The 114,761-nt window shown below is 42.2% G+C and overlaps 4 protein-coding genes and 2 long non-coding RNA genes across 16 annotated transcripts; 4 read left to right on the top strand and 2 right to left on the bottom strand.

Annotated features, from left to right (window-relative positions):
* The first annotated feature begins 2,814 nt into the window (after nucleotides 1-2,814).
* Nucleotides 2,815-6,172, top strand: LOC140593386 (uncharacterized). Its single transcript, XR_011993681.1, has 2 exons — nucleotides 2,815-2,858; nucleotides 4,558-6,172. It is a non-coding gene; the product is annotated as an uncharacterized lncRNA (long non-coding RNA).
* A 41,239-nt stretch (nucleotides 6,173-47,411) lies between these two features.
* LOC111845016 (uncharacterized) lies at nucleotides 47,412-95,503 on the bottom strand. Of its 2 annotated transcripts, none has more exons than XR_002838534.2 (3): nucleotides 95,255-95,503; nucleotides 50,145-50,270; nucleotides 47,412-48,550 (listed from the first exon to the last, which is right to left on the bottom strand). It is a non-coding gene; the product is annotated as an uncharacterized lncRNA (long non-coding RNA). The 2 variants fall into 2 exon arrangements; XR_002838533.2 differs by lacking the exon at nucleotides 95,255-95,503 and adding an exon at nucleotides 65,006-65,290.
* On the top strand, nucleotides 62,950-78,967 carry sema6d (semaphorin 6D). 9 transcript variants are annotated; one of them, XM_023814046.2, is made up of 19 exons: nucleotides 62,950-63,156; nucleotides 67,213-67,375; nucleotides 67,936-68,047; nucleotides 68,237-68,297; nucleotides 68,433-68,495; nucleotides 68,606-68,707; nucleotides 68,867-68,957; nucleotides 69,254-69,373; nucleotides 69,581-69,669; nucleotides 70,314-70,531; nucleotides 70,659-70,790; nucleotides 70,938-71,093; nucleotides 71,190-71,363; nucleotides 72,207-72,347; nucleotides 72,458-72,535; nucleotides 72,695-72,756; nucleotides 73,095-73,151; nucleotides 73,832-73,999; nucleotides 75,152-78,967. In XM_023814046.2, the coding sequence occupies exons 2-19, from the start codon at nucleotides 67,264-67,266 to the stop codon at nucleotides 76,450-76,452; spliced, it is 3,237 nt and encodes a 1,078-aa protein (XP_023669814.2). In that variant the 5' UTR covers nucleotides 62,950-63,156; nucleotides 67,213-67,263; the 3' UTR covers nucleotides 76,453-78,967. The 9 variants fall into 9 exon arrangements, with proteins under 9 accessions (XP_023669814.2, XP_023669811.2, XP_023669810.2 ...); XM_023814043.2 differs by lacking the exon at nucleotides 62,950-63,156 and adding an exon at nucleotides 63,199-63,802 and having other exon boundaries at nucleotides 72,698-72,756; XM_023814042.2 differs by lacking the exon at nucleotides 62,950-63,156 and adding an exon at nucleotides 63,199-63,802.
* A 1,857-nt stretch (nucleotides 95,504-97,360) lies between the features above and the next one.
* slc24a5 (solute carrier family 24 member 5) lies at nucleotides 97,361-101,357 on the top strand. Its single transcript, XM_023814173.2, has 9 exons — nucleotides 97,361-97,631; nucleotides 97,839-98,018; nucleotides 98,113-98,196; nucleotides 98,293-98,396; nucleotides 98,762-98,862; nucleotides 99,280-99,563; nucleotides 99,700-99,906; nucleotides 100,661-100,762; nucleotides 100,979-101,357. The coding sequence occupies exons 1-9, from the start codon at nucleotides 97,475-97,477 to the stop codon at nucleotides 101,299-101,301; spliced, it is 1,542 nt and encodes a 513-aa protein (XP_023669941.2). The 5' UTR covers nucleotides 97,361-97,474; the 3' UTR covers nucleotides 101,302-101,357.
* A 609-nt stretch (nucleotides 101,358-101,966) lies between these two features.
* Nucleotides 101,967-109,262, bottom strand: myef2 (myelin expression factor 2). Of its 2 annotated transcripts, XM_023814168.2 has the most exons (18): nucleotides 109,069-109,262; nucleotides 108,168-108,364; nucleotides 107,351-107,403; nucleotides 106,294-106,301; nucleotides 106,097-106,190; nucleotides 105,746-105,937; nucleotides 105,484-105,637; nucleotides 105,357-105,406; nucleotides 105,204-105,264; nucleotides 105,003-105,107; nucleotides 104,857-104,898; nucleotides 104,667-104,762; nucleotides 104,489-104,581; nucleotides 104,003-104,098; nucleotides 103,718-103,786; nucleotides 103,087-103,265; nucleotides 102,482-102,533; nucleotides 101,967-102,391 (listed from the first exon to the last, which is right to left on the bottom strand). In XM_023814168.2, exons 1-18 carry the CDS (start codon nucleotides 109,179-109,181, stop codon nucleotides 102,228-102,230), a joined length of 1,818 nt encoding a protein of 605 aa, XP_023669936.2. In that variant the 5' UTR covers nucleotides 109,182-109,262; the 3' UTR covers nucleotides 101,967-102,227. The 2 variants fall into 2 exon arrangements, with proteins under 2 accessions (XP_023669936.2, XP_072574048.1); XM_072717947.1 differs by lacking the exons at nucleotides 103,718-103,786; nucleotides 107,351-107,403; nucleotides 108,168-108,364; nucleotides 109,069-109,262 and having other exon boundaries at nucleotides 106,294-107,270.
* Nucleotides 109,263-113,227: 3,965 nt separating this feature from the next.
* On the top strand, nucleotides 113,228-113,473 carry ctxn2 (cortexin 2). The gene has a single exon (XM_023814161.1). The coding sequence runs from the start codon at nucleotides 113,228-113,230 to the stop codon at nucleotides 113,471-113,473; it is 246 nt and encodes an 81-aa protein (XP_023669929.1).
* Nucleotides 113,474-114,761: the final 1,288 nt, after the last annotated feature.

The raw sequence follows: 114,761 nt of genomic DNA, 5'->3' as shown, positions 1-114,761 counted from the left end.
CACAATGTACAACTTAATTTATTAAAAGAACATCCATGTATTTGCTGTAAATCTATATTAAGAAGCATAGAAAATGAAATTCATCGTGAGATAAACAACGGAAGCTGGGCAAAGTAAACGAACGCAAATGGTTTCCATAAATCCCAGCTGACATAATATATGTTTGCGATGCGCGGGCAGGTAGCTCATGCCTCATTCAGACGTGGCGGTGTCAGCCGGCTAACGAATAGCCGCGCTTAACTCGCCCAGCCGGATGACGGATCACCAAACGGTGCGCTAGTTAGCGCCGCTGATCCTTTTTTCATCCTCAGCGCCTGGTGGACAACCGCACGGGAAAAGAAAAAAAGGCTGAGATAGGATGGAGGGAGCACCCGTGGGAGCAGACGGGGGGGGGGGGGGGGGCGGAGGCACGGGGTGACGTGCTGGGGACTGGGGGGTTCGGATCTGCGGTGGTCTGAACCCACGGAAGGAGGTTGGGCGTCATGCCTACAGTGATGTGCTGCCTCTGGAGACGAGGCCGACCGTCAAGGTGAGAGGAGCAGAGGTCCGCTCTGCCCTAAAATCATTAATGCGTTTTACTGCATGCAAATGACAGGATTTATTTAAATGGGGCTAGTTTCCCTCCTCCACCACGGCCCTCATAGGACGATACACCGAGACTGAGCTATTAATAACCCTACAGAGCAGACAGCCATTGTTATGATAGACCGCAGCCCGCTGAGTCCTTTCATGTGTGTGCAAACAGCCAAACCCCTCGACCGCTAATGAACTTTACGGTTCCGACGGGAGGTCCCAGAACACGCTGGCTATGCCCGCCTCCGGGCCGGCTGACAGTATGGCTGAGACCCGGGTCAGCAGCTGACAGCACGGGAAGAGCACGAATTCTCGGTGAGGGTTTCGATCTGTACCTCTGTCTCCCAGCTGATATCAGCATACCTTAGCCCCTGCCCCCAATATCACGGCCTCTGGAAATGCCACCAGCTGTAGAAAGAACCCAGGCGGGAGCCACTCCATCCCGGCCTGCACCCCCGGGCTTTCTGGCGGGGGAGGGGATGATAATGGACCTCACATCACTGACATCGGCAGCCCACTTCTGTCTGCCACCATTCGCAGACTGGGAGGGGTCCCCTCAAGCAGGACCCACAGCCTAGACCGTGCAGGAAACACCCATCTGGTGGAGGCCCAGTCAAATTCGATGGGCTTCGCTTCATTGATGATGTCACAAAGGCTGTGAAGGTGGGACCGTGTGGGACGTTCCTGTCATTAACACAGTCACATGCTTTCAAACTGCAGGCGCATGTGAATGAAGTTTAGTATGCGCAGTCCTGTATGATCTGTCTTAGAGCCCCAGGATGGATCGGACCTATTGAATACAAGGTTTCCCTTATCACTCACCAATGCATCCATGGAAATGCCCCCCTTTACTTAAAAGAACTACTTACCCCCCTAACCTCAACACGGTCTCGACCATCTACAAATGCAAATGGTCTCCTACTTCCCAGGACCAAACTCAGCACCATGGGTGATCGGGCCTCCTGTTCTGCCACCCCGTGTCTATGGAACACCCTCCCAGACCATTTGAGGGCTCCACAGACTATTGAGAATTTTAAAAAAGGACTTAAGACATTTCTTTTTAATAGAACTGATGGATTTTAATTAAATTTTGTAGGCTACAGATTTCTTAATTATTGATCTACTTGCTTGTTTTAATTGTTGTTTTAATGTGTTTTTTCACTTTTTTAGGATGACTTATTTTGTGGCACTTTGAGATTTATTTTAAATGTAAAGTACGTTACAAATAAAATCTATTATTATTATTATTATTATTACTGTCCCACCACCCCTTCAGATATAAAAAAAATGGTGGAAAGAGCAGGCAGTGAGTATTGTTGGCGAATCACTTGCATCCTATATAGGTTGTCATTTAAAAAGCCATTTAAAAACTTGCCCTTACAAGAACATCATAATGCTGTTGCACAGATGAAAAAACATCCCCCGTAAACAGAGATTAAAACACACGTGGTAGCATTTGAAACAGAAGGCAAGCACCTGCAGGCGGCTGCAGGCGGAGGTACGAGTCCCGCACAGAACCTCACACATTACCACCTGCTTGTGTCTCAACTGGGATGTCTACCCAGGATAACAGGATAAAGGATTAGAGCCAGGTTTTACAAAATTACAGAGTGAAGTGACCTTTTCAAAGCAAGGCATTATGTATCTCTAGCTGTTGAGGAAAACCAACAAAATATGCAAAAAAAAAAAGAAAAATCCAATATCAGATCAGAGTCCGACAAAGCAAATGAAGGCAAATAGACTTGTTATCCCTCAATATCGACAGGTGTGTCTATTTTCTGCAGCTTTTGTTTATCGGTGTTTTTGTTTACAAAGTATGAGTGATGACAGAGATGAGTTTGTATCACAGAATCGCAATTGTCTGGGTGAAACCGAAAAATGCTTATCAGCACGTACAGAACACATAAGCCCTGCTGGAAAAAAAATGCCCTTTTCAATCGCAGAGGAGACAGAATATTATTCTGCGATAGCTAAACACTGTCGCTGTGTAATTTGGGAGCTGGTCTCTGCCAGGGAGGGGGCAGTGGTGGGGGGTGGGGGTGCGCGCTCAACTCCCCGGAGTTTAAGAAATGGGTAGAGTCTGTTTCTATCCGCTCAGAACAGCACCCACCAAGAATCGCGCAAACGGGTCCCAAATCCACGCTGGAACCTACGGAGGCACACGACAGAGACAAAAGGCACCGGTCCACACCTCTGGGGAGACTGCTTCCGCGAACACCCCCCCCCTCCCACCAACACATTCGCCCAGCCCCGCTCGCTGGTTTCCGGTGGCGACTGTCTGAGAAGTAAGTCTGGCTTTTCTCGTGCTCCGTCTGCTTGCTCCGGAGGCGCCTGCGACTCGCTCGGCTCTCGCTGATGTCCACAGGAGGGGGGTCTCCTTGGTGTCCTGGTGGTCCACGTTCGTGGGGGTTTGCCTGGGATTTGTATGGAGAAAGGAGGGGGGGGGTGAAGGATGAAGGCGGGAGAGGATGGTGGCAGCCGTTTGTCAGTCTCCAGCACCTAAGGGGCTTCTGGAGAGTCATGATTTTCACCTGGCTTTCGATAAAACTGCCAGTGATGCCTGTAAGACAGGGACAGTGCGGATGTGCCAGCTCAGCGGGCTCCCGTTCGCGCTCTTGGATGCCTGATCGGCGCGTGTGCGTCCCGCCAGCCTTTGTCTCTGCGTCTTCGCTTAGGGAGAGAAAAGTTATTAAGTTGCGACTGAAGGCGGCTGCGTGTTCCTTGTTCCCTTTTCCTCTGGCTTCGGAGCTCAGGTCCTGGCAGCACACCAGTAGAGTCTAATTACAAAGACCGCAGACTGGCTGAATAATTTAAACCCCTCCTGAAGCTGAAAAAGCCCGATCTCCTGAAAGCACAGGCAATATTTCATCATAAAGAACAGCGCCACAGACGACTGGGCTACCAGTGATTGGTGTTGCAATAATGGTTCAGGCTGACTAGAAACTGAAAGAAATCAGAGAGGCGACTTCAGCCCCGGTGTCCTGCCTGCAGGGGCCGCAGACAGGTTGATAGAGTTTAGTAAGAGCAAACGCCTTCAGAGGTAAGATTTCCCTACACAGCGCAGGCTGAACACGTGTCTTGTATTTGGCAGTGAATGATGGTTTTTCTTCTTTTGTCAAACTGCAATGACAGCTCTTGCGAATTGCTGTCTGGGGAGATGGATGTGGCTGTCTGGTGCACCGGACTCTGTCCCACACTCTGCCAAAAAGAAGGTCTTAAGAGGCTTCCTTTGACTCCCCCTTCATTGCAAACCCTTGCCTCGTGCTCCTTTGTTCTCCGTGCCAGGGCTTGGTGTTTCGGAGGCCCCGCCCACTTTGCCCATCCAATTAATAAAGCATGTGAGTGTTACGCTTGAGGGCCGGTAGAGAGGGTGGCTAATGTGGGTTGGCGTGATGAAGCCCCCCCACGTGTCTGTTGATGAGCATCCTTTCTGGAGTTGGAAACTTGGACAATACGTCGGTGGCCATTGTGCTGATGCCCCCCTAGAATGTTCCCTCTCTCTCTCTCTCTTGCTCCCCTCTGCAAGTAATGGAAGCAGCTCTGTCCCCTGGTGTGCTGTGCTGTTGTGGGAATACACAAGGAAGAGAATTTTTGCAAAAAAAGTACTTTTATTTCCTTTGGAACTCAGGCCTGGCTATTCGCTTCCTGCAGTCCGTATGCCTGCACATTGATTCTGGTAAACAAGTGCATGATCTGTAGCAGAGTCGGAAGGCTCCATTAACGGAGACATAAGCAGTTACCTTGTTAGTTACCTAACAAGCATAGACAGTCAATGTTTAAACAAGGGTAGCAACCCATTGCTAACGGTTCACATGTTCAGCATTCCCTCCAAATTCGTTTCTAAGAAAAAGACCCAGCTACTGCTACAAAATAGTATAATTAGAATTAAATGACAGCATCACGTATGTTTCCACTATATGAAAACAGAAAAATATCATGAGAATTTCATTTTCCTTGTTGACTTTTTCCACCTCTCATTTCCAGAGCTAAAGAATTGACTCTCAAGGTGCGAGTTTGCTTGTTCCGTACACACTGTGCTCCAGACACTTTCACGTTCAAGCACTTCATTACTGGAGACTACCCCGAAAATAGCTCTCCATCAATCTCTGGATGGATTTCACCATGTGTTTTTGTCCGCTTTTCGATCCATCAAGCACAAGCACCCTGTCCGGGGCTTCTCTCCAGAACCACCATCAATTACTCTGCAGATGGACCTCTTGATAGTCAGATTTCCATGAAAACCTCTGATCCAACACAGAAGTTGAATTCCCGGCTCACTGAGAAAAGCTCCTAATAAAGCAGCACCCATCCTTAGGAGGTGCCACCAATCAGCTGTCATTCACTCAGTTACCTTTAGTTGAGCCTTAATTTCATAATGAAACATGGAGACGTGTGTTTGGTGCATGCAGGGGTCTTTTGTGTCTTTTTATATTTCTGTCGGTTTCGTAAGAAAACTGGGTTACAAAATAACATTAATAAAATAAATGTTTCTAATTGGAGTTTTTGTTCCGGAACCACAACATCAGGGGCAATGCCACCAAAAATTAAAACAGAAAATAAAAAGGGAAAAAACAAGTGTAACAATTTACCAGAAACATTTTCTTTAATTTCTGAATTTCTTACGGAATAATACTGTCGGTCCAGGCATTTGACCTGCTCTTTTGTAACTGAATACTTCTTCAGTCTAAACAGGCTTGTGATACTTCCAGAATTTAGGGATAGTTTAAGCAGAATGACACTGCATGTCCTCCTATTACCCTTCAGACTTGTAAAGAGTGTGATACTTAATTAGTACAACTCTGATGTATATCAGAAGCCAATTTTTCTATGTTTATCAAAAAGAAGAAAGAATACTGTTTAAGATAAATAATGGTATGCATGTGTGAGTGAATGGTGTGTGTGTGTGTGTGTGTGCCCTGTGAGGGTAGCCTCTGGGATAGAGTCCGAATCCCCCCCCCCCGCAACCCTGCATATGACAAGTGGTGACAGAAAATGGATGGATGGTAGGGGGTGTCAAGAGATCTCGCGATATTACAACATGAGATTTCTTGTTGGAGTGAAAAGCGGTCTGGCGAAGGTGCTGCAAATCAGCTGCTGTAAGCATGTCGGCGTCTGACGAAATTACTATAGTAGAAGCCCCAGACACTTTAAAATCTTTTGTGTGGCAGCATTTTGGGAACCCGGTGGAAAATATAAACGGCAAAAGGGTGACAGACAAAACACAAACCATCTGTACGCATTGTAGGAAAATAATGCCGTACGCAGCAGCTAATGCTACTGCTATGCAAAGCCATTTGCAGCAACATCAAAGCTCTTTACTTAAATCCACTGCACCGGTGAAGAAAACATTAAAAAAAAGTTTTATGTTTGTTATTTATATTGTTTTATTTATATTGTATTTTATGTTTAATTGAGAAGTTGAATATGAGAGAAACCTGTCATTTGAGTTTGTGGTGAAATATTTTATGGTGCTAGATATTTGTTCTGTTCTTTACTGCATATGATGATGGTGATTATTTAAATCATTTCACCATACATCTGCATTGTTTAGCATTTTTTGTCTTTCAAATTAATCAAATAAAAGGCTGCTTTCCAGTAATATATTTCCTCTTTGAAGTTTTCCTTAAAATATTGTTAAAATATTTTATATTTATATCGTCTCATCTCGTGAACCCAATATCGTGTCTCGTCTCGTGGGCTGAGTATATCGTTACACCCTTAGTGGATGGATAAATAATATTGATTATAAACTTTACAGGACATTGCATTAGTCAAATACCCACTTACCAGTGTTAATTAAATAGCATAATCACAAGATACTGTGGTGGACAGATGCTGGACCTGTGCTTTTATCTTGACAAAGCAACCTACAAGCCAAAAGTCTGCTAAAGAACCACAAGAGGCTTTTAAAACAACTCACTTCCTCACTGAGCAGGGGACACCCCTGCTGAAAGCGAGGCAGCCAGGGCTCACGGGGTCTGTGGAAACACTGGCAGGTACCAGCAGACCAGGACTGGCGGGTCCAGCTCTAGCAGCATTAAGTGAGACGCGGCCAGCCGATTAGCTAAATGTCATGCGGCAGGAACACTGGCATGGGGTGGTTGTTGTAATGCACAAATAATCCTCAAAGAACTGATCCCACAAACCGCTGGCCTTTAGAGGCAAATCTCCAAAAGGGAATTTGAGGACCAGCTGGGCTATCTGCTCAGCCTGATTCTCACCCTACATATGTGCCCGCAGATAAGCAGAAAGAGCATTGTCCTGCAGACAAGCGAAAGGAGAAGTTAGACTGTACAGTGCCCTGCAAAATAGCAGACATGCGTCAAAACAGAGGAGAAAGAGGACGAGGTTTTTGAAGCTGGCACCAGAAATGATGGGGCCAAAGTGCGAGTTGCCGGCTCTAGGAAGGTGATAAACTGACTTCTCAGCTGTCTTCTCTATTGATGGCCGTTGGTCACATGACAGGAACACACCCACACATCCATTTGAAGGTGAATATTAGGAATAACCTGTTTTTCTAAGCATCATCCTTTCTGTTTGCTTTTTATTGGTTGGTAATCTGACATCTGTAGAAGTAATGACTAAAAGTCAAACGCTATTCTGGGTGAAAATCAGCCTATTAAAGGGGTGGCAGAGTGGTTCACACTCATTTCACACCTCTGGACTGGGGTTTGAGACTACGCCACAGCTCCATGTGTGTGGAGTTTGCACGTTCTCTTCTTATTCAAAACACATTCGCTATGGGGATATGGACACAGGCTGGTGACAGGAAAGGGTTAAGGACTGAAACAGCTCAGCGCTAAAGTATTTTTGCGTTATTCAACACAGAGCAGCCATCTCTCTGGACCGTCTGGAGTAATGACATCATTAGTCATTACGGGCCATGTAGCTCAAAGGATGAAATGAAGAGAGCGACTGGATGTTTTTAGCAGAACGGGAAAAAACACACCACTCACAAGTCAATTGAGGGCAAACGGAGAAAAGAGCATGCAGACAGAATCTAACAAACGCAACGCTAAAGACAAAAAAAAAATCAGCTAAAGTACACAAAAATAATACAATGTTAATTAGTGGCACTAGAGAAGTACACATGTTCCATCTGATTGTCTTCTAATTAATCTCCTGGGATGAAAACAACTGAGCCAAGGAAAGACTCGAACTCCACGAGAGCGTGACTATGTAAGGCGAGCAGTGCAGACAGGCACAGGATGGCACCGCTGGAGCGTCACTCTTTATATGCATGTAACTGATGCGATGGAACTACATCCAGGATGAACCACTAGTTCTCCGAATGCTGCTTCCGAGGGACTCGCAAATCTGTACTGGACCACTGTAGGCTGCGTTGGAATGAGACCTGCAGCAATTATGCTGCGTTCCATTTACCCCAGATGCTGGAAGCTGGGAATGACGTCACACCCGAGTTAACCGTGTTGCAGTACAGCAAGTGGGATAGTCATTAAGCAATACCAGGGACCTGTTTCAAAAATCAGGATTTCTTGCTTAGCTGGATAACTTCTTGTATCTGGCTTTCTGAAACTCCCAATTCTAGTCAGGTTCATTGTTAGCCATTGCTGGCAACAGCAGTTGGTAATAATGCATTATGCGGTATTTTGCGCATGCAAACACCGTAGCAACACGTCCACAGATATCGGTTGGACAGCTCTGTGTGTACAACCGATTTACTGAGACACAAATAAGACACAAGTGCTAACACACAGTATATAACTACAGCTTTCACTTCTGGTGATGGAGGCGGCAGCCATCTTGAATTCTGAGGTCAGGCGGGGATGCAGAAGTTCCTAAAACTTTCCAAGTCGGAATTACAACTTCGGGGGGCGTTCCAGTTGAAATTTCGACTTCCCAGCTCAAATGGAATGCAGAATTATATGACCCAGTGAAAGAGCCATAGAGGAAGCGCCCCAGGTTGAGAATGATAAAGATTTGAAGCCCCAGGAGTCATGCACCTTCATCGCCCAAGGTTAAAAGCTCTTTCCTCAGACAGTCTGCCTCCTTACATAATCTAGTTATGCAGCAGGAAATGCTCCCTTCCTGAAGGAAGGTTACTTGTGCTATTTTCATCTAAATAATGAAACACCAGAAGAGCAAAATCACATTATTCAAACACCTTCACCAAATTACATTATCGAACTAGGATACCCGAAATCGTGTCAATGTCTCAGGCGTGCACGGCAAATGCGCATCTTGGATTCGCCATTCCGAACAGACATGGAGAGACGAACGTATCATTTTTTCAGCCCACAGAACACTCATTCGCAATGAAAACACATTTTGATTCAAGATAGGAGAGAAGACAGCTGCACGGATTAATTTCAACATACGCTGGACTGAGATTTTTTTTAAGATGTAAGGATACAGCTGCAGCTTGGTCACCTGTGCAAGAACCGGACACTTGCTGGGAAAGGCGACTAATAAAACTCTCATGAGGAACAGTTGGATTTCAATGGGGCATTGAAAGAGTTGCGTGAAAGGAAGGGTTGGTCAGAGAGTCACAGGGTTTTTGACAGCAGATGAGAGTCTGACGTGAACAAAACCAGGGATTTTTTTCCTGTTACTGATACTGATGCTAACAGGACTGTGCAAGCCTGCTCAAATAACAGCCGACCCCCCCCCCCCAGATGAAGCGCTTCCCGAGTCTGGCTGCTATTATCACAAGGAGCCACTGCCAAGTCTGCTGCCCATCCTACCTCCTGAACTACTATCCATCTGTACACAGTGACCTCCACCACAGCACCCAGCCCCATATGCACACACATCTACAACCCCCCCCCCCGAGAAACACACCCTCGCACATATTAACCCACCCACACCTCCTCCCCTATGTACACACACACACACATCTACACCCCCCCGACAAACACAAGTCCACACACATTTACCCACCCCCATATACACACATATCTACACCCCCCCGAAAAACACACCTCCACACTTATTAATCCACCATAGCACTCACCCCCATATGCACACAAATCTACAGCCCCCGCAAACATGCCCCCTGCACATATAAACCCACCCACACCTTCTCCCCTATGCACACACACACACATCTACAGCCCCCCCCTCGACAAACACACCTCCACACGTATAAACCCACCCACATCCCCTCCCCTATGCACACACACACACACACACACGCACGCACGGACACACACAGGTTTGTAATTATACCTTTGTGGGGACTCTCCATTCATTTCTATGGGGAAAACTCGGAAAATCCCAGCATAACGCCCTTAACCCTACCCAACCCTAACCTCAACCAAACAAAATACGAGACGAGGCATTTTTAGTTTTTCGATTGCATTCACAGATCTTTATGGGGACCTGAAAAATGGTCCCCACAATCCCGCAATGTCAAAATAACAGGTTTTTATTACATTATGGGGCCATTTGGTCCCCACATTATAATATAAACATAATCCACATGCACACACACCCACACCTATAGCCACCCCCGAGAAACACATCTCTCTGGCAAGGGCCTGGAAATGTGTGTGTGTGTGTGTGTGTGTGTATGGGGAGGAGGTGCACGTGGGTTTATGTGTGTGTGGGTGTATTTCTCCAGGGGAGCCTGTAGATGTGTGTGGGGTGTGTGTGTGTGTGTGTGTGTGTATGGGGAGGAGGTGCACGTGGGTTTATGTGTGTGTGGGTGTGTGTGTGTGTGTGTGTATGGGGAGGAGGTGCACGTGGGTTTATGTGTGTGTGGGTGTATTTCTCCAGGGGAGCCTGTAGATGTGTGTGGGGTGTGTGTGTGTGTGTGCGCATATGGGGGTGGGGGGTTGATGTGGGTGGGTTTATATGTTGCTTTGACACATACACATACAAACACACACACACTCACGCACCCACTCTCTCACACACACAGACAAATACAACTCCCCCCAGCAACAAACAGGAAAATCAGCCCAGACAAACGCTCATGCATCGACAGCTTCTCCTGCTGCAGCCACAGCTGCTCACATATGTGCAGACTCACACATACAGCCTCCCCCACGTGCCCAGAAATAAACACATGCACCCTGCTGTTGGTGCTACACCTGCTGCGTGCTCAGGGCTAGCCCCCATCTTCAGCTGCTGCGCTAACTGTGTTAAGCAGCCTGTCACCTCACCGCATGACCCCTAAAAGGCTGGCCAGCTCAGCCTTCTTGGTCTTCTTCCAGTGTTTCACCCACAAAGCCATAATCAGGGTAACTGGGGCACGCCATACAGCGGCATGGGGAAATTCCCGCTTCTCTTTTTGGGATACTTCCCCTAACTGACTTGCTGTTACGTGTTATGATCCACATGAAAGTAAAATACATACATTTATAACAGAAAAAAAAGTCCTCCATTAACACTCAGACAGAAAGCGAAAGAAGTATTGCTGTAATTCATCAGAGGCGGAAGAGAGATGCCGCCAGACACAGAGACACCCATCTCATCATTCTGCATCATCTTCAGAGAAGCATCCTGGCCCGCAGCAGTTGAACAGAACCCCATAGCCCAAATCTGATTGGGGGGTGATTTCTCATCAGGACTGGAATGGGATTCTCTCTGAACAGGAACCAACAGCAGATCCCCCTCCCCCCATACACACTTTATAGTCTGTAATGTTGATCTTCATCACACATTCCCTCGCTATACTGTAGTTTCAGGTAGCAGTCATTTCATTTGAAGTGCAGCTCCAGGCCTGAAGGTGGCGCTGTGCAAGTTTAGAGCAGGCAGGAGCCTTCTCATGCAGAAGGTGAGGGTCATGATGGCAGGCATCTGTCTCTCTCGTTGTCTGGGTCTGTCCTCAGAGTGTGTCTGTACAGAGTCCCCCCCCCCCCAACAGCTCATTAATCTCAGAGTCCCAAGCTGCAACAGGCTCACCAGGCCACTGTCACCCGGCATGGAAACATTTCCTCGCTGCTCTCATTGAGCTTAAAGGGCCTGCAGTGGCTCAGGCCTCGTTCGTGCTGTGGATGGGGATGTACACATCAAACGGCAGGCCCACTGAATCGCTTTGCAGAGATCAAATAATAATGGTAAATCCCAGTCAAATCCTTTTCATTTTTGTAAAGGGCACTGCTCACTCCTATCTGAAAGGACTTTTTTTTCCAAATTTACTCTGTTTCAGAGAAAAATTGTTATTCGACTAAAAAGACCAAGAAAAATGACAACAGTCAGTCAAAATCGGCTAAATGAGCAGCTAATGAAACGCAATAATCTATTATCTATTTAATAATGCAAAAAATGTGTCAGTTTAATACTGTGAGGAATTCTTATGTATTTTCATCAGCCATACATGATCATGAGGGATTAAAAAAAAGTGAAGGATGCAAACAGCAGCTTTTACTGGAGGACTTTCTCCGTGTCTGAGCACTCGCACCCATTTTGAAGTCCAACTTTGTGTGTGACTTTTTCCCCACATCAGAGTCAGTGCTGCCCGCTACGGCCTGGCCCATAGCGTAGCGCTGCGGGTGCTGGCGGGTCCAGACCGCAGCACGTGCCCGGAACATGCCACCCAGCCAGCCGTATCACACGGGGACACTGCTTATTGCCAGGGTCCCAGCGTGACGACATCGCAGCTGGAATCCACGCCCTTCTGATTTTTATGGAACCCCCCAAACCTGAGCAAATGGCTCAGCTTTTTAGGTGAATCTGACTGACCTATTTTCCTCAGTCTGGGCAGAGTTAAAATAGAGTCTTAAGGGGGGCTGTAAGTCCTGGGAGTGTTTTTGGGGGGGCGAGGGAGAGCTAGTAACCCCTTCCTCCTCTAAAACACCAGCTGCACGACAGGATGACAGACACGGAAGGAAATGAAATGCTCCGAAATGTGGCCTTAGCAAGAACATCATATCAACATTATGGTCATTTATTAGTCTTGGACTGATGGCAATGATGAGCAGAGCATGGTGTTTACGACAGCAGACACTAAAGTAGAGCTAGTGATGTAATCGTTAAGGCGATGGTCCAGCAGTCAAACTGGTGTGCTACCCGCGGTGCTCAAACTCACCTACTTCAATATTTATCTTCTCACTAAATTACTTAAAGTGTAAAATTGCCAGCTGTAAGTCGCCCTGGATTAAAGTGTCTGCTAAGCAATTTAATACTAAATAAATCTTCAGATAACGATCTTTGCATTTGAAAAGTGTAATAACATTCTTTGGCCACAAGTAGCACTGTGGTTAGGACTACATTGCTATTCTGAACACTCCTTTAAACATTGCACGATCAATAAGTTGTTGTTTTTTCTCAAATTTGTCAGGGGCCCCTGCTTGCCTCATGCCCTGCAAGCAACAGATTACCGGGGACCTTTGGGGTAGTGGATTGGTCCACGTTGTGTAAAGAGGCAAAGGTGGTGGACACTAATCAGTTTTAGAGTTTTTTTTCTTGTTGTTCAGCAGTTTGTTTTGAATATGTTTCAACTAAAACATACAAGATTTCCCAATTTTAAAAAGCAAACAATATTTCCCCGTTACAATGGCAATGATGCTGCAGAATCTGGGCACTGGCCTATAGGTAGCGTATTGATTCAGCACCTAAAGTGACAACTTGGTTACTGATAACTTGGTCATTGGTTCCGCTTCCCGGCAGGGCTTGCTGTTGTGTCCTTGGCCAAAGTACTTAAATTACTATAGTAGAAAATATCCAGCTAGATTAGTATTGCTGCGGGGGTTAAAGGTCTGTCTGGCTTTGCGGGGCAGTATTTCTGTTTCCCTGTTGCCCCCCCTGGGGTCTCTGATCAGAGCCTGTTAGCCTTCTGTCGCTAAGCCACTGAAGAGTTAAGCAGCTTGCTATGTCCTGCTCAATTAATGGCTCAGGCATCCTCAGGTTTTAATCACCAAAGGCTCCGGTGTGCAAAATTTCAAAGTGCTGCTCAAAGGAGCAGCATACGGCGACCCGCAGAGCCATCTTACTGTGACCCCGATGCGCTCACAAGACATCATGTCTCATAGCTCCAGGCTAATAGTTGGGCATGTGCCTGGGGGGGTCATGCTCCTAAGCCCCCAGGTCACAAGGTGCTAACAGAAACTGCCACAGCTCAAATACAGAAGCACAGCATTATTCAGTGCCGGTCCGAACCAATATGGCACCATAGGCGAGCATCACCACCGGTGCCCCCTGTTTGAGGCAAAGTGAAATTGCCTGACAAGTTGATGCCCCCTCAGAAGGCGGTGCCCTAGGCAGCTGCCTATGTCGCCTATAGGATTGACTGGCCCTGGCAATACTGCTGCAAATGGCGCTGACAATCAGCTCTCAGCCAGCAACACTCACTTGATTTTTATATAATGGGCAGCGTTGATGTTTCTGTGATTATGAAATGGGGAGGCCAGGGATCCAGCTTTAATCCATTCTGCATCATGGTGGCCAAACGACTGATCATCTGCTTTTTGAAATGGGTCCTGATGGGTGATTTGCGATTCCTGTTTCTCAGTAACAGGCAGATTGCATCCAAAAGAAATTCTTTAAAAAGCATGAGGACAGAAAGAAAAGAAAACATCTTGACAAGTGCTCTGCTCTCCAAGGTTCTGGGACAGAAAAGTCTCACATACCTAATCACACAAAACATTAAGCACAGAGAGTGTCCTGTTGCCCATGTAAATTACAGCAATGACAATTGCATTAGTTCACCAAGTAAATTAAATCACTTAGCAAGCAGCCGGATGTGTCAGACCCACGTTTGCACACAACATCCTCGCTGGGTATGAGCCAATAAAGTTCCCTCATTTCCTGCCATGTTTACAGCCCCCCCCGTCATGGCTCATTAATTGAAAACAGCCATGTAGTAAACAAAGCAGCCATCTCTGGAAAAAGCAGCCGGCCCCATAGCGCAAGACAAAGAAACAAACCAACACAGCATTCCACTAGCTCCCAGACTTGTTGTCCTGCAGACTCGTTCATTCAGTGTGCATGCATGCAGCGACGGCACAATGTCTGTGAAGCAAGTTCCTACGACACATCATGTGTTAGTATTCACAACAAACTATGTCGTCAACACCTAATGAATATGTTTGGTTTCTGTGCTTCTTGTTTTGTTTCATTTTGTGGTGCATGCTGATATACCCTGGAAAGTGATAACATAGATTAGGAAAGATTAGGGTCTGTCGATCACTGACCTTTTGATTATTTCAGTAAGAACATATTTTGTGTCTATTCTCTGCATTAACCTGGAGACCAGGGACTGGCATGTCTATACGAAGTGAGATGGCAAAGTATGACAACACATTAAGAACATGTTAAATAGAAAAGACTAGAATGGGAAACATCAACCTGACACTATGACATTTGGGAGCCAGGAACAGAAATAAAGAATTCAATAAAATGTGAGAAACCAGACTCTAAATGATCTTAACCATCACACTCAGCTGAGGTCTTGCCAGTCATATAACTTTCTGGAGAATCCGCTAAATCAATAGTGGGAAATAAAAAGCTTGGGTGTCCAGTTTTATTCAAGCTCACATTTGATCTGATTTAATAAGGAAAGCACTGGAGGACTGACAGAAATAGATTAATGGTTGTTTATGATCGCAGCATTTCCTGTAATGCTGTGATGAAGCTGATTTGCCGGGGGCATTTATCAACATACAGTGATGAGTCAAGCCTCAAGGCCTGAAAACCATTTCTCAAGCTGCGCGTCCAGTCCAATATTCAAGTGAAGTGTCAGTTTAGAGATTCTGGCTTTCATTTCAAGTCCCAGGTATTCAGCAGTAAAGACACAGATTACTGGTGGTACATCAGAAGAGTTTATATTCACTTATGCCACTTACCACTAAATCTGACTAATGCATCAGAGAACATAGCACAATATCGTCCTGTGCAAAAGTCATAGGCAGTCAAAGAAAATGATGTTTAGATGATCGCCATGCTGGTGTGAAACTATGATATCATGTCTGCCAAAGTGTGTCAGCTTAGTCATTTCAAATCATCCCTTAATGTCACCCCAGTGTTTGCAGCAACCGTGCAACACACTCGTGTATTTTTGACCTGACCAGCAGCACACCTTGTTTTACTCATAAAATAATTTAACTATTTAAGCTAAATTAGTAATCTGGTGGTAATTTTAATAAATACATGGAATGCCTGGAGTTCATCTAACCATCCAGCGAGATATCAGTGACTTTTTGGAGAACAGAAGAAATTCTTACTAGACTTTATTGAGCCATTATTAATCTGTACATATTCTAATGTTAAACTGTGGTTTTTCTGAGCAAATATACACTTCCTACCAAAATAAATAGTTTTTCACATTTGACTGCCTATGACATTTGCACGGTAATGTACATATTTCAATCAACTGATTCCTGGAAAACATTATATTAGTTCAAGTCTTTCAGGTGCTCACCACTGGTGTCAAAGACAGAATACTCCCTTTTTTTTAATGGTTTCTGCATGAATAATTGTACCTCCAATTGCCTTTAAAGACAACATGCACATTTTAATGCATGCTAAATTTTAGAAATTTAAATATCTAATATTTTATATTTTACTGCACATGGAATATTACTCTGTAACATGTTCATAATGAGTCAATATATACATTGAATAAAGTTAAATTAAAATGAAACAGTATTGACCAAAAGAATAACCATCTCTCACTGTCAGTCTGAGTCGCAGTCGCTCTGAAGGACATCATCACTGAAGCTTATTGATCACCCTCCAGATGGTAGCGATGTTTCTGAATAATAAACTGAGAACTAACTGAATCAAAACAAACCAAAACATACAACGGATATGAGTAACGGATATATACTAAAACCGAATCGCTCAATAATAATTTCAGTTTTTCCCTGGCTGATCTACTATGGCAGCAGGTCAGCATTTTAAACTGCCTGACGGGACGTCGTTTTGTCACCCACTCAGCCAAATGGGTTGGGGACTCTAAGGTACAGATACAGAGGTGATGCCACTCTCTGGAGACGGGGAAAGTGCTCCAGTGGTGCCCTGCGTTCGGCTCTTTTTCAGACTAATCCTGCCAGTTCAGGGGGTCTTAGTGTTGCTGCCTGGCAGGATGAATCGCAGCCCCCATGTGCAGTGTGCCAAAGGCCCGAGTCTGCTGGTGAGTTTTTAGAAAGGGAGAGTGCAGGGGAAGGAGGGAAGCCGCCAGGGGCTGCACTCTGACCCCTATAAGCTGAAGCAAGTGCAGCTTGTTCCCTAAGCTGGGGATTTGCATCCTCAGCACAGCAACTTCACCCTCGCGTCTGATAGCTGTACTGGTGGCGGCAATGGGGATTTCATACCTGGTCAGTGCCTCACCAGTCAGCCAAGTCAGCATCACGCAAACCGCATGTTCATATGGAAATGTTTAGAAAGGGCTCCAAAGGAACTAGGAAGCAATTGAGTAGAGCACAGAGTAGTGCCACTTAAGGGCAGAGTGCAGGCATTTAGCTAACGCGCTACAAATAAAAATAAATGATCTGGGGAGGGCATGCCCGCAGGGAGAGGGATCACCAATAAAACATTACTCTGGAATTTCAGCGTGTTTAAAATTATGGATGAGCGTGAAGGCTGGAAAAAGCCATTAATTCAGACAGGCCTGTTCTGCTGCATGCAGGAAGCGGTTATAAACTACACTGAAACAAAAAGAAAATGTGAAGGCCATTTAGGCATGGTGCCATTGTCTGGTTGCCTAAAATGTAGCTACTAATGACCTTTTATTTGGAAAGTGTTGCAACTTTAAGTGACCAGCCTGGAATTCTCAGCAGGTTCATAAAATACAAGCACAGCATAGGAGAGAAGGAAAACTATGTTCAGTTTTAACTGATGCACATTGCATGATTGCAGTAATAAGTGAAAATGTGCTAGCAAAAAAAATAACTTGAGATATACACAATTTCAACATTTGCACCTGTCCTCCAATCAAAATCGATCACAAAGAGCCTGGAGCACCAAGCTTAGGGTGCATTGCGGGGTAACACCCCGGACAGGAAGGTAGCCCTGTGCAGCGTGTACACATTCTCACATCACACACACTCCGGGGGGGTTAGAAGTGGCAGAAACGCTAAACTGCATACAGGCTTTGTTCAATTTCTTTTCATATAGAAATTAGTGTGTGTTCTTTGTGTAACGTGTTGCCATTATTTTAAAAAATGTGCAGCAGTACCTTGAATTAAACTACGATTATTAATGACTTCCATCAAGTACATGAGTATGTGTAATAAGTCATTCAGTGCTGTCGCCTCTGGTTTCCATGTATCGTATCTCTCTCTCCTGACGTCCCGTGGCCGCCTGCCTGGGGGGGAATATACAGCTTTGTAGGAATTTTGGTACACGATCCTGTTGTCTGTTGACATTTCCAGCTAAACATTACTTCTGGAGGTAACAGTGGAAGGCGGTAAATAAAAGGTAAAACATTATTTTTCATCTCAGGGAAAAGATGCTGTACCCGTTTTGGTTTATTTCTATTTTGTTTTCTTTGACTGCATGAGAGGGGAGGTATTGAGGTTAATACTGTCATAAGTAATTAATACCCATTAGCTACCAGAGCTGTGTTTCGTCTTTCTCTTCGGCAAACTTTAATCAAAAAGAAAAAGAAAACTGTACCTGGGGTTAGGTGACAGTGTTAACAACACCCCCCCCCCCCTCCCCCCCGTCTTTCCAGCTCCTGACTGGCTCTCCTCCTCAGAGACGCCCCATCCGCAACTGACGATTTGTCTCCCCAGTTCTGCTTTAGAGCAGGGAAAAGCAGCAAAGAGCTGAGCGCTTCACAGAGCAGGGCTGTATCCGTGACAAATGGCGGGGGGAATATTAAGTGCACCGCCCACCCCTACAGGGCTAATCGATATTCGCAGTGCACCCAGCTACTTGGAGAGCCGTTTTTGGGTCTCCTGAAGTAAAGCCTACGTCTCAGATCCAGGGCTCAGGCAGAGGCGGCACCCGGCCAGGTGCACCATTATATCCACCTTCCACCTTTCACTGGCCTTAATAGCAAACACAAGCTACACGGCAACTCTCCATCATAATGGTGAGATTGTATCTCTGCATTCTAATGAATTCTGTGAAATTGTGTTTATGCTTCATGGGTCTGATGGCGTATTCAGCATTGTAAGTAACTCCTGGTAGATTAATTGCACTCGCCGAGAGGGAAATACCAGGCCAAAAAGGTTTTCACCATATTTCTCGCATTTTTTCTTAGGTTATACCGTTTCATTTTGTTTACAGGGAACACAATATTTTTCCTCTAGTAATGTATGATGTCAAGCTTTTGGTAGGTAACCACAATAGATCCTGTAGCACTGTGCGTGGAGAGGACTGCTTTGTGTTTACACTCAGCTGGAGATATTTAACTGGGACTGTAGGTTTGTGAAACTGGCTGGAGACAGAAAGACAGTGCCACTGTGAACAGTAAACTCAATCTCCAGGAAAAAAAAAATGAAGGCAATAATCTCAATTCTCCCCCATCGCCCGCCCCCCAGACACTGCTGGAAACATTTAATACACCATCTTCTCCCATAACCCTCTGAAATACTGACCTGCTTTTATGTGTAATGGAAATCACTCTGCGTTACAATGGCATGAGTGATACGAGTTTATAAACGATGATACAGTGTGGCTGCTCGTGTCTTTTCCGGCGTATGACGGGTTTTCGGTCTGCTGGGCGATGTCTGCCTCATTCTCCGGCATAAGCGAACACAGACGGCCTTCAACCGGCCTCCAGTCTGTTGTATCACCTCAGTGTCCAGCACCAACAGTCAGGCTCATGAAACCAGAATGTGGTCTGTGCCGACTGGATAATGCAGCATTTTAAAGAAAATATCAGCATGCAAGTAAAAACAAAGGAAGCCCCAAGGGAACATACTGTTAGAGATGCACATCACAGAGAACCTAACTGGGTTACCTTAACATAGCACTCTGCTACGTTAACATTGTTTAAATTACATGTCAGCTAAAAATACTGTGGTCACACCCTATAAATTTAATAGACTGTCTACCTACATTTACCTATCAAAAAGGATGCAAAAGTACCAAAAAGCGCACACAAGATGGTAAACATTTTCAGCATTGCATCCATAACATAAAACTCTACCTGCTTACCTGAACTTTTAGAAGTATTTTTTCACAGTAAAGGTGTTTACGGTTTCTGCAGTTCATAAAACATTTATGAAGTGGATTTTTTTTTTTTTATTGTAAGCAAAAAATGAACTGACGTGAATTTTTGAAGTGGTTTACTGGAGCATTAAATATTCTTTAGAGTGTTTTTAAAGTGACCTAACCCTTACGTTGTCAACACACAAGGGAAAAGGGACCCTTTTTACTTATCCAACTGCTGGAGTTGGAAACTTTTCCATGCACTTGCTACTTTAAGCATTTTACAGTTATTACGTTAATTTATTTAGCAGATGCGTCTTCCAAAGCGACAAGGAAGCTACTCCATCACCAGCCTAGAGCTGTCGAGGAGCCAGTTTGGGTATCAGGGCAGCCAGGGAGGCTGAGCAGCCTGCGGTGGAGCAGGAGCATGGCGCCCCCTAAGCAGCCGCCCTCCTCCAGGTAGCCAGTGGCTAAAAGCACAGGACCAGCAATTATACCAAAGCGGCGATGCCAAAATTGAGGTGGGGTTGTTTAGCATCCCTGAACTTTAACTGCGGGCAAAGGCTTCCTATACACCACCGTCTGCAGCAAATTTCAATGGCAAGAAAATATTTACTTGGTTGCCCATTGCTGGTTAAAATGTGAATGGACTCCTTAAGTGACAAAAGAGATTGACTTCTGCTGTCGGATGTAATACAGGTTCACTCATCATAAGAGACATTACAATGTTTACACGTGTCAGTGCATACCTAGATACACAGAGGCGTGCACAGATAAAAGCAAAGGGTCTGCCCACTGGGCTCATTCCTGAGATGGACATTTATTCAATGCACTTGAAGTTGTGTTGGATCTTTCAGTTTAAAGCCACTTTAATCATGGCCTCATTGAACAAATTGCCCACTGTGGTAAATGTTAATGGAGGTTTCCACTCCCCCAGTCTAATGCACGACATCATGGACAGAGAGTGGTTAGGCCCAGCCCCAGCACCACGCGGTCCACGAGTGGGGATGGGGCAGCTCACGGGATACAGAAACAGCTGCAGAAAATTCAACGGAATGCTGGCTGAACCCAGATCCATACAATTCACAGACAATCCAATGTTACAAGCATTTAGAGGTACAGTATGCTGGCTTGTCTGTCAGACTACGCTTCACTTCAAACTGCGTTGTTGGTCATGTTGGTCTAAAAGTGTAAGTTAACAGCTCCAACAATCCTACACACATGGGTAACTGAGCTACACTGGTTTAATATGTGGAACAAGTACACTTTTCAATCCATCCAACTCCTACACCAGGGATTCCCAAAGTGGGTGTCGCATCACAAGTGGGGGGGGGGGCACAAGAGGATTTTTGTTTATAAAATTTTTAAAACATGAAAAAAAAAATCCTCAGTAACCGCAACCAGTCGATTGCGATAATTCTACAGAGGGGAACCCTGCCACTGGTCTGCATAATTAACCTAGGGGGATACCCCCCCCACCCCCGGATTGCGGGAAGCTACCAAGGGCCCCCCCACTCGACAAAATGGGGGTTGCAAGCCTGTGGCACTGTTATTTTTGTGGTCGTGGGCTGAAAGGTTTGGGAACCCATGTCCTGTACCAGGAATCGTGGTGAACCTGAGCCTAGAGCCTATCACAGACAGCACAGAGCCTCAGACAGAGGCGCCCCCTAGAGAGAAAGCCAGTGCATTGCAGGGCACAGACACATGCAAAGATGCACAATGGGACCCCAGTTTTTGAACTGGAAGAGGAAACCCACACAAACATGAGGAGAACATGCAAATCCCAAAGACACTGCAGTGGGGTTTGAACCACCCAAGCAAGATGCCACAGAGTGAGTCACTGCTGCCTTTAACTTTTCAGCGTTCATCAGAATAATACATCCACATAATACCAGGTGTGCCCTTTAACACAAAATCAAGGCCAACATAGTTGGCAAGACATTAGCCATGTATAAATATCCTTTTTCTTAATGGGTCACATCTATTACAATTCGCAGCAGACAAAGCAGAGAGAAAACTGAACTGTGAAAATGACTGGAGGAATATGCACAGGAATGTGAAGTTGCACTTGCCAAACATGCTGCATTGTTGCAATCAAAATGCAAATGAGGCGAGATAAAGCACGGTAATTTCCGTGCAATTCAAATGCTGCTGGAATGCGAGGGCTGCCTTTTTTTGCGTGCAGTTGAGGCGCCCATAAAGGTGCCGTGGTTTTCCGAGGTAATCGTCCATTGACATGCAGAGCGCACACAGGGATAATGGACTGCTTTCAAGTCGTACAGTAGTTGAGACACAGTTGTTAGGAGTTGGGTTCCTCCCCCAGCGGCCTGCCTTACACTTCCACTCTTTTCATCCACAGGAAAGAAGCAGCTTGCCAAACGAGCTACTTAGTAGCTCCTGCAGACAGAGGCCTCTCCCCTTTATTTCTCTTTGGTCCACAGTCGGTGCTCCTCAATGCTGGAAATTCAGTGGACTTTCCGTTTCTGCGGCTGTGATGGCTTTCAGGCAGTTAATACCAAGCCTGGATTAAAATCAAACAGTTGAGGTCGACCGAGGCGAAGCGAAAGGAAGCTTTGCTGCTCTGCTGTGCACGGGCACAGGAACCCAGCTGCTCGGACCCTTTGAAGTCACGGATGGGGATATTTCTCATTTGGCCACAAAGGTAATGAGTATGATCTCCCAGGAATACGTAGCCGGGCTAAATGCAGGGCGGCACGCAACGTGCCCGACTGTCCAGAAACACCCAGAATCCAATTAGGGGCTCGCCTTGTTTATTTTCGTCTATTGTTCCTGCCGAGGCCCGGCTCAATTCAATTAAAATTATCCATCAAAACAAAATCATCCATCTGATTTTAATAAGTACCGATTTAATTTAATTCAGAGACTGTGAAAAGAAGACATGAGGCCATATGAATGATTGCAGTAAACACAGGCAATCCTTAAGAGAATTACACAACCTAAACAGTCTGGCATGTCTCCGGGAAAAGTGCTAAAACAACCTGCGTCTTAAATTCAATTTCTTGAGAAGCCAAGGAGGAAATCACTTTAAATGGCCTTTTAGTGAGAGTACAGCTCCTCTGAAAGACTGTGGTGTCCGTGATGCCTCAACCTAATGTCATTAAAGCTTTGAACTCAAACCAACATTATGCAATATAATTCAATATAGTCCGTAAGCGGTACATTAAAACCGGTGCAATTAAACACCTGGGCCCGAAAAAACAAATGAAATGTTTTTTTGTCCTTAAAGCGCACTCAAGCCTGAAATGCATTTTGTGGGATTTAAAAAGGCCATTAAAAGCACGTTCAGTTTATTGCATAGGGCAGCATTATGCTGCTGGTTACTGGTGTGGCTAGCATTGGCACGGGCGTTGGACTGTCTTGGCGTGCCACAGCCGGGGGCGGAGGGCCATCGCCGGCCTATGAGGCCACTTGTCCCATTTAGGAGAAAGGACGGGACATGCACGCCGCATCTGGCTTCTGAGTCGCAGCAGACGGAACAATACGTGTATGCATTGTGCGGAAAGAAAGCAAACACTGAGATGGGTGATGCGTCACAGAGCCTGAACGGGCTGAATGCGATCCGCTCCTCTAATCTCCGAGATGAGCCGTGACCCCCCCCCCCCCCCAGCCCGTGGATTTCACACACATTACTCAGGCCTGGCATTTGCGGGGGGAGCTAATGCCCAGCGTGGAAAGGTACCGGGGTGAGGATGCCAAAGGTTCGGATTTTCCCATGATTGGCTACCTCAGTGCATAGGTCCCGTAACCAGGAAGGAAGACGGGCCCTTTCATTAGCGGCTGAAAAGAGGCCTGTGAAATTGTCACTGAAATTTAACTGTGTGCAAACAGGTTATGGAGATTATGCACAGAGCTGAATGGGTCTGCTGGGGCCTCACCCCCCCACATAAACCATGTCTCTTCATTGGCTCTTTGGAATGCATTGATTTCTTTTCTCAGGCAGAAAAAAGGCAAACTTTCTTTTTAAAAAATAGACAGCAATCTACAACAAGGCAAGGTTTTTGTACTTGACTTTCTATTGTTCAGATGGATAAATGTGGACCTTGAATTGGAAGGTTTAACACCGTATATTAAGTCACCTGCCACATTAAGCGTTTACTCTTGGATTTCCCCTATTTATCTGAGTCGGCATCTAGTATCAGTGCTGGAAATATTTCTTAGGAGACCCAGGAAGACAGAAGCATGACTGGCCACAGACATAAATAAGTCTATTAAATAACATTTAATTCAAACCATAGGTTGCTATGCAACAGTTTTTGTTACTTCAAAGTAGCTGCTACAGTGAGATAGTATGGCCTTTTCCAAATGGTGAATTCTTAAAAGTAAAAGCTTTTCATAAGCAATTAGACAACATATATTACCATAAAGTAACATTTATTTGCTTAATTCCTAATGCATGTACAACAGCACTACATTCTGCACAACCAACATGTATATTTGTTTTTGTCTGTCTTTTTTTCCTGAAAAGTTACTGTCAAATACTTAATAGCTTAAAATAGCTTAATTTCTTGTAAATGTGCACTGCAAAAAATAAACTGACAGAAAAAAATCAAATGCAATCAAATAAAAATTCCATGCAAAATGCATAAAATTTAAATTCATAACATTCACACATTGTCATCTACAATTAAAGTATCACACAAGCAAACCAGAACAGATTCTGAGGAGACGGGAATTAGATTTGCGTCAGAATGACTTTCTGTAAAACTCCACCGAAACACATCTATTTGTTCATTTTCTTTTTATTACAATGCATTTCTTGTCTTTAAAAAATAGTACATGATCGCTGCAGCCCCTTTTATGGCCTTGCTGAATCTGGACACTGTGCAATCAATGAGAAATGGAGGCTTTCCCCACAGTATGCTGGAGTCAGCACTCAGCACTGACATGCTGGAGGTGGGCGGAGGTGGGGGGGGGCAGTTGTGTCACCTTTTAGATTGAGCCTGCTCCATTGAAAGGCTGTTTGCAGTGAGATTTAGATGATGTAATTCCCACAGGGCTTTGCACAAACAGGGCATTCAGTGGGATGTCAAAGAGCAAAACCACAAGAGGAATCACAATAACCCAACTTACAATGATACACTCCTTACACTAAACAGTGTCAGCTGGTCAGTCTTTTCACCATTTCTGACAGACCACAGAAAGATATTTGCATAAATTAATTACAGTAAAACCTATTAAAACTAATGCCAAATTTTGACATTTGTTAGTTTAGCGGGCATACCTGCTTACACTGAACACTTCTCCTGTCCCGAGTCCTTCATAAACTCAACACAGCAAAGGAATATACATGAACTTGCATTAAAACAGAGACACATGTAAGCTCCCTGACAGGTTGGATGACGGGGAGCAGAGTTGGGGAACGCTCTCGGATCAGCATGACGTAATACGGCACCGTTCTCTGCACCTCGACTTACGCTCTCTGCTACGGCCCGCATGAACACAGTCAAATGACAGGTTCTTAGTCTGCAACTCCCAGGATTAACATACCAAAAGGCATGATTCCCACACACTGACACCAGATAAAATCATCAACGGTGCCCCAACAAGGATGACAGGGCATCTTCGCCACATGCTTAAAAGGCATACTTTTTTATTTCTCACCAGTAGTGCCCCAATCAATCTTTCGCCTACTGCCAGCGTCAACGACAATAGCACAGGCCAGCCTATTTTCCCAGCCTCTTATTGTACATCAATAGGAATGCTAAATCAGCCCGCTAACTCAATAGGGTATTCGGCTCGCAGCAAGGTTTCCACTCAACTTCCCCATTTGCTGTTGTGATAATGTATTCATCTTGATGCTATTAAGCAACCAAAAAGGGACCGAAATGACTGAAAAATGGGAACGTTTCATTGTAAATGATATTCTCAATTTCCCTCAAACTTGCACTCCCGTGGAAGAAACGGAATTCACATGTGCAAAACTGCTCGTGCACCCAACGAGGCATTATGGGTAACTGCTGCAGTACGAGGGGCGAACCGGCATTTTCGGCGTGAATGCCAGGGGTGAACTAAGAGCCATGTGCCTCTCGTCTCTCTCATATCAAACAACTTAAAGCTAACAGCTGCTGTAGGTTAAATTAGTAACAAACAAGGAAGGACTTCCCTTTTGCAGGGGAGTCATTCATTTAGTGGATTTCCTCAGCTTGACGCCGAAAACGCACTACCTCTCCCCGTTCCTCCCTTCACGATGGCAGTATCCTTTTGGAAGACTGGGCAGTCCTGAGTAGCAGCCCTTCATCAAGACAACCCAGTTCTCAGTATCCTTACCTCTCCCTTGTTTGTTTGGTCCGTAAACTTAACATGTTAATTACTTATAAAAACTTAAATTTTAATAATTTTAACTTCAATTTAATTTTAACTTATCTTATTGTATTTAAGCACCATAGTTATAATAGAAGAAGTAAGAAGCTTAGCATATAAACAATTTCGTAGTGCAAAAAGGTCATTTAAGCAAATTGGGTTCATTCATCTTCAAGTATATCCCAGCTCCTCCGAGGACACCATGCACATAAAACACAAGATTATAGCACATCACATGGTCAAAGATTAGTCTGCAGAAAAGTTATTATGGATCCGATAAGGAGTGAATAGAGTGAGACATCAAATACAGATGTGGTGTGCTTTGGTCTGAGCAGCTTAAGATGTGGGACACGGGAATCCATTTTATGAATCTTAACACTTGGGAAAAAAAGGACAACAGGCAGCTAACAGGTTGTATTTCTATTCTAGGACATTTGGACGTATTACAGATGCTGTAAAAATGTTTACAGACCCTGTCAACTAGTCATACGTGAAATGAGCAGAGGCAGCCACCATTGTTTGCGAAGGTAAGGACAAAGCTGTAACAGCAAGCAGACACCCACAGATTGGCAAGCAGTCAGGCCAAATAAAGTCACCATGGGCCAGGACGTCATTCTGTAGACAGCACCAGAAAGCAAAAAAGACGGAGGCGGTCCAATGACGGCAAGCTGCTGATAGGAAGAATGACGTCATGCGTGACTGGAGCAAGCACTGTACTTACACAAGTTACAGAATAAGGGGGAGCTATATATCCAGACATATCTTCTTGCTGCTTTATTGTTCAGATTGTGTCGGAAGTTACAGTATGATACCAGCGGTAAGGAGGGCCTGACTGGGCAGCTGGCCGCTCGTTATTCCACGCCTGCACTGTTCTTTGGATTATTAACCCACAAACCAGAGCAGCAATACGGAAAGACCTGATGAGTTTCCAGATAAATTAGATCTTGTGATTATAATGGACCTAGCTAAAATGTAATTAGTCTCATTTAGATGACTGTGAACTTCCATGCACTGTTCTAAAGACATGAAGCTTACTTATGAGCTGGAAAACACACCATTATTATCTGTCATCCGATTGAGATGCACATACAGGGCTCTATTATTGTTCAGCAGACCCTGCTCCATAGGCAATGGCTATTGGATTTGCAATCAAAAACAGTGCATAGGGATCATATGCAGAGCAATCCATATATATGACAGGCCATTAGTGAATCATTTATAAAGCCATGCAACTCGACAGAGCATGTTTACATGGAAAAAATATAAATTACAGAACCAGTCAAAGGTTTGGTTTAAATAATATGGGAATAGACAGGGTTTGAAAGAGTAGAGCAGAGAAACTAACATCTTGTCATATCTGATTTGCTCAATGAAATGTCAACGTGGCTTAATGTAATGTAAGCCTACCAGTAATTGTCTTTTTCATCTGAGTGGGCATTTTACATTGACAGTGGTCTGCACAGCAATACAATTAACATGATACGATTTCTTGAGATTACAAATTCCAACAGTGTTGACACAATTAAAATGAACTCAGGAAATTAGTAAAATCAACTCAAAATAATATCTGGACCCTTTAGATTGATCCACCCCCTAAAAATAATCTTTTTTATATAATTACAACATCAAAATGTATAAGTAGAAAATGCTAAGAATGGAATAACATGCATCCGCAGACATCTCTGTAAAACAGATGAAACAGAGATTCCCTCAGATCTTCATCTGCCCCCAGTATTTTAATTTAATATTTTATCCTGCCTTTTCTAACAATGGCATCATTAAACTCCATAATGTCTTTTGCTAATGCTGGGCTATCGGGTCTCAGGCAAAATCTGAATGTGGAATTAGAGAAAACTTGATGTAAAGCCATTTAGCAGTGAAATGAGACAGGCGTCCTGAGCAGAGCCCGGGAAGATAGGGTGAGCCTCACAGGGGCCTTGGCGGACGCTTGCCGGTACCTCTTTCCAGGCACTTGGTCTGCAGGTTGCGGCTCTTCTTACACTATACATTTAAAAGGTTTTGATTAGATCACACAATTCAAACAGCTAAAAACAGCACCATAGTCACTGAACGAAAGTCTCTTAAGCACTTTACTATTATCACATTTAAAAACCAGTTTGCCAGGTAATGATCGAAGCTCAGAGTGCAGCTTATTAGTCCAAATCCCAGCTGTATGATTTTAGGTAAGCTTTTACATTGTATAGTTTTTTTCCCCCTGTTGTCACAATGGTCGCAGAAGAACATGACCATTGCTCAGAGTTGCATATAATGTGGCACTAAGTCTTAGTGTTACAGGACTCATGAGAGAATGTGATGCATCTTGGAAGAGATCAGGGTTGATGTGCGATCATAAAGTAGCATAAAAATGTTTGATTTAATCAGAGTTTTAATAAGATTCACTGGCACTAAAAGGTCCCAACGATTTTTCAATGGTATCTATTCACCCATCATTGGTATTTCTTTTTAATATTAGCCTGTGAGTGTGAATTAGGTCTACATTATCAATTAATGTGTCAAATTTATTAGCCAGCACCACCGCATTTTGAAAGTGTGGTTAGGGTTAGTCTACAGCAAAAGGAAGAAAGAAACAGCAAATCAGCTTGTTAATAATTAGAATGCATTATATACAAACAACACATTCAGTAAAAGGTAAAACTTAAAAATAGCTATTTACTTGCTTCTATAGACAAAAATCAAGCAATCTGTGACCTAAATGTCTTCTATTATCCATTTTGCTTCTAAAGCAAAACAACTTGCTATCAAACGCAGTTTCGGACTTGAACTTTGACTTCCCCCATAAGTTCCCATGTTAAACATTACCCACACTCTTGCCATGCCCAGTTAGGCATACAGACTCATTTACTTTCCATCACTTTAAAAGTAAGTAATAATACAAGAAACAAACCAACAATGGGACCTTCAAGTCAGAGCTCATGCTGTCCTAAAGTTTAACAGCAAATCCCCAAGTTGAACTGGACAACTGGGCCTGGGCAGTGCCACATACACCAATGTCTTTTTATCACTGAGTTGCTATTAGGGTCAGAGTCCATTGTCCCATCAATCATTGTGACATAAGACTATTAGAACAATGGAACGCCTCGTGAGTACTCTTTTTGACAGGGTACCTTTCCTTGAGTGCGTGACTCTGGGCACACTCTCACAAGTGTTTCTGTCGTCATCACCACTTGTGTACTTCATACCCCGTAAATGACACAATGAGTCATCCATCTCTGCTGCAGGAAAAGGTCTATCAAGAGGAAATCTTCTCTTTAGTAAGGAATAGCACAAAGCCACATCAGCAACCTGCTCCCACCGTTCTTTTAAATTAGTCTACTAAGTGTGCCATTTGGGGCAAATATTTATAGTTCGGTGATAAAACAAGATATTGATTTAGAAGGCACCCTAGTACGGACATATATTTTGTGTAGCTAAACTTTACAGTGCAAGAGTCAGTAATCACTGGGTCAAGCTTAATATACCATGAATACAGAAAAAATAGTGCAGGATGTCATCTTCTTGAAATTTATCGTTTGCAACTATATTATATATTTCTGCCACAATATACACTTTCTTGGTGTTCTCAGTTCAAAATTTATCTACATCAACAAAGGGATGAATTTTTTATGGACTGGTGCTTTATTAGCTAATTTAACTGATGAATAAGTAACAATGAAAGAACACTAATAAAAATCACTGATGGTACCCTCCTAAAATTAAATCAAAGGTATATAGGCAAAGCAGACTGAATTAATTTAAATACAGTGGTACCTCAGAACTCTAACTTAATCCGTTCAGAACTCCAGATCGAATCCTAAAAAGTTAGAGTTCTGATTGAATTTTCCCCATAAGAAATAATAGAAAACCAATTAATTGTTTCCCGGCCCCAAAAAATTACACCGAAATATGTTTTTTTTTTAGCATTTAAACACAAAATGAACCAGATAAAACAAGAAGAGCATATACTGTACTAAATGTGCTTAGATACATTTATCAAAACAGTAATTTTTAAAGTAAGAAAATAAATGTATCCAAACAATGTGTCCTGCCCCGATAGTCCGCTCCATCCGTGTGCCACGCCCCCTTGTTAACCGAGTGTGTAATCCCCCTGCGATCAGCTGTTTCTGGTTGCTGTCATTAGTCCTCTGTATTTAGTCTGCGTTTCAGTTTGTTTCCCCAGTCTGGTCATTGTATTGTCCGTCTGCGTTTTGCCTGCCTTACCTGTAATTAAACCCCGTATTCCCCGATACCCTGATGTCTGCGCCTTTGTCTCCTTTCCGTCCCCGCTGGGCACGACAATATTATTATAATTAAATGTACAGTATTAATGGATTATTATTAATATTAAAGTAATTAATAAGAGATCTTTATTTTAAAATGTATTTTATTATAATAATTACTGTTACTGTCTATCATTGTCTAAAAGTATTTTTACTGTCTAAATATATGTATTCAGTTAGTGTAAACATGCACGGTGCTATGACAGCGAATGTGAGGCTGAGACTGAAGCTGTAACCTTTGTTTCCGCTGAGAGACATGCCCGTGACTTCTTTCCCCGTGCCTACAAGTTATCTTAGGTCGGCGTTCACGGTTTGACTTCTGAGATTCAGATCAAGTTCTAGGTAAAGAAATTTTCGAACTGGTTGGTTCGACTTTAAAAGAAATTCGAGTTCGAGAACTGAGGTACCACTGTAACTTAAAAGTACCGCTTCCTTGTTTGTTGCTTTCTGGTGCTGCCTATAGAATGACGTCTCCATATTTAACTATTTATTGGAAAGTGAAAACACACCTGTGTTAGTTTCAGAATTTCCAGTAACAACAGCGAGAAGAGAACATACAGGATAATCCGGGGTCCAGCTGTAGATTGTGCACGTACCTGGCTTCAAACCTACAGGACTAGCGCTTCCATCCCAGCCCCCAGCCATGTGTCTAGATGTTTTCATGGGTGTCCTCCAGCTGTCCAAAAAAATCTGGGTAGCTGAATTGGTAAATCTGACTACAGTGTGTGAGTATGTGCCAGAGGTCTGGGACTGGACCCAAGCTCGACAGGCCGCGACAATGTTTCGAGTTTGCCGTTGGGTTTGGGTCAGCTTTTGTGTTGTTTACTTTGGGTGTAGAATGGTTTTTTATGTTTGCATTTCTTTTTTTAAAAACAAAATGTGCAAATAGCTTTTTGCACTTGCTGGGTCCTTTGCTCACTGTCCATACCACCGCCAACAACCCCCGGGCCACCCCTCCCTTTCCTTCTTGTCTACCAGCTACCTAGCAAGCATCCGACTACCAATGGAAGAAATATGGCAAAAGCTCGCAAATGTCTCCGTACATATATATATGACTAGTATTTCTACAATTTTGGGTTCAGGTCGGGTTTGGGATTTGTCAGTACTATTAAGGCCAGGACAGGGCTGGGCCTGAGGTCTCAGGTACAGCTGGACTTGGACTTTAATTTCAGGCCCATACAGTACTCTTGTATGTACCCTGCAGCGGACTGGGACCTTGTTTGGAGCAGCTGGGCCTTGTTTTATGCCCTGTGCCTCTTCTGGCAGGCTCTGTACGGTAACCTGTACTACATAAGAACTTATAGAAGATAGATAAATATACTTATGTAATAATGAGACTTTATTGATTCTCTTTCCGCCTACCCCATCTTGCTCTCCATGACACTCAGACAGGTGGGACCAAGCTTGGTACCAAAGGGCAGCCACCTGCAGAGGCGCCCATGGAGCTGGAGGGAAGGGCCTTGCTCAAAGGACCACAAACATGCGATTAGTCTGCCGAAGCTGGGCTCAATCTGGCGACCTTCCGATCACAGGCACTGTCATTGAGCCACATGCTGCTCTCGATATACACACACACACACACACATGCACACAGGTTTGTAATTATATCTATGAATTATATCCATTCATTTCTATGGGGAAAATGCTAATCCCAACATAACAACTTTAACCCCTACACAGCCCTAACCTTAAGCATAAGTAACCAAACAAAATATGAGGCTTTTGACATTTTTTGGCATTTTTACTTTTTTGATTGCATTCACAGATCTTTGTGGGGACCTGAGAAATGGTCCCCACAACATCAAAACAAGTAGGTTTTTATTACATTGTGGGGGCCAGTTGTATGACATTTAATTAAAACATATTATAGAGATTTAATTGTTATTAACAACATATACATAAACAACATACAAATAAAGGAAACAACATATAAATAAAGGAAACAAAACTAATAATGACTAGGGATAAGATTACAGTATGGCAGGAAAGTTAGTTAATCAGGGAGGAGGACTGGATAGGTGCGATCAGGTGCATCAACACGGACAAATCCGGCCCGTCACACTCCTTTACTTATCCCAGAAACCTCCCCTGCTGCATTCAGTACACAGAGGCTAGGGTGACCAGATAATCCATGTCAGGGAGGACACTTTGAGCTACTTCGGGTTTTACAAACTACTTTCAAATTGAAAGGCTCCTGTGCTCGGCTAAATAGTTCAGCTCTTCTTGTGCTTTGACTGGTTTGTTTCCTTGACTGAAAGACTCATCCAGCTGTTTCACATTAGCATTAGTGACACATGCATGATTATAGGAGACTGACCAATCAGCACACAGCAAGAACTCAGTGCTTAAGTGAAATCCAGGTCCTTTTAATTGAAATGGTAATTTACAATTCCTGTCCTGGCTCAGAGTGTCCTCCCTGACATGGATTATCTGGTCACCCTAACAGAGGCTTAACAGGCACTACAAAGATGAGTGACATCTATGCTTTGTGTTTGGAGAAGGGTAACAGAATCTCTCCAGCGAGTCCAACGCCAGACCAAACTCTTTTTTGAGCCTTGCATTACACCACTTAGACTAGTTTTCTCATCTAGTATTATATGATATTTAGGTAAATATTTAATTTATCATTTAATGCGGCAGCAAAAAGTCAGACCCATGGCTGTTTCCTGAGAGCTTCAGGTTTAGTTAACGCCGAGCCGCAGATTAGCTTCTGAACTCCAGTGACGATCTGACACATGTCTGAAGACACTGATCAAATAGATGTCTAATGGAAAGTGAGGGAAACATTTATTCGAAAATATCTAGTTTACCTTTCATCGACTTGTAATGTCAGTGGTTTCTAATGTAACAACATGACTGACATTTAACTGAGATTTAACTTTAAATCTATCGATAGAAGTAGATCTTGCACCCATATCTACAATAAAATATTCAGAACAACAGGCAATACACAATAAAAAGGTTTTTTTTTTTTACCAAAAACCTATACTAAAATAATGAAAATATAATCATGTAATGAAAACGCAAGACAACAGGATTATAAATAGTAGCAAAACATAGAAAACTGGTGATACTCAATCTAACCATAATGCTCTTCTTGGTATGCCTTGGATTATAATGTATATCATAAACATTCATAAATACCATCTTCTTATACAGATAGTGTTACATACTGCAGTTGTGTGTGTTTTAGAAAACCATTCCATTTTCTCCATAATTAAGCAAAGAACTGGTTTTACTGTTAAGCTCATTTTGCTCTAATAACTCTTTCCATTCTACAGAAAGAGAACAGTGCAGAATCCCTAAAGTTAGGACTGAAAAGCATTAAAAGCTGCTCTCAATGGGGGATTTTACACTGGGTGACTGGGGAATATGGTCAGAGGGATTTGGCAACCCTTCAATCAGCCTAGCATGCGGCGGGGCTTTAACTAATATGTCATGTGACAGCGAAGGAGCTCAGTTCCTGTGCGTCCTCTGAACAAGTTTCAAGACGGTTGCATTGGCAAATAAAGCCAAGATGGGCAAAAAACAAAATTATTTGACAACATTACTGCCCTCTAAGGATTCTCAATCATTACTGAGCAACATGAATTACAAAACAAACAAATAAACAAACTCCCTATACCTATTCCTAGTTTCAGGTAGGGCTCTTGACCTTTATACAGTAATTAATATACCCAATACAAATGTTTAACATCTTTAAAATACAAAATGCATGTGTACTTTTGATTGTGTACATTCATATGATGCCATTGTCCCCAGTTCTATTTCAACATTCTCCTACCCAACATTCTCCTACCCAACATTCTCCTCAGTTCATGCATTTAATTGACACATACCAGCTGACAATGAGTGCCACGGTTTACCACTAAAACAGACAAAGGAAAACAATGCAAAAATAGAACAGATTTTATGACAGCTGGCTATAAACACCGGATTGATAAATATTTAATCCTTTCATTAAATAAAATCAGCTTTAAGAAGACAATCAATAATACAGAGCTGTGTATAAGTGTATGTATGTGTGTATATACTGTATATGTATATGAACTCAGATTACAATTTATGTTTGCCTATTTAGATAAGTGCTGTTTCATTACTGTTGTGGTTCAAAGTGGATGATAGTTTGTATTTTAACAATACGGACAAGTTGTGGCAGCTTGTCTAGGGTTTATATCTGTGGAAACATATTCATATTGAATTCCAGCGACATCATACCAATATGACACTATGTTCTATGCTACAGTATATTATGACTGTGACACTGACTGACAATAAACATGAGACCCTGGGAAATACTTTTTCATAATTTTTTTCCAACAAAGGCTAAGGCATGCAACCTATAGCACTTCATTTTTGTATGACTATACATCTTTGAATTGAAAAATGTGGAAAAACCCCGAATTGGCATATCTGTCTTGTTCTTTTTTAAAAAATTATTCCCGGGACAAGAAGGATTGCAGTCATTTGCATCAAATTAAAGCTTTTAGATACCATGCGGTTGATTGCCCAGGAATGGAGTGTGTATCCTTGGGTTCTACACAGAAAATATGCCCTTCCTTTGTACATGAAAACAGGATCACCTGGGCAGCCCAAAGTGACCAGGCACCAGCTTTGTATTATCTGGGTGATGTTAGGCTCCTCGGCTCATCAGTCATCGTAGAAGACTAAAACAGAGATGGAAGGCTCTGTGCAAAAGGCTGATTGTTCCTTGGGTGCAGGACTTGGGGCACATCGTTAGTGTGAAATATTTACTCTTCCATGAGCAAAAACATAAATCTGCTATGATAAAGAAACAAGTTATGAATTTAAAAAACACTTCATGGAAGTTAAAGGGCATGGTCCCTTTTCCTGTCTAACACACATGTTTATATAGACTAAATTTATAGTTCTTCAGTCAAGCAGGGCAGTTTAAAGGTAAACAGTGTGTGCAAGATTAACACAACAGTATTCAGCAGGTGACCAGTGACCAGGCACCACTTAAATCAGACTTAACACCCTGCAGATTTTTTATGGGCAATCATATATATATGCACATCATGTGTGTGTAAAAAACTTACTAAGCAACTACTAGCTGTAGATATGCCATGTGCTAACTATTATCTGAAAACGATGAATAATATGACAAAGAAGCAATGGGTGATGGAGCATTTTGTTGGTGGAGACCCCAGCTGTGGTGAGCTGGGTCATGCACTAGGCCCCGTTCAGTGCAACATCTCAGCTAGCGCACATCTGCAGAATCAATAGCTGCACGTCATGAAATGGGACAGTGTCCCATCAGCATCTTTTCCACTGTTTCGCTACAGCAGACAGCCCTGGTTTCCCCCCAGAAATTAAGCACTGTGGGGTTGACAAAGGATCCAGCATCCTAAGGTGTTCTACTGTTCTTATATCTAGGAAAAAGAAGGGAAACAAAACTGCTGTGGCCAAACAAACAGCACAGGGGAAGAGGCCTGTCAGCTTTCATTAGCACACACCAGTGGATTCATCGGGGTTCTCTGCTCTTACTGAGCCACTATCACAATTGCCAGTGTCACCATAAAGATTCGTAAGCCGTTCCCCTTTAATAGATCCATCTGCTCAACACTCCAAACGGGGGAAAAACATGTTATAACCATGGTAGGGCACCTGAAGATGACGATGACGAGAGGATATGACGAGAAGAGAGAGGTGAGGATGTAACTCCACCTCAGATATGGTGTTTTCTTTATATATGCACACCAAGTAAATCTGAAATGTAAAAGCCCTTTACCAAGCTGGTTTACAGCAGGCTAATAATGATATTCTTAAATATGCAAGTGAAACGTCTGACCTGGCGGGACAGCAGCCGTTCACATGTCATATACATGGTGAGGGAATCCCGTTTGCTTCCTGCCACCGCTATTGGCCTACTGGGGCCCTACAGTGCAGCACAAGGTTTTACCAGTTTGCACTCCCTTCCAGCTCATTAATGGTTATGAAGTGTGTTATAAGGCATGGAAAGAGGCCCCAGTTCCATTTTAATTTCATAGGGTTGGTTTTCCCTCGTGTGCAATATGGTTGCTACTAAGCAGAAGCTGTGGGACATCCAGATGCAGATTTTTACATATAATTTCACTTCCTTGAGCCAGAGGTCACAGCAAATTAAGCAAACCTCAGACAGCAGGTTGGTTGAGAGATTTCAGTTAGTCACATGACACCTCCATTGAACACCAAGTAGAGAGACAAACAGAAACGCCAATACGGCACAGTGCCAGAAAGTACAGCTCAGTATTTTTAGTACTAAGGTTGTGGTAGTTTTTCTGCAGAGGATTACATTCAGTGTTTGGATGTCTGTCCTGGGTGAATTACTTAAACAATCAACTTAGATCTGTGACAAATGCTATTACTGTACGCAAAGACAGCCCACTCCCAAATTATACTTTAAAGCTAATTGTGAAATTCTACAATCAGAATTAAAGATGCTTTCCTCAGCTAAGCTACTCTGACGGATACGTCTGCTTAGTATACTTACAACCTGCAGTTTCTCAACGTAGATAATGCATTTTGGAAACTGGAATTATCTACGACTTAAAGAAATAATTCCAAAAAAAGTTGATGGATGCAATAAATAACAAGACTGAAATTTTCATTCCATTGATGTACTCCTTCATTTCCCAATATTTGCAAAACACTGGTGCATATGGGACATAATTTGAATGTTTAAATATTTTAAATGAATTCCAAATGGTTACCAGTTAACTAATCATGAGACAGCCGTACTTTGCAATTTCCATGTAGTCATTTCATAACCTAAATAAGTAATGTCATTCACTTGCCAGTAATCACAACACATAGGCCTACATAAACCCTTTCTCACAAGACAAGAGTTATAATGTAAAGAGAAAGCTTTAAACTTGCTGGGAACTGGATTTAGCTCTGATTAAGGGTTCAGTTTCACTTAACTGTACAAATCCTTCCAGATAGGAAACAGATGCTACTGAAGTTAAATTATCCTTAAACTAATCAGCTAGCATTGCCATTTAAATCACTCGATACACCTACTAGCTATTAAAATTGTTTTGTTGCATATGGATAACTCTGTAAAGCTTCCTGAAATCCATGAGGGCTCTGTAGCCGAAACCTTCCAAGCAACTACAGAACAACATTTTATTACAATGCTGTTCTTTTTGAAATGTCAAAATTGGGCAACTTCTAGTAGATAACCATGCTACCCTCAAGAAAGAAACTTGCTGAAGACAAATTTTAACGTTAAGATAGAAGTTCAGCAAGAAGGGGGAAAAGAATGTGCCTTAATGGAACAAATCATGAGATGTTCCCAGTCCCTCCACAGAAATACACTATATGAACAAAAGTATTGGAACACGCCTCTTAATCACTGCATTCAGGTGTTTCATTCAGATCCGTTGCACAGGTGTATAAAATTACGCACTTAGTCATGCAGTCAGGTTTACAAACATTTGTGAAAGAATGGGTCATTCTGAAGAGCTCAGTGAAATCAAGCATGGTACTGTCATAGGTTACCCCCTTTGAAATTTCGTCCCTACTCGATATTCCGCGGTCAACTGTAAATGGCATCATTGTAAAGTGAACACGTTTAGGAAAAACAGATAGCCGCAAAGTGACAGGTCACATAAAGTAACAGAGCGGGATCGCCAAGTGCCAAGGCACACAGTGTGTAAAAGTCGGATAGAGTGGCATAAAGCACACCGCCACTGGACTCTCTAGCGGTGGATCAGTGTTCCGAAGAGTGATGAGTCACACTTCTCTCTCTGGCAGAATGATGGATGAGTCTGGGTTTGGCGGATGCCAGGACAATGTTACCTGTTTGACTGCATTGGGCCAACTGTAAAGTTTTGTGAAGGAGGGCTAATGGTAAGGGGTTGTTCTTCAGTGGCTGAGCTAGGCCCTGTAGTTCCAATGAAGGGAACTCATAAAGCTTCAGCATATCAAGACATTTTGGACAATTTTATGCTTTAAATTTCATGAGAACAGTTTGGGGAAGGCCCTTTTCTTTTCCGGCATGACTGTTCCCCAGTGCACAAAGCAAGGTTCACAAAGACATGGTTGGGTTAATTTGGTGTGGAGGAACTTAACTGGCCTGCAGAGCCCTGACCTCAACCCCAGTGAACACCTTTGGGATGAACTACAACTGCGAGTCAGGCCTTCACATCCAACATCAGTGCCTGACCTCACATATGCTCTTCTGGATGAATGGGCAAAAATTCTAACAGACACACACTAAAATCTTGTGGGAAGCCTCCCCAGAAGTGTGGCAGCTGTTATACCTACAAAGGGGGAACCAGCTCCATATTGATGCCTATGGATTTAGAATGGGACGTCATAAAAGTTCCTGCAGGTGTAATGGCCAGGTGTCCTGATACTTTTGTCCATATTGTGTAAAATCAGAATTCCTCAGTCTTTTGCTGCTTTTGTCATGTGAAAAATCCATGAATTCATACAACTGAATTCTCCCTAATTACATGATTGTATAAAAAGGCCGAGCTGATCATGCAGTTTGTTTTGTACCACCAAGTAAAGGGAATGTTTTATTAATTACCCCAGAATTCATTTACCGGAAATAAGAGCCAATGCGAAAAGCACAATGGGATGGAAGTCATTACTTCGTCTTATTTAATGTTTTCCCAAAGCAGACATGGCCCTGGAAAAGCTGGGAGGTGGTTAAGCTTCACCAACCTATTTAATAAGGTAGAATTCACACTAATTTAACAAGGTAATATTTAAAAAAAACGACTGAATTTACCTTGAACTTTGCTACTTGCACCTTTGACCAGGTTAATTATCAAATGTTATCAATATCAGGTCAGTATAACAATAATTCACTTTCTGCACAGTCATATTTAAGTTTGCGAGGGAACGCAAAGCTATTGCGAGAGAACTCAAAACAATTTAAAAAAATTATTTTCCCACCCAGACCTCTTAGGGGCTCCGTATACCTCAGGTGCTCTGTAGAGAAAAAAAAAATCACAAATATATGTCAATATATATCCATTATCAGGATACTAGAAGACTTAAATCTGGATATGAGATTTTGGTAATATCGCACAGCCCTACCTTCTGGAGAGTGAAAATCAGCGTATTATCATGTACAGTAGTCTTTACTATTAGACTGTGATATATATACTGTCATGACATGGCTCTCCTTGTACCAGAATAAACACAGGCATGTTAATCCACCACTGTGAAGTTCCAGTTTTATGCAAAACCTGAAAATACCTTTTCCGGCAGACATCCTGATGATCAGTCGAGACTGTCCAGGAGTGATTTAAGGGACATAAAACCACAGGTGTACTGAAAATGTACCTCACAGGGGCAATGTTCACGTTCTGCGTGAATCCTCTTTTGCATCTACACAAACGTTATCTTGTTAAATGCAAAACTTAATATACAATAATAAACAAAACATTCATGGCAAAGTAATTGTGCTTCTAGATGTGTGCAACATGATCTTATCTGAGTTTGCAGTATATCATACAATAAAACAGAACCTGAGAATTCCCGAGCGAGTCTGCGATTGCAGAGTTATCAAAGCAATTAGCCAAACCCTACCAACGAGGCCTGAAGATTTATCATGTGAATAGGGCGTCAGTTGTCCTTTACTCTTTGAACTGACAACCAAATATTCACATGTAGGCCGCTGAGCTGAAAACGTATCAACAGGTACATTAACAGCAGGTAAACAAATAACCATGGCTCCATATTTTTGGTATACTTTAAGGTAAATTAAACGGATTGCTAATTTGATCTTTCAGGAAAAAATCTGTACCTTTATCAATAAATATTAAAGGCCAAAAAAGAATGGTAAAAGGCAACTATAAATAGAATGCTTTGTTTATATAAAAGCTATTCATGTCACCATAATAAAAGCAAATACTAAGCTTGTGTCACAACACAGCAAGAATTCAGAAAAGCTTCTGGAGAAACAGAAATATGTGAGTGATAGGAGAACATACTGGGATAATGGAATAGTGTTTGGTGTCTCAGCCAAAATGGGTTGTCTCACTACACTGATCTGGAGCTATTGTAAAAGAGCTCTAGCTTAAAAGGAAGTGGTGGCAGGCTACCCATTTGACACAGAGAGCTGTAGCTGCATTTGTTCTGCCTGCGTGTCACAGGGAAGCAGTCATGTGTGTTAAATTGGCATTGTGTTACAATACATCTGTAGCGAAGTCTTGTGAGACAGAAAGCGCATTGGGGCAGAATGGCGGGATGTATTCCCAAACCCGATACCCAAGGATGCATTCACTAATGAGAACGGGGAAAACTGCACCCATAGGACTGCTCCCGTCGCGCGAGAGTTTCCTCTCGCCCAAAAACATGGAATTCTTTCATCTGCAAGGGGGGCAGCGCGCTAAACGAAGAGCGCTTTGTTTTCATTAATGAGCTCGACAGGATTTACAGTCAGGATGTGAAAGGATTTTTTTTAATTTGTTTTTTTTCTGGTCCAAAGACAGATGGCTAGTTTCATATAATTTCTCAAGATTTGTCACCATCTTGCCTGAATTACTTCCCCTTACCTTTATCATTGACCGGTAATATTAAAGCAGTTCAGACCTAATGACATTTTTGACGGTTTGAAGATTTCTTTCATTACTTATCTTCATTTCAAAACACTCCCAAGGATTTGAAATGTATGATATACTGTAGTTGTTGTAATCAGTTTTATGTTGCTTTAATATGAATTTAAACAAAGAAAATAGCAGCTGTCCTCAACTTGGTTCTGTTTTTTAGCAAATCAAATACGGTCTGCATAGAAACTTACGCCTCATAAGGTTCAGTCCCTTGTGAAAACTATGGCACAAGCAGAATGAGCCTCATTGTCGCAAACGGAAGGCAGGCGTTGCACGTTGTTTAGAATTTCTGTCCTCAGACATCAGAGCTGCCTCCAAATGTCAGTGTCCTGAAGACACATTATGAACTGGAAAAAAATCACAATGCACGCGTGAGCAGCAATTTGTCTCGGGGAAAAAAACCCATCAAGACACTAATGAGGGTTCTGTCTGATGGAGAAGTGCTTTAACATATCCATTTTGTTTGGTAGAAATGGCACAGAAAACAAAACAAACCATTAGCTCAATGTCCTTTTTAACTGACGATGATGGTGATGGCGGCGCTGATGATCATGACGTTGTAAGAACAAATTGATCTTACGCTTCATAATGTGAATCTACTTACGTGGGCGACACACTCCTAATTCAAGACAAATTTCAACTTTCTTTAGATTCATTTCATTGTAGTGTATAGATTTCTGCCTCTACCAGGTTTAGGAAACATGATCATATTTTGAAAGTGATGCCTTTATTGTCACAGAACACATTTGAATAAAATTAAGCTGAAATTTAATGCACACCGTGTGCTAAACCAGACTGACTTATTAAATGCTTATCAAATGAATGATAACAACTGAGTAGTTGTTATCACGAGTGCTAAAATCTCCATTACAATTTAATTTGGGTTGAATAATAATAATAAAAACAGCCAATAACTTTACATCACCGGAGAGAAAACAAATTGGTGTTTTTTTAAACAGCTTATTAGGCTCATTATGGCACGGGTCAGAAAATCAGGACCGATTCATTCCTCCCAGAGAAAAAAAATACATTCCTTATATAGACATCACTTTTACTGTATCTCCTTTGACTTTTCTGTACAGCCCATCTGAATATCGTCATAGGAATAGCCTGCCGGCACCCCACGCTCTTCCATGATGTAAATACAAACATGTACTGTCTGTGGTGTATTCTTGCTTTCTGATTGCCTGCTTGGCCTCTTGTGTTGACATCCTTGTTTGCATTAGCTTGGCAGTCATGGAAACCACAGAAAGGTCACTAAAAAGCTATGTTCACAGGGCCTGACACTGTTACCTTCAGATCCACACACATCACCTCATCTCTAGCATTTTAGAAGGTCTATGAGGACACAGTGAGAATTGTCAGCACCTTTTCCACTTTGAAGGAATAATAGGTTTTTATTTTTATCATGGTTTGATCCAGAAAGGCTTTTGTTTTAACCCAGCTGGATATTTCAGCAGCGCGATTCGGTTGGAGTCTCTCACTTAACAGTTAGCAGCACGACCCTTTTTGAGACTTAACTCAACACAATACATTATCTGACAAATTCAAACCTCAAAATAAAAAAAAAAGACTCTGAATGTGAGACATGTGGAAAGAGCACGGGGATGCCTCCATAAAGCCATGAAGTATATCACACACAAACACCCCCATACCATGGCATCATAAATGGAGACAAATGGCAACCGGAGTCGGGAAACCGAAACATCATGGAACTACGTTCCCCTTTTGGAAAACATACACTCCTGTTCCTGGAACCATGACCTCATGCTTTAACAAGACACATTTTATTGACAGTCAGTCAGCACAATGAAACAATTAAAAATCTGACAAAACCACCTTATCAGTACCAATAGCATCTTATCGGTAAAGTGCTGAGTGCTAAAATTAACCCATATAAAACAGAAAGGAAAGATTAACTCAACCTGAAAATCATCTTACGACTTACAACAAATGCTTTGGTAATCCAATAAACAGAGCCTGCACTCGCCCGTCATTGCAATTAGAATACAGATTTGCATATTAATTCATTAACATGGTGTAAGGGAAGAAAACTATACAGTTATAAAGATATGCACAGATCAACTTGTATTTGCATGGTGAAAATTAAAAAGAGCGCGTACAGTATATATATAAATCAGGCTATAGTGTGGAACAAAGACAACTGAACAAATGAACAGATGAATAATGAATTTGGAGCAAAACCAAATAATTAGTAGGTGGGTATCTGGGGAAATAGCAAGTATTGCAGGCCAAATGCCCTGTATAGATTATCAGATGTGAATCCAAGGACAAACCTGTAGCCGTCTGTTCTGTTTATGGTTGCATTATATTTACATTGCACATCAGCGACATGCCAGTGTGAGGCACGACCTCCCAAGCTGATGGCACTAACTGCCGGACACCACTGACCTACCCTTGAACAGCTACAGCTCCAGCTGTATAAAGAAGTGAAAAATGTATGTTCCATTTCACCTTCAAAAACATCGTGTCAATGAACATCCACAGCGAAGCCTTGAAAGACACTCTAGGGACAGTAGCAGGCATGCCTCTTACTTCATTTATAATTCAAGAAACTCTCATCTGTCACCCATTTACCTTTGACGTCCAGCAGAGGTGTTCTGTTTAAAAATCAAGAGATAAGGGGGAAGATTATTCATTATCTCTGTAATGGATTAACTAATCAATACATCACATTCATTTGTGAAGCACTTACTTTGCATACAAAACCTGGCTGATAAAACGACTGGCTTTCCTCTAGTGTCATGTTTTCAGGCTCTCTGGGCTGTAATTCAGGTACCTCTTCTGCCAAGTTCTAATTCTGAATTCACTGGAATCACTGAAAAGGCTGACCAACCCCTTATGCACAGCCCCATGGGCCTACAGTATCTGGAAAGCATCCGAAGAAGACCCTCTAGTCAGCTGGCAAACAAACCGTGGCCATTAGAACCATTCAATGGGGGAAGGAAAGATAGACCCATTACAAGTGAAATATATGAAATTAACTATTTTGGCACAATGTGTGAGACAGAGCCCAGAACACAAGCTATGGGAAAGCCAGAGTGTACGAATAGCTTTAGGCAATACCAGTCCAACAAGAAGACCAGAATTCGGTACAAAGACACCTTCTGGCAAATAATTAGTAAGGTGTGTGACACCCTGCAATAGACACAAAGGCTGAAGGCGTCCTTTCGATCTCCTGCAATCTGGCTGTGGCACACGACCTGCTCCCTGGTCCCCGTTTCTCAGGCAGGTTGCTTAGAGGAGAGCAGTCATACCACAGCAACGGACCTCTGAATACAAAGCCAGCAATAAGGAATTGAGTGGTGGGTCCTAAACTAGTTAGCTGCTATAGCCTCAGAGGGTCAATGGGAAAGTGCAGTAAAATGTTTTGTGAAGGATATGCCCCACGAATTAGCAACTTTCCCGGGTGATAATGTTGGTGTTTTGTTTTTTCCTGGGGCGCAAAGTAATTACTGCACCATGTTGATTTCAGGCAGCTTTTTCACCCAGATTTACATTTCAATGGGAGCTGCATCACAGTACATTACCATTCAGGTTGGAAGAAACGGCTATACATTGAAAAACAGTTACCTTATCAGCTCTCAATTCAGAGAAAGCTGCAAAGTGGCACCTTTACTGACACAAAAAAGGCTAAATGGGAGCAACTCAAAGTACTTTGATCTGGGTTTATTCCCATTGCACAACACAAGAACAACAGTAATACAGGCAGACTTTCCCAATGTGCGTTTCACCTTTTGTAACTTCCCCAACGTTTATTTTCTTTTTACAGCTCTCAAGTGTGTTTTACAAATTGTGCGTTTCCATGGTTCCAAGTCATTGGTGCTGGTTTTAAGATGCTGGCAACTTCTGACGGCATGAAGCCAGTGTTTAGATGGTAGTCTGGCTTTAAACCCCTCACCAAACAAACCATTTGTCCTGGCTAAAATCTTAAACAAAGCTCTATACCTTTTGGTTGACCTGTCGCTGACATCTAACACAGACTTCAGAGAGCCCCTATAAGAATGGATGGGGTGGGGGCTCCCCATCTCGTATTTCCACATTTAAAGCAGCAGTGGAAGATAGAGATGAAAGGATTCATTTGACGCAATGAAAAGAGACACAGCACACCCACAACTGGCCACAGAGCAGGCATATGGAGTAACAATAGACATGGAGGGATCTTGGCGACAAGAGAATATTTCTTTGTCCTTTTTACTTCCTACAAAAAGTTATTTGGTAATGTTATCATTGGTGACGTATATTTTCGATCAAGAATATTGTGACAGTGATTAATTACAAAAGAGCAAATTGATCATTGTTACCGTTAATCATTGCCTGCTTGCTTCTTTAGCAACATTTGATAAATTAGTTTGATGTAAAAAGCTGACTTGGTGTAAATGAAAGAAGGAAATCCAAAGTATGTTACGTGTTAAGATAACGCCGCAGATATGGGAGCAGCAACTCTCAGATTGAAACATAAGCAAGTGACCCCCAACGCTGAGTTGGGAACAGAGGTATCTTATGATTGAGAGATACAAAGGAGTTGGTTAAAAAATTAGTTGCATTCACTCTGTTCATGGAGGAGAGAAAATGGACCTTGAAAGGCTGCCTTTGCCATTGTAACAGATACGGCGTTCTGGTCCGATTAGCAGCTTGCAGGGTTGTTTGCTGAATGGCTGAAGACCACACAAACCCGCTCTGTGGACTTAGCCTAGTTTCAGCAGCCAAGAGCTGCCCATTGAAAATTGTCCACACTTCCTTGTGGCTTGGATCTTTCAGTGGCAGAAATCTGCATTTTTGTCTTTGGATTGAAAGTCAGATTAATCCCTTTATTGGCCTGAAACAGTTCCCCTGTGAACGCAGGTCATGTGATGCGGGATGTGTGAACGCAGGTCATGTGATGCGGGATGTGCCTCACTCTGCTCCATCCACCACCTCCAGCTCCTCAGTGGTCTACCTCTAACAGGGACAGCATTTATAGCTTTAGCTCATCTTCTGCTTGTGGTTTCTATTCCCATTCCGATATAAAATAGTCTACCAGTTGTGACAAATCAGTGCTATAGTGTCACGTCTCTGGCCCTGCAAAGGCTGTTCAGTCGCTCCTGCCTTCAATCAGAATAAAGCATACTGTCCTCGCACAGTGGTTGAAACAGAGCATCTAGGCTCATCTGTGCTGCATCCCATCAACCTGGGAGCTCTCTCACGCCCTTGTCAAAGGCTCAGGATGCAGTGCCATGTCAGATGTGTGCTCTAATTTATTGAGGCCTAGCTGGTAGAAGAGCTTAAGGGCATGTACTGGTAACCCACAGGTTCTTGGTTTGAGGCCCAAAAGGGGCTGTAATATCCTCAAACCACATAATTAAGCTTAAAATGACCATAATATATCCATTGCCATAAATTAGTACGAAATAAAACTGAAAACTTACTGAAAAGCAAACTTCAAAACTCAGGCCGTTCTTGTTGTTTTTGAGATGAGACTGCCGATGACCTAAAGACCATGCGGTATGTTACAATATTCACTCAAACCAAAACTCACCCAGTCCTCTTTTAATACAATGAAGAACTTTCGTTAAATTTCCAGAACTCAGTAAGTCCACAATCATTTTCTTGAAAATGTATCACATGGACTGAGTGAGTTATGGAAATATGCTCTCCAATTGCTGCACTAAATCTTTCACACTTTTTTTTAATCATCTGTTTCCTGTGTTTTTTGCAGATTTTGCACAAAGTTTATCAATCAAAATGTATATTCAGAGCTCTGATTGTATCGAGGTGCAAGGGATCGGAGTGGACGGTTGTCATTCACAAATTTTGTTCAAATTGGATTAAGAGCGATATTTTCTCTCACAAACAAGTGTTTCTGGTATAATATTTGGCATAATTTTGCAGAATTTACATGCAAAGCATGGAAATGGATGCTAAACTCTATCAATTAATATGAAAAAAAAACAAACACACTTGACATATCTAAAGGTTGATTTAACATCTACAATCTTCCTAATTAAGAAGGCTCATGACAATTGCCACCAAGTTGTTCATTTCTGCCGAAAGGGCATAAATTGAATTGGTTAGAAACAAGCTATGGAAAATGTTTTTGTATTTACAGATACAATTGTGTCAGTTACTGGGGAAAAGTCTAGTTCTTTTTAATTATCTGTAATTCTAAATTGAATGACTTATAGATCAATGTTAAATCTTGGGGGTAAAAATAATTGAGAAATGTGATCTTTCGGTGCTGAAACATGTAAAGGCACTTGTCAGACATCACGGCCCTCATGATCAATCTGTTACCATGATCAGAGAATCAAAGTCCTACACACCAGTGATAAAACACTGCATGACCTTCTGAGGCAGACCCACTCTCAACAGAATCCTTGCTGTTGGGTTTACAGGTTGACCTGCTCTTAGATTTCCACTGTATTTACAGTATAGGCAGCCTCATCTCTGGTAAATGTCATCAACTATCCCATTACCCCAGATCAGTAACTTCACCAGGCCACTAGGGTGACTAACCATACCATGCAAAATCCTAACTGTGGATCTCTGGGTTTCATACAGAACTAAGAACAAAGATTACGCTATAGACAGGGCCTTGCATGTAGGAAGCTGGCCACTGCTCCCTTATCTAATCTAAGGCTCCGACATAAAGCTCAACACATGAAAATCTTTGCTTTATTTTCTGAAGAAGATACAAATAAATGACAACACAAGAGGTGATATGCAAATTGAACTTTCACACACTTGCCATAAGCCAGTAATAACTCAATGCAATCGCTTATTACCCGCCACACCTTCAACTCAAAAAGTCATTTACAATTAAGCAATGGCTATTTTACTGATGTCCTACAGCTATTGCAATGCAAGGGTGGTGCTGATTGCTCAGCACACAGCACCTAAAACAGTGTAGATTAAAGAATTAGCAGTCATTGTGCTTGCTTGTTGACGTGGCGTGCAATCAGTGCTGGTCGGAGCCCAAGTAGCGCTCTAGGCAAGCTTCAAACCCCCCGCCCCCCAGCAATTTCACTTTGTTGCAAATGGCACCCAACATAAATCAGCACCCCCCTCAGAAGATGGCACCCTAAGCAGCCGCCTATGTCACTTGATGGGTGTACTGGCATCGAGTGGAATTCCTCACAAAATGTATAACATGCCACGTGTTTGCAAGGGATGGAAAAAGTATTATGCTGGAAATAGAAGAAGAGGCCATAGTTGGAGTGTTAGGCAAGTTCCAGGTGACAGATCACTTTTTCTAGCAACCCTGTGATTGGTTTTCTCACGAACAGACGGCAGCATGTTGTGGCCTGTGTTAAGCAGAATTAATGACAGGCAGGCACCGCCTTGCGGCTTTATAAGCGCGTCACAATGCTGACAGCGGTACGATCTGGCTTCCTTCTATGCTTAAATGGTTTTCTGACATATCCTTCAAAGTGACTTCTCAGAACGCCGCGCTCACTCAGTGTCTCTGAGCTGCAAACCATCATGTTTCCCTGCAGACTCACTGGCATGTCTGGTCGTAGCGGGTATCTTGTTTACAAGGTTACAGAGCGTATGTAGAATCAATTTCCAGCCTGGAAGCGAAGAGGAGACACTTCACTGCGTCCCAAGCAAAACGCGAGATTCACGCTCCATTGAGGAATATTTGTCAATGTGTCCCCATGGGAACGTGCGAAGACGTCTGTATTTACTGTGGCTTCCAGTCTGTCTGGAGTTCATCAGGCACGGGAACAAGATGGCTTGCGTGTCTTCATCTGCGTATCAGTGCGAGGGCCATCACAAAACTGCCATTTCCATTAATCCCTAGCCCCCCAACAGAAAGAAAACACAAATATATGTCATTGAATCCAAAAATTTAGGCAAGTCCCATAAAGACAAACGCACACAAGCTAAACAAGAGAATCAACATTATTGAGGGCCATATATTCATGAGGGCCTAGTTCATTGTTGGCTGAAGTGGTTGTTGATTGTATTTTCAGATGCAGATCCGCTGCAGCTCTGGGCAAGCAGAGACACTGTGCTACCTACAGTTCTCACTTCCATAGGGTGGCATGGTGGTTAAAGACACAAATATGTATCTTGAAGGATCAGCATCCAGACTTGCTTCTACAATATATTTCATCTGAATTATCCAGTCAAAATAACTGGCTATGGAAATGGGTGAAAGTACCGACTACATAACAAAATTATCCCAATAAAGAACATTCAGTAAAGATCCATTTCTATGGTGTTTCCACAGGGACCCTCACCAAAACCACTAACGGAATACCCCATATCAAACTCAGTATTTACTGTTTTGTCTTTGGCAGCGAGGCAAGTGGGAAGATAACTGACAGACCCAATGAAAACTAAAGAAAGAGATTTGTTATTGGTTCTCAGAGACACAGGGCTCTGCCGCTTAGCATGGGGGGGGGGGGCTGAACATCTCTCTGAGGGATGATCTCACTAGAGTCCATGGCATTGGGACACAGGCAGTGCTCTTTGTTTAATCTAGGAAATAGAAGGTTTCAGGTTCTTTATCAGCTATGGAAAATCCATACAAAAGAATAAAGAATTCCAGGCGGTGGCTGCGCTAATGAATGTCACCTATGTGCATGCAGGGTGTTGGGAAGCTGTAACCCAAGAAAGCTTACTTTCTTATTAATAAATAATAATAATGATAATGACATTTTATTGATCCCCAGAGGGAAATTCTCTCATCGCCTACCCTATCTTGCTCTCCATGACACACATGCAGGTGAGCGCACGCTTGGCAGTGAAGGGCAGCCATCTGCAGAGGCGCCCATGGAGCTCAGGCTTAAGGGCCTCGCTCAAGGGCCCACAGATGTGACTATTCCAGCAAGGCTGGACTCGAACCGGCAACCTTCTGACCACAGGCACCGAGGCTTAGCCCGCTGACTTACAATGCCCATACAAAGCTATGTCAAGGCCTCCCCGGTTCATGAGTTAAATCCGGCTGGCAAAAATAAAGGCCTATCCCAGGAAGCCCAAAGCATGAAGCAGGGGAACACCCATAACGGGATGTAGACACGTATCATAAAAGGTTCATGTCAATACAGCACAAGCTGATTCATAAACAGGAATAAGGCAAAGAACACATCCAGGTGTTGCTCTGCTTGCTTGTGGCTCTGGTCAGGTGATTCCTGCTCACTGATAAGGGGAACTTGGCAATGAGGAGTAGTGCACACGGCATGACGCGAGCGAGCGAGCACGGCTAGCTGAGGCCCGCCTTTCCGTCAGGTGTGGTACACAATTTATTCTGATTTGCACGTCCTTGCTTGATCTAATTTGAGTGTGACTCATTCCCCCAGAGGAATTTATGCTTCTTCCTTAATCAGCAGAAACAGTTTCAGGACTCTTTGCATATAACATGAACAGATTTCAACATGACAATTACCTAATAATGAAAGCCTTTTCCTTAGCGAAGATGTACATCTAGATGCGCTCTGGGTTTCTGCTGCTGCTGGAGTGTCCCTCACAGCGTCACTTTGACAGTCCAGCTTGGATCTCGCCATGGTTATGCCTGGCAAACACACACCACTGACTTAGGTTAGATGTATTCTGTAAAAGCAATCCTTGAATTGCACTTGACTTTTGCAATAAGTGGAGTCTGCATTTATCCTCTGAGAAACTTTCTTGGGCTCCTAGTATATGGGGGAGGGGCTGGACAACAGAGGACACAAGCAGGGTTGCCAATTTTCAATTCGAGACAAGTCTGCACACACATGCACACGCATTTACATGCAGGTAAAAGTTTCATCAGCTTGTAAATAGTCTGAAGGTTTTGCAAACTGCCCCAACACTTTTGATGTAGCTGATTTTAGGTTTATAATGGGATAATATATATTTGGCGTAAGATTTCTTGCGTGAGCGTGATAGTCTGAAAGCATGAGTGTCAACGCTGGCAACCCTGCAAAAGGCTCATAGCAAATGGGTGGATCTGTCAGGAAATACCACCTATGGCTCCCTAGAAACTTTACCAGAAGAAAATACTTGGTTTGTGTTTTAAAAGTTAATCCATATTCACTCGGTGTGAAATCATAGTGCCATGTTGACAGTGCAGACATTTTGACAAAGTACAAAATGAATGGAGCGGTGTTTCCTGGTGTCCCACTTTGATGCTCCCCGGCCAATTAACCCTGTTCCAAGCCGGCTTTTCCAAAGTGCATATGCACAGCGAGCCAAAAAAAAAAAAAAAAAACCTTTGCACAGGAAGCATCGATTTCCAGTCCCAGGGCCAATTACACACAGCCATTAGTGCAGCACGAGAACTGGCGTATCTGATAGGCCCTTCGAGTGACGCACGACCAGAAACCAGATGGGTTCTCTGGTGCGATTCCCTTATGGGCTGCCCTTTGACTTTTGACAAAAAAGGACATATTTAAAACATCCACCCAAATACAAATCACAGGGCAGTGCAGTAATTGTTTGAACAGCCGCATAGGAGAAATTCCCATACAGGGCCATCTGTAGGGGGAAGTTCAGCTTCCAAGGGAGGGCTTGGTGCAGCGTGAGCAAACAGCCCATAAAGACAAACTGCCACTTTCTTTTCACATGGAAATCAAAGTCACTTTGTCTGAGGTTAAAGGGTCTTTGGGGTGCTGGTGTTTTGCTGGAGTTGCAGTGGTGGCTGCCGTCCACCATAATTCTGTCCTGTGGACACAACAGGTCCCAGATAAAGAACTCAGCAGATGATGTCAGAGTGTCAGCACACATAAAATGAGGAGCACCCCCCACTCAAAAGCGGCCAGTGGGGGGGGTTTCCCACACAATGCACTGAAGCAAAATGAATGGGAAAATAAACAAAAAACATTTTTATCAGTCATTCAGTTATAATTTCTTTCCTTCTGTTCACAACTCTGAAACTCAAATCATTAAATACAAGTTAATTAACATCACCTTAATTACTGACGACCGCGTTTTTACTCCTGAACTTGTGACACAAATCGCCTCCTCGTAATGTTTGCTTTAGCCTTGATTTATAAGCTAACACAGTTCACACCTTCATTGGAGCTGCATTAACAAATGGAGACAGGATAGAGGCTAAGACCCCCTTGAAAGGTAGCATTACCAGCAAGACAGGGTCCTGGAACACTGAGGCCAAGTAAAATATAAATAAATAAACACAAAACAGCCAAATTCGCCAACTGGGCATATGGGAAGCCCCGCCTTACAAGCCATGACGCACACGCATGCACAGGTGTGTGGACTGAGTCACCAAGTGTCTGTCTAAACGTTCCCTCCCCACGCCCTGCAAGTTTGCTGCCTTCCCTTTCAATGACTTCCAGGGCTCTGTTTTTCCTCTCTGCCCTTTATTCCAGCAGAGACTTTGTTAGAAGCTTGCAGCTGTGGCTGAGGAGCAGTCACACCAGGTCCTTAATCTGCCGAGCACTGGTGACCACATCAAATACAGCCTGACGACTTCAAACTGTGCCTTCAGTCTGGCCCCTCTCCACCATCCCAGCCAGGGGCAAATCTACCAGACAGACATACACTGTGAATCACACACACACACGCACACAAGTCTGGGTTCGCTTTTACCACAAACATCTAATATTTTTAATGTCTCTGTCTTGAAATCAGAATGTGTCATTCTAGTGTCTTCTTGTAAATAAGAATGGTGAGTGTCTCGTCTTTGTGACACATTGGAGCCTGTCATTGTTTTGAAGCACACCCTGCGGCTTCCTGCATTAGCCTTAATTTATTCTCAAAATCAAAAACAAATAAGTTAAAATCAGAGATGGAAAGTTCAGTTTCAGAAAGTATAAATCCAGACCAAGGTTTTATTTCAACCAACCAGTTGCGTATAGAGAGTCACAGTCACAGAGTACTCAGCTGGTTGGTTGGGACAAAACCTTGGTCTGGATTTCTTTCTGGACCTGAACTTTCCACCTCTGGTTAAAATGTCTTTAAATAACACTGCAAGCGAATTACACTGCGATCAGCTAATTAGCTTAAGAAGTGACTGTCCCTCGCATATTCTTTGGGAGCTTACGCTGTGAAGCATGACACTCCCATCCGCGTGTCGGTAACATGAGGACTGGGGCTGTGCCTGTGATCGGAAGGTATTGAATCCCAGGGCTGGCAGACTGATGCTACCTGCAGGCCTCTGAGCACGGCCTTTAACCCCCAGCTCCAGGGTCACTGCACATTGGCTGACCCTGTGCTGTGATCCCCAAGCTTGCTCTCAGCTGCATGTGCGCCTGTGTGTATCTTGAAGAGCGAGATTAGGTAGGCGAAGAGAGAATTTGCCCACTGGGATGAACGAAGTATCTCTGTTCTACATGTCCTAAACACTGCGTCAAACAGCTGAATCTCAGGCACTATTCATGCTGGAACAAAAAGAAACAAACACATGTTTTTACAGTGGCGTGGCCAGTAACTGGCTGCCAGCAGGTACCGTAGCATTATATCCCCACTGCAGTGTCACAGGGGCCACCTGCCCCCGGATACACACTGCAACCACGCAAACAGCCGACTCGGTGAGAAGCAGGTAAGGGGGGTGTGTGAGGGTTACTACCAGGCCACTGAACCCTCCACCCAGCCCCCAAATCACAAGACAAGCTCTCCTCTCAGCTGAACTCCATAACAAACTGCCCCCCCGCCCCCCACAAAGGCTGTTATGCTTTACTTTGGCACAGAAGACATAAAGGGGTCCATTCAACCCGAGACCTTGCACACAAAAGCACAAAAATAGCTGCCTGTAGGAAATAAGCCCCAGACGATGAGTGTGTGTCTCTCTGGCCTTGTGTGTGTGCCTGCACAAGCCTTCTCTTATAGTGCAAATTTACAAGGGATAACTTGTAAAATTCAGCAACCTTCTTATTAGAACATTACTGAATGAATTAAATGAAAGCCAGAAATGATAGTTTTCGGGTTTTCAGTTTCCTAATAAGACCCTTTATTTAACAAGGCTTCAGTAATGTCCTGTATGCCGTAATTAATTCGGCGCTTTTGGTTCTCAGAGTAAGCCAGGGTTGATTACTTAACCATATCCTTTTACTTATACTTAGTGTTGTACTTAGTACCTGTGCAATTTAAATTTTTTACCCAAAAAAGCAGCAAGTACTTTGCTTTTTGGTAGAACAGCAGGACCCATCCTGGACATTGAACTTGTCAGTCTGCCTTCTGAGCTCATTTTACACAACTGGTATAAATTTTGTATAATGACAGAAATATATTACAAAGTAAATTAGGTAAATTCTTCTAGGAAATTGGAACAGATGCCTGTAATGAAACTTGATATAGAAAAATTCTCATTTTATGATAGAGATGTCTGAATTATGGGTCACATTTGAAAGATGATTACTTTAAGAGGTACAATGCATTTCAACTAGGAAAAAAAAAAAAAAGATTTTAAAAGGCTTGTAGTGCTTCAGGAGAATTTTAGCTTCAAAGAGTGAAAGTGAAGCCCTGATCCTCACGTTACCGATACGGGGAAGGGCGCTTCATGCTTCAGTGTAAGCTCCCAAAGAGTCTGCGAGGCATTCAGCTAACAGCCTGAAGAGACAGCCAAATATATGCCATACTCAGATTTTAGTTTATTTTGGCAATTTCATATAAACAGCTTATAATGCCACTCACTTGGATCACTTAGCCAAATAAGAAAGGAGAGAAAAAGTGTGTTAGACTTCTAGCACGCAAGCCGGAGCTTGCCTGTAGCCTGCTGAAATTTGTGAGCCACTGTGCCAAGCCGATGTCGGAGCTGCTGGGAAAGGCAGCAGGCTGTGGTGCTATTATCGGCTGCTTCTGAATGTTTACAGTACTCCCAAAAAAACACATTCATCACACAGAGACATACTAATGAATAAAATACTACCTTCTCATTTCACTGCTGCAGCTAACAGATACAATAACTCATCATTCGTACCGTAAAGGGCATTTGAAGAGAGCCTCGAAGGCGGGTGTGTGCGTACGTGCCTTTCCGGGACACTGGCCCATCGTTAAATCGATTTGACATCAATTAGCATGTGAATGAGTTAAAAACAGATCTGGTCATGAATGTGAACTGTCCATGTGGCCTTTGTTAGAAGTCATGAAGCTTTCGGTGCGCCCCCTTCCTCTGTCCTTCTAAAGCTGCAGAGATCAGGCTGCTCTGCCCCCCCCCCCCCCCCACACACACACACACACTATTATTATGCCTCTGCCCCTCATAACCCTTGTTCAATGACTAAATGTGCTTCATCTTAATTAGCTGGCCCGAGTCTCTCCATGTTTTCAGCGAAATTGTACTTCAATGTAGCATTTTTTTCACCTGTGGGATCCCGACTCGCTTAAACTTATATGTGCTTCCCAAAAAGTTTCCAAAAATCTATTTAAAAAAGTAATTGAATTAAAAAAAGCTGAAAATAAAACAAATCAATGCTGTGGAAACCTAGAGCCTAATACTTCTCAACTTAATTAAAGCACCTTACGATGCAGCTGAAAACAGTATGATGATTCAGCAGAAACGTCTAAGAAGAACTGAAGAACTGTGATCTGTTAAGGCCCAGTAAAACCACCTTTTCTTTTCAACAGCTGCCGAAATGCCACTCTATTGACATTTGATACAGCTCAACCTAAGCTACTCACAGGATGAGCTTAATGGTGTGCACTGTGCATCCTACTCTTTCAACCCCACAATGCAGAATTCTGTCAAAATTGTTACTTCAGAAATAAAGACTTACCAAGAAACAGATTACTACCTTCTACTGGGAAATGGAATAATGACATAGCAGAGTCTTATCTTATGTATAGGTAACCATTCTAGAACCTATATTTCTATGTAACTGAATGACATGACAGAAATAAGACAGGACACGGACTATGGCAGCCATTAAAACACTGAATGCATTTATCAGTTCAGCTGCATGTACAGCATGACACTTCATTTCAAAGATAAAAAGACCAAGGCTGGACTTGTGTGAGGCTGCTGATTGGGGAAACTGTTAATTCAGGCCGGAACTGATGAAATGGAACAGATGTCTCCGCACGTACATTAATTTAACATTTTTTCCTCACTGAATATGTATCAAATTCTTAACTCATTTCTTATGCAGTCATTGTTCACGATAATATTCACCCAGCCTGGGAACAGCCTCTTAGATCAATTGAATGTGGAAATTGATCTGTCCAAGGTGGCTCCACATCATCTAATTTAGCTGCTCATCTCCCCGCTCTCGTTGGATCTCGACGTCTCTCAGGTCTGCTGCTAAGGCATATCAATGCTTTAATTTGAACAATAACTATCACTCTAACCCTTAATTCTAAAGATTATCACTCTTCTTCCAGGAAGAGCGATTTACAGGAAACTCTGAGTCTCATCTGAGCTGCGAAGCAAGTTTTGACTGGTTCTATGATTAGGTTCCCAAGCTGACCTGTGCAGGCAATCAAAACAATGATAGGATTACAATAACTGCAATTGCTCTGGCGATGCCAGAGGTTTTTCAGCAATGATTCCTCTGTCTTCTAAAACTAGATTTTATACAACCCCACCCCAGTTCAGGGGATCCCTGCATTTCAGTATGTCTGGTTATTTTCTCATTGATGGAAACAACAAAAAGGTTTATTTGTTTGCATAAGGCAGGGGTCTCCAACTCCGGTCCTGGAGAGCTACTATCCAGTAGGTTTTCTGTCCCACTTGGCTTCTGATGAGCCACACCTGTTCCTGGTATTTACCTGAAGCCGGGTACGATAGAAAACCTACTGGACGGTAGCTCTCCAGGAACGGAGTTGGAGACCCCTGGCATAAGGAGTGTAAAAACCATATTTGTCAATGATGTGTACTATTCAGAGCACGATTAACTGTAGATTTAAGTGATCATATATTGAGCTTGCAAGACGGTACCTATCATGCTCACCCTTTCATCTCCTATGATGTTGCCAAGCCAACCCATGAGCCAACAGGGGTTTGTTAATAGAAGTGTGGTTTTTCAGGAATGCACTTCATGATCATTCAGTGCAATTACGCCCCCACTACCCCCTAGGCTTTCGTATTCCCTAACACTGCCCCAATTTCACGGGCACTAGGCTGTTAAAGATGGTGGCACCTCATTTGCCAGGAGGGTCTGAAATAATTAAAATGTGGGTTATGACTATAACAGACCCTCTTGATTTCTTTCACCTACAAACCACACTAGAACACATTTACCAAAAGGCATTTACCATAAAATATACACCGTTTTCATTTCAGATACTGTTGCATCACAGTTACTTGCAGTGTCAGATTTTCTAAAGACTTCATTTTAAAAAGTACCGTTTTTACACTGGCCAGTTAGGAAGCTGGCGGTTCAATAACAGGCAAAGCTTTAATGAAGGACACATTCTGTTCAATGCCTTAACATAAAGCCAGAAACCTCAGTGCTGACTGCTGCTTCTGTTTAAATCTCCCTCGATATTATGCTTGGCTCACTGTATGCATTATATAAAAAATAAAAAAATTATATGTTTAAAGCTTAAGGCTAGTTTAAGCAGCTAGTAAAAAGACTTAAACTGTTGCAGAGGAAAGCATTCATGTTTTTTTTAACCCTCCCTGATACCAGATTAATTGATTTCCCTATTGGTCTTGGTTAATTAGGAATCTTACAATAAAAACCTGCTGCAGCTTGTCTTACGGTGTGACCTGTTGAGGCAGGATTACACTATCCAGCTGCTCTTGGTTCCCCAAGTATCTATGCAATAAAAAGGACCCATCTACCCATCTGCAAAGCTTAAAGAACACCCTGCATTCTTGTTGCAGTTCTACGTAATGGGAACAGCATTTATTATCCTGAGAAACCGTAAGCATGTGAGTAGGGGTCAAAAACTTTGGGCGAGGACCCGCAGTATTTGGGTCCTAGCACCTGGTTTAATGTGTCATTGCTGGCCCTGATATCTGTCCTGGGGAAAAGGCAGGGGCGGATTTTTAATGGACAAGAAGATGCATGTAAATCACTGTTAACTTCCAGTACTGGCAATACTCATCCTAGACATTGAGTCTGCAACTTTTTGTTCTGAAGGCACTGCTGTTCGCACCTGTCCAAAGTCACAGGCATTCAGAAAGTCTGTGAATGTTAATCCCTGTGAACCCAACAGGAAAGGCAGCTGTCTCACAGTCAACTAACCCCGGCCGGACCGAGCTCAGCGACCACCAGTTCAATTTCTAAAATTTTATTTTAGAGTAATGCCTTTAATTTTCCTTTATTGGATTAAACCTCCTTGCATAAAGCTACTGTAGTATGCACTCAAAACCACAGGCAAAGTTCTTCACCAAAACCATGGTAATAGTAAAACAAACTTTTTCCCATTTCAAAATAATTAAGTTGATAACCTCTATTATTGTGAGTTTCTGCCTGAGTAAAAACCTACACACTGTACACTGTACACACTGGACTTCGCTGAAAACCGGACAAAAAGCACTTGGATAAAGGGGCTTCGGCTTATGTTGCCAAGGCCCATCTCCGTGAGGCACTTATTTGAGAGCAGACCAGTGTGCAGTTTGAGAAGGGGGCATTGGCTTCGGCAGGGTGGGGCCGCTCTGGCCCAGGGCTGGCGAGGTGGCGTGGGCGCATATGTCTACATGGGCAAATCACAGCTGTTCTGGGAGGGCTGTCTGGCCACATGTGCTGCACAGGCGGTCTAACACTGTCACACCAGCCCTATACCTAGTGCAGCTCAGGGGTGTGGTCTGCACAAGTGTAATCTGCACCTGTCCTTCTGTCTGCGGCCCCAAAGAAAGGGGAAGCATCCATGTCTACACACACGCTGCTTACGTCTGCACTAGACACATACAGAAATTCAACTCAAAATATCCATTGTAGGGTTGTAAATTGTGGGCCCCAAGGTATTTTGATTCGATTATGATTATTGAAGAAATGATTCAATGCATCATCAATTTTTAATTTGTATCACAATTCGATTGCTCACCCTCCTGCCCTGCTGCATCTCTGCTGCCTCCCTTGCTGCCGTGTCACCAGAAGCAGCACCATCACCTGCCTGCCCTCCGCATTAACACTTGAATCTTAAAATCTGAATTGTATAAATCTGGATTTTTTTTTCTTCATTTGATTTCCTCCGCCAGTCCCTGGAGGTTGGGCTCCCCCTTTGAGTCTGGTTCCTCCCAAAGTTTCTTCCTACTGAGGAGATTTTCCTTGCCACTGTCGCCTCTGGCTTGCTCACTGGGGGATTTGGGCAAGAATATTGTAAAGCGCTTTGAGACAATGTTATACTGTGAAAATGCATTATACAAATAAAATTGATCAGTTATTCTGATGACCTAAATTCAGTCCTTTTTAACCTAAGATATTACCATGACAACTTAATTACACACTATTTATGGAGTACAAAGAAAGTAAAATCACGGAATATTATTTTTTATTGTTATTATTAAACAGGGAAAGTGTAAATAGTCAAAAAGGCCAACTACAGTACTGAACTGTACAGAAAAAAAAACAAAAAGATTAAATGAAGCGCTACCTCATGGAGGTGAAGGGTGGGGCAACAGTGAAACTCACTGAGCTTGCTGGAGCAAATTTGCAGAATAACGTTGCATTGTTTTTGATTCTGTGGAAAACAAAAGATCAATCTGTGGGCCAGATTTAATAATTAATTATAAACGACATGGGCCAAGTGGTGAATGTGCAAAAGAAATCCCTCGCTGATGGTACAATGCAATCAGCGCCATTATTTTAGTAGGTATGCCTCTGGCTCTGGTGTCGCTACCTTGAGATACTGGTAAAGTTTAAATATCGGACAAGATCAACCCATCGGATCGATGCCAACATCTTGATTTTTTTTATACCGATGCAATATCATGCGTCTAACATTACTTTTCATTAGGCTTCATAGAACCTACCTCAGAGTCTTGATTATTGGTGCCGTATTTAGCAAAAACTACTTTATTGTGGTAAAAATGAGAGTTGTTCACCAAAAGCATCACAGCTCAAAGATTATGAAAGACAGCGTTCTGCGCCACAACACAGGCAAGTTTCCCCAAAGTGTCGTAGTGCAAATATCACCACTGTAGTGCTAAGATGATCAAGCAGTGTGTTCTTTATAAATATAAATGAACCTTCCCTGCCATCTTTTGTTTTGGAAAACTGCATGTTGGTGGTACTAATTTGTGCATCTACCTGCAGCATATTCATATAGAGAGTGCAACCTGGAAGGTTCTTTATTTTGCCCTAAAAAATTGATTCTAACGTTATATATAACAATGCAGTGAAATCACCGCCTTAATAATCGATTCATCACAATGCCTCAATGCATCTTTATGACCTTTATCCATTGTATAATTTATTTTGAAGAAAAGTCATTTCCAAAACCATACAGTATATAGAGTAATTGCATAAAGTGCATCAACCATTTTAGGCAGATCCCACTGAAGTTTTGGCTGTTTGTTAATGGAAACAGCTACAACTAATAGTAACACCAAACAATTACACTGCAAGCAATATTTCCTGCTTACAGGTACAACACACACACACAATGATGTAACTGATTACTTGCTAGTAACTTGAAAATGGTGCATGCATTATTAAATAATGTTTCAATTCACTCAGATGATATTTTTTTTCATACAGTAATTACTCCATATTTATCTGATGTCAGTTGTAAACACTAAAAACTAAAAAACAATTTAAAAAATAATCCCATCTTTCCCCCCACAAATTATGATCCTCTTGGCTGGGCAATTACTGGGAAAAATAATTAATTCTCAATTCATTTCCATGACTAAATAAGAAAGTAATTGTCATGAAATGCCTGAGAGTGTACTGTACCTCATCAATTAAGTAAACAAACAAACAGACTGCATAGTAGTGCTGTGTAAAATATTGACTAGATAAATGACAGCTAATTTGATTTCTGTCAGAGTAATGGATGACTTGTCTGATCAGCTTCCACTGCCCCCCCATGCTACCAGAGTGCCTTCCGGTCATGGCTCTCATTATATACTGGGGGGAAGAAAGCATCTTGATTTCATACCTAAAGGCTGCACATTTTCTTGCACGTGACAGACAGACTGTATTGCAGAGGATCACAAACCTCCTGAAATAATTACCCCCCTAGAAGCCTCAGGGCCACAACCACGCTTGAAGATCCTCCAGAAGAATAGCAAGATAGAGAGCCATGACACGGCAGCCCTTTCAGACGTGCCTGCGCTTCACCGTCCACGGGGACTAATGTAATAACATCTGCAGCCAAGACCCTTCCATAACATTAAAAGTGCCCACATTTAAGTGATGGTGACTTTCTATTTCGTTCATTAGACCAGATGGTGGTTTATTCTATAGAAATATCAACAATTAGGTAAAATCTATATATTCAATAGACAAGATGGCTTCTACACATATACTGTAAATCAGCCATTACACATATACGTAGGTTTAAGAGTGACATTTTATCATAATCACCCCCCCCCCCCACAAAAGCATTAATGACAGATTAAATGTCTGTTTCAGCGCAACACTAGCACTCATCCCCCATTTGTCACAGAAGCGTACAAGGCGGCAGGGACTCTGTGGCTTGACCATCTGCGGAGATATTCCTGTCCGCAAATCAGGCTGAAGCATGCCAGTTCCGCATGTAGCCGGGAAACAGCCTGGTCCCTCTGCCATTGGAGGCTGATGAGAGGCAAAGTTCACCAGTGCCCCTCTCTTACCATGCCGTGTCAATACTCAGGACCCTCTCAATGGTTATTCATCTTGCCTGAAAGAACACGCCTGCTAACTGACTACATCCCACTTGTATAAGCTGCGTACAGCATAGCAATTAAAGCCATTGCACTGGTTTCTCTTCCTTAACACTAATTAGACTTCCCCTTGTCATTATAGGTTTGAGACTGGATTCACTGGAAGGTTCACACATCTGGAAGCTGGCTTAGTCGCTAAGGTGCAAATCGGCAGGCTCAGAATGTTAACGGTCATGAATATCCCAGTGTCCCCAGAGGGTAATAGCCCTGTACAGAGTGAGAAAGGCTTGACACGCAAGTCAAGATCTACACAGTGTTGGGAATGCAGGAGAGGCAAAGGGCCATAGTTAGGATTGCAGTCTTAAAAAGCCATCTGGACGCTTCTCATTAAGAAGTGCCAAACAGCAAAAATCACTGTTGACACCTCACCTTCAAAGCACAATAATGAAAGAATCTGGGGCAATTTAAGGAAATTACCTTTTCTTTTACTTTATCATCTCCAAGCTAGTGGTCACTGACATTCGAGCCTCTAGAATAATCACGGACACATCCAGGGAAAGGTGCCAGTTCACCAGAGGACAACCACACAGCCATGCCATGTTTCAAATATCCAGTCTTTGGGCAGACATGCAAGCATAATGATGTCATTTCCACCAAGGTGGGGATGCTGGACAGTGCTGACAAATGACTACGCAGGGCCTCTGCCCTTCTTTAATCCAAGTGCCTTACCGGTAAGGTCGCAGGGACAGAACTTATGTCAACGTTATTAATATTTAAAAGGAAAGAACTCAGCAAGAAATCTTTTAATAAGATGCAATGTGCGCGTGCACCCACGTGCAAATGAAATTATGACCACTTACTATTTCTCTTTTCCTTTCATTTTCGTTGCCTCGTATCGAACTAATACAAATAGCAATGGTTTTGTTACGGAATTAACCACGAGACAAATGCTTAATCTTATGCAAACAATAGGTCCCCGCACGCAGGTGCCAGTTGGCGGACGGTGTCCTTCCTTTGCACTCGCGGCTTCCACATCGCAGTCAATTACATTTAACGAGATTAGTCTGCAACCTTTCTACCGTACTGGCGTCCAAATTATCCAGATTTTTCGGTCCATAACAAGGGACACACAATTCCTTTTTAGTTTAGTGACATTTATGAAAAAACAACTGCTAGTATTTAAGTCCACTTAAGTGGAAATCAAATAAGGCGTATTCCTTTTGAAAAAGAAATGTTCTGTCTAAAAACAACACCGTGATTCACATTACAGCACTATGGTATAATCGAATAATTGTCCGTATTAAACTGCTTTAAGTCCCCGCTTGTTTGGTTGCGCTGATCAAAGTAAAGGTTACATCTCAAGATATTTATAACCGAACAACGTGGGTCCTTTGGAACAATTGCAAATCATTCCAACCGCGACCTCTTTTTTTGAGGTAGCTGGTTCTAGGTGTAAAATGAAATGACAGACGAGCTGTAAATATTGAGAATGAAAGCAGCACTGCCCGAACCCACCTCTCAGGAGAAGGGGATGAAGAAATGGTTGGAGGAGGGATGTAGAGCAGAGCAGCGCTTATTGGTAGGCGGCAGAGCGACTCTCTCCATGGAGCGACTCAGAATAGATCGCATTACACCCTCGCAGGGTATCAGTTTGTTTTTGCGCTGGTGGAGTTCGCACTGCGAGAAGTTGGGAGAGTTCGCATCTTGGATTTTCTTGCGATACCCGAGGATATAAAACGACCATAATTTCTGTTCCGATGAGGTGAGTTACGTGCTGAGAAAATTGCATTGTTATAACCAAGGAGGAAAGCCGAAAGGGAAAAAGATTCCGCCTGACAGTGTTCAGTATTCTAATACAGTACAGCCGACTCATCTAGCGACTCTGTGAAGTACAAAAATAGCGCTGGATGAGCTATTTTTATGCACGCTATATCCAGGCATGTAGTACTTTCACTTGCAAAACATGTGAAATGCTTAAATTATGTAGTGAAACATCATGATTAATTGTAACTGATATAGCTCATGATACAAGAGTGCACACCTCTCCTGTGTGTTTTTCTCTCTGTTACTGGAGTGGTAAACTTATTTACGAAAAGGACGATAAAGTCAGTGGGATTGGGGCACAGTTACGCCGTAAGATCGGTCTTCAGCTTTAAAGATCAGAAAGCTTTAACGCGGGACAGGATAGATGGACAACTCAGGAGGAAATTTTTGTCTTTCTTGGCATCGGAATCAATGTTGAAGTTGACTTGTACTGGATAAAGACACAAGCGAAGAGACACCCGGGACAAAGGACTGATTCCCAAGATTTGTACGCGAAATTGAACGGATTCATAAAAATAGGAAATGCTGCGGAATAGCTGTGGACGAGCCGGTGTTAGATTTCATGAATGTTTGGAAACCTCCAGGTGGGTTCCTGCTGCTTTTGTTTTGTATTTCAATTGGACGTCCTGTACATGTAAGTCAATTTTAGTGATGCTTGGAAGCTGTATCGTTACTCGATATAGTGAACTATTTATAATTTTACGTGTATTATACAGTGTTTTTGCTTATAAATGATACCAAGTTTATTATCCTTCCCCTGTCTCGAATTATATGGTGTATAATTTCAAGCACAGGTATAAAATAAATTCTGTAATCTTATCTTTAGACATTACGCCATCGCAAATATCAACTCTCCCGGAGATATTTTAAACCGCATAATAACATAAGAAAATACAGTATAGCTATCGTGCGTTCTCGCTAAGTACTTACGGGCGTGTTAGGCTATTTCATATCTGAAATATTCATATCTGGGTGGCCATACCTAGTTTTTGTCAACTCAGCTCTCGCACATACATTTCACATGTGTGTTCGCTGGGAATATAATTACCTATATCTGAAAAAGCATATAATGGTGCTTTAAAAACGGTTTGATGCGCGTTTAAAGCAGTAGATGTCGGTCGAGTTTGCTATTGCATCACTCTTGGCCCGTACCCGACGTCTCGCAGGAGCAGCAGCTTCACTTTGCTAGTCGGATAATTGCCCTTTGTCACTTTCACAGCCACTCTTTCTGGTGCTTGCATTCTAAATATACAACAAGGTATTATCAGTGCTTACATTATGCGGTTTAAAATTTTAAGATAGTTGCGATTAAAATTAGTAGTCATTTTCTGTAGTATTTACGTGTACTTTTTCCTATTATGCACATAATGTTAATGCGTAACGAACCTTATTACACATTACCGACGACGCAGTACTTAGACTGATAACTGTTTGACAGCCATATTAGTAGTACGAAGGATACAGAGATCGTGTTCGTTTTTGTTAAAAACAGAATTATTATTAAAAGCATGTACACAACGTGAGTTATGTTTTATTTATTGCAATTGTTAGTTTGCTCCGTCTTTTGTTAACCTGACAAGACTTGCATTTTTTACAGCACCGGAGCAAAGTTCCCCTCCGTATCTGAACGGTATCTGCAATCTTGCGGATAAGCGAGTCAGCCGAAGACGGCCGTAGTCGGTGGAGTGTTAACGCTGCAGCCGGCCGTTTTATTCATGCGGACAGTGCGCGGCAGTCGTCGGTAACTAAACTTAACACCCGGAACATGAAGTTTCTATCGTCCCGACCTGCCGGCGGAGGTTGTTGGCCGAGGGGGAGCCGGACATCACAGCTGCGGCGATGTGCTTTTGTGGATCATTAAAGTGCAAACTGTGCCTATAAAAGCCATAGCGCCGCGCCTCCTTCCGTACCTCGCGTTCCTACGTCTACTGGAGGGCGTGATGCCGCCGGCGGCAGAGCCGCAGCCCTCCGTCTCTTTGAAAGAAAACAAACGCCGGTATAATCCGTACACAAATACTGCAAGATCACACGTTCTTACTATGCAAGCAGAGGAGTAGTGATGCTGCCACAATCTACAGAAGTTCACCCTAGTTGCAAACTGCGTCCCAGATTCTAACTCGTTGATAAATCTGTGTGGAATAAACGCCAACGCCTCAATTTTTGTATTGCATCACAAAACAGACCCTCAAACACTGTTTATCAGATTTCACGTTGCCATTTAGCAGTATAGCTGTGGGCAGTGTAGCATGTTGTGACAAGGTATAAAATGTGCACGAGCGTTGGCTTGTTTTCTTATTGCAGTAGTTCACATAACACAGCCTTCAGAAGCCCTTTTGATGCAGGCGAAGGATTTAGGGCAACAAACCGGACAGTCTACAAAACCAGCAATTTCCATTAGGACTTTGAAGGCTCTATTGCTTTTCTCACCAACTCACGTGTCCCCCAATATCAGCTGAAAAATACCGTGAGCTCAGTATACGGAAACCCCTGTGATAATTACAGAACGGTTTGCATAGTTAGTGTGCGGGTATAATCTAAATGGAAATGTGTTGTATGATACTAGTTCCATCCCAGGATTTTCAGAGACTTTGGTACAGAGGGGGCAGAAAGACATATTGCTGTATGTGATAATACCATTTCTTTTGCTGTGTGGTGACTGGCAATATGAAAGAAATCCTTTAGATTACATTTTTCTCCATTTCTTTCTACAGACCCACCCTGAACCTATAAATCAAAGCCTTAATGTGTCATTAATAATGAATGCTGTATAAAATATCCCCTGGGGGGAAATGGATATACAGCAGGCAACACCTAACCTTTTAGGTATTGTGAATGTTTAAAAAAATGGTTTGGCTTCCTTTAAATCTGTAGCAACGGCTGTTGTGGCATCACTTCCTGTCCTCAGTGTGTTAAAACGTGGGTGTAAATAATTACAAAAAATACCCCGTAGATATACTTGTCTGAAAAACGTCAGACTTCCAAATTTGAATTAAAAATGGAGGGGGGGGGATGGTCACCCAGGGGGGTGCAGTACCACTTCCAGCAGAATGACCCCTTTGACTTACTCATCCCAGAACGCTCGCTGTGGCATCCAGCACGATGAAAAGCGGTTAATGCTTCAGTTAGATCTATAATATTCCTCTCTGCTGTGCTTGCCGCCATAATCTGTCAAAACTCTAAATGGATCAGCAGTCAATGTCGCTCATAAGTGTGGAGCAGGTGTGCGTTGGGACTAATTGAAAAATTGTCAATGCTGATGCGTGGCTGTAGAGGGGGGAAGCTTTCATCAACAGTATGTCAGGGTTCTATCCGCTGCTCTGCTTCCCACTGGCTAATCCATTTCATGAGCTGTTTGTTGTCTCCCTGTAAATTGTTTATATCTATCCAGACTCTGCCCACATGAATAATTTGTTTGCCTCATAAATATTTTACTGTACAACATTCATTAATATGCATACGGTTAGTCTCCAGTTGCCGTTACCCTCAGAACATGGCAGAGCCCAACATGTCATGTTTGTTAACCCTTGCAGGCTGGATAGAGACACTCATGCTACAGAGGATCCTCTAGGTTTGTGATCAGCCCTTGTCCATTGCGGTGGTGTTGTCATCGCTGTTACTGCAGTGTAAGCCGTAATACACAAAGACCCTCAGGAGAGAGATGGGTTTTTAGGAAGGGTATTGGCAGATTAGATGATGTCGTGTATGCTGACGTGTATCTGTGCGTGTGCACGGTATTCACAGGGGGCCATGTCACCGACTCCCTCGATCTTCCAGGGTAGGACAGTACAGCTGTAACAATATATGTTTGCCAGCTCATGACACGGGAAACCTGGCATAAAATTAGAACCGCTCAACATGGCAAGTGAAACCAGTGCCCCGATTTGTGCTGCGTGTGGCAGATGGAACAGCTTTTAGAGGTGATCGGCAGGTCAGGCGAATATAGGCAAACATAGCACAGATGCTGAACACTCTGTGCTGCCTCTGTGTTTTGCAGGTAACGTCCGCATTTCTCCGAAACAGGAAGCATCCGCTCTCTGCGTCGACCATGAGCCCCAGCGGACTCCTCCTACTCTGTCTGGTGTCACTGATGACCTCATGCCTTTGGGCAATCAGCTTTCCTGAAGATGACATGCCCATTGACTCTATAGACTACCACTGTAAGTTCTCCCTGTAGGCCACAGGTACCCAAGCTGCTGTGCACCATTCTGCCCACATTACCAAGCTCAGAGAAATTTGTTGGAATTTTTGTGCCATTTGCTCGCTTTTCTCCATTTTGCTTTGTATATTGCTGCTCAAGTGAAAAGTCAGAATAAAACTATTTATAATTGGCCCCACCAGCTAAAAGTAACTAAGTATGGTTTATCAAAGCAGCAGATAAATTGATTTGGACTAATTTAATGTGTATTTGCACACATTTAAAATAACAGAATGTGAGTGTACAGGGAGTTACCAACATGGTCTTTGACATCAGGCGTCTTGAGAACAGTAGTCGGAGAAATCAGTCTCGTGAAGTCTATCCCTAAACTGATCCAAGGGGAACCAGTAAAGTAACCAATGGGAGGTCAGTTAAACTGGTTGATGACACCCATGAAAATAATGAAAATTATGTTTGTCATATATTCAAGTCAACTCCCCTAGTCTGTAATGTAATGTAGCCTGTAATGTTTTCATAAGCGACTATCACGGCGAATAATGCATCTGCTGATCTGTTTCACAGATTCAAGACAGTATCCAGTATTCCGAGGACGGCCCATTGGGAATGAATCTTTGCACAGGCTAGACTTTCAGTTGATGACAAAAATTCAAGACACACTTTTCATTGCTGGCAGGTAAATCTTTGAGAGACCTCTTAATTATATTGGGCTTTGGTACTTCTGTGCCATAATGTTTATGGCTATTATACAGCTGACAGTGCTTTAAGGCTGATACCCGTGTTCAAAACCATTAGTTCTTGGCAGATTTTTGTATTAAAAAGCCCTTTTTTACGCTTCGCCCTAAATTTGTCCTTTTTTCGACAGAGACCAGGTTTATTTAGTAAGTCTACGAGAGTCCTACAGGAATGAGATTATTCCCTATAGGGTAAGTGCAGACACTGCTACCTATTAACCCATATCTATGAAATTTCCAATTAAATCACAGAAATGATCCATAATGAGCTTGTGACTAGATTGGACATGCAGCAGAAACCAAGTAGTTTCCCCCCCCACCACACAGAAACTGACATGGCGGTCAGGCCAAGCAGACCGAGAAACCTGTGCTATGAAGGGCAAACACCGGGTAAGCTTCGCAGCCACTGACCCGCTCCGACTAGGCGGCGCTGAACCCGCTTTGCTCCCTATGACTTTATGATAGTCCCGCCATTCTTTTGTCTCTCTATTACCTCTCAGGACGAGTGCCATAATTTCATCAAAGTATTAGTTCCCCGAAACGAAGACCTAGTGTTCATCTGTGGCACAAATGGCTTTAACCCTATGTGCAGATACTACAGGGTAAGTCTGTGGCTCAGCCTTAACATTGTAATTGCATATATGTGTGTGTGTGTGTGTGTGTGCGTTTGCATGCATGCGTGTGTGTATGTGTGTGTCATCGCCCCGCAAACTGGGGAACCCGCCGCTTAATCATGCTTCCTGCCTCTCTTTGTCCTTCAGCTAGACAACCTGGAGTTTGATGGCGAAGAAATCAGTGGCTTGGCAAGATGCCCATTTGATGCCAAGCAGACCAACGTTGCACTATTTGCTGGTATGAAAAGCCCACCAAATAATAAGTCAACATGATGAATGGCTCTTTCAAGGATCGTAGGGGTCTGGGATAAAAATGCTGGAGACTCTGTGAGGGGCCTGGCCCCCACCGCAGGCATTAATCATCATTTTATTACAATGATCAGAGCACAGCGGTGGCCATAGCAACCACAGCCCCATAGTGTCAAAGCTAGTAAATATGCAGTTGTTTTATCGTCTATTGAAGGCCTATTGTAGCAGACACAACTCAGTGTTCCACTTAAGTAATGGCACGACCTCTCCCACGTGTTGTCTTAGATGGGAAGTTATACTCGGCCACTGTGGCCGACTTCCTGGCCAGTGACGCAGTGATCTACCGCAGCATGGGGGACGGCTCGGCCCTCAGGACCATCAAGTATGACTCTAAGTGGTTAAAAGGTAAGGTGCTGCAGGGCAGACCGTGCTGAGCTGATCCTCTTACTCATTTTTGTCATTTATATCGCTAACAACCTCTGGATTGCGGCCCCTGAAAGCTTAGAAACATAATCGTACCTCAAAGTTGAAACTGTTTTACTTTGCAGGTTAATATTCCTTATGTGCATTTTCCTGTCTGAAACAAAGCTGAAACTAAACGCTGTTTTTCAGAACCACACTTCTTACACGCCGTAGACTATGGGCATTACGTTTACTTCTTCTTCAGAGAGATAGCGACAGAGCACAACAGCCTGGGAAAGGTACGTGTTGAATGTTGTGCGTAAAACGCCAAAACACATCAACCCTGTAGTGTCGTATAAAATTTATTATATGCCTCTAAAGTACAACTACAAACACAAGCTTTGTATGCCTACTTCAGCCTTTTTCACAACCCTCTGTTCAGTGATAACAGATTGTCCCCAAAAGGTATTAGTATGCACTCCACTTACTGCACTTTGGTTGAATTTTACCAATAGATCACTGAGGAAATTGCCAGGTGGTTTTAAGCACTCTCTCTTAACCACAGACCAATAAATATTTCAGTCTAGCTAATGCTCTGAATAGTACCTGTATAGGGGTGGAGATTTGCTGTGTTGAATTATTAAACTTGTTGCACGCGGTTAATTTAAGGCCTTAAAGCCGTAGTATCTTCCTTCACTTTAACCCAGCTCGTTTAGCAAATTAGAGCACCAGTGTTTGATTAGTGAGTACTTAGCTCTGAGTTGTGGCACAAGCCAGTGACACAGCCCGGACTGGCTGCTAAGCATCTTCAAACCTTAAAGACCCAGTGATGTTGGTAGGATTGGCCTCTCTGCTTAATTGATTATTCCAAAGCTGGAAGATATTCTAATGATGCAGACTCCTGACAGGCCACCTCCACTGTCATTTTCCTCTGGCTTTGAAGGCGGTCTTCTCCCGCGTGGCGCGCATATGCAAGAATGACGTGGGTGGATCCCAGCGAGTTCTGGAGAAGCACTGGACCTCCTTCATGAAGGCCCGCCTGAATTGCTCTGTCCCGGGAGAATCTTTCTTCTACTTTGATGTCCTGCAGTCCATTACAGATATAATAGATATAAATGGGGTCCCCACGGTGGTTGGTGTCTTCACCACACAGCTGAACAGGTACCAGCACTGTGCATCCTACCTTTAAAATATGATATTCAGCACCTAATTGGTTCAGTAGAAATCATTTTAAAGCTTGTATGTATCCATCATTTGAATTTTCACTTTCTTTGTTTTATAAATGCAGTATCCCAGGATCAGCAGTTTGTGCGTTTTCCATGGCTGATATAGAGAAGGTCTTTCGGGGTAGATTTAAAGAGCAGAAGACGCCTGACTCAGTCTGGACAGCTTTTCCTGAGGAGAGACTACCAAAGCCACGGTAGATAAAACACTAATACGATACTGTTTGTTTGTGGTCTGGGCACTGAAACTCTCAGTTTAACCCCAGACTGCCCTTAGTAATCTGCTAACACCAAAGGCCCCAAGAACCTAAAAGTAAATGCATCCCTTCTTGTGCTCCCCTCAGGCCAGGCTGTTGTGCGGGACGAGGGCCGGCTGAAGCTTACAAATCCTCCATCGACTTTCCAGACGAAACTCTGCTTTTCATCAAATCCCATCCTTTGATGGATTCCGCTGTGCCGTCAGTCAGGGACGAGCCCTGGTTCACCAAAACCCGTGTCAGGTCAGTAAACCCCTCTGTTCCAGCAGGAAGACTGTGACACTAAATTTCCTGGAGTTAAAACATCATTTGGAAGAGCTAACAAAAGGCTGTTTGTAGGTACAGGATGACTGCTTTAGCAGTTGACAATTCTGCTGGGCCCCATCATAACTACACCGTGGTTTTTATCGGCTCCGAAGCTGGCATCCTCCTGAAGGTCCTGGCGAAGTCCTCCACATTCTCACTGAACAGCAGTGTGCTCCTGGAGGAGATTGATGTCTTCAACCGAGCAAAGTATGCTGGCACTTCCTGCACATCGTTGAAATGGTGTCAAGAATGGGCAACGCATGTGTCAGTACGTTTACATGCGCAGCTAAGTCAAGCTAAGGTTACAGCTCAACTACACCATTTAAATCGGACTACTGTCCTTGTCCCAGTATACATGCACGGGAGGGGAATCAATTTATTGACCGAAGTACGTCCGACTCCATGGTGATATGGCTGCTTTCAGCTTGTTAGTATTGGGCTTTTTCCAGTTGACCTATTACATCACAGATGTAAAAAAAATAATAATGGATGCATGGACCAATGAAGTGACACAAGCTTTAATTGCAATCTGGTCAGAAGATCAGATACAAGATCAGGACTGCAGAACAAGAAATAAAGTGTTTTGTATAATATACTATGGCAGCAAGGTATTGGAAAATTTTCAAATATTGCAATGTGATTTTGTTGTAATAAATATTGGGGCATTTATAAAACAAAAAAAGGAGTTCAACATAAATTTTGCACAAACCCGTCTAGAAGTGATTTGAACAGCTAGGATGAAAATGATTGAATGTCTTGGAGAACGCATGCAGCACTCATGCAAAAGCTTGCTATGTTTTAGCGAGACTTAAACTCCCTGTGCTATAATTTCTGTACCAAACTGAATTTCAGTCGGACTAACACAATAATTAAAATTTTCTTAGTGTGCATGTAAACTGTGTGTTAGATACTGCTAAACAACATTTCCAGAAGACATTTTTCTAGAATATAACTGCTTAAAAGCCTGTTGATGGACATTTACACACAAGGTATCCCATAGGATGATTAATATCCCACCTTAGTCGCTCTCTTTACTCTCCCTTTGTCTAGGTGCCTATCAAACAGCGAGGATGATCGACGCATTCTCTCTCTGCATCTCGATAAAGAGAACCATGGCATCTTTGTGGCTTTCTCCAGCTGCGTCATCCGGCTGCCCCTTAGCCGCTGTGAACGCCACGGCTCATGTCATAAGTGAGTTCACTCAGCTTCATCGGAACTGATGCTGCTTTGCCGTGATAAGAGATTCCAAAACTCCCTCCTTCTAAAGTAACCGTAAGTTTTACTTGACTTTGCTGATTCAGGTCTTGTATCGCATCGCGGGACCCCTACTGTGCTTGGATGACTCATGGCTCCTGTGAGAAGATCCAGCCTGGTGGGCTGTAAGTTCCTTCTGGATTTATTCTGGAGACCTCGCTCCTTTCAACTGCCTAAAAACAGCTATATGAAGGTGCTGTTGCTTCATCACTGTGCCCAGTATTTGAAAGAGAACACATCTGTGATACAGTCCCCTAATATATTAATATCTTGTTTCCTCTAAGCAGCTCAGGTTATGAACAAGATGTGGAGTATGGCAATACAGCACAGCTGGGTGACTGTCACGGTGAGAGTCAAACCATGCTTTACCTTGCAGAGATGCCCTAGGAATTCCCTGAAACATTTTTATGCACCTAATTTACAACTAACATCATAGTAATTACTCATAACATGCCATGCAAAGCTATCAGCAGACTCACAAGGATGACCTATTTCAAGTAAATGGTTTCTAGTTAAAAAAAAATCCTTTTCTGGTGTACCCAACTGGCTTTGCAAAAGAATATGCTATGTGACGCATAATTACTTTTGAATTTAAAATAAAAATGCTGTTGGGTTTTCAGGCGTTTAGTTTTGAGCTTTTTTTGATTACTTTATACTGATTTCTTGTTCCTTTAATTCTTTTAGAATTTTTGGCTACTACATCTTCGCCAGATTACAAATCATTTGGTGATCCAACATCTGGTTAGTTTTACTTTTTTCCCCAATTGATTTCTTTCCTTAAGTTGAGTCTGTTTCTGCCCTCTCCACTCCATCGTCAACCATTGGTCGGCCATCTCTTGGCCATCATAACTGTAGTGGCAGGTGGGCGAGCTGCCTCATTGCACACCAGGCGCGATACGGTCCATCTCTACTGACACCAGCAGCATTTCCACCCCCCCGTGTATATGCATCTTCTGCATGGCTTCCCATCCAGCTCTCTCTTTCCTTTCTGCACCTCATCGGCCCTTCTTGCACTGTGCACACATAGTCATTAATGAAGACAGACTTCCTAATCTTTTCTCTTGCTATTGACATGGTGTCTGGTACTGTTAGCAGAGGAGTGTAACATATTGGCTACCCAACTAACATATGTTGTTTTTAGGGGCAGTTAAATACTAGGTTGGTGCATACCAGGCCTGTGCAATAGCATATTAGGCTAGGTCACTGAAAATACTATAGTGACAAATTGTCCTAATAAAAATATGATCAGTATTGTGCATATTTAAAAAAACGTGCCTTGTTCTAAGTGAACTAACCCACTGCTTACTGACCACATCAACTAAGTTGGCACTTAACGCTGCTCTTTGTCTACCGTGCACACACTGTTTTTTATGTTTTATTTTTTGCTTTTTTTTTTGTTGACCGTTTGTTTGTCACCACAGACATGGAGTTGGTTTCACCCTCAGTCACCTCTGTGGCATCTGACCCCATAGAATCACCTCAGATCATTGCCACTCAGAAACCTGAACTGTTTGGTTCAAGGAAATTCGTGCTTCGAGATGACCCAGCCACTTCACATTCTTTTGAATCATTACCAGGTGTCCTGCAGGGTAAGGCCTTTGCTGGGGGAGCTCTGCAGCTGAATGGAAATCCTGGAATAATAGCTGCCATTAGCAAACCCTTTGAAAGGGAGCCAGAATCCAGGACAGCACGCTACCCCATCTAAACCAGAGCCGGCTGGGGGTGAAGGATGCTGGAATATGTGCGATAGTCATGCAGCATTTACTAGACATTCGTTTGTAATTATGTGTAATACAAGGTGTTCTTTCACCAAGGAATGCTGGAGGATTCTAATCGAGTGCATCAAGAATTTTGTGATCCAGGATTTCCATCAGCTGATATGGCAGTGGTTTTGTTTTTGCAATTTTCTTTTCGTTTTGTATTTATGATTTATGTCTGCTGCTCCTGTTTTCTGTCCATGTTTTATGCGCATCACTCCAGAGTTACTTAATGGGAACTTTCCTTTCTTTGGCCTTCTTTCCCTCTCACTGCCGGTAGACGCCTCTAACCCACAGTTGTAGAAAATTCCCAAAGGCCTATGTTATACACTATACTCTGTTTTAGCTCTGAGGTCTGTGTAACACACTGCATTGTTAAATAACTCTTTGTGTCTGTGGAAACTAACAAATCTCAATTAGATAACGCTCAAGGTTTCTCCCCAGTTTTTGAACCCATTTCTAAAATGCAGTTTAAAAATCATGAAAACAGCTGTTTGGCAGGCTCTTGAACTTAACAGGGGTAAAATTGCTGTAGATTTTAAAAACTGCACGTCATTAAGAAAACTTATTTCCTCAAGTGGTGTGCAGTTATTTCACAATGGTATATGTATTCATGCAAGACTAGAATACGTCATGGAAAGAAAGTTCTAGTTTCTGGTTCACTGTTTTACTTATTCTAAATCTTTCTATGTAATTTGAAAACATATCCATGCAATCTGCATGTTACTAACTACTGCTATATTGTGTGCTCCTTCAAATACCACAGTGATCTGCTTATCCCTTTCAAAAGGTAATGGCAGTAACAGATCTGTATATTGTTTAGTTTTTCCCCCCACAGTTCATATGATTTGGATTTAGGTAGATAGTTAAACACCAGGAAAATGCAGATAGGACACTGGCCAGCCAAAACTTAGAGAAATCTCACAATAAACCATACGGCTCTAATTAGATTTAATCATTTAAATTCTGCTATTTCTTTTTCAGGTATATGGGAGATTCAGTCTGGGGAATCAAACCAAATGGTCCATATGAATGTGTTGATAACCTGTGTGTTCGCTGCCTTTCTGCTCGGGGCCTTCATAGCTGGAATGGTGGTGTACTGCTATCGGGACGCTTTCCTACGGAAGCCCAGGAGGGTCCACAAAGACGCAGAGTCTGCCCAGTCCTGCACGGACTCAGCAGGCAGCTTTGCGAAACTTAACGGGCTGTTTGATAGCCCTGTGAAGGAGTACCAGCAAAGTATCGACTCCCCTAAACTTTACACAAACCTCTTGAGTAACGGAAAAGATACGGCAACTGGCGACACAAAGACAATTATACTAAGTAGTCAGGGTCAACCCCCAGAACTGGCTGCCCTCCCGACCCCAGAATCTACACCCGTTCTTCAGCAGAAGGGCCTGCAGCCAACAAAAAATCAATGGGACAAGGCCCACTGCAAGATCAGCACACCTCGAAAAGACTCTGCAGCCAAAAGCCCCCAGTACTTCTCATCCAGCCCGCCCCCCCACTCAGCTATCGGGCAGGCCCACATTCCCAGTGCAGTTGTTCTTCCTAACGCCACCCACAGCTACCAGGTCCTTTTCACCGGTGCAGATGTGCCACACCCGGAGCGCAAAGTCCAACACGCCGAGCACGGTGCCAGCTCCAGGACCAGCCGGAAAGAGCACAGGCGCTCAGTGGATGCAAGGAACACCCTGAATGAACTCCTGAAGCACCTGAATGAAAATGAAGGCACTAACATGAAAGCAATTCTCGCAGACGTGCCCAAGTCTCGGCAGAACGCTGTGGATGCCATGAGTATGACAGAGATCCCTCCAAAAGTCCCCAGCAGAGAAGCATCTCTGTACTCGCCATCCTCATCCCTCCCCCGGAATAGTCCAACGAAACGGGTGGATGTGCCCACCACGCCAACCAGCCCACCGGGACAAATGAACACCTTAGAGAGACAGAGGGGTTACCATCGGAGCTCGTCACAGAGGCACTCTATATCAGCACCTCCAAAAAGCATGAACTCCAATGGAGCTGCTGTGTCACGGCAGTCCAGTATCAACAGGGGGGGTTATATGCCCCCCACACCTCCTTCCAGATTGGACTCGCATGCTGCAACGGTAGCGGCCCACCCTCAGCCCTCTGTGTCTAGACAGAGCAGCTACAATGGGCAGGGCTCTCTGCCCCAAATGGGGGTCAAAAGGACCCCATCTTTAAAACCAGACGTTCCTCCAAAGCCCAGTGGTTTTGTGCAACAGACTACACAGACGAGAGCTGTGCACAAATACAGCTACTGAGGACCACTAGACGATTCCTTGCATTCTAAAGAATGACGGATGTTATAATACGGACCTAAACAGGGTTGTCCTAATGTCGCTGGGACACCCAACCGACCTGGAGTATTTGAAAAGGGAATATTTTACCAGTGGCTGAGAAAGCTACTTTCCAGCAGTACTACTTGTTTTTGTTTTGTTGAACATCTCTTGAAACATACACCTTACGGCGTATTAGAGGTTTTCCTTAAGAGCTTCAGGACATGTATGGTCGTGGCATCTGTCACACCGCTGTGTCTGGGAGGAGAACACGCTGCATGGAGGAACCAGACCAATAGCTTCCTGCAGCTTCGCCATTCCCAGGTCGGAGATTCGCAACATGGATATACTTGAAGAATGGGTTCCATTACACTGCCACTGAGCACTGTCTTCCCATTAAAATGTGAACTTTGCTAAATGAGAAAAGACGTACGGCTTAGTCAAGTGCCCCAGGAGAAAAGGTGAAGATCTAATGTAATGCTGTACATAAAAGTATGACCTTGTCTTAGAGATGTACCTGTGGAGTACTGACAGATGCTGAATTTTGGACATAACTTAATGAGCAGATTCTTATCCACATTTTAAAGCACTCAGAAAATAAGAGGCACTTATGCTATTGGATGTGCAGTCAGTCAAAAAGGGAACAACTTGTAGCTGCCAGGCAAAGCTGCTGCCCAAGGTGTATTACAATAAACGCACTTGCTGCTATGTGTTTCAGACTAGGGAGCATTTCTCATGCTTATTTCTGACTTGTGTTGTTTGCTTTTTGGCTTTTCGAAGCAGTCTCTAAAGTGGAGGCTTTGATGCCAAATTAAATGAACGTTTATGCACCTTCCGTCTTGGGTGTCCATGGTGGCCGGAGGAGCGGGCTAATGTAGCAAAATTAATGTGTCATCTTAGACACAAAGGCAGGTGATGATTCATTAGGGAACAACTATAGGAACATGTAGGATGGAAGGGTTTCTAGTAACCTGTTTGAACATTGCCTTTGAATTCATTAGTTATGAATTATGAGCACTGGTAACAATCCTTGAGGAGCATAACACTGTAGCTATGCATGCCAAGTTACAACTCTCCCCAAGTTTTCCCATTTCTCATGCAACACTGCAAAAAAAAGATAGGTCTCTAATCATTCAACTGCATTTTTTTTTATTTTATTTTTAATTTTATTTTTTTTACATACAAGTGTTCTATACACGATCAGAATGAACTGCTAACAATTACCCTGTGTAAGGTTATTGTGCAATCACAAAAAAAATAACCAACTTATCCTAAAGAGTCATGCCGGTAATGACCATTTTGTGCGTGTATAAATATATGTATATATAATATAAATATTTTTTGGCAAGTTTACCTGGATCTGTGCATTTTGTGCCTTATTCAATGAATAACCATGGATATTGGATTTCTCACGAAGATCAAAGGGTCTAGTATTCCTACTGGGTCTGTTTTGCCAGAGATGTGAGGTGTGTCAGGACCAGTCCAAACCCCATCCTGGAGTTATTAAAAACAGAAAAAAAACATTAATTGACAAACATTCCATTTCAGGACAAAAACCGGTTAGCCTAAAGATCTGCATACTATTTCACTAGTTTCCTCTGCTTTCAAAAATGTATTTTTGTGTAATAAGTCTGTTCTTCAAGACAGTGCTAATTTGCAACACTAAAGTGCCATGCATTAAACATGTTATGATAACAGGATGGAAGATAGACTTGTTCCCAACTCACCCCAGGCTGTTAACCCTTAAATTTGCCATATATATTGGGAAATGTTCTTTCAAATTAAAATGTTTGCTTCAACTGATATTCAAGTTTCAGTTCAACTGCAAAAAATCAGTTTTGGTTCTCTAATACAAGAATAACGATCAAGTGAAAAATTTCAGAGAGATAACATGGCTGAAAAGGAATATTTCATTGATGTGTTGCAGGGATAAACAGACCAATTCCAACAGTGGAAATTATTCCACTTGGATACACATAACCTTAGCAGTTTTTTAAAGGAATGTTCAAACTTAAACAATGTTCCTAAAATTTCATTATGTTGTACTTCAAGAGAGATTGGTTTGTCTATATAAGCCCAAAGGTACATTTTGTTTACAACAAACGACTAATTAATAATTGCCTATTCTTTCAATTCAGCTATCACCATCTGCTGATCAGTTTTTGTACACAGTGAGTGCTGTACACGTATTCCATTCCCAGAACTTCTGTAATGTTGAGCTGCCTTGTATTTTGCAGTATGGATTCCATATGTTGCAGTTTGATTTCTCCAAACCTTTACATTTCATTCACAATGCCGCTTTTGTGTGCAGATAAACCAGTTGTCAGTTTAATTTCTAATACTGTCTAAATTGGCAGATGAGATAAAGTTGTATGTTTTGCAGAGTATTTTAATGTGTAGATATGTTGTAAACCTGTACTGTGAATGTGTAAATAATTATGTTCATTGATTTTTTTTTAACACAGCATGTATAGTTGAAATAAAACACTACTGCACATAATTTAATTCTGAAAGATTTTTAGTTAATGCATTACTTCTGGTTCCCTTTGTAGGTAGGAAATTATATTTATATATTTATAAATATATATATATATATATATATATATATATATATATATATGAGATGACACACTCAGTTGGACATTTCACCTATAAGTTTGTTGTTAAGGGCATGTTGTTATGAATCCACATTAAAGCTGGGAGATGCGTTTAAAGCCGAACTAAGAATTCACAGCAATGAAGTGCCAAGATACTGAAAAAAGATAAGCTGTCAGTTATTGGTTTTAGAAAGCTCTGACAATATGGTCATACACCGTATTTACAACGTGCTCCATTGGTGTGAACACACAAGTGTATTTCCTAGTAGTACTGACTCAGATCTGCTAGACTAATCAAGTGTAACAGCCAAGGGAACCATCTTTATCCTCACAGCCTCCACGCACATGAAGCTTCAAGACTCTTTCAGTCTTTTCCCTAAACACCGTCTGAGAAATCACGGTTAATGGAACAGTGGCAACCTTTGCAATATAGCAGTAATTTAGAGACATCTGCACCAGTCTCCCAGACCTTGCCCCCCCCAGCAGGGTCAGTGTGAGTTTCCCTGTCCTTCAAGTACAAACCAAGTCAATCAAGAAAGCTATTTCCTAGGGAGGGAAATGGGGACATAAAATGCCATAACAAGCATTTGAGGCAAATTGACTGCACAGCTAAAAATAGAGCATGAAAGCATCCAGCTAAACAAAAACAAAGATGCACATAATTATCAACGCAAAAGGCAAACCCATCTGCACTGCATCTTTCCAAATACGACGACGACACTGAAAATAACACACACCCCTCAGACGTCGATGGAGCACCACTCAGTTAAAAAAAACAAAAAAACAACATGAATTGGGAGTGTTTCACAGACCAAACCTTTATAGATAAGGCCAGGCTAACCTCTGAGGCTCCGACTGCATCTGGCCCATGTTCTCTGTTCGCCAGGGGCTTAACACTTGGCAGAGTTGTGATTTGGCATTTAGACAAGGACTAGAGGGTGGGGCCGAAGAAACACCCCACACACAGAACATACGGCGACCATTCTGGCCAGTCAAGAATGAGAGTTCAGGAGGTTCTCAGCTCCTCCGCTTTGAGTCATTGTGCTGCCGTTAAGCCAGCCAATCCACGTTGTTAATTAGCCTCCAAACTCTGAATTCCACATCACTGCATTTTTCACTGTTCAGCATTAAAATAACACGCTTGTGATGCTGCAATCAATCACTATCCTCATGTTTAATTTATTTTAATGATATACTGTAAACAAACATGGCAGGTGGATAAACCACGAGTGGGCTTTAATAAGCATCTGCAGCTTGTTAAAATGCCATGCAGTTTTTAGAGACACTGATACCAAAGAGATTAATAGCATAATTTATGTGATCACCATGTATTGTTAAGACTCTATTCATTGTACAACTTTCTAAAGTCTGAACATACGCAACATGAATTAACACCCTTTATGAATTATAAGGATTCTGAGAAGAAAAATGTAAACGCAAATTCGGTCTAAATGAAAAAGTCTGCAATATATATATATATATATATATATATATATAAAGACACATCAAAGTAAAATGAAGAACAAACACTCCGCTTGGCAATGTGCGCCAGCGTAAGAGAAAAGTAAACCCACACACCTCAGTCAGCTACCGATAAAGTGGAGGGCTCTCTCCTAAGAATAGCCGCCGCTCTGTTCAAGCCTGCCATGCCAAACCACCTTTGCCCCCCCCTCAATTGGTGGCTCCCTAGTGGCACAAGTGGCCCTTCATTTACTTTATCCAAGAGGTTTTGAGAAATCACACCTCGAGGTAACTAAGCCCCCGCCCCCCCTCGCCCCACTGGGCATTCACATGACCGCTGTCCATTGTGGATGCTTGTCACAGTGCCGTCATCTGATTCGCATGCAGGCTGCGAGGCCCAATGCCCTCATTCCCCCCGTCCCAACCGCCCCTCCATCAGATATATCAATACTGGGGGGGGGGCAGAGCAAACAGTCCAAGCACTCAGTAGTCCTCCTGGTTTATTGTTTCACCATGATTGCTTTAAACACTGAAAAAGACGTTCTGTTTGCCCAAAAACAAGAGAGGTGAGAGAATGGATGTTCAGAGCTAAATAGCTTAAGGTTCATTTAAAGAAATTTCAAGTGGATTTCAAACAGAAGCAGCCCAAGCCACTGAATCATTCATTTAAATAAATAAAATAATGAAGTCAGAGTTACAAAAAAAATTAAGCTGGGGTGCAGAATGTATACTTCAGAGGAGCTGGTGGAGCAACATAGTGCTGTCACTCTCTGTACTATCCATTTCCTAATCTTTAAGTGACAAAGGTTAAAAAGATCACACTATACCTGCCAGGACTGTCTCTCCCAGCTCCATCTTACTTTGAAACCTCCTTAATGACTTTCTTCCTCGAGATTAAAAGGTAGCAATTATCTCGAAATTTGTGCTGCACAAGTTCTGTTCTGTCTGAAAGTACTTCGTATCTGAAACCTTTAATTACAATTTGACATGCTGATTATAAAATGGTGTCTGAGGGGAGCTTTGAAGAGAGCACTTGGACAGAACATGTTTTCAGCATTTCAGCTGTCAAGACTGTTCCAACAAAATGAGTTTAATATCCACTTGAAAGTGGGAAAAATGAAATAAAAATTAGCAAAATATTTTATTCTAGACATAAGAAGTAGAAGACTGATGTAAGAAAAAAAATCTTTAACAAACAGCAGTGAAATCTCTGTGTCAAGTGACAATTTCTCTAAGCCTCTTATGGTATGACAGCAGGGAGTCTATCCTAAAACGTGTACCTTTACTAGCTTTATTCCACTTAACCACTTTAATACCTCCTAAACATTAGGATTCCATAGCTTGGAGAAGCATTTAGATTGCAAATCAGGACATAGTGGCAGTTAATATTTTCAATTTAATTGAAAACTTCAGCACAGTAAGGATTAAGGGTCTGTGAGAAAAAGATAATTAAGGTGCACAAAGTTATCCAAGGGGCCACTCTGTGCTGTTTTTCAAGTAGTAAAGACTAAACATAAAGACCAGAGAGTCTCCAAGCTATGCAACTATTTGAAAGCACGAAACTGTGGAATATCCATACGTGTAGTTTCCTCATACCCTTCAAAACCAAGGTACACCATACCACGGAATTAGAAAATCTTTTCAAACCTGGAGGCAGAGCAGAGAGAAAACTCAATTCAGTTTTGCAGATTTTGTTTAAATAACAATACAATATGCATTGCACATTTTTTTTCTATCGGTGTATTACAATCCAGTTTTCTGCCTTTGAAAGGGTCAAGTCATGAATCATCATGCTTTAAAAATGACTGCAGTATTGTAGATCATTATGAGCACAGAAATTAGTCAGTGTCTTGATTCTTATTTCTAGCACAGCTGATGTAGGATTCCCAGTCATCATTGCTACAGGATAGTTTTGACCATTCTGAACCCCTGTCCTAACACAGGGCCCCAGATGGTGACTAAAATGGTCGCCAGTGTGATAAGATTTTTTTATTCTGCAGCTAGTTTTTTTACCCATTCCAGTCACCAATGCTTTTCCATCACTAATAACAACCGGACTGTATCCATTTAAGGTACAAATGATAGAATTTATTTATGGACTAATATAGTATTGTAGTATAGTACAATACTATAGTATAGTATAGCAATTGACATGTCCAGTTAATGTGCTTTAAGCATTAAACTATAGGGGACAATGCACGTGTAACTTCCATATTATGCATTTTTATACCTATTAACACGATTCTATGTCTATTCCTGCTGAGGCCATGTGTGAGGCTGTGTCATTTATTCTTCTGTTATTATGTATAAGACAATGCAGAAGACAACATTAAGCAGGTCAGATAGGGGAAAGAATGTTGAGTGCATTTCTGAGAAGGAACAGGACACTGTCGTGGATAAAGCATAGCTCTCTAGGTTTCACTATATCCCATGAAACAAATTACATCCAATTGATGTCAGAGCAGGTATACAAACTGGGATTAGAGCCAAAATTCTGCCTGGGATGGATGTGCAGTTCATCAAAGACAGATATAACTGTTTTCCCAAATTTATGCCTGGAATGTGTGTTTGCTTTTTTCACTTCATACATTAATGTAAACACAGTATTTACAAATATTATATATGTGCATAAAATATTTGGAGACGCCTACTGAAGACTGTTGCAATCCAAACCAGGGTATAATCAAGAGTTAAAAAAGAAGTTCCTGACAAGTGTCTACGTCAGACTAGGCCAATTCTTGTGTCTCTAACTCTACAAGGCCAACAAGAAGCTTATTGTTCCCAGCAGGCTAATTGCTACTTGTATATCCAGTACAAATCCCACAGGGACAGGCAATAGTTAAGAGTATAGACCCAAGAAGGGCTACATTGGGCACCCCTATGGCTAGAATACCCACATTCATCCAAGGAAATCACCCCAAATGAAAAACAAAACCAAGCAGCTTGCTATGCCCATCACTAACTGAGGCACAAGACACACCTTTCCCATCATCTGCCTTGGACAAAAGAGGTACTAGAGGAGAGGGCACTCATTCGTCACCTGTGACAGAGTGGGCATGTTGCTCTTGCAGAAATTCTATTGCGTCTTTATTGCCTTTATAACATTTATTTTCTTCAAAAAGAGTCCTATGCACAGGCCTCGGGGGCGTACAAATCGCAATGTTTGCTTCATTCCTCACCTTAAGAGCTATATCCCTACATCAACCTGCAAAATCATCTGGGACTCTAAACCAGGTGCTGGCATTTTAGATCTTTGCTGCACACACACATTTTCCATGAAGAAATACCACACACCCTCAATGACACAAACACATAACAGGGCTGTGGAGTCGGTAGATAAATGCTCCGACTCCGACTCCGACGACTCAGTTTCTAAATCTTCCGACTCCGACTCCTCTGTATGTATATACTATGCTAATGTATTTTCTACATCCATTGAAGGAAAGGAAGGCAACATACATGTCATTTCACCACAGAACTACTGGCTAGGAAGCCAACACTCTACTATAATGCCAGATTAAAGACAAACACAATGAAAACAAGGTTTCAAGGGTAGCGCATAGCGAAGGGGAGCCGACGGAGCTGAGAACACACCAGGTGATTTTTCAGGCGTTTGACGCGTGATGACTCGTTGAACGGCCGAAAAATCGGCAGTGCATCTGTAAATGTATGGGGGGCTTTAGGCTAGGTTCACAGTTCCCTGTAACAGTGGAACACGACACAATGGAAAGCGGTGCCGCACCTTACCTGTGCATTACATCCCATATAGTGACGCATACAGTCAATGAAAAGCATGCTTCATGGTTACTTGACATGTTCGTTTTGTGGTAACATTATGCACTGCATGCATTGGGCTTTATTCTTACAGCAGAGAAGTAGTTCATTATGACTGTTTGTGAATTGGGACATTTCAACTTACTTTTTTAATTCCCATTTAAATTTAGTAGGAGTCGGAGTCGGTTAACTTTTTGCCGACTCCGACTCCGGGTACCCAAAATTGTCTCCGACTCCTCGACTCCGACTCCGACTCCACAGCCCTGACACATAAGATCATCTTTAGGGTACATCGGTGATAAAAGCTCCAGGCTGAAATGCTACAGATGGGGTTCACAAGTACACAAACTCCACAGCTATACACTTCACTGTAAGGGGCAATAAATGCAGTGTTTAACCTGGCTAACTCCTTGAACTACTGTATTTTTCAGTTACTTAGATGGTCTTATTGAGTGATGGTGAAATGAAGCTTCATAAACTGGTTTGGTGAATTTTCTGACACCACTATATGGTACTTTTTATTCAAAAAAGGACTCAAAGCATGCCCCAAAGCAAACCAAAAGCATCAGCTAGGGGTAAAAAAGGAAAAAAAAAAAACAGCAAATAGTTCATGAAGCTTCATTTGGCCATCATTACCTTTATTCAAAGCAAATAATTTTAATCCATTAAGAAAGTTTTACTTGAGTAATTGTATTAATTTACAGGTGATCCGGGGGAGTGGACACCAACTGGCAGACTCCAGTCTGTCTCCAAACTACGACTGATCGATCAGGGATTGACACTTATTTGTTTGTGCAACAACTGAAAAAGTATTTCATGGATCTTTTTCAAACAATGCACACTGATTGTATGGGTGAAGATCTTGAATTGAGCAGATTTTGAAATAAACTGGACCAAAACTGAAGAAGCACCACATAGTGATAGCAAAGAGAAAAACCGCCTCAGACACTTATCCCTTTAGATCAATCTGGTGAACCAATTACATTGAGATTAAGTTGAAAGTTCAGCTTCTAATAACATTGTTTTTTTGAGATGTGGGAAAAGTGTATGGGGGTTATTGTGGTTATTGTAGAGATTGGGGAGGGTGGGGGGTGTAGGAGGAGTAGGGATTAGATAGCGGGGGGGGGGGGGGCGTGGGTGGATGAAGGAGCCATCCAGGGAATACACTGTTGTTGTTCCGACAACATCTAGTTACAATTGCAATTCAAGGTAATACTACAGCATGGCTTTGCCTGGGAGGTAAACAACAAACCACAAGGCTGCCTGCTGCCCCTGACAAATATCACCACTTCTGTTATTTAGCTGCAATGCAGACACTTATCAAATGTTGCGCACATCTTTGAAATTCTAAGCTACTGCACAGTTTAGGCAGCTGGGTCTTTCACCGACATCATTCAAGCTACCGTCTCCTGGGTTTTAAATGCAAAACTGCTGCATCCATTTAATCCTGCAAGCCCCAAGTCAACATTTTACATGTATGCAGCAAACAAAGTTTGTGCACATGGATAACGGCATTTCATTTCGAAAATCTTGTTGAGCCCAGGAGGTACTGACTGGAATTAACCGGTACAATCAGAAGATACCGTACTGAAGAACTGGGCCTGCTCATCTCAAACAGGGTTATGCAAGTCCACCGTATTCGCAAGTTCCCTTTGCCAAGTCTGACATGAAAGTGCTGCCACAGCAAAGGTAATTTCACTCGCTATATTCATTCTCTGAACACTGTTCTTTTGTGTCATACCAAGGGTGGACCCAGAGTCAACAGAGCTTGATGGACAAAGAATGAGACTTTGCCAGTCCCAAGTCACCCGGCAGCACAGAAGTTTCATTCAAATGAATTGCAAGTAAACAAATTTCATACACCTGGTTTTGTGTTCTCAGCGTGACTTAATTTACACCAAGCAGTTTTTTAATGTCTAGTCAGACTGGCAATACCCCTATTTAAATAAAAGCTCAAAGGATTGTGTCAGCGTTCTATGTGGATGGCACTGCCTGGTCTAACAAAAGGCTTCTTATTGGGGTCCTCATGGAGAGGGGAGCTAGTTATATACAGACGACTGTAAGCATACTGTATGATCATATAAAAATAGGCACCTCTCCAGGAAGGATAAATTAAAGTAATAATAGCCCTCTGCCATTAAAGATACTGCATTTGAAGGAATTTCACATTTGTTCATTTTCACATTGTCACTCATTGTCATTTGTCCACTGTCAATGTAATGGCTTTGATACAGACCCCAGAAATGCATGACTATGATTATACACCACTTATGCAACACAAAATAAGCATAATTACTGCAACAAGGTAGGAGAAACAAACACTCATTCGAAAACTCAGCTTAGAGCTTAATATAGTCAAAATACACTGCCCATCCAGAAAAAAGGTCACCATTTGAATTTATATCAGAAAATACTTAAAAGCCAATGACTAGATCATTATTACAGTCCTGCAACGTTATGCAGCAATAAAGTAAAGTCAGCTGAGTACCTGAATCTACTGAATGGCCAGGTTACACCTCCATCCATCATAAATGGATTTTTTCTTCCCTGTTGGCATGGCCATATTCCAGGACAAGAATGCCAAGATTCAATGGGTTCAAATTGTCAAAGAGTGGTTCAGGGAGCATCAGGAATCATTTTCAAGTGTGACTTAGTCACCACAGAGTTGTGACCTTAACCTCATTGAAGGTCTCTGGGATGTGATGAAAGAGGCTTTATGGAGTGGTTCAACTCACTTGTCAATACAGGATCTTGGTGAGAAATGAATGCAAATCTGGATGAAAATAAGGGATGAGATGTTGCATAAGCTTGTGGAAACAATGCCATGACAAATATGTGCCATAATCAAAGCTAAAGGTGGCCCAACAAAAAATTGAAATGCTGACTTTTTTTTTGCCCGAGCAGTGTACTTATACCAGTCAAAACTGCAGTTATGCACCTTTCAAAAATTAAAGTCTAAAAACTTTTTAGCAGAAAAAAAACATTACCAGTTCCTGATGTCTTTGGAATGAACCAACAACACAGGAAAAAAGAAATATTTGCGAACAATTTAGATTAGTCAATGATTTTGTGGAAGAAAGACGGAGCAAGAAAACTCTTCTTCTGTAACTGTAGGACAACTGCTTTCACTTTCTATGTAAAAAAAAAAAAATCATTTTAAACACTACATAAATACTTGGCACAAATAAGGCCAAAGCTGTAGGTGAAATGAAAAGTAAATGTTTGAGTTACTTGGGTGCAGTCTTTTGTTGTCAAGGAAATGACAGCAGAGTCCCAGTTGCTGGCTGAGAGGTCCATCCATGCTCCACCATTCCGACTTTATGGATGAGGTGGTCATGAATTTGAACAGCAGCCTTTTGAACTTGGTGGGATGGTTGTCTGGCTGTGACCCACTGAAGTGAACTTGTGCCATGCCGAAGAGGTTTCTGCCATTCAGCCACCATTCAGCAAAAGGCACAACACATTGGACCACAAAGCTGGGCTTCACAAAAAGACCACCAAAAAAGCTCAAAGGAAAAGCATAAGAAAAAAGTTAGCAAGGATGGGATCAGAAAAGCGCAAGTCTGCTTTTTTTTGTTGTGGAACAAAAAGGACTACCCTTAAATGTTCACTTCTAAAAACTAAGCTACATGCTTTGGGATAACAGCCTTTGCGTGTGTGCCTGCAAGCCCACTTTGGATTCCTTTCTTCACCAGCTAGACACCAATACATGTCATAACGTGCAGTGAGCTCCTTGTACTGGCCAGCTGAGGTAGATGCAGCACAGGCAGGCTATAACATTAACCAGGCTCAGGTTCCCATTACTTTGTAACTTAAGACAAGCTCAGTCCATCTCCGACATATCACTGGCTAACTTTTGGTCAGGCCCTTATTTTGAATCTTTCCTCTGAAAATGCACAAATATTTGCTCCTTCCTGATTGAGACTTAATTCGTATGCGTCTGCATATTATCATTTCGCATACAGCACATCTCTTAATAAATAGTACATCGAAACCCACACAAGACTGAATAATTATTTTCATACTCTGTAAGCACCTGTAAATACTTGGCTAGACAGCACTACGTAAAGAGCAGGCTATCACTTTTCAGCCTTCACCTTTGACAAACATGGCACACCAGTAAAAGTTATTTCCTGGTAACAAATAATGTCTCCATGCACGAAGGCACAGTGTGCTGTGCACAGCTACTGGTTAACATAGTTAGGGCGTCCTGTAAATTCAGCTCAGAATAGATGCACAAAAGCAGCACAGGAAACAAAACTTTATGTCAGACACAAAAGGGATTTTACATAATTGGCATTTACTAGGGTATTTTAATATGGGGTGTCTATGTAGAATAAATGTTTGTGTTTAATTAAGCAGACTTGCATGTAATCTGCCACCATCAGCTCTCTCGCTCTTTTTGGGAAAACAAGCGGAATTATCAGCATTTCTTGCGTTAATTTACAAGATTTTTTTAACATATGGGTTCTGACAATCTATCTCCAAGAATATGGTCTTCTCTTCTCTGTGTATGAGATATCAGATTTAGATGCCGACACAGAGGAGGAGGGATTTCCATTATAAATAATCAAACACCTGACTCCAGTTGTAACATCTGCTTGTAAATCAATCAGCACTAAATGCGTTGCAATTCAATTTATTTAAAAAAGCCAGGGAAATTAACAAAATTTAAATTAAGCATACCACCAACACCCACCTGCATAATTTTCCTTGCCCTATAACAGATGGCATTTTGCAATATATAAGTGGAGTTTGCTCCTAAATTGAAAAAATAAACTATTGCTCCATAGTTTTTAGTCATTATTAAACAAACACAACCGTGCAAACAGAAATAAACAAAAAAGTAAATTAGTTTTTTAAAATGGTAATTAATATATCCATAAATATAGTCAATAGGCATGAAGTATGAGCTCCTGAAGGTAAAACCATGTCCCCTTCAGACAGATGGCTCCACCATACAGGTGGCCACTGGCTCGAGTGTGACAGGGCAGCTGATTCAGCACAATGAGAATTGATTAAAAAAACAGTGAAAGCCTTTTTGCTTATTCAGCAGGATAAAAAGAAACACATCACAAAAACAAACAAAACAAGACGGGTGGCCGGGTTGTTATGAGTGAGTGGAGGATGCGGACGAAGCAGTGCTTACCCTGGACAGACAATGCAGGGGGCACAACCCACATTCCCCCCTCAGACCGGCCTGCCAACACAAACAGCGCAGCCAGTTCTGAGCTCCGGCAGAGTCACAGTTCCCTGCTGGCCACAGCCATTGAGCCAAGCCCCAGGGAGGTAGCCTTCATCCCCTATGCTCCACACGAGGACACAAAGCGGGTCTCCGTCTGTTCGCTGCCTTCCCTGTTCACCACATGCAGGGTCGCTTGGCTTTTGTCTGCTCTGACCCTAGCGATGGGTCAATTACTTAGGACATAAAGAGGGGATCGATGCAAAACAAAAAGATAAATCAAAACCTGTCTGACACAAACGTCTGCCTCAGCACAAAGACACAGTTAACAGGCAAGCATAATGTGAAGACATAATTCGTCAATTACTGACACTCAGAAAACTATGCTTGTTTTTCTGCAGAGCAACTGACATCACCGTAATATTTTAGGCATATTAAAAATGTCATTTCTTGCTCAGATTTTACTATTTTCCTCAAATACCATAAGCTTCCCCATTACCGTAACAGTTTTCAGATCAAATAGCGCCAAACGTTTTACAAAAATTTCAACTTTATTGAATGTAACCCAGAATAAACAGTGAATTTTTTTATAAAATGTGCATTTTTTGCTCGATTTTTTTCAGCAGTTTAGTAATTTTTTCCCCTCATCTCTTGCCCTGGATTTCACAAAACACTTCTGTTTATTACAGAAATAAATGGCAATAAAACTGAGTATCTACCGTCAATCAACAGCTTAAATAATGAAGTTGTATAATTTGAGTCTGTTTTTAATTTCTTAAATTAGAGAAAATTGATATGTTATGGTAATGAGTTTTTGAGAACGGCCCATATTCCAGAGAAATGCTCCTGAGAGTGAAAAGAAGCAATAATTGCTGCAGGGAAACTCACTGTAACCTTATCAAAAATTACTGACAACTGTAAGGATAGCTGCAGCTAAAAACCGGACCCCCACCCTGATCCACGCAGAGACCACAAGGAATATATCTGGCCAGTGGGTACTCAGTTTAATCAGTGCACTCATTTGCATTAGGCCACAAATTCCTTCAGGATTTAAATGCGCTCTCTCCTCACAGTGTGGACAGCTGGCACTGAGCTAATCTGACATATGGAGTACCTCAGACTCACAGCAATACACTATCTCTCAGCATTTTCATAGTGTCCAAAAGAGGGGGGGAAAAACTTGCAATTAAGAAAAGATGCAATTAATTAGCAGCCCTCAAGCAGCACCAGTACAAATCGATGGGACCATGGGCAGGACAGGTCATTTTCCTTTCCATTGTCATTTCAAACTAAATGTCTTAAGTTGGTGAATTAAGTGCAACTAATTTTTTTTTAAGTTATTTGAATACTTATTTCTGTTATGCAAGTAAAAGCAGGCGGCAAACTCATATTATGGCGATACTTTCAAACGAACAATGCTTTGCGATACAGAAATTCCTCCAGCTTAAATGTTTAAATGCAAGTGCTTTGGCAGTCAAGTGAAGCCAAATCAAATGTACAGGCCAAAGCGCCAGTTCATCATGCATCAACACAAAAAAAAATCAAAACCAGCTTAAAATGTTAATGGATACAGAAACCAAACACCCCTGAATGTAAGAATTTACTATCAGCAGTAATGAAAATATCCTACCAGGAACTAGTGTGCGTGCTCCTGACAGATAAACTAAATTATTATTTGCCGTCTTTTATTTTTGGACCCCTGTGCCCAAGGGGCTGTTATTTCTGTGCCGAATGTTTATGCCTGACATGGTGGTAGGGTGGTGTACGTTTCACAGATAACTTAAGGCGTAAAGAAACCATAAACACCACCTGCTCATCCAAGCATGTTTTTTGACAGACTCCACTGCCAGCTGTCAGGGCCAACAACAAAATTCAAAGAACTCCTAACATTAATAATAATAATAATAATAATAAATAATAATAGTACAGTATTTTACACTATGTGTTACACTTTGGATACACCAGAGCTAAAAACGAACACTACAAACTTGAGGTAAACAACAGCTTTAGTGACACCTAACAAAGTGCCAGCAGCCCCCACCGAGTCCAACACGTCCAGATCCTCTGTTCTTCATTGGCCAATACAGAGGCACAGATCTGTAAAAGCCTTGTCCGTAAAGGCCCTAAATGTGTTCTTCTGAAGCAGTTAAACAGTGCAAAAAAAAAAACAGGTTTAAAAATTACCCATTTAACAGATCCTTGACATACCGAGAAAGGGATCTGTTCCCCTCATCCAAAACAACATCAATATCAAGTAGTGATAGGGCAGCTTCTGGCACAGCAGGGTTAGAGACGGCCAGGGAGAATAAGGTGGGGCCTTACTGTGCTCATTTTCATCCAACGCCTTGGTGCCCCAGTCAGCTGACATGGTGGTCACATATGGCCTTAAAGAAAATGTCTATTGAAATGACAATTTTAGTACCCATTCTACGAAGGTGACTCCAGCAAACCTGAAGGATCCCATTTACTGTGTGCTGGTTGACTGACGCAATGAACAAATGACACAGAGACAACAGCTGTAGACCTGAATGCGTTTCAGCTGAATTCCAAGCAGGGCAAGCACCACCATCCTCAATCTCAATACCCTATTCATAGTAAAGTTCTAAAGATTAATGAGACATTCTTATATAGCTGTAACTAGTCCAGTTAAGTTTCTGATTGTTGTAAATTGTCATACAATGACTATACAAATCAAAAGCTTAGGACTTAACAAAAATGTTATCTGCCTAAAAAAATGGTAAAGTTGGATATCATTCACTATATAAAAAAAGACACTTGCAGTTTTTACCTTTTTTTCCAATAGGTAACCGCTTTCAATAGAGTGGCTGATTTTTAGTACAAGACACTTCCAATTCACCAGAATAGGCAGCAAACAATACATTACATTGTACCACATTAAAAAAAAAATCACATCATTGCAAATCTCATGCAAGTAACAATTCAAAAATCTAGTTACACTAGCTAATGGAGATTATAGTTCTAGAATAAAAAATCCCATTTTCAAAGGTAATAGAAGGTCTATTAATTTTTAAAGAGAACACATCTTCTAACTGCATGTAGCTATCCATTTTATCAGACTGAGTAAAACTGGTCCTTAATATATCAGATTCATTTACATTTTCCCTTTCTTTATACTTCTGCCCTTCCAGAGATACTGACCAAATGACAGCTGCTTTGACAAAATGGGTTTAAAGGAACAACATGTTCACCCTGTCGTGTCATTATGCAAGTCTCAAAAATAGGAAATCTAAACCATTTCCCTATTCCTGCTTCTTCCTCCTGCCTCCCTATGTTATGTCTTTTGCACAGGCTAAAACACAAGTTTGACTCTGAACACATGGCTTCGGTAGCACTGGAAAATAATCACAGGTAATCAGATATTATATTATTAACTCATTTACCTTAAAAAAACAAAAATAAGGACAGCATTTGCTTGTCTGTAGTGATAAAATGCAAATGAAAGTAGCAAAAATGATCATTCCCTCTCAGTCTATTTCAATGAAAAACTATTACCAATTATTTGCTCTTTTGAACAGTTCCTACTGATGAATTTTTTTTTATAATTTTTAAATGCATCCATCTTCCAGTTACATAGTAGTGTTACAGGGAGCCTGAAGCACAGTACGCACAGCAGCGGAACAGCTTGGATGTGTTGTCAGTCCAGTGCATTTGAGTTTTATTCACAATTTAAAAAGTACGTTTTATATTTTTAATGCCACAGAAGTTAATCTGCCTGCATTCCTGTAACATAAAAAGAATGTACAACTTCTTGTAATTTTGTAATGGCGATGTAAAGCTTGCTATGCTTTTAAACAAAATTAAACTATTCTTTATTTGCCATTTGCACATAGTACAAGTACAATGAAATGCTTCTTTTCACTTATCCCTTCCTGCTCTCCTTTGAGGCATACATATAAATACATATACATACACAGCTTTAAGAATGAAGCTAGGGGTCCAAGTGCAGGGGCATCACTTATCCGACAGCCCTGGAACATTTCGGGCAGTTAATAACTACAGGCCTAATGAAAATGTGACTATTCTGCCAAGTACAGGACTCAAACCAGTTACTTTGCAGTCATAGGCCCAGACACCTAACCCACTAAGCCACACACGTTGTTTTAAAATAAAACCTCATAGTTTCTTTTGGCAGTGCATGGGGACTCTCAGATAATGAAAAGTTAAAATCAGCTGCTTACTTGACTTTTTATACAAGATGCTACAATTTTTGCCATCTTATCCAGTTGGATATTTCCCTTGAGTACCTAAATCTGAGTAACCTGATTTGGACTACTAGAGCAAGGCTCCTCTTGGGTCCAGATTTGTAAGTTTACACCCTCAGTCACTGCACTATATGATACTCAAAACACACCACATAAAGAATGTAAGCGCAAGTTTCATTACTGTTGGGGTTGTGTCAGGTAAACAAAAACTATAAACATGTATTTACTGCCATCTTCTGGTGAAATTGAAAAACTTCACTGATTACAGAATCTACCTAGACAGGAGGTAAACTTACACATTCATTAGCACACCAATTTTATGAATAACCTTCTTGAATTCCAGTGACTCGTGTAACTACCACTCAATGTTCCCAGTTCCCTTTTCTGGACTATAGACTGAGTGTATTATCAAACTGCTTCGGTGAAAAAGAACAATATGACAGAATGCAGCTGCATAATTGGAATTCACCCCAGGCTTATGCAGATACTCCTGTATGACATCCCAGAATATAATCAGGACCACAGCTGTATTAACCTGTGGACAAGTGAAAACAGCAACATCACTGCTAGACCAAACAACTCATCTCAAAGACTCGGGTCTACACAGTTAATTCCTTCTCCTTCAATCGTGCAAATGACTTTCCCAGATATACAAGCTGTTTGTTTATTGCAGTCTAAGCAGTTATATGTTTGTACAGTATGGATTTCTCTATAGATGGCCAGCATATATTGTCTGCAGAGCTAAGGCAACCAAGCAATGTGAACCTGAGTCTAATATGGTTTCTCCCACAAGACATGCAATATAACAATCTTTTGAAGGACACTCTCCAAGACTCCGGTCTCAGTGCTAATTAACTACCAAGACCATTTGGGGGGGAAAACCCATGACAGGAAGTAAGTCCTTCCCTATCCTGTCCTTTGCTCTTCAACTCATTTCTCTAACAGAAGAAGCACTATGGGCTTAGGGTGACCAGATAATCCATGTCAGGGAGGACACTTTGAGCTACTTCGGGTTTTACAAACTACTTTCAAATTGAAAGGCTCCTCTGATTGGCTAAATAGTTCAACACTTATTGTGCTTTGACTGGTTTGTTTCCTTGACTGAAAGACTCATCCAGCTGTTTCACATTAGCATTAGTGACATATGCATGATTATAGGAGACTGACCAATCAACACACAGCAAGAACTTGGTGCTCAAGTGAAATCCAGGTCCTTTTAATTGAAATGGTAATTTACAATTCCTGTCCTAGCTCAGAGTGTCCTCCCTGACGTGGATTATCTGGTCACCCTATATGGGCTAGATAACTGTCCTTCTGATATGACTGTATATTGATAAATTCTCTCATTATAACCCGAGCAGCATGTGACTTCTTTTCCCTTGCTGCTGATTTTCCGGTCATTCTTGATACATGAAGTAGGTACATTTGTAACTGAAACTTGTACACACCATCCAATGCACTGCAGGAAATTAGTTATGTGTAAATATATACGGCGGCAGTGCAATAAAAATCATATTCGGTTAACTGACACCAAAATGATTCCTACTCACCGTTGCGGTTTTGTTACGCACCAGGCCAAAATTCACATCTTCGTAAAAAGATGAAATTGAAGGAATTGCCAGGGCCTGCAGTTGAGACTGAACGTTTCGCACAGGACCGTAAAATATTTTAATAACCTTGCGATGTTCGTCAGCTAAAGCGTTCTGGGGTTTGTAAAGTTAACATCTGTATCAGCTTTTTTTAGGCGGCAAAGGGCGAAACGAGCGCTCGACAACCATGGCACACGAGGCCAGCACGCGCCGTCAGTTCTCGCCTTCGTAGTCAAATGAGAATCATTTGCGTGGCCAATAAAGAGGAGAATGAAGATGCAGGGCACGCTGGGATGGCTGCGGGTGCGTGCTTTGTGCCCTTTTTAAATAGAGCGCACCCTTTAATGAAGTTGAAAATACAGTACAATATATGGTTCATGACGCTTAATTTGCCCATCACTACTAAACATCTTGGGCTAGTAGCTTCAGTTTTTCAGTGATCAAAGCAAAATGCAAGCACGATAGTGAATATAGGGGTGTGCTGTGAAAAAGTGCAACTGTATGAACTGACATGATCATGTACATTTATGCACGCCAACATTGATTTCTCGTCATTCATAAGGAAAATGTCGACAATCTCTTACCTGTTCCACACGATTTATCATAAATTGCTCAAGATTTTATCTCGGTATACATCACAGCCTATAGATTTATGCTGCCTGTGCACCCGGCACTTCTGAAACTAAATGCAAAAAAGGAGGACGGAAGAAGTTGTCGTTCAAAAACAAAACACAAGATGTCACCACAGGAAAGCTAAATATCACAGTTTTCTCGAGTTTCCTCTGGGTGATAGCTGCTCATTCCTGTTTCTGGAAATCTACCACCCTGCAGAGTTTAGGTGCAGCCATAATTCAACACGCCTGATACAGAAAATCAGGCCCTTCAGTAGCATCTCAGTATTACAGCCAGTTAGGTTGAAGCTAATCTCTGCAGGGTGGTGGATCTTGGTTCTCCGTTTTCCCCCCACATTCTAAAAACACGCTAAGGTAAACAGGAGGTGGGAAACTGTCCGTAAGTATGATTGTGTGCGTGAATAAATTTCTACCACTATGGCAGATAACATGCATTGTTTCCAATCTCAGGATACAGTAACTGTAACAGTTATATGTAAATTGTATCACATGGTACCTAGCTTTCTAACAGACGAATTGGCAGATGAACTGCTATCATTACGGCAGAAAATGCATTTCAGGGGGCATTATTTTAAAAACTACACAAAAATATCTTAACACTCAGGACATACTGGTGTATCAGGTAGCATTGAGCTTTCTAACAGACGTATTGACATTGACAAGATAAATTAATGTCAGTGTGGCAGAATGTGCATTGTTTTCCCATAGGTACCAATTTCAGATGACATTAAAAAAAATAGTAAAATACCTTCAAGCTCAGGAAATAGCAAGTGTGATAGTTGGTGTATCACGTGGTACTGAGCTTTCGGACAGACATATTGACATTTAGAAGACAATTTGTGATCAAATGGGGATTCTGTCAAAACAACAATTGATTTAAAATGAGTTATTTATTGATTGCAGGCACAAAACGTAAGTTAAAGGGAGCATCTGTTTTAAAAAGTAAATTCCAATCCATCCACCCATCCATCCATTCAATGGTGCCAGAAAAAGGTGTGTATGTGTGGGGGGGATAGGTTCATTTTAATCAACAATGTATATTTTTCGCAGTAGTTCATGTGAAACAAAATATCAAATTAGTAACAATGACTGTAAATGGTAGCACCTATCCATCCGTCCATCCATCATCTAGGCCTATACACGCTTGTCCTCATCAGTAAAAACCAATCTTTATGTTAAGCCACGGTGCTCTAAACTTCTATGTTAAAAGACAGAACTTACGAACAACGTAGCATTAAGAAAGCTCCGGGAAGCTCAGCCTTTGATTTTTCTCTGTAACAGTTATTACTGCGATAATAAAACTATTCCTTTCTACACCCTTCTATTTTCTGTAACTTAGTGGGTCACCTGCTAAGCCCGAGGCAAAATGCCCATTCACGTTTAATCCCGTGATTTCTAGTCCCGGGTTAAATGTGATGGTTTCCAACTAGCCAAGCCTCACTTCACTTTTGAAGTGCTGAATTTCTCAGAAGCTCCCGCAAACTACGTTGCACAGGCATAGTGAAATAGTTGCATGAGTTAGTGTCCAGTGTTTTTAAATCAGGGAACAATGAAATCTACTTTTCTACATAAGAGAAAGAAAAGAAGAGAAGTCTTATTTTATGTATTGGGAGCTATTGTACTTTTATATTGTTCGGTCCAGTTATTGGTCAGAGTGTCCGTAACGTCAGCAGGCATACATTCTACAAGATTACGTAGGGATGTCGGTAAGTACCAATATGTGTTGCGTTCAGGGTTTTGCATTCGAGCTTCTGTTCTTTTAATTATGGTCAGAATTCATAATGCCGTTTCCTAGTTAAAAATGAACAAAGTGGAAATAATTCTCTAAAAATGTCTCTTCTGGACGCAGAAAACAATATCGAGGTTATGCATATGTTACTAAAGAATGCTCTATGATCTCATTTTTATTACAGAAAATGAGTCCCAGTGTATATCTCCAATTTCCTCGGAATTTCCAGATGGTTTTTTCACAGTGCAAGAACGGAAAGATGGTGGCATTGTCATTTATTTTATAATTATTTTTTACATGCTGCTAGCAGTGTCAATAATATGTGAGGATTATTTCTTACCATCGCTTGAAGTTATCAGCGAACGTAAGTGACCGGCGATGTTTTTGTTGCATTTATAAATCAGACATTGTTATATAATTGTACAGAATACAGTATTTTCTACACATTTTTTTCCTAGGTCTTGGGCTTTCTCAAGACGTTGCTGGCGCCACTTTTATGGCAGCGGGCAGCTCTGCACCTGAACTAGTTACGGCATTTCTCGGTAGGCCTATTTATTTCTGTTATCCTGCCGTGATAAATACACACTGCGCTAAAAGTTTAGTAATGATAACAATGTGTGTATATATTATTTCATTAGGTGTTTTTGTAACAAAGGGAGACATCGGTGTAAGTACCATAGTCGGATCTGCAGTGTATAACCTCCTTGGAATTTGTGCTGCCTGTGGACTTCTAACCTCTGCGGTAAGTAACATATGTATTAATCCTGTACGGTCATTTCTCCCGTGAAATAACCTGAACTTCTGCGAAGTTACACTTGAATTAAGAATCGTGTTGCAATTTAATTTGCTTGTTATTTGAAGTCAGTTACTGAAGGATCTACGGCTGAATTTGTGAAGCTTCTGGGGTCTTGGACCTCTTTAGCATGGAAAACACATCTGCGCATCGGGCGTGACATTGGGGTAGTTTGCAAACCCTACAGACTATTTTCATTATAATGAAACTCTTATAATACCCGTAAATATGTGTGCAGACTTGAAGCTCTCATGCCAGCCAGCCGACCAAAGTTGGCCACCCTGATACTATAACTGGCTTAATTCTGCTTTCAGGTGGGACAGCTCACCTGCTGGCCATTGTTCAGGGACTGTGTGGCTTATGCCTTAAGCGTCGCAGCTGTTATTGCTATTATCTATGATAACAAGGTTTATTGGTAAGTATATGCTGTCTAGGGACCCGTTGTGATAATAAATCAACAGTGTTTTACACTGAAAAATAAATAAATAAATAAATCAGCGTTTCTTTTTAGATACAATCTAAATTGTGGAAACACCTAGTATTTTTGGTATTATGCTTTAAAAATTACTGTACGAATATTGGTGGTACTGTTTATAAACAATCAAAGAATGTTACAAATATCATACATTGGACTGTTAAATGAGTAACTGGAGCGACAGTTGAATACAGTTCTGCAATCTCTAAAAATTGGAAGTTATTCCACAATTTTGGCCACATGATTTTTGTACTTCGGTTTGATTTACAGTACAATTTAAGCGTTGTTATAGATTGCTGTGTCAGATTTTGCTAGTGCTTTCTTTTTTATGGCTGCCCTGTCCTTCTCACTTTTAAGGTATGACGCCGCCTGCCTACTCCTTATTTATAGTGTGTATGTTGTGGTGCTGGGCTTCGACATTCGCATCAGCGAGTACTTTATGAAGAAGTTCAGCCCTTGCTGTCACTGCCTGACAAAGGACCAGGAGGAGCAGAGTGAGCAGCAGCCGCTTGTCGGCTGGAATGAGCGAGGAAGCCTCCTGGTCCACAGCCGCTCCAGAACTGACAGCGGGATCTTTCAGGATGACTCGGGATATTCCCACCTCTCCCTCAGCCTGCATGGTCTGAACGAAATCCAGGAGGGTATGATGTAACAGCTAGGTCTCCGCAACTTAGCAAACATCGATTCGCTGCGCTACTTAAAAAAAAATATGTAGTCCAGCATGTTCCAATAAGTTGCTCTAAAGAAACATTTATGGCCTTTCTCTTCATCTTAAAGATCACCGGAGTGTCTTCTCGATGCCAGAAAACGCACTGAAGCGAATCCTGTGGGTGCTGTCATTGCCCACTATCCTGCTGCTTTATTTGACCATACCAGACTGCAGAAAGCCTTTCTGGAGAAGATGCTTCATGATTACATTCTTGATGTCTGCAGTTTGGATCTCGGCCTTCACTTACGTACTGGTGTGGATGGTCACTGTCGTAGGTAAAACGTGTTCGCTTCATTCTGTGTTGAAACTACCGAAGTGTGAAAAGCAGTATACTGTAAAAGTATAATCATTTCTTTAATTGTAGGATAAAAAGGTCCATATAGATCTCAATGCTTATATTTAAAAGGAACACAGTGTTTGAATGATTCAGACTACTGTGAGAGCAGAAAGGAAGTCAGACCTGCACACGAGCACAATCACATGTTTCATTCTTAATTCCTGAAATTCCATTGTTATATCCTGAGGAATTGCTGCAGCCTCTGAGGTCAAATTTAGCTCCTGGCCAACACAGGATTACGGATTTGCCCTCTGGGATACCATGAGAAATCATGTGATACCAACAGGCATCACAGAGTACAATTGGGCTATTATCCTGCTAGTAATCATACACTCACACGGATGAGGGAAATGACAGGTTTAAAGAACGTGCACCATACTGTCAAGACAGAACAACCCTGTACACAGTTGTAATAATGCTATGCTGAAGATCTGTAACCTTTGGAGGAACAGTGCTTTCTTTGAGCAGCTTTCAGCCCAGCAGTTCTGTCACAATGTGAAGGCTAGTTTAGTAGAACAGACACAGTGGGAAGAGCCTTTCAGCCCTTTCAGTGGAGGCTTAACTTCTCAAATAGTCAGCTGGCTGTGGGATGACGCAGACTGATATATTCAGAAGTACTAAACTGCATGAATGCACTTTAGACCACAAATTTACTTCTCTGAAACCGAATTCATTATTCTTTTGGTCTTCAGGGGAAACACTGCAAATTCCAGACACAGTGATGGGTCTCACGCTGCTGGCTGCTGGGACGAGCATCCCAGACACAGTCGCCAGTGTTATGGTGGCCAGAGAAGGTACTGGTATTTACGGTCATCAATGCATTAAATCAGTTTAGCTTTCTAATACTTAATATTCAATGTATTAAGAAAACCAGCAGTTTTTCACAGCTGTGAGCAGTGAAAATGCACAGGAATAAATGCACAAATATTCTCAGGACATCTAAACAAATATGAGGGAAATGTGGTGACACCCTAACAGATATTATATAATATGTATTGTCCTTCATTCAGGGAAAGCAGACATGGCCATGTCCAACATTGTAGGATCCAACGTGTTTGACATGCTGTGCCTTGGACTACCATGGTTTATAAAGACAGTGTTTGTGGACACATCGTCCCCCGTGGAAGTCAACAGTGCAGGGCTGATATACACGACCTCCACACTGCTCCTGTCCGTCGTTCTCCTCTTTGTGGCTGTGCATCTGAACAGGTGGAGGCTGGACTGGAAGCTTGGCCTCGTGTGCTTATTTCTGTACATTCTCTTTGCGGTTTTGTCTATCCTCTATGAGCTTGGAATTATTGGCAACAGCCCAATAAGAAGGTGCAACGACTGATCCACAGAACACACACTGCCGGAACTCAGGAATTAATGAACGCATTAAAAGGATTTAGAGCATTTTGCCTGATGTCTCATTTTTCAGCTGACTAATTTACCAAGTCTAAAAAAAAGCCAGAATTAGTGGAAAAATAAACCTCTCAGTCATTTAAAGAGAGCAGTTAGGTGTACGGAGCCCCTGAAGGGACCTGTGCAAAAAAATAAGATGCTCTTTCTTTCTCATGCGCACAAGATGATTTTGCATTTAAATTTTGTACCCATGTACCTTCAGGGGCTCCGTAGGTATGACTCCTGGATTATGACTTTTTTTTAAAAAAAGCATAGACAATTCAGTCATTACAATGACAAATACTGCTTCAGTGATATGGTGTTGCCCAATCCCAGACTGTAATGAGAGCTGCAAGGCAATTTTATATTCAAAACACACACACACACAAACACAGACTCTTACACAAACACACTTGTCTCCCACAGCAGAGACACCTGACCAATCACTTATCTTCCACACAGTGGCAGTACCCATATACATTTATGTTTCCTTCTTTTTAAGGAAGAGCACTATTCATTCACCTTTAAAGGAGTCAAGGAATAACTCTTTTTTCAATGTTTTTGGCTTCAGTCCTTACCCATGTTTCAGCTTTCAATCACCAATCCAATACAGGGTCTGTCTCACTCATTTTACCATTTTCATTGGGAAAAATTACTATAAATCACCGCTCCACAGTTTGTGACAAATTTACTTGTAAAAATGTGCTACAATTAATATAATTAATAAAAAAAGAGACTGGAGACACCATGTATAAACAAACCCTATTCACAAGGAGTTAAGCGGGTGATTATCACTGCGTTCATGGTATGACGGTACACAAAATGTTTTTAAAACAAAACAAAAACTTCAGAAGGCTATTGATAACGACTACAAGACTAAGCATTGCGGTCGATGCGAACATCTACTTCTCGTCCATTGATCTTTGTGCCGTTCATCATTCGGCAGGCCTGTTCTGCACTTTCCGGGCAATCAAAGCGCACGGTCCCACACCCCTTGGACTTGCCGTTTTCCATCTTTATTTCAGCAAACATCACTTGACCTGATAAGAAAAAAAATGATTAATAAAAAAAGGACCTAGCACTCCAGCAGGAATAATTAAATTGTAAAAGGAAATAGCCAAAGGCCTTACCACAGTGACTGAATTTCTCCTTCAGTTTTTGCCATGTGAGATCATAGGAAAGCTGCAATGCAAAAGTCAATGGTAACACTTCACGTGACAGGGCACAAATACTTAGTAATAACTCAGTTACTACTGAAGTACAAATCATGAACAAGTCATGAACAAACAGTCATTGCTTGAGATAGCATGCATTACGATTCATTAATAATGAACAAACATGAGATCAGTACTGTGTTATTCATTACTTGCTCCCTCAGTAGTTCATAAAGGTTTGCAGAAATAATAGATACAGTAACAAATATATAATTGCTTGGGATGAAAGATGCATCATGATTCATTAATGATGAACAAATATGAGATCAATAATTGACGTGTCATTCATGACTTGTTCTTTCTGTAGTTCCTTCAGTAATTCACAAAGTTTTACAAAATTAACACAAACAGTAAATATAGCAACTGCTTGAGAAAAAACATGTGTCACGATCCATTAATGATGAATTAACATAACATCAAGTAATAGCATAATGCTACATTATCTGTGCCCTGTAAAGCAAAGAGTTAAAGTCAACTTCTCAGAACCTTAGAGAACATTAAGGACAGGTTTTACTACTCACATTTCGTACAAATATCTGGCAGCCTGCCTTGGAGCCCGAGCTCCTGTCAGACATCCCGCTGCCCATGTGACTCGAGCCGCCTCCATAGCCCCTGTACCCACGGTTCATATCCATGCCACTTGCCATCCGCTCAATGCCGGGGCCCATGCGCTCCATGCCCATGCTGCCCATCCTTCCACCTACAGAAAGGAAGCGTCGTTAAGAGAGTTTGCTGCACTAGTTGAAAACCCACATTTGCACCCAAGCTTCCAGTAACTTCTACAGCACCAGTCAGAAGCTTGAGGATACTTGCGTGAGACATTTTTTTCCTTCAAATTCACTGGAAAAGCAACCTTAATCCCAGAGCATGACACTGCCTCTTCCACACGTGACCACTCAAGCAGAACTCGTGCACTCACCCTTGTGCCATACAAATACAAAGATGCTGAACCAACACATTATTCCATAATATTGACTCCCACTCCTATAACAAGGGCAGACTGTTTAAACCATAGATAATTATGGTGTCAAGTATCTTATGCCTAGTAATACATTTCTGCTGCAAATACTCCCATGGAAGAGAAAATGTAGTTAACTTGTTGGCAGAGAGAGTGTTAGTGAATGTAAAGCAAATGGGGAGGAGAAAAAGTACCTATTGCAGGCCTCAGCGGGCCAATGCCAGCACTACCCATGCCTGCTGCAAAGACTCCCAACCCTCCTCCTGATAAAGAGAAGTCACTAGCAGTCAGGCCTAGACCAACACCCACACAAGCATTAGGGTCAGCTGCAAACAGCCCAACAACTTCTCTTCACAGGCAGAAACAAGAACTAACAATCTACATATTTGCACTTGGTCACGTGATTTTATGAGATGGACAAAGTTGTGACGCACGCGCACACTCCGGCACGCACACGTGCGAAGATGGGTCCGTCTTACCCATTCCACCGAACGTCTCCCCAAAGCCACGATTCATGGGCAGCTCGTTCCTTCCCAGGTCTCGGTCCACCCCTCCTATACCGGAGCGATACATGTCTGCAAGAATCACACACACACGTGAAATCTTTTACCCACTATCAGCACTGCACAATGCACTTTGCCAAAGCACCACCAACATACTTCACAAAGAAAACTTTCATATTTTAGACTACAGTTAAGGTGCATTCAAAATTCAAGAGTTTGTCGCAGTCAGTTCCACTATGCAATTAAAATCTTTATATGTCCTTCTGCTAAACACAAATGAACACGAAACACAGATCAGAAGTACAGATTAAGATGCAACAATTATCACAATAAATATGCGGACATGGCACATGTCATGCAGTGTAAAGACAGGTAGCGCGTGCCACAATGGGTGCCATCTTGGTGCAATCCCATAATTACTGAATGCAGTATTTTTCCTGATGAGATAGAAGAGCAGCCTACCTCCCATGTTACTGCCCATTCCTGATGGCATTCCCCCGCCCAGCCCCATCGATCCCATGCCAGAGCCGAGGTTCCCTCTATAATCATCCATTCCTGCAGAAACCATTTCAGGACCATTGAGTTGCTTTGGAACTAAGCGGTTGGATTCACGTGTGTGCGGCATGTGACCCCGCATTACCTCCCATTCTGCTCATGGGTGTCATGTCTCTGCCAGCATAGCCCCCCATGCTGCCCATACCATCCATACCACTGTATCCGCCTCCACTGCCCATTCCTGAGAACAAGGATGCAAAAATGGTTTGAACGCTAACACAAACTCTGCTCCCCTAGTCATAATAAAGACGTAATCCATTTAACATAGAACTCACCTCCCATTCGGCCCATACCACCATATCCAGGGCCATCCATCCCTAGGTAGAGTAAGTTACATTTACTTAAGTCATCACCAAAAACAGACCCCACTCCCCACCCCCACACCACCATCCAGGTAAACAAAACATTAAAGTTCATTTACCTCCAGGATTCATGCTGCCCATCCCTCCTCCTCCCGCACTGAGGCGGTTGGCGTTAATCGGCTGACCTCCGGGCCCAAGGCCCATTCCGATTCCACCAAGACCCCCTGCAAAAATATTGATGGTCATAACTGCCAATAGTGTTCTAATGCGGCCATTTTTAGATCACTGGAGCAAGGGGAAAAAAAACAAAAAGGACAAACTTGGCAACTGAGAAGACTTCTCAACCGGCCGGAAATCATCAGGGGGAATGGACTTTTCATCCTACAACGAAATCCACAGGTCCTCACACACCATATCACCAACAAATGTCCCCAAAACCAAAACAATTTTATAAATAAATAAACCAACCTTACCATCTTCACGTGCATGGGTCTTTCAAACAGCATCTGACCATTAAACATTGCTTAGAGCAGCAGTCAAGGAAATTAACCACAATGTACATTTCACAGAGATAATTCAGATAAAGGAGGGTGAGGATACAGATGGCCTGGACGGCTTCCAGCGGTCGCTCGAAGGTGACGGTTCCCATCCCGCGACTCTTCCCATCTTTATCTTCTTTGACATCCGCCCTTTTCACAGTCCCAGCCATGCTAAAAACTTCCTTAAGTTTCTTCCAGCCTACTTTATAGTCAAGCTGCAGGAAGCAGAATACAAAACAAGAATCAGATACACAGATACCCTGTATCCTGGTAATGTTCAACGGTGCTAATAAGGCAGAAGGGAAAATGAGGTTTAACCTTACATTGGCGACAAACACTGTTGAGCCCAACCGGCCGGCCTGGAGGAAATTAATGACCTCAGGAAGAATATTTGGATTGTTGGTAATACAGGGAGGAAGGTTCATTGCTCCTGGACCACCATCTTGGCCTCGCCCTCCAGGATACATACCCGCAGTGCGCTGGAGCACTCTACGGGCATGCTCACCATCAGGGTCCTGAAAAGCGTTTGGAGTAACACCTGTGAATTAGCTGGTTAGAACACAAGAGAACCAACAGTCAACGTTTAACACTAAAATAAATAAATAAAATCAGAGCCTCCGTGGCTCATTGATAGTCCTACCTCCTTGATGTTTAGCCAACGTTGATAGCCCTACCTCCTTGATGTTTAATGGTCTGCCATTTAGATCATGCTTATTCATGACTTCCAAAGCTTTCTTCACAAATTCCTCATCTTTAAATTCCACAACACTGCAAACGAGATTCAGGTAAAATGGTATTAGGATTTAAAAGGCCACACACACCAGTGATTCTCAGACCTCTTCTCAAGGGCCAAAGGGGGGGGGGCACATACCCACATCCCTGGAGGGTCAACATGGCATAAGTCGAGATGTACCAAAGGGGAGAAAAAAGAATAATGATTAATGCCATCTTAAACATAATAGCTGGTACACATACAGTTTGGTTTTAGCTTAAACAATAAACATGAATTAGAATTGTATGGTTATTTCTGAAATGCCAAAGCAATTACAGCCTCAGGTCTTCTGTAGGGAAGTATTCTTTGTAAAATGAGTTGGGCCACTGAGTTTTGTTATTAGTAAAAGCTTTAAGGCACCATAATCCAGACATTTCATGATAGGTCATAATGTGTGTGTGTATATGAATGATATACACAAACTGATATATCTATAGATACACACATAGGTTTACTCCATTTTATTCAAGATCAAAGGTATATTAAGGTTTGGAGATACTGGCCCAAAGTAAAAAGTAATGCTGCAGCAACTACTGTAATAAATCACTCAAGTTTTAAAATGGTAACTTCAGAAAATGGCTAAACAAAGAAAAAAACATGTATGGCAAAACCTTGGATGAACCATTCACAAGTGTTTTTTCAGGGATTAATGGTATATGTGTAATAGCAGAAAGAAGCATGTGTTTAGTCAAAAATAAAGATCTTAATTGCCAAAACAAAAGTGGAGTTTACCCAGATCTGCAATTTCTACCATCCAAAAAGAAAACAAAAACAACCGATCAATCTAAAAGCAAGATTTAGAAATGTTCAAAGTTACTGAAACGCATGTTTCCTTTGAAATATTTAATAACCATAACTACCAACCAGTTACAAACTACAACAAAAAGTAAGCTTTAACAAAAACAAAAGTCACTAAAAAAGTTATAGCACAGTGTTAGTTTGTCCCAGTCATATTAAGTAGCATCAACTAACTGACCCTCAGACAGAGAATGTCACAAGCCACAGCCAGTTGTAACTGGCTCAATCCACAAAACCAGTTTAGTAGCAATTCACATGAGTGTAGCCCGGAGGCTCGTTACCTGGTAGGGCACCTGATAAAGTGAGAACTGGCAAGGGAATTTAAAACCTTGCACAGCCAGTTGTCCACATAACTTACCCTCGATTTTCCTTCTGCATCCTTAAAGAGTTCCACGTATGTAACCTCACCAACTACATGAGACATGCAAAGGGAAAATACCAAGAAAACAATGCATTTAAAAACACCAGTCTTCGCTTCACTGTTGGCCTTGGTACAAGACTACAGGCAGAAATCCTCAATTAGCAATAGGTCCAGACCAACATACCACCAGACAAAACACCATGCCATTCTGTTCAGTTACAGACACACCAATCCAGCCATTAACGAGCTGTATTCAACCTAAAGTATGAAAACTCTTCAAAATTAGCTAATGTTAGCTGTACAGTTGCGAACAAATGACCAAACCAATAACACTGAACTGTTTTAAGGTGACCATCCACCTTTTCAAAGCCTTCCAGTTTTCAAAAGCATGTCTAAGAATGTTTAAGAATCAGAAATCCAATAGTTCAAACCAGTGTGTGTCAGGGCATGATTTCAATAACATACGTGTCACCTTACAACAGATACAACAACACACACGTTATATCATCAATTAACAGGTTGTAAAAAAAATATACATCAATACTGTAACAAAGCTCTGAACAATTTCACACTTATAGATAATTCCTGGCCAAAGTATAAGCTTCTTTCCAACCCTATTTAGAAACCCAATTGAGACCCAGAACACAAATTTAAAATGTTCAGAGAAAGCTGAAATCGGACTCTATTACAAGCAAGAGATAGGATTCTCCGCATGACCGTGGGATTTCAGACATGGCTCCCATATTTGAAGGAGAGTTTTTGGGGAGTCAGGACAGCCCAATATGTAGATTCCATTTGTCACACTCATCGTTACCTTTTTCTCTCATGAGATCTTTGATTGCCTGCCACTTCATGTCGTATGGGATATTGCTAATGAACACTCGGTTTCGATGAACACCCTTCTTGTCTCCATGCTTGTCTTTGGAATAGGGCTGGAATCGGCTGGACTTCCTGCCTCCAGATGATTTCTCTTTGAGTTCTGGTTTTTCCTTCGGGGTTTCATCTGAGTCTCTGCAGCAAGAGATAATGAATTTAAAATGCACCATCGGTAGTTGAGATAAAAAAAAAAACACACACACTAAAAAGTCACATTACCGCAAATCACTGTCAAACATAAATTTTATAATAAGTCCACAATATGGGATCAACACAGCACGCTGGATTCATATGGGACAAAAATGTTTTTCTTAGCTAAATATTAATGCAGACTGCTAGCTAGGTAACTGGCATATCATTGTACTTCTGCCCTAGAATACATCATTTCTATAAACCTTAATCTGACTAGCTATTTAGCTGGAAGGCGCAGCATCAGTGACACAGCTGAATGGGTACATATGCGGACCCGGGCCAGACGGTCCTGACGCACGTGCGATGAGCTTCAGTGATCTTGAAGCAGCCACTCACAGCATCCAGTGACGGTGGGCATCTGCAGGAGCAGCTCATGCTACATTCTCTGCTGTGTACCACATAACCTTCTAGCTAGCAAAGAAAAAGCTATCAAAGTTTGTGGGGGTCGGGTAAAATACCAAGGGCTGAAAACCTGCTCCAAGTAACTGAACTGCTTTAACGACGTGTAAGGGCTTTAAAAGCGTTGGTTTCTATTCCTATTCAGTCATGTTGGCTTGATTTAGTCCTGCTTAACGTTAGCCTCCATTTTAAATAGCATAAACCTATGCATCACACAGACCAGAATCGCTGTTTTAAAGTACGGTTACGTTTTCACGCCATTGCTGTTTTCCTGCTGGGGGACGCTCTCGGTCTCGCTCGTGGCGCCCGTGGCGCCCGCATCCTCTTGCTTGTCGTCGACTTCCTGCGATATTCCAGCCATAATCGTCAGGTTTCCGAAGGGAGAGTCCAGACGCCCCGGCTGCACTGCGCAGTTCAAATCAGCCGGAGCTGGTCGCCGCCGCGCGGTATCGCGAGAGAAGGCGCGAGAACGTAACGGAAGGCTATTGGCAAACCAGGGAATTGGGAATTGGACCCAGCTAGTCTGGTGCTGCACTGTGGGCGTTCACTAATGCTGCGCCTAGGCTATGCACTTACAGCAGAAAAAAAATCATAGGAAATGATTTGTGGATAAGATGGTTCAAAGTGTAACGATAGTGCTTTCTTAGAAGTATGTGATATAGTGGGTGTTAAGATTTCGTGTTATTCCAAAGATAATCAGCTTATGATGTTCCAGCTATGATATGTAGTGATATGAATATGTCTTGCATTTTCCAGCCCCTTAACCTGGTCATAGATGCAGAAGAGCCTATCCCAGTGTATCCCACGCAGCGCAAAACTGGGGTATACACTGGACAGGATGCCAGTATATTAATATGTACTTAAGGATTTCTTTCTACTAAAAATGACTGATTCCGTTAATCCTACTCCTGCCGAGATATTGCTTGCTTTGTACACCTGAAGTTGTTGTTACATTGTTATGTTATGTACACCCCCACATGAAGCAAATAATGTTGACTCATAAAAACAGTGAGTGTCAAGGTCTGGCATCTGCCAAACTGTGTTGTAGACTGGGGAACCCTGTTATATGGGATAGCCAGGACCAGAATTGGGGAACCCTGTCATATGGGATAGACAGGACCTGAATTGGGGAACCCTGTCATATGGGATAGCCAGGACCTGAATTGGGGAACCCTGTCATATGGGATAGCCAGGACCTGAATTGGGGAACCCTGTCATATGGGATAGCCAGGAACTGAATTCGGGAACCCTGTCATATGGGATAGCCAGGACCTGAATTCGGGAACCCTGTCATATGGGATAGCCAGGACCTGAATTGGGGAACCCTGTCATATAACCTTTGTTCACATCTCTCATCGACAAGCCTTAGCCGCCCAACACCCTGTCGGCAGATAATGGTCTTTCCCTCCCAGACACCCCACAGCCCACAAACCTCGTTCTTCTGAATTCAGTATGTCAGCTAGGAGTACCAAATGTTGGCTTACCATGTAATGTATCCCAGACTTTGACATGCACTGTTTTTATGAGATAGTCAAAGATATTTGTATCACATGGGGGTGGTCATAATGTTTCAGCTCATCAATATATTTTTTGAATGAGGTAAAAATCCAGTTGAACAATCAGTATCCCCAAAAAAAACTGATATCATGCTAATTGATATAAAAACACGGTGCCCAATGGACAAGAAAATTAACATTTGTAACACTGGCAATCCAAGGTCTCAGTGGCCCTGCTGTCATTTGCACACTCTAATAAAGACTATGAAATAATGTTAAATAATGTTAAATGCGAAAGCAAGTAGCTGAACAGGCTACACGGGTAGCTAAGGGGCACTTTTAGAGATTAAATGATAATGATGCCTCAGCATGAACCTAATTGGAGCTCTTGCAGGCCGGACTTTTATGAATCTCATTCCTTTTCGCAGTCAATAACTATTACTTGAAGCATTTCTGTAATGGCACCCTGGGACAGATTCCAGTAAAATGTTATTTAATTTCACAAGAAACACATCAAGGTGTCTGGGAGAACTTTAACGGGGAGATTTCTGTTTCCCTGAAAAGAACATTTATTTATCTAGGTCAGAATACGAAAGACAAGCTGAAACCTGAAGCCTGTTCTTGCTGTCCAAGGCCAAGGTGTGCCAGTATACAATGACAGACAAGAGAGGATGGTATAGCGATTCTGTTCTCACACCTACTGATTGTTTGAGGCTCTGGGCACAGTCCTGAACTGCTCAGCAGGAATCAGTAATTGCTAAATAATGATAGATGTTCAGGATAGGAAGAAAAAGGAAATTTTGCCATGGACAGCAGTGTGGTATGGGATGGTTCTGGTCATTCAGCTTCATCAGGAAGCCACTGCTTTCATTTTTTCAATGGGAATTAAATGTCTTTTGGATGGGGCCTGCTGCTTCCTGGGTTGTTTTTAATCTAATCTATTATGTCAATAAATGAGAATTCACTTCACTGTCAGCTCATTCATTTTCATTATAAAAAAAACTCAAGTGATCTTTCACTGTAATTCTTTACCAGTAATTTATTTTGCCATGAACTCGAAAAACAGTAAATATAATAACCTGTTTATTTCCAAAGAGTTAATATTAGATGATGGGAAAAAATATTTTTTACATGTTTTTTTTTCTTTTTCAAAATGAACTAGAAACATACAGTTTTGCCTATTAACTATTTGTATTTATTATTTTATTTTATACTCTTATTGAAAGTTTGCAGGTAATGTAGCCAGGCTCATTCCAGAGATATATCTGGAAAATATATTTAGAACAATGAGGAGACAATTAAACTCTCCTCTCTAAAGTATACCAAAGCTACCAATGACAGAAATCTAGAATAAAATCTGAAAACATGCCCCATATACCCATAATCTAAACACAGTACTAGTATCACGTTAAGTGACCGTGTGAGTAATTCATATAAAATGTATTTTTATTAATATTCTGTGTAAACTGTCCGTTATCAGTGCTACACAGCAGGTGTCTGCTAATGAGCTTTTAAGTAGAGATTGTAATTCATTTTTTAAAAAGCAGCCTGAGATAATTAACAGCCTGGTTAAAGATAGTGCCATATTTATATTAGCCTAAGTGCACGGAGAGGCAGCCTAGTATTCCAGTGCTAAGTGATGAAGAAGACTGGCGGGACGAGCACACATTTGACATTTAAGGGGGAGACGTTGTGGGAAAACGGGGGGGATAGCCCCCACCCTCCTCTTAGTATCTACATCACCGCCGCCGCGTGTGACTGGGGACAGACTGGCTGGCTGGGACTGAAGGCGCGACTGTCAGGCAGGGTGTGCCCCCGCTTTGAGGTATGGATGGGGGGGGGGGGGGGGGGGTCGGAATGATAATGAAGCACCAGCCAGTGAGAAGCGGCGCATCCCTCCGCGAAGAATCACAGGCTGGCAAGTCGCACCTCGAGATGGGTGGCAGGCTGTGCTCTCATCAGAGGACAAAAAAAATAAAAAGCTAATTTCTCTCACCCCTTTTCAAAATCCCTGAAGCTGAGACCCTGGAAGTTAAAACCTGGCACAGAATCGGGCCAGAACCCAGTGCTCTCCACCTATTGACAAGGGTATAGGAATCAATATAAGGAGCTCAGATTTTTGCTGAGAGGCTACTGTGAGCACTCCAGTAGGATTCCTAGCAACAGGTCTGGGAGAATGAGGCTGGAATTAAGGTGAGCAGCATGCTATTCTACATCACGCAGCACGTTTCCAAGGGTCTGTAAACATGTTTATAGTCTGGGGCTGTTTGTCTTAAATTGTGCTGCCTTAATTACGAGTCTTTATTCCTGTGTCACTATCATCTCTAGCTTGATAGCAACAGGTACAGACAGCTTCTTCCTGCTTGTCGTGTTTGTGAATAATTTTTTGGGGTTTTTTTTTTGCCAGGTGTTAAATTAGTTGGACATTTAATTTCATGCTAAAAATAGTACGATAAGCTAGAATGAAAGACATTTATGTTCAAAATGTTATTTAGCAAGAAATGCCTGTGTTGGTATGTGTTAATGTTCTTAGTTTTAATTTGCACTGTATTAAACACACATTTCTCTCTCGCTCTCTCTGTTTAATGCAATACACACATATTGCATTAAATTGAAAAATATACATAACAAATACGTGAAGATCAGTATCCATTTTAAAGCTAAACACTGTATGATGTGTAATCTAGGAGAGAAGAAATTATTTTTTCTTCTGTTATTTTTGTTTGTAAAGAAAAAAAACATGCATAGTCCATAAGAATTCATTTTCCTGTTCATCACTGACGTCTCCCCATCCGATACGTTTATTCTCTGAACGACCGTCATTAATCGCAGCTTTCTCTTCTCCCATCCCAGCTTATTTACCAGCAAGCTGGACCTAACATGAGCGGGATACAGAAATATGGCTCTCATCATGTGTAACGTCCACTTCAACCACTCCCTGGCGGCCATGAACGGGGACGACATCGCGGGTCACCCGCTAAGCCTGGAGCAGAAGACGGCGTTCGCCCTCGTCGGCATGCTGCTGGTCTTCCTGGGGCTGCTGATTGTCAGGTGCTTCAGGATCCTGCTGGACCCCTACAGCAGCATGCCCTCCTCCACTTGGGCAGATGGCGTGGAGGGGCTGGAAAAAGGAACCTTCGAGTACGCCTTGGCCTGAGTCATACGGATCAATTGCAATTTAGACAGAAACCAGAAAAAAATATTATATATATATATATATATATATATATATATATATATATATATATATATATATATATATATATATATATATATATATATATGTCACTTTCTTGTGCTCTGGGTTGGTTTTTAACCAAGGCTGGGTCCGTCCATCTGTGATCACCCGGGAACTTGAGTATTTTGTTATGCTGCTCTGGCTCAGGTTTATTGTGCTGGAAATTTGAAGGATGGATGGGAGTCTCAGGGAAAACAAATAGATCTATTAAGAAAGAAAAATAATAGGAAAAGCATGAAATGAATTGCGGGTCGCGCCTTGTTTTCAATTTCACATGATCACGGACGGACGCCACAAGCGAGCAGCGTGGAGACCTGCTTTTTGCCGTCTGGTGAGGATGCAGGTTGTTCCCAAACAATGTAATGTACTGCAGTTTATCCCAGTAGCCTCACCGAGGGGCCCTGGCTGTGGGTTTCCCCTTGGGTGAGAGACAGTGGCTTGAGTCCCATCACGAACTGCCCCCTCTGGACTCCCATGATGCACCTGGAGCAATTAAATATCACTGGGGCAAGAAGTCCGGCTCAAAATGACTCACCGATTTCTACGGATATGTGACAGTTTAAAGAAAATTTGTAAAGCATCAGTTTCTTTAAGCTTTAAATAAATCAAAACTTTTTTTAGGAGAAAGGTTTTCTGTAGAAGTCAAAGTTAGTGCCAACTTAGTCCTGTTTCAGAGTGACACAGTGATAAACCACTCCATCTGGGCCAAAATAGTCTTATGAATCTTAATTCATAAATGGAGATGAAAAGGACAAAAGAAAAACAGATGGTCCTTCATTGTCTGAGATCCACTGGGCACCCAGAGGTACCCTGCCACCTGAGAGATGCCACGTACCATTTGCAAATGTATGTATTCTGTGAATTTGCCTTACTATAACCTTGAATGGGTTACTGTGCCTTCAATTGGGGTGTCAGTGCTTTCCAAAGAGACGGAGTACTAGGTGTGTGTCTGTGTCTGCCTGTCTGTGTGTGTGCAGTCTGTGATGATTAATCGGTATTCCCTCCTAAGGCATGGCTAAAAAGCCTATGAGCACCAAGAAGGAGGTGGTTGAGAGGAAAGGACGGGAGAAGGTCATATCAGTGGTATTCTCAGTTGAATAAAATGTCCTCTTGCTTAAAAATTTCCATCAGCACTACGCCTGGTTCTTCGGTTCTCAGAAAAGACAAGCAACAATAGCGGCAAGCTAATATGTGAGCGAAGCAGGGG

The sequence above is a fragment of the Paramormyrops kingsleyae genome, chromosome 11 (genome assembly GCF_048594095.1).
Source record: "Paramormyrops kingsleyae isolate MSU_618 chromosome 11, PKINGS_0.4, whole genome shotgun sequence".
Taxonomy (NCBI): domain Eukaryota; kingdom Metazoa; phylum Chordata; class Actinopteri; order Osteoglossiformes; family Mormyridae; genus Paramormyrops; species Paramormyrops kingsleyae.
This window is presented reverse-complemented; position numbering and strand designations above follow the sequence as displayed.

Bases quoted from the DNA above. Each gene is read 5' to 3' on its own strand.
- sema6d (XM_023814042.2), top strand. The intron at 68,048-68,236 runs GTAAATCTTTGA...TTTTTTCGACAG, and splicing joins ACACTTTTCATTGCTGGCAG to AGACCAGGTTTATTTAGTAA. The intron at 71,094-71,189 runs GTCAGTAAACCC...GGCTGTTTGTAG, and splicing joins TTCACCAAAACCCGTGTCAG to GTACAGGATGACTGCTTTAG.
- slc24a5 (XM_023814173.2), top strand. From the start codon at position 97,475: ATGAAATCTACTTTTCTACATAAGAGAAAGAAAAGAAGAGAAGTCTTA. The intron at 97,632-97,838 runs GTAAGTACCAAT...TTTTTATTACAG, and splicing joins AAGATTACGTAGGGATGTCG to AAAATGAGTCCCAGTGTATA. The intron at 98,863-99,279 runs GTAAGTATATGC...CTCACTTTTAAG, and splicing joins TATGATAACAAGGTTTATTG to GTATGACGCCGCCTGCCTAC.
- myef2 (XM_023814168.2), bottom strand. From the start codon at position 109,181: ATGGCTGGAATATCGCAGGAAGTCGACGACAAGCAAGAGGATGCGGGC. The intron at 105,407-105,483 runs GTATCCTCACCC...TGCTGCTCTAAG, and splicing joins GGAAGCCGTCCAGGCCATCT to CAATGTTTAATGGTCAGATG. The intron at 103,787-104,002 runs GTAAGACGGACC...TCTCTTTATCAG, and splicing joins GGAGACGTTCGGTGGAATGG to GAGGAGGGTTGGGAGTCTTT.
- ctxn2 (XM_023814161.1), top strand. From the start codon at position 113,228: ATGTGTAACGTCCACTTCAACCACTCCCTGGCGGCCATGAACGGGGAC.